Raw genomic sequence first — 127,229 nt, forward strand, 5'->3', positions numbered from 1 at the left:
AAAGTCTTTGCACTGGACCGCAAGGGAGGATACTTTCAAAGTTCTTAAAATCCTTTTTTTAAATTGACTGACCTTCATTTTTTCTCATTCAGTATATATATACTATGAAAGAACACTGTATAAGGAATCATGCAGTAACTTCAAAGTGGTAAACAAACCAAAAAAATAATACTCTGTGAAGAACTGATACTGTTCAACAAAGGAAACTCTCGCTCTTCCTTTCCTGGTTCAGTCCTGATGGGTGCCAGTTTCGAACTTCTTGAATTTCTTCTTTTTGCATTAACTGACCTTAATTTCTCCTTAAAGCCATTTTTTTTCTTTACTTAGTTGAGTATTTCTTGCTTCTCATAATCTGTATTAAAATATTACTCAAATATTCACTTTTCACTGTATACCTGTAACTCTACATCTTCATTACTTTACAACTGATGCTCTCAAACACTTTATTAAGAGGAACGAAATTCATTATTATCAATTATTAACTCTTGATGAGTTCAGCACAGCTGTTAACTGAAAGCCTGAATTCCAGGAGACTCTACCTCATAAAATGGGCTGAGAAAATACAGCCAAAGATGTGCAAAACTGTCGCCTTAACATCTATGTTATTTAGCATAAAAGAAACAAAAAAAATGGCAGTTTTGTTTAATCTCTCACAGAAACTACATGAATGCAACCAAGTTGCATTAGCATCAGATCAGCGCTGATAATCAGACATGAATTTAATTAAGGTGTGTGTTTAATTCTCTGCAGATGGTGCAGGTCCCGTACACCACGGGGTGTGTTCCTCCTGGCTCAACAGTGTGGAAGCGGGAGACATGGTGCCATGCTTCGTCAGACGGTAAAGTTTCTATATACTCTCATATACCAGCAATACAATATAGAATTCAAAATAAGAGTTCCTCACACACTCTTAAAAATGAATGGTACTTCATATACTGTACAGATACTGTACATATAATGTACATAACATTGAACTGTTGATGATTATGGCTTACAGCCTATGAAAAAAGCCAAAAATCAGTGTCTCATTTTTGTGCCAAGTTCTGCTGGAAAATGAAATCCGCATCTCCATAAAAGTTGTCAGTAGCAGAGGGAAGGTGTCTAATCTATCATAACGTATCAAAAGTATTCTTCTCACCAGAGACAGAAACTGACCTGTACGTTCTTTCTGTTTATTGTTTGCAATAATTTTTTTTTTAAGTTTGCACAGCTGCCAATAGGAATGCGCTATGGGTTTGTACACTGCTGATTGTTATTAAAAAGGAAGGATGTTCTCGTGCCTGTGTAGACAATTCACTGCCAAGATAGCAATTAACATCCGACTGTTGACTCTGTCTGTCTAGGTTGTGTTCAGTCAGTGGAGCACCTATGTTTTCTATTGCCAAGATATAGTAGCAATACGCCAGAAATGACGTGAATACATGTTGTATTTGTTTGCAGAGCTCCATCGTTCCGGATGCCGAAGGACAGTAGAGTTCCCTGTATTCTGGTCGGGCCGGGAACAGGAATCGCTCCATTCAGAAGCTTCTGGCAACAGAGACTCTACGACCTGGAAAATAAAGGCAATTATTTTTAAATTCTTAAAAATACTTATAAAATGTGTTGCGAATGATTTTAGCTTCGAAAAATGCCTTTTTCAGACATTTATGCCTTAATCTCAATAAACATCACAATATTTTTATGATGCATAAAAATGCTTTGAATGTAATATGCAGTAGGTTAAAGGCAAGTAAAAAAAACAAGTATCGCCAAAACAGCAACTTTACAGGAGAGAGAAAAAACCTTCGTAACTTTCAATGGAAGTCAATGTAAAAATAGTTTATTTCAGGCCATTTTAAAGTATTTCTATTGGTCTGTTCATCCAGAAATTTTGACACAGTGTAAGAGACAGTTCGTCTGTTCAAATTTTATAGTAAACTAAAAATCGATACAAAAAAAATAAAAAAGATACTTGTTTTTAGTAACAGTTTTTTGGATCTTAATATGTTTTTTATTCTACACAGGGATAAAGGCCTGTCCGATGATTTTAGTGTTCGGGTGTCGACAGTCTCAAATGGACCACATCTACAAAGAAGAGACCATCCAGGCCAAGAACAAGGAGGTGTTTAAGGAGCTCTACACCGCTTACTCTCGAGAACCTGGAAGACCAAAGGTACAGATGGTGGCACTCTCTCTCTCTCTCTCTCTCTCTCTCTCTTTCTCTCTTTTTGCTAATTCACCTATTAACAAAACTCTTTAAAATTACATTAAATATGTTATGGAGGTTGTCTGTATTGTAGCTGGAAAGTTTGGTGGTAAATTAAATAAAATCTCATTTACAATTGAATAACTATAACTATTCCTTTAAAAGATTCTTTAGAGAAGCTAAAATTGTTCTACTTTTTCAATGGCATCACTGACACTTATGCACTTATAAAAAAGTTTGGTAAAAGTTTGGTGGTTAAATTTCCTCTGATTTAAATTCAGATGAGTCCGTATCGTATTAAATTGCTGTCTTTCTGGAACAGAATGCGTTTTGAAATAAGGTATATTATAAAGATGCTGCAATATTTAAGCAATAGAACACGAGAGGGAGTGTGTTATCACGAATAACATCATTATTCGTGATAACACACGAGTGTTGCTTTTATACAACAGTTTTTTTTATACAAAATGAATAAAGAAAATAAATCAAAGAAATTAAGAATGAATATGCTTCAATATAGACTGTGCCTTCTGCCAAAAAGTAGTTCCACAACAACTGTTACAGAACTGAAACTTAACTACAAAACGGTGTATGGTTCATACAGACTAACACCACGAACGCTAGCTTGAAATCTAAATTGTGAATAAGCGAAGGTGGTAACGTTAGGAGCGTGAAATAACGCTAATACTCTCTTCTCCTGCTCCGTGGAGTCGTCTTCAGGTGAAAGCTGTGCATTTTTTGAGCATTTCTGCTTGTTTTGCTGGGTTGTGTTGGTTTTAGCTAGCCGGCTGGACTGTGGTTAGGTTAGCGTAGCTTGCTTCAGCTTAGCATTAACTTAGTTTAGCGTAGCCTGGCTAGTTAGCGTTCTGGCTGTCAGATGGCATTAGCTGAGCGATTTTCCTTCCCTTTTTTCCACAAAAAACAGCCAGCGCTGCGGGCGAGCGTGCCGTGACTGAGCGCTAGCCTGTGCTAAGCTAACGCTGCTGCCTGTGGAGGTGATGATTTAAAACTTTATATATGTCGTTACTCGGCAACACGCCGGTGGAGTGATACAAGTTTAGTGTGAGAAGGGCGTGATGTTATCACACATATCAGCATGGCTAGAACACTTCTCAACCAATCAGATTGTGAGGTCGGAACTAACTCTTGTATATAGTGTAATATAATGTAATATAATGCAGTGTATTGCTAAAAGAAGGGCCCCAAGCACCCAAAACTATTTAATAAAAAAACGTAATTAATAAGAATTGAAAAAACACTTCTTTTTTTTTTGCAAATTTAGTTTTGCATTTTTAAGAATAGTTAAAAACACCCAAATATTAATTTTAGAGAAAGTAAGTTTTTCATTTTATGCTTTTCATATGGCATCACTTTCACTAGTTGTAGCTGAAAAGTTTAGTGGTAAAGATTCTTATAATTTAATTTCAGATGACGCCAGATCATAATAAATTTGGTCTGTGTGCATCAGGTGCACTTTGTATTGAGATTTATTATTTTGCAATATTATATTGCAAATTATTTAAGTAAAAAAAACTTAATTATTAAAGTGAAAGAATTTTAGTTTTTTCGCAAATTTAGTATTTTTATTTTTAAGAATGTTTACAAAAACTGTGGTATTCTTTAATTATTTTTTTTAAACTTCTTTAGAGAAAGTTCTTTTTTATGCTTTTTTCTATGGCATCACTTTCAATAGTTGTAGCTTAAAAAAAGTTTAGTGGTTAAAGTTCTTCTAATTTAAATTCAGATGAGACCATATCATATAGATAGATAGATAGATAGATAGATAGATAGATAGATAGATAGATAGATAGATAGATAGATAGATAGATAGATAGATAGATAGATAGATAGATAGATAGATAGATAGACAGACAGATAGATACTTTATTGATCCCCGAGGGGAAAGTCTACAATTCTATTAAACTGCACTCAGTCCCGAACTGGATGTGTTTTGTTTTTGAGATATATTATAAACATGCTGCAATATAGTGTAACATAGTGTGATGTTAAAAAAAGAGGCCCAAGGCCTTAAAAAAAAAAAAAAAAACATTTAATAAAAAAGACTGAACTTTTAATTTTTGAGAATGGTTAAATTATGCTTAACTCGTTTAAAAAAACATAAAAAAAATAAATAACAAAACTCTTATGCTTTTTTATGACATCACTAAAAAAAACATTTTTTTTATTCTTTAGAGTTTTAAGTAAGTTTATGCTTTTTATGTTTTTTTATGGCATCATTTTTATTAGTTTTAGCTGCAAAGTTTAGTAGTAAAGTTGTATTTAATTTAGTTGTAAATGTATTTTTAAGTTAATTGGTTAAATTATGGTTATTTCATTTGAAGAACTACCCATTAAAATATTCATCGCTTACACTTATGCGCCTGTATTTCGGAAGTTTTATAGTTTAAGTGAAGAGTTTGGTAAAAGTTTAGTGGTTAAAGTTCTTCTGATTTAAATTCAGATGATTCCGTATCGTATTAAATTGCAGTCTGTCTGGAACAGAGTTCGTTTTGAATTGAGGTATATTATAAAGATGCTGCAATACAGTGTAATATATTGTCGTGGATGTAAAGCGCTGGGTGGAAGTGTCACTGGACTGAGTGTTTCACGCTGTTTCTGATTTAAATTATGCTGAATATTTGGGCGTAGCGTGAATTTCACATCTCTCTCTGTGATGGAGCGACGGCGTCTCCTTCACTCTTCAGGAAGATGAATGAGAACAATGATGCAACAACGTCATGATGGAGTCTGGAGTCTCTTCAGTGCACTTCTGTATATGACTCTGTCACACTGTCTTACTCATTACCATCTGTTTCCCTATTCTCTCTCTCTCTTTCTCTCTCTCTCTCTCTCTCTCTGTCTATTATGCTCTTTATTTTGCTCTCTAACTCTGTCACCCTCTTTCTTTCTCTCTCTCTACTATTATGTCATTTTATCTATCTATCTATCTATCTATCTATCTATCTATCTATCTATCTATCTATCTATCTATCTTTTATTCATCACTCCTATTCTCTCTCTGTCTATCTTTCTCACTTTTTTTCTCATTATCTATCTCTCTCTATCTCGCTTTCTCTCTCCCTCTCTTTTTCTTTTTTCCTTCTATCTATCTATCTATCTATCTATCTATCTATCTATCTATCTATCTATCTATCTATCTATCTATCTATCTATCTATCTATCTATCTACCTCTTATTCACTCTCCTTTTTTCTCTCTCTCTCTCTGTCTCTCTTTTATTATCTATCTCTCCCTATCTCGCTTTCTCTCTCCCTCTCTCTTTACTTCTCTCTCTCTCTCTCTCTCTCTCTCTCTCTATCTATCCATCTCTCTAACTCTGTCTCTCCTTATCTCTTCCTCCTATTCTCTCTCTCCCCATCTCTTTCTCTCTCTCTCTCTCTCTCTCTCTCTCTCTCTCTCTCTCTCTCTCTCTCTCTCTCTGTTCTTGTTTACAGGAGCTTTGCTTAATTTGGGCTCAGAATCAAGTTTTATGTTCTATTGATGATAATGATGAATGAATTGTGCACATTTGATGTATTGCAGTCTGTGCCGTTTGGTAGGATTTTAATGTTTTTAAAAAGAGGTAAATGAGGATAATTGGATAGGATTATTTGATTGTCTATCTGATTGTCTGAAGAGTTTATATAGATGAGTGTGTCTGTTTAATACATGAAGTTTCTGGTTTTGACAGTTTTCCCATGTGTTTGAAATAATGTTAAATAAAGATCAGGTTAAATCTCTCTCTCTCTCTCTCTCTCTCTCTCTCTCTCTGTTCTCTCTGTTCTCTCTCTGTATCAGAAATATGTTCAGGATGTTCTGCGGGAGCAGTTATCTGAGACGGTGTATAGGTGTTTGAGGGAGGAGGGGGGTCATATCTACGTCTGTGGGGACGTCACCATGGCCGGAGACGTGCTGAAGACCGTCCAGCAGATCGTCAAACTGCAAGGCAACATGTCCCTGGAGGACGCGGGATTCTACATCAGCAAACTGAGGGTCAGAGAAACCGCCAAGTTCCTTTTACCACACGTACAGTAGCAGCCAAAAGTGTGAACCCACCTTTTCTTTGGACAATCATAATTGCTCCGTTCTCCGTTTCCTCCCCGCACGTAAAGAGTCTGGGTGTCATCCTCCACAGTGCCCTTTCATTTCAGTCTCATATTAACAATATTACTTGTTCTGCTAACTTCCACCTGCATAACATCAACCTCCTCCATCCCTCCCTTACTCCCTATTCAACTTCTATCTACGATCTCACCCACAAATCTCTCCATAAGCTTTAACTGGTCCAGAACTCCGCCGCCTGTATCATTAGATAGATAGATAGATAGATAGATAGATAGATAGATAGATAGATAGATAGATAGATAGATAGATAGATAGATAGATAGATAGATAGATAGATAGATAGATACTTTATTTATCCCAAAGGAAATTTAGGAAAGAAGCCTTTTATTTTATAATATACGTAAAACTTAAATTACAGGTCTATGATTCTTCAGTGTTGAAAAAAAAAAGCTCAGTTTTAACGCTATTCTTACAAAAAAAATGTCAGGTTTAAATCAGGCTTGGGCTAATAATGACAGGGTATAGGGCGGGTTGCGTCGGTCTCTGATTTTTGGGTATAAAATCTGAATAATGTTGCTTTAATGTGACAAATACAAGGGTTAGACAATGAAACTGAAAAAAAAAAATACTAAAAAAGGACAACACATGGAAATCATTTAGTTCCGTTACTATACATGGTAGATATGTGGTAGATAGATAGATAGATAGATAGATAGATAGATAGATAGATAGATAGATAGATAGATAGATAGATAGATAGATAGATAGATAGATAGATAGATAGATAGATCTCACCACTACTAAATAAAGAACATAAACTCACTTTCACAGTTTAAATACGCACTCAAAACCCACTTGTTTATAATTTATAGACTTTTCAATCTAACTCAGTCAATCTAACTAGTTTTAAATCTTTATTTGCAGTTTTTGTGTGTTTTTTATACATTTGTAGCATTTTGCACTCGATTGACCGAAGGGCACCTATGAAATAAAATGTGTTATTTATCATAATATACTATTTATCATTATATATCAATGCATACAACATACAAACCTTTTTCTCATTGTTTGTTTGTTTCTCAGGATGAGAATCGCTACCATGAAGACATTTTCGGCGTGACTCTACGTACGTACGAGGTCACGAACCGGCTGCGGTCAGAATCCATCGCATACATCGAGGAAAGCAAGAAAGACTCAGACGAGTAAGTGTGCTTTTCTCTCTGATACAGAAGCAGCTCAGAATCAGACAGTAGTGTAGACTGTGTATTAGGGTTGTTAAAAGGCATTGATGCTTTATAATAATATATATATATATATATAATTTGCATAAGTATGCATCGATGAAATCTGATACATATCCAATTCAAAGCAGTTAGAATAAAATTCATGTGACTTTAGTATCAAGGAGAATAAAAAGAGTAAAGTCATGCATTTTTTGATGCTGCTGTTTGGTCAAAAAAACAATAAAAGCTTAAAATTTAAGCTTAATAAAAGCCCACAACAATACTGGGGCACTTTATACCCCTCTAGATTCAGTTTCTGAATCAGTTTTGCTATTATTTGATGTAGGTTTATGTTTGAGTAAAATGAACATTGTTGTTTTATTCTATAAACTACAGACAACATTTCTCCCAAATTCCAAATAAAAACATTGTAATTTAGAGCTTTTATTAGCAAAAAATGAGAAATGGCTGAAATAGCAAAAACGATGCAGAGCTTTCAGACCTCAAATAATGCAAAGAAAAAAAAACAAGTTCATATTCATACACAAGTTTAAAGAGTTCAGAAATCAATATTTGGTGGAATAACCCTGGTTTTTAATCACTGTTTTTTTGGCATCATGTTCTCCTCCACCAGTCTTACACACTGCTTTTGGATAACTTTATGCTTCTCACTCCTGGTGCAAAAATTCAAGCAGTTCAGTTTGGTTTGATGGCTTGTGATCATCCATCTTCCTCTTGATTATATTCCAGAGGTTTTCAGTTTGGTTTAGTCAAATAAACTCATAATTTTTAAGTGGTCTAATTTTTTCCAGAGTTTGGAGTTGTTCAAAGTTTTTTGTTACAGCAAAAGTATATACTTATATATAGGTTTAAAAGTGGTTTAAATGTTATAATAGCAGGAGATTCTCATTCGTTACATTGGGCCGTTGAGTTCCGGTGGTTTAAGGCCACCCCTGTTCTGGTGCTTGGTGATTTCTACAGATACCTTTCAGGCCTGTTTTCTGATTGGCAGCAGTTAGTGTAGCAGCAGTTAGTGTAGCAGTGGTGGAGGACGGGCTGTAGAGTAACAGGATTAGCTGGAGCGAGTGGCAGCACTCCACCGGCTCTGGCACTCTCACGCCCGCTCAGATAAGAGCCTGTTCTCCAGCACTTTCTCCAGCTCTGCAGAATCGGCACGTCGCGCCAATTGACTCGCTTGTTTAGTGTGCGGCCCGGCGTAGATCCTGTGAGAGGAGTCACTTCAAACATCTACAGCTTCAGAAGCCAAGGTCTTTGTCTGATGTTTGCTTGGGTTTGTTTGCTCCTCTGGGCTACAGTGGAGTGGTATAGATTTTTTTTTTAGATTTTTTACACACAATTAAGAAGAAGCTGTAGAATCCTGTTGGGCCAGTTAGCCTGGATACGAGATACATTGATTGGGTATAATGGAGGTATAAAGGTTCAGTAAAACATCCTACAGGACATTTACACACAGATGTTCCCCACAGATGGGCCTGTACACTGAAAAAAATGTTGCTTTAAAAATTTAGCAATTTTCTGCATTTGCTTTTTTTTAAAGTAAATTTAATTTCAGATAAATTTAAGTAACTTCAACTCGGTTTCAAGACTTAAATAGAGTTACAGTTAGAGTAAATAAGTGAACTGAACTTCAGTCAATCATTTCTTTTAGTAAACTTTACTTCATTTATTTTTACTGAATCAATCCTTTCTTTTAGTAAACTTTACTTCATTTATTTTTACTGAATCAATCCTTTCTTTTAGTAAACTTTACTTCATTTATTTTTACTAAATCAATCCTTTCTTTTAGTAAACTTTACTTCCTTTATTTTTACTAAATCAATCCTTTCTTTTAGTAAAACTTTACTTCATTTATTTTTACTAAATCAATCCTTTCTTTTAGTAACTTTACTTCATTTATTTTTACTAAATCAATCCTTTCTTCTAGTAAACTTTACTTCATTTATTTTTACTGAATCAATCCTTTCTTTTAGTAAACTTTACTTATTTTATTTTACTGAATCAATCCTTTCTTTTAGTAAAACTTTACTTCATTTATTTTTACTAAATCAATCCTTTCTTTTAGTAAACTTTACTTCATTTATTTTTACTGAATCAATCCTTTCTTTTAGTAAACTTTACTTCATTTATTTTTACTGAATCAATCATTTCTTTTAGTAAACTTTACTTAATTTTTGCATGCAATTTCTGCATATATATTACAATAACTTCATTCATACAATAGTATTATTTATATGTTTAGTTAAAACACACATTCAAATATTTATTTTGTAAACAGACCAAGTCTCACTGTCTCAACACATGGATGGCATGTAATATATTCTTTTTAGTATACTAACAATACATAAAAGAACGTATTACATGCCATCCATGTGTTGAGACAGTGTAATATGTGTGTTTTAACTAAAAATATTTAAATTTCAGGAATTATAATATATTATGTATCATAAATTATTTGAATTAATGTTGTATAAATTAAGTAATTGTAATTAGGTAATATTGTTTGCAGAAATGAAGTAAAGGTTAAATTTCCTTTAAAAAAAAAGCAAATGCAGAAAGTTTTTTTTTTTAAGTAAATTTTACTCAACATTTTTTTCAATGTAGATCCTGTAGCTCTACACTCGTAGGCTGCTGAATATATGGCTTCCCATCTACTCTCATAAATGTATGATACACAGTAAAATCTACAGTGTGGGCTTCAGTTATGGTGATCCCCCTGGTGGATGTGTTATTCACCCTCTTGGTGGTGTTGTTGGGTTGGATGGTGGATAAGAGTTATTGTGCTATTGTGCTATTGTGTTATTGTGCTATTGTGTTATTGTGCTATTGTGCTATTGTGTTATTGTGCTATTGTGCTATTGTGCTATTGTGCTACTGTGTTATTGTGCTATTGTGTTATTGTGCTATTGTGTTATTGTGCTATTGTGCTATTGTGTTATTGTGCTATTGTGCTATTGTGCTACTGTGTTATTGTGCTATTGTGTTATTGTGCTATTGTGTTATTGTGTTATTGTGCTATTGTGCTATTGTGTTATTGTGTTATTGTGCTATTGTGCTATTGTGTTATTGTGGGAGAACCATTGTTTTTTTGCCAGTTTTTCGATGGTCTCTCTTGTTTTAAATATAAAGCTTATTCTGTGGTATAGCTCACATTTTATAATGACTTGTAGATACTCTGGTATATAGCTTCAGGTGAAGTTATATATATATAGTGAAAATATACAAAAATAAATGTAAACAAACTTAAAAAAAAGATAATTTATTTACAATTTTAAGGGTTGTTTTACCCTTTGGGTGACAGTTACATAAAGTTAATACAGTATATGACTGCATACAGTGTTAAATTAACTCTATAATCGTAATTTTTGTGGTAGAGATATTTTAACACTGTGTGTTAAACAAGTGTGTCACGTTCTCGTCCTGTTCTTTGTCTCTCCTGCACTAAAAAAAAAATGAGTAAAATTTACTATAAAAAAGTTTCGCATCTTTCTGCATTTGGTTTTTTAAGTAAATTTAATTTCAGATAAATCACTTCATTAAGTCATTATTACCTAATTACAATTACTTAATTTATACAATATTACTCAAATAATTTATGATACATAATATTTTATAATTCCTGAAATTTAAATATTTTCCGTTAAAACACACAGATCTCAACACAGGGATGGCATGAAATACATTCTTTTTAGTATACTAAAAATGTATACCCCATACCCCAGCGTTTCCTGTTTCCTTTGTCTGTTTTTGTATGTTTTACGTGATTCAGGCCATCACAACAAACTAAGGAAACAGTGACTGGCTGATGGACAGATGGCGAGTAATTAGATGGCGAGTAATTAGTCGAATTATTATTATTATTATTATTATTATTATTATTTTAGTTCAAATAAAAGTCTCTCAAATTAGCTAAATACCTTTAAGCACTTTGAAGAGGCCTGTCTATCAGTCACCGATCTCTCACCAGGAGGTGCACTACCCATAAGTAGTGTTTACGGTAGCATTTTTTTTTTACAGAAACACTTTTGCACCCACTTGTTGCAAGACCCAGTTTCTAATTTTTCGCTGCCACAATGATCGGGAGATCACTGGTTCGAATCCTGATCATACAGCTTGCCATCAGTTGCCTGAGCCCTGAGAGAGCACAATTGTCCTTGCTCTCTCTCTCTCTGGATGGTCTCTCTCTTTCCACTCATCACTCCTAGGGTGATGTGGATCAGCACAAGGCTGCGTCTGTGAGCTGATGTATCAGAACCGAGTCGCTGTGCTGTTCTCCGAGCGTTAGCGCTGTGATGATGCTACTTGGAAATGCTACAGCATCAGCAGCAGTTTGAATGTAGTAAATGTTCAGATGTTACTTTGTGTAAATGATTGGCATGATTTTTTTACATTTTCTGATATTTCTCTCTCTCTTTCTCTGTTTGTTTTTCAGGGTGTTTTGTTCATAGAGCCTCACTTTCATACCTGCTTGTGGGTCTCACTCAAGCCAGAAGCATGGACGGGACCCTCCAAAAAAAGAACGCAGCGGCTGTTTAAGATAAAAAAAAACTGTTCCAAGTTTGTCTTATCGGTTTCTTTCGTTGTATTTTTTACTGTGTTTTTCGCTCTTCGCTCGTTTCGACTCCAATCCCGCATCTCTGTGGTCAGAATCTGCACTTAATGAGATAGCCAGTATTGTTTTATTTATTTCTGCGCTGCCAGTTTCGGAATGCACTGTTCTTTTTTTAATCTGATGTACCTTAAGATTATCGACGTCACGCGAAGACCTTGTATCTCCGTTTTCGCAGCTTTTTGATTTTTAACACTGAAACTTTCGACCAAATTCATAAACAGTCATAAAGATCAGTTTTATTGGTTGATAATAAAAACCAGCCAATTACCATAATCCATTCACACGAATTACAAATGAGCACTATATTAGGAAAAGCCTTAATATCTCTATAAAAAGATGATATTCTGCAACAAAAAAATCTATATTTCATTAATCAAAGTCCAAATCAGCACACTACATTTTTTTTTTGTATATTTCTTGCTAACTTCATACAGCTCTAGAAAAAATCAAGAGACCACTTCAGTTTCTGAATCAGTTTATTTGATTTTGCTATTTATAGGTTTATGTTTGAGTAAAATGAACATTGTTGTTTTATTCTATAAACTACGGACAACATTTCTCCAAAATTCCAAATAAAAATATTGTCATTTAGATCATTTATTTGCAGAAAATGAGAAATCGCTGAAATAACAAAAATACTATAAAAATAATGCAAAGAAACAAGTTCATATTCATAAAGTTTTAAAAGTTCAGAAATCAATATTTGGTGGAACAACCCTGTTTGGTTTTTAATCATAGTTTTTTATGCATGTTGGCATCATGTTCTCCTCCACCAGTCTTACACACTGCTTTTGGATAACTTTATGCTGCTTCACTCCTGGTGCAAAAATTCAAGCAGTTCAGTTTGGTTTGATGGCTTGTGATCATCCATCTTCCTCTTGATTATATTCCAGAGGTTTTAAATTTGATAAAATCAGAGAAACTCATCATTTTTAAGTATTCTCTATTTATTTTTTCCAGAGCTGTATTGTGAAACTGATTAGACTGATTAAACTGTCCAACTGCTATGTTATACTTAAAAAAGAAGAAAAATGATTATCGCAGGACTCCATTAGGAACCTCTACAACCTGCACATGCTCAATATACATGACTTAAATGGGAGTTTCAAGAGTTCAACACTTCAACACTTCCTTCTCGGTTCAACCATTTTTTTTCTTAAAGATGATAAGAGATGATAAATGTAAGTTAATTGTTTATTTCCATGAATTAGTTCCATTGTTTCAGCAGTTTACAGTTTTTTTTTTTACATATTGTCTTTATATTTCTCAAAGCTGCGATTTTGGAGGTGCAAAGTTTTCGCGTAACATTAACGATATATATATATATATTTATATATTTTTTTTCTCGATTAACGAGCTGTGCGCATCGGGCAACCTGAGCTGCCTGTTTTGTGGATGCATGAGCAAGACCCATAATGATGTCAAGAATCGTAGTCCTGGTATTTACACATGTATAAACATGTATTTAGCTATTCAGTGTTGGTGATAAATGGTTTAGCTTCGAGTTTAGTGAAACGGGAGGGGGTCACTGTGCACATCGTACCGTTTGCGGAGTCTGGAACGGCGCCAGCTGAAGCGAAAGGTTGTGGGTTTAACTGCATGTTTTATTATTGGTTGAGGATAAAGCAGCAGCTTCAGTGTTGAAGGGGGGTGTTGAGAAACGTTAGCGTTAGCGCTAGCGCTAAAAAAGAGGTCCGTTACTCTGCTTACACTCTGTGTGAAGGGCAGGCGGGTACGCTACAGCAGTCAATCTCATACAGAGTGTTTTTTTTCTGGGGAATCTGAAGTTCAGTCATGGGTTACTGTGTTTTTATTGCAGCCGCTCTGTCGTGAAGATCCATATCATGCTTGGTTTGGTAGCGTGTGGAAGATGGTAGGAGGCAGGAGAATGGAACAGACAGGCAATGTTTTTTTTCTGTCACATCTCAGGTGTCATCCGTCCCAGAGGTATCACCACAATATAGGATTTCATACTGATACTGATACTGATAGGTCATGAAGCAACGCTTGCACATTTTTTTTTTTTTTTTAGTTTTTTTTCTCATGTTTTTTTTATTTTTCTTCTTTTTTTTTCTTATCAAATTTATGTCAGGGGTTCATCATCTCCTGAAGTTGTATATCAGAACTGAAAGACAAGAAATGAATCTTAGAGTAAGCTTTTCAGAAGGCTCAAAACATCAAATTTTCTTTTCTTCATCTTAAAAAATTGTAATATCATTTAAAAATTACTTTATTTCAGTAATTCAGTTCAAAATGTAAAACTCATATATTATATAGATGTATTCAACACAGAGTGATCTATTTTAAGCCTTTATTTCTTTTATTGTTGATGATTATGGCTTACAGCCAATCAAATGACCCAAAAATCAGTGTGTCAGAAAATTTGAATATTATATAATTAAGACCAATTGGTACTTTTGGCAGTGTGGGCATTGTACCAAGTCCTGCTGGAAAATGAAATCCGCATCTCCAAAAAAAAACACCAGCAGATGACATAGCTCTCCAAACGGTCACTGACTGCGAAAATGAAATGTAAAATTACTGATGATCAGTGATGGTTTGGAGAGTCATGTCTGTCATCTGCTGGTGTTGATCCACTGTGTTTTATTATCAAGTCTAAAGTCAGTGCAGTGTTTTTTGAAAAAAAAAAAAAAAAAACCTTTTTGGAGATGCGGATTTCATTTTCCAGCAGGACTTGGTACAATGCCCACACTGCCCACAAAAGTACCAATTGGTTTTACTATAAATGTAATAAGCTAATTTTCTGAAACTCTGATTATTGGGATTTTTTATTGGCTGTAAGCCATAATCATCAACAACAAAAGAAAATTTAAAAAATGCTAAAAATAGATTAATCTGTGTGTAATACATCAATATATATTATAGGAGTTTAACATTTTGAACTGACTTACTAAGTATTACTGAAATAAAGTAACTTTTCAATGATATTCTGATTTTTTGAGATGGACTAGTATATACCATTAATGAACCATTATATTATAAGTATCTAATATTTACCTGGCCACCAAAAACAGCCCAAAAAACATCTCCAGTTTGATCAAGAGCTTCATAAGTTTGAAAAAAGAAACACCTTCTTCACTTATACTCATCAGCGTGTCCAGTTTGTGATGGCACTCTAAAGCCCTTGAGAAAGCATCAGAACCAATCACAAACACCTGTTTACCTGGAAGCTTCTCAACCATATAAAAGGCTCTTTCCTCGCCAACCTTGAGACGCTGTAATGAAGTCTGGCCTCCAGAAGAGACTGGTTTTTATCCAGGCCGGTGTTTCTCTTGGGAAATTACAGAAATGTCACACGGCCAGACCTGCAGGTAGTTGCCATGGTATCATTTTTTTTCTTTTTGACATTTTAAACAATAACTGGACACATTTAATCCATTACTGATTAAGTCCGTATCTCGCCCACCTGTGGAGATCACTTTTTAAATATACTCTGTTTCATGCTTTTAACCTTTTTCATGCTAGAAGAAGCAAATACTGTATAGTACTGTACAGCGCTTCTGAATATACCTAGTTGTCTGGAATGAGGTGTGTTGCAACACCACAGCAACCACCTGAAACACCGTCGCAATCACTTTGCCGCACTGTAACAACCATTTATCATTTACTGTATTTAGAAACACCACCTCAAATACCGTCATAAACACTTTGCCACACTGTAACACACATTTATAATTTATTTATAAATACCACAGCAACCACCTGAAATACCATTGCAACCTCTTTGCATCACTGTAACACCCATTTAGTATTTATTTAGAAACACCACAACAACCCCCTGAAATGCAATCGCAAACATCTGCCACACTGTAACACAAATTTATCCACCTGAAATACCATTGCAACCACCTTGCCACACTGTAATAACCATTTATTATTTATTTAGCGACACCAAAGCAACCACCTGCAATACCAATGCGATCACACTTTGCCGCATTGTATCACCCATTTATTATTTATTTAGAAACACCACAACAACCCCCTGAAATGCAATCGCAAACATCTGCCACACTGTAACAACCATTTATCATTTATTTAGCAACACCACAGCAACCACCTGAAATACCAACACAAGCACTTTGCCCCATTTTAACACAAATTTATCCACCTGAAATACCATCGCAAACATTTTGCCGCACTGTAACAACTATTTATCATTCATTTAAAAACACCACAGCAACCACCTAAAATACCATCGCAAATGAACACTTTGGCACACTGTAACACCCATTTATCCACCTGAAACACCATTGCAATCACCTTGCCACACCTTGTAACAACCATTTATCATTTATTTAGCAACACCACAGCAACCACCTGCAATACCAATGCGATCACACTTTGCCGCATTGTATCACCCATTTATTATTTATTTAGAAACACCACAACAACCCCCTGAAATGCAATCGCAAACATCTGCCACACTGTAACAACCATTTATCATTTATTTAGCAACACCACAGCAACCACCTGAAATACCAACACAAGCACTTTGCCCCACTGTAACACAAATTTATCCACCTGAAATACCATTGCAACCACCTTGCCACACTGTCATAACCATTTATTATTTATTTAGCGACACCAAAGCAACCACCTAAAATACCATCACAAACATTTTGCCGCACTGTAACAACTATTTATCATTCATTTAGAAACACCAAAGCAACCACCTGAAATAGCATTGCAAACACCTTACGACACTGTAAGAACCATTTAGCATTTATTTAGCAACACCACAGCAACCACTTTGCCACACTGTAACACCCATTAAGCATTTATTTAGCAACACCACAGCAACCACCACCCATTTATTATTTATTTGGCAACACCACAGAAACCACCTGAAATAGCATTACGTCACCTTACGACACTGTAAGAACCATTTAGCATTTATTTAGCAACAACACAGCAACCAAGACCCATTTATTATTTATTTAGAAACACCACCATTTGAAATACCATCGTAATCACCTTTGCAGTATTACAGTATAAATGAGCTAAGGCTCTTTCAGTGATGGAACTCCTCTGTCTTCTCTATCAAACTCAAATTTCTTTCTGATTATGAAACTCACCTGGTAACTTGCTCTGTTTTAATGTCACAATTTATTTATTTTTTGTTTTTTTTTTCTATGGAGCGAAAGTCTGACCTCTAGAAAGATTTATCTAATGTTGTGTGTTAAAAAAAAATGTTTTAAAGAGTTGAGTCTGTGGATGGCGTCTTCTTCTTCTTCTTCTTCTTCTTCTAAAAGATAGCTCTCTGATGGAGGTTTGATTGAAGGCATCTCTGTTCTTTGTTGCTGTTTCTGACTGATTTGCGACTGATGGATTCTGTCCGATTCGTCCTGCGCTGTTTAAAACTGTGTGATTATAAGAAGTGCAGCAAAAAAAATTATATACAGTATATATATAAATATATATTCATGTTTCAGAGTAAATCCAGATCTAACCTGTACGAGACTTTTTTAAGAATGTATTTTGATTATGGCTATTGTTTGTTTATGGGGGTTTGGTTTGGTCGGATGTTGCTCGTTGGGAATTCTCTCGGGGGGGAAATGAGATCTGACATTTAGTCACTTTTTTTTGCGCTTTTTGAGGAATCTGAAGCAAATGCATGAGGTCACTGTGTCCTGTTTGAAAACTCTGTTCCTCCGACAGTCGTGACAGAAAAGAGCTTGAGGGACATTTTTTTCTTTTTGCTCTTTTTTATTTTTTCTTTGTATTTTTCTTTTTTGCTGAAGCTTAAAAATAGAATAAAGAAAAAAAAACGCAAAAAGAATTCCAGTCACTCTCTGCTGTGAACCTTCAATTGTGCAACACCTGAACCTTGAGACATTTGCCATTTTAATGCACATTCTTTAAAGCATATTCCAGAATACTTTGCATCTACTTATTAATAAAATACCATTTATATGTCATGCTCTGCTGTGTGCTGTCTTTAATGGGAGTGTATTAATGACTCTCACTTTACCACACTGTAAAATGCATCTACAGTCCACTTAGCAACACCACAGCAACCACCTGCAATACCATGATAATCACTTTGCCACACTGTAACAACCATCAATTTTCCACTTATTAACACCACAGCAACTATACAACAATACCACAGCAACCGCCTGAAAAACCATCACAATTACCTTGCCACACTATAACAACCATCTAGCATTGACTTAGCAAAACACCACAGCAACCACCTGCAATACTATCACAATCACTTTGCCACACTATAACTATAACCATCTAGAATCCACAGCGCAACACCACAGAAACCACCCAAAATCATATCATAATCCCTTTGCCGTACTGTTACATCCATCTAGCATCCACTTACCCACCATTGCAATCACCATGCCACACTATAACATCCATCTTGCATCCACTTAGCAACACCACAGCAACCACCTGAAATGCCATTACAATCACCTTGCCACACTGTAACAACAATGTATAGATTCCATTTAGCAACACCACAGCAACCATCTAAAATACCATCACAATTACCTTGCTACACTAAAACCCACATTTTTTATTTATTTAGAAACACCACAGCAACCACCTGAAATACCATCGCAATCACTTTACCCCACTGTAAAATCCATCTAGCATCCACTTATTAACACCACAGCAACTATACAACAATACAACCAAAAACAATACCACAGCAACCACCTGAAATACCATCACAATCCCCATGCCACACTATAACAACCATCTATCATCAACTTAGCAAAACACCACAGCAACCACTGGCAATACTATTACAATTAACACACTATAACTATAACAATTGACACACTATAACTATAACCATCTATAATCCACAGGGCAACACCATAGAAACCACCCAAAATCATATCATAATCCCTTTGCCGTACTGTTACATCCATGTGGCATCCACTTACCAACCATTGCAATCACCACGCCACTCTATAACAACCATCTATCATCCACTTAGCAACACCACAGCAACCACCTGGAATGCCATCTGAATCACCTTGCCACACTGTACCATCCATCTAGCATCCACCTAGCAACACCACAGCAACCACCTGGAATACCATTACAATCACATTGCCACACTGTAACAACAATCTATAGATTCCATTTAGCAACACCACAGCAACCACCTGAAATACCATCGCAATAACTTTCCCACCCTGTAAAATTCATCTACAGTGAAATACTATCACAATCAACTTGCCACACTGTAACCACCATCGATTGTCCACTTAGCAACACCACAGCAACCACCTGAAATACCATTGCAATCACCTTGCCACACTGTAACATACATTTAGCATCTATTACACTTTTACACTATTAAAACTATTACAAATATTACATCTATTACACTATTACAACTATTAGACTATTACAACCATCTACTGTCAACTTAACAACACCACAGCAACCACCTGAAATACCATTGCAATCACCTTGGCACACTGCAACAACCATCTAGCGTGCACTTAGCAACCATTGCAATAATCTTGCCACCCTGCAACATCCATCTAGCATTTTTTTGGCAACACCACAGCAACCACCTACATTACCACCGCAATCTCTTTACCACATTGTAACACCCTTTTATGATTTATTAGAAACACCACAGCAACCACCTGAAATACCCCCACAATCTTTTTACCACACTGTAAAACCCTTTTGTAATTTATTTAGAAACACCACAGCAACGACCTGAAATACCACCGCAATCTTTTTACCACACTGTTAAACCCTTTTATCATTAATTTAGAAACACCACAGCAACCACCTGAAATACCACAGCAATCTCTTTGCCACACTGTAACACCCTTTTATCATTATTTAATTTAGAAACACCACAGCAACCACCTGAAATACCACCGCAATCTCTTTACCACACTGTAACACCCTTTTATCATTAATTTAGAAACACCACAGCAACCACCTGAAATACCACTGCAATCACCTTGCCACAGAGTAACAACCACCTAGCATCCACTGCAGGGTTGCCACGTTACTCAACTATGCAACACCATAGCAACCACTAGGAAATCTAACAATACTCCGGTTAAGAGTATACATGAGCTAAAATCCAGATCTCTTTATTAGATCTAAGAAATCAGAGTATGCTGTTTTCACAACTGCTTGAATAATCAGTAATTGATCTATTGATCTATCTATAAAAACTTTTTTTAGTGCAATTAAATACACTCAGTGCCAGGTGCATTATAATGCATTGGTAATTATAATATTGTTAGGAATGCTTATTAATCTAATATGAGAAAGTGAGCAAAATTGTATTTCTCTGAAATTCAAGTGTTTAGGGGGAAAACAAGGTCTCAGACTTCAGGCATTTTATTCAATGAGTATCTTTCTATTAGGAAGCTTTAAGAGGTATTAATCTCAGTGTTCTCAGGCTTTTTAAGAGATATTTTCCAGGACTTTCCAAGGACACGTCTGATAACTTCCATTCTCAGCAGCAAACATCAATTGACTGTATTAAAAGCCTATCAATATTAATTGGTTATGCTAATTTCCCATTAGATGCAAATCCCTCTGTAAATCCCCCAGTATTTATTCAAACACACTGTAAGGCTCATTGGTTTCAGGATCTCACTAATGCAGCATCAAATTACAAAAAAAAAGTTGGAGCAGTAGAATAAAAAAAAAGAACATAAATTAATAAATTAATAGTGAAGTGATCTATTGAGGAAACACTGTAGAATTAATAGAGAGGCCAAATGGATAGGAGATAAAGACCAGTGGCTAAAAAACATGGTTTTAATTAAATTTCTATTGCATATTATAAATGAATCTTTTCAGATTTTATAAATAAATATAAATCTCGAAATGAATTGGGTTTTTGATACAAGTTAAAGCATATATAAAAAAAATACAAGAAGTTAATTATGGTGTTATTGCTAGATATGTAGGCTTAGACAATACAGAGACTGAAAAAACTCAAATTTACTTGAAAAAGCTTGAATAATATAACAGAAAATATAAGAGATATTGTTTGGCTAATTGCAAATGAAAGTGAAATAATGAAAGTGAAATAATGAAGTGGAATTATAATGTCCATAGTCCGACCTGTCCAATACCAGACTGTCACGAAGATGAAACCGTAGATCATTTAAATTTAGTGTGTCGTAGATCAAAACAAATCTGGGATCTATCTGAAAATATTTTTAATTTTAAATTAACTTTCGATCCAAAAGCAATAAAATTTGGGATTTTTGAAGAGACCCTCTCGAAATCTCAAATGGATTTTGCGTGGCTATGGATATGTATACTTAATACACTGCAAAATTGCAAAATTTCAGGCCATTGGGTTTTTGAACAAGCTCTTGCTAATATATATAAAAAAAGAAGTGTAATATGTTCATTTCATTTTCATTTTTACTATATGTAACCAAAATATGTAGTGGAGAAAAATTACTGAACATTTTTTACGTATTTTTGTCTGTAAAATGTTTTTTAAAAAAAAAAAAACTTCCATAAAATTTATATAAAAGAAACACTGTATAAGGAATCATGTAGTAACTTAAAATTACTGTTAAACAAACCAAAATACTCTGTGAAGAAGCACTAAGGTGCTCTTATCTGGGGAGCTGTTAAGTTGTAAAAGAAGAGTGTTTTAAGTATACTACTTAACAGTGAAAAGTACATACTTTATACAATTAAAATATGGCCTTTAATACATACTAAATGTACTGTTTGGAACAACTTGTAGAAACCTAAGTATATTTAAGCCATATTTAAACATAACATAAAAGTGTGAAATTGTGCTTTAGAGTGCTTTTTTGTACAACTTCTGTGAACTTTAGTAGATTTAAGTATGTGTGTTTTTAAACACTTTTAATACACTTAAATGTACTACTTTGTGTATTGATGCACATATTGCGTACACCTTAATGCTAATGGTAAAACTACTACACTAAAATGAACTTTAAGCAGTATTTAATGACTATATATATATATATATATATATATATATATATATATATATATATATATATATATATATATATATATATATTTTTATATATATATATATATATATTTATATATTCAACACAATGTATGATTTAAAGCATGGCTTTATGGCTTCATTTTAAATTGTATTGGAATACAGAGAAAGTATATTTAGTTTGTATTTAAAAAAATATTTTGACTTACTTTAATGCTCTTAAGTTTACTTCTTTTCACAAGGGTTAACTCTTAGCAGTTTCTGAGGCTGGTAACTCTGATGAACTTATCCTGTACAACAGTGGGAACTCTTGCTCTTCCTTTCCTGTGGCAGTCCTGATGAGTGCCAGTTCTATCATTATAATGTTTTTGATGGTCTTTGTGACTGCACTTGAGAATACTTTTTTAAACTTCCTGCAATTCTTCTTTTCAGATTGATTGACCTTCATTTATTCATAGTCATTTTTTTTCTTTATTTAGTTGAGTAGTTCTTCTCATAATCTGGATTAGAACATAACTCAAATATTCACTATTCACTGTATACCTGTAACTCTACCTCTTCACTACTTTACAACTGATGCTCTCAAACACTTTATTAAGAGACAAAAAATTCAAGTAATTAACTCTTGATGAGTTCAGCACAGCTGTTAACTGAAAGCCTGAATTCCAGGAGACTCTACCTCATAAAGCTGACTGAGAAAATCCAGCCATTTAAACAAGAAGAATAATCTAAAATATTAAACATAATCTGGTTTGTTTTACACTTTTTTGTTTACTAAATAATTTCATATGTTTTTATTTATAGTTTGAATGATTTTAGCATTAATCTATAATGCAGAACATTTTTAAATAATAAAAAAAAACACTCAAGCACAAGGTTTCTGCTCTTTATAAAGCCCCTCCCTCAGAAAACACAACAAGAGCCTGGGAAACTGGCACCAAGGCAACCTGTCAACACAGTAAATCAGTTGCAGTTTGCCCCGCCCCCTCTGTTGAGAGCTGAATGCTGATTGGAGCATTTGCTGTAGAGTTTGTGGCAGTTAGAGAGAGTGTGTACCAGGGCAACAAACAACACACACTAACGTCCTGCACTGATTTTCTTTCACTCTCTGTGTGTGTTTAAGTTAGAGGAAATTCAATACCTGGCAACCCGAGTGTAAATCTGACTTTAGACTAAAGGGATTTATCTCAGATTTATCAGAGAAAATCGTGATAAAAGACCCCCTAGCACTAATCCAGCATGGTGGTGGGGAAGAAAGTAGCCAAAGAGACACTGCTGGAGTCCGTGCACGAGGACGAGGATGATGATGATGATGGTGGTGATGAAGGTGATGAAGGTGATGATGGTGATGATGAAGATGAAGATGAAGGGCAGGTACAGGAGCCGTTAGGAGGGATTGGGGGCAGACCACCCAGCAGACCACGCAACATCTACAGCAGGGGGAGTGTGGACCACCAGGTGAGTAAGCGAGGAATGTTCAATGACCTCATTTACACCGATATGCCAAAAGTCATGGGAGCCCAAAATGGCTTTGGAAGGAAGCCAGCACCATACATACTTTTTTATACCATTGAATTCAGACAAAACTAAACAAACGAGCAGGAGTCCCATCACTTTTGCCCATTCAGTGTACTGACAAGCTTTTAAAGGCTTTTCCCTTTAAATATTACAATATAAGAAAAAAAATATATACGCAGAAAAAACTATTAAAAGCTATAATTCATTGTGTTCTTAGCTGCAAAATTGCTGTTGTTGTGTGGATATATATTTTATGTATTAATATATATTAATATGTTTTATAAGTTATAAATATGTAATATAACAATATTTAGTGTCAAAGTGTCAAAGTGTCAAAGTGGTTTTTATTGTCATTTCAGCTATATACAGAGTACACAGTGAAACGAAACAACGTTCCTCCAGGGACCATGGTGCACATAAACACAGTGTATACAGAACAATAGTGCAACAGTACAAAAGTGCAGACAGACAATACAACACAATACAGACAAAGAATAATAAATAACAAGACAGTGTGCAAATTATGCAGTGTGCAAAAAGTGTGCAAAAAAGACCAGTGAGGTAGTAATTACCTCTATTACACAGTGTGCAATAGAGTCCAGTGAGGTAGTAGGGTTTTTAGTGCTTTCCATTTTCTGGGGTAAGTCGGGTAAGAGTGTGTGTGCATGTACAGAAAAATCATCAGTTCAGTCTCTGCAGTTGAGGAGTCTGATGGCTTGGGGGTAGAAGCTGTTGCAGAATCTGGTCGTGCTGGACCGGATGCTGCGGTACCTTCTTCCCGGAGGCAGGAGGGAGAACAGTTTGTGTGAGGGATGGGTGGGGTCATTCACAATGCTGGTTGCTTTGCGGATGCTGCGGGTGGTGTAAATGTCCGTGATGGAGGGGAGAGAGACGCCAATGATCCTCTCAGCTGTCCTCACAATACGCTGGAGGGTCTTGCGGTCAGAGACGGTGCAGGTCCCAAACCAGGCAGTGATGCAGCTGCTCAGGATGCTCTCAATGGTCCCTCTATAGAAGAGTGTGAGGATGGGTGGAGGGAGACGGGCCTTTCTCAGCTTCCGGAGGAAGTAGAGACGCTGCTGGGCTTTCTTGGCTGTAGAGCTGGTGTTCAGGGTCCAGGTGAGGTTATCTGCTAAGTGGACACCAAGGAACTTGGTGCTCTTAACAATCTCCACAGAGGACCCGTCGATGTTGAGTGGAGAGTGGGTGTGTTGTGCTCTCCTGAAGTCAACAACCATTTCCTTTGTCTTGTCCACATTCAGGTGAAGGTTGTTGACTGTACACCAGTCTGTCAGCCGCTGCACCTCCTCTCTGTATGCTGACTCGTCGCTTTTGGTGATGAGACCCAGCACGGTTGTATCATCGGCGAACTTGATAAAGCTGTTAGAACTGTGTTTTGCAGCACAGTCATGAGTCAGCAGGGTGAACAGCAGAGGACTCAGGACACTGCCCTGGGGGGCCCCAGTGTTCAGTGTGATGGTGCTGGAGGTGCTGCCCCCGAACCGGACTGACTGGGGTCTCCCCGTCAGAAAGTCCAGGATCCAGTTGCAGAGGGGGGTGTTGAGGCCGAGCGAGCTTAGCTTCCTGATGAGGTTCTGTGGGATGATGGTGTTGAATGCTGAACTGAAGTCTATAAACAGCATTCTGATGTAAGTGTCCTTCTTCTCCAGGTGGGTGAGGGAGAGATGAAGGGTGGTGGTGATGGCATCGTCCGTGGAGCGATTGGGACGATACGCAAACTGCAGGGGGTCCAGTGAAGAGGGCAGTCATGTCTTGATGTTCCTCATGACTAGCCTCTCGAAGCACTTCATGATGATGGGTGTAAGTGCAACGGGACGGTAGTCATTGAGGCAGGACACTGTGGACTTCTTCGGCACGGGAACGATGGTGGTGGACTTGAGGCACGTTGGGACAGTGGCGCTGCACAGGGAGATGTTGAAGATGTCCGTGAGAACATCTGTCAGCTGGTCTGCGCACTCCCTGAGCACTCTGCCGGGGATGTTGTCTGGTCCTGCAGCTTTTCGTGGGTTGACTCTGCGCAGAGTGTTCCTCACATCCACTGCAGTCAGGCACAACACCTGCTCGTCCATACTCCTCCAAATCAACAGAATCGCCTTCAGTAGCAGCCTCCCTAAACATGTCCCATGCAGTGCACTCAAAAGAGTCCTGAAGGGCAGAGATGGAGCCTGCCGGCCAGGTTTTCACCTGCTTCTGAACAGGCCTGGAGCGTCTGATGAGTGGTGTGTATGTTGGAGTCAGCCAAACACACATGTGGTCCGAGAAAGCGAGGTGGGGGCGGGGCTCCGCCCGGTACGCGCTAGGGATGTTTGTGTAAACAAGATCCAGCGCGCTCGCTCCTCTCGTTGCAAAGTGCACATGTTGATGGAATTTAGGGAGCACTGACTTGAGATTTGCGTGGTTGAAATCTCCAGCGATAATAAACAGTCCGTCTGGGTGTTTGTTCTGTAGATCGCTGATAGACCGATAGAGTTCACACAGAGCCTCTTTAGCATTAGCACCAGTGCTAGCGCTGGGTGGAATGTAGACAGCAGCTATTAGCACGGCGGAGAACTCCCGTACTAAATAAAAAGGTCTGCACTTGACTATCAGGAACTCCACCAGTGGAGAGCAGTGTTTGGCGACAGTCACAGCGTTGTTACACCATTCCGTGTTGATGTAAACACACACGCCTCCACCGCGGGTCTTCCCGGATAGAGCCGCGCTCCTATCCGCTCTGAACGCCTGTGAATGGCGCTGTCCGGAATGTTGTCGTTCAGCCACGATTCCACAAAAACCAAAGCACAGCAGTCTCTGAACTCACGCTGGGTAGTTCGCTGGAGTCGGATGTAGTCCAGTTTATTGTCGAGGGAACAGACGTTTGCCAGAAAGAGCGATGGTATAGCCGGCCGGCTAGGACTAGCTTTTAGCCTCGCGCGGATCCCGGCTCTCTTTCCGCGCTTACGCTTACGCTTGCATCGCTTGCGATGGCACTTCCGCTGGGCTCCGGCGTCAGGAAACACCGCGGGCTAGCGGCCTGGGTCTCTTAGCAGGCTAAGCTCAAGTAGCGTCTGCAGAACCTCGTCCGGTAGCGTGTTTTCTGGCTGGTTTCTCCACTGTAGCAGGGTCTGGCGGTGGTAGAACATGTGCACGGGTGTTCCGATGCACATATTTGCAGGAAATAAACGGAAAAAACTACAAATAGTAACACAAAAGCACCATTTAACGGACCGGAGCGGCCGCTGCGTGTTAACGCGCCGCCATCTTGGGTGGGCCATATTTAACTTATATATTTAACATAATTACCTATATATAGTTATTACCTACACAAAAAAACATAAATTTAAGTAAAAAAAATAGGAAAATGTCTCTAACTAATGTTGTGCATATATATCACTGTCCATAAAGTTCATAACTACAATAAAATTTGCAAGAAAAAAGTAAAAGAAAAAAAATCATTAAATTAACTAACAGAGCAAAAAAAAATGAATGGTCTTAGTTGCAAAATTAGGACCATTTTTTTCAATAGTATATGGAAAATATTGTCGTTATATGCTTATATATCTGCCCAATACCATTAATAACTGCAGAAAAATGTGCAAGAATGTATTTATTTATTTTAAACTGTAATTACAGAAATTATCTGTCATATATTTATTGTAAAAAATGTTGGAACGTTTACTATTGTTGTGCACATATATCACTGTCAAATCAAATACAGTTTACAATGGCAGAAAAAAACAAGCAAAAGCATTGAAAACCTGAAATTTACAAACTGAAAAATAAAAACATTTTCTGTAAAATAATACTTTTCTGTAATTTTACAAGAAAAATACTGTTGTTACGTGGATATATTTCTGTACAATATCGTTAATAACTGCAGAAAAATATACAAGTTTTTTTTTTTTACAAATAAAATGTTATTTACTGAGACTAACCGTAAAATACATTTTAAAAATGTTGTTATGCACATATATTACTGTCAAATACAGTTTAGAACGGCAGAAAATACAAGCAAAACCATTGAAAACCTGAAATTTACTAACTGAAAAAAATTGATAAAAATTGTTGTTATGTGGATATATCTCTGTCCAATATCGTTAATAACTGCAGAAAAATATGCAAGCTTTACTTTTACTAAGCGTAAAATAAATTTTAAAAATGTTGTTGTGCACATATATCACTGTGAAATACAGTTTAAAACTGCAAGAAAATATGCAGAAGTACTTTAAAAAGCTGTATTTTATTTAGAGAAATGTATTAAATGTAAGATAAAAAGTGTTCTTAGATGCAAAATTAGGAAAATACTTTGTAATACTTAAATTTGTAATGTGCAAAGAACCCTGTAAAATCTTTTGTTATGTGGATATACAGGGTTTGGACAAAGAAACTGAATCACCTGGTTTTAGAGCACAATAAATTGATTGTGGTGACGGACAGTTCTGGTGGAAACAGGAGAGTTGAGGTGCACATTGAGTTCTGCGTGATTTGATCAGCCGTGGTTTTATGTTTTTTTTAGGATACAATCCGGGTTAGCACCCGAACAACCCTTTCAGACAGCTTCCTCTTACAGCGTCCACAGTTAATCCTGTTGGATGTGGTTGGTCCTTCTTGGTGGTATGCTGACGTTACCCTGGATACCTTGGCTCTTGATGCATCACAAAGACTTGCTGTCTTGGTCACAGATGCGCCAGCAAGACGTGCACCAACAATTTGTCCTCTTTTGAACTCTGGTATGTCACCCATAATGCTGTGTGTATTGCAATATTTAGAGCAGAACTGTGCTCTTACCCTGCTAATTGAACCTTCACACTCTGCTCTTACTGGTGCAATAATGTGCAATTAATGAAGATTGAACACCAGGCTGCTCCAATTTAGCCATGAAAGCTCCCACACTAAAATGAGACAGGTGTTTCATTTTCATTTTCATCGTCCAACCCCTGTATCTCTGTCCAATATAGTTTAGAACTTCAGAAGCATTTGCGCAAAAAAACTTTAAAAAAAGGCAATTTGCCCTTTCAAATTTAACTCTTTAAATTCTGAAGGGCAGCATTTTTTTTTGCGTCTTGTATCAGACAGTGGTCAGAGCCAGCGGTCGGAGGCTGATCAAAGGGAACAGGGTTGAAAAGAAGCTGAAGAAGGATGAGGATGAGGATGATGAAGATGATGATGAAGATGAGGTGGAGAAGAGTGGTCCAGGGAGTGGAGGTGGAGCGGATGATGGACAGCCCCGGAGAGATGCAGTGTGTTTCAGCGTGGATGAAGATTACGACACGGAGCTGGAGCTGGAAGGTTATGTAGCGAAGAGTTCTTATTAAGAGTGGAAAAGTGAGAGCGAGTGACACCGTGCGCGCGAGAGAGAGAGAGAGAGAGAGAGAGAGAGAGAGAGAGAGAGAGAGCGTGGGTGAGTGATAGTGTTGTGATAGAGGGTGTCAGAAAGCTAAGGGGCAGAGAGTGTGTGGTTGCTTCTCTACAGGGAATAAAACGGGCTAACAGTTGTGAGTCATACTTTTGATTTCAGACACATTCTCTCAATTTCTCTCTCTCTCTCATTCTCTCTCTCTTTCTCTCTCTCTCTCTCTTTTTCTCTATTTCTCACCTGCTTGTTCTGAAGATACTGGAACACCTACGCAGTCTCCTACATCTACATAAATCACTGTTCCAAACCCATGTGCTCTCCATGTGCTCTCTCTCTCTCTCTCTCTCTCTCTCTCTCTCTCTCTCTCTCTCTCTCTTCTCTCTCTCTCTCTCTCTCTCTCTCTCTCTCTCTCTCTCTTTCTCGCGGCTGTTTATTCAGCTTATTAGAGATGACCATCTGCTGTATTAATGCAGTGTGCCTCTGCATCGCTTAATGAACGGCTTGGGAATTTTCCACATTTATCATAATTGGCCGCCTTAATGGCGAACAATGGCGCGCTGTCGTATTTGATTTGCTGATGACACTTAAATTACAGTTTTCCCTAAACAGCTTATAAACAGCTTATAGAGCTTAAATCAGACCTTTAAAATATGAAAATGAACATATTATACCTAGTTTTACACTGGACTAGACCCATTTAAAAGTGCCTACATCTCCCTCATCTGCTGACTTGCTACAGGTTGTAGGTCCCTTCCTCAGACGAAGTCTACTGGCTAATCCTGCTGTGTACGAAGTCCGCACCACACATACTTTTTAATACCCTTGATTTCAGACAAAACAAAACAAAGTAACAGGTGTCCCAACACCCTTGCCCATTCTGTAGTTACAGATCCCTTCCTCAGATGAAGTCTACTGGCTAATCCTGCCGTGTACAAAGCCAGCACCACACATTCTTTTTAATACCCTTTTTATTACCACTTTTGCCCATTCAGAGTACTGAAAAGCCTTATTTTACAACCTTTTCCGATTAAATGTTACAGAATAAGAAAAAATATATATGCAAAAAAAGGTTTAAAAGCTCATCTGCTGACTTGCTACAGGCTGTAGTTACAGATCCCTTCCTCAGACGAAGTCTACTGGCTAATCCTGCTGTGTACGAAGTCAGCACCACACATACTTTTTAATACCTTTGATTTCAGACCATACAAAACAAACAAGCAGGCTTCCCATCACTTTTGCACCTTCAGTATACTGACAAGCTTATAAAGGCTTTTCCCATTAAATGTTACAGTATAAGAAAAAAATATGCAGAAAAAAAGTATTAAAAGCTGTAATTAATTGTGTTCCTAGCTGCAAAACTAGGAACATTTTCTGCAATTTTACAGGCTAATCCTGTCGTGTACAAAGTCAGCACCACACATTCTAATTTAATACCCTTGATTGCAGACAAAACAAAACAAATAAACAGGTGTCCCAACACCCTTGCCCATTCTGTAGGTACAGATCCCTTCCTCAGACAAAGTCTACTGGCTGCTAATCCTGTCAGTACCACACATTTTAATCGAATACCCTTGATTTCAGAAAAAAACAAAACAAATGAACATTTTTGCCCATTCAGTGTACTGACAAGCTTTTTTTTTTTACAACCTTTTCCAATTAAATGTTACAGTAAAAGAAAAAAAAAAATATATGCAAGAATATAAGGATTAAAACTCAAATCAGGGAGAAAATCAGGGACAAATATGTAAAAAAGTTATATAAGTATATACAGTATGTATATATAATTATTAACTACAGAAAAAAAACAGTAATTAAAGGAAATTGCCTTTTAAAACAAAACATGCAAAACATGTTCATGAAGTTCTTTACACAAAATAACTCTTGCATGCCATGTATACGCTGAGCGTTTAAAACACAATAGAGTTAGCTACATAAAGCTACTTCATGCTTGACTGTGATAGAAACACTCAATGAAACTCATTATTTGGAAGTTACCACATCTCCCACATCTGCTGACTAGCCACAGTAGGTACTGTAGGTACAGATTCCACCCTCAGACAAAGTCTACTGGCTAATCCTGCTGTGTACGAAGCCAGCACCACACATTCTAATTTAACACCCTCTAATTTAACACCAAAACAAAACAGATGAGCAGGTGTCCCAACACGTTTGCCCATTCAGTGTACTGACAAACTATATATATATATATATATGTGTATATATGGTGTCACGTGGGCCAGATGAGACGAGAGACACTCACAGATACTTAACATAAAGTTGATTTATCAAATGATTCAGCTTAATTGAGTTATGTGGGACAGGTTTAGGTAATAATAAAAAAGGGCAGCAAGATACAACAACATAACAGGGAGAGCAGGCAAGGAGGTCATACACAGGATATCAAAAAACATTGTCAAAATTAGAAAACAGGGTCGGCAACTGGTAAAAAAAACATACAATACAGAGCTAGGCAAAAAGAGTAGCCAATAATACAAAAACGGCTCAGTAACAAAGTAGCAAAAATACAAAAGAAATGCAGAGAAATAAAGCTAGGGGTCCAGGTTCAATGCTTGACAAGGACTAAAGGAAACAGAGGGTATTTATACAAGGGAAACCAGGTGATAGCAATCAAAAGCTGGGCAAGCGCAGAAGCGTCACGATGTCCGGGAGGTTAGACGCAGGTACAACCTGGGAAACGTATTCTTTAGAGCGAGAAATAGAGTCTGTGCTTTATACATACATTTTATCTGGTCATTTTATCAGAAACAGCTTTCATATCGATGCTCTTTTGTAGGTAAACAGTGACAAATGTGAACATCTTTCCATATAATTGAGTTTAAGCCAATCTAAGCCCATAACAGTCTCCTTACACAAACAGATGGCAGTAGAATAGGTCGTAGTAAAGATCTCAGGATGCTCCTGATGTTTAATGAGGAGGCCTGGCTCCTAATCGACGTTCCTGAAGGTCAAGGCTTTGTGCGGGTTGTGAAGGTCACTGGAGGGTTCAGTGTCCGAGCCTGAGTGGCTGGAGTGATTTAAAGAGCAGGAAATGATGGATCGAATGCCTCTCCCTGCCAGACTGATGAATGAATCTGGGTATGGTGAACGCCAGGAGAACGCCAGGTACCTACTGGACTGCACTGTGCCAACAGGAGTGAACCTGGTGGAGGAGAACTGGGGCATCTTAGATAAAGAGAGTTTGTGCTTCTAACTTTAGGGGAAGCAGTATATATATATACAGTACGGGCCAAAAGTTTGGACACACCTTCTCTTTTTCAATGCGTTTTCTTTATTTTCATGACTATTTACATTGTAGATTCTCACTGAAGCATCAAAACTATGAATGAACACATGTGGAGTTTTATGTGCTTAACAAAAAGTTATATTCTAGTTTCTTTAAAATAGCCACCCATTGCTCTGATTACTGCTTTGCACACTCTTGGCATCATTCTCTCAGTGAGCTTCAAGAGGTGGCCACCTGAAATGAAAAGTTGTCCAACAGTCTTGAAGGAAGGAAGGAGTTCCCAGAGGTGTTTATTAGCACTTGTTGCTCCTTTGTCTTCTTCACTCTGTGCTCCAGCTCACCCCAAACCATCTGGATTGGGTTCAGGTCCGGTGACTGTGGAGGTTCAGCTCATTTTTATTAAGTACAAAAAACTCCACATGTGTTCATTCATAGTTTTGATGCCTTCAGTGAGAATCTACAATGTAAATAGTCATGAAAATAAAGAACCTCTCTACCAGCATTTAGTTAGGTTAACCAGCTAGTTATTTAACTAACTAGCTAACATAGCTAAAGCTAGATAGCCAGCCAAACAATATTTAAAAAAATACATTTTATCCCCACAGCTACTTTTTATTTGTTAATAAATTAAGAATAGTTATAATAATACTGTGGTTTACCATAATAGGCTACTGCTAGTTACTTAACATAAAAGTCAGCTTCATGGGTTATAATTTAATACAAGTTACTTTAAAAGGGTGCTTGACAGAAAAGCTAAGCTAACCAACTAGCTTACTAGTTAGCTAGGTAGCCAAATTGCATTTAAGGTGGAATGGGAAATTCAAGAAACCAATTTTAGCCTCACAGTTACATTTTATTTGTTAATAATTAAAAACTGTTCTAAAAAGTGTGGTTTACCCCAATACTGCTAGTTAGCTTAAAAAGCCAGCTTCATGTATTATAATTAAATATACCCCAGCTTTGCCATCAAGCTGCCGGTGCTCAGAGGGAGCACAATTGGCCCTACTTCCTCCGGGTGGGTAGATGGCGCTCTCTCCCCACATCACTCCTAGGGTGATGTCTGCAGCACAGGGCGTCTGTGAGCTGATGTATCAGAACAGAGCCGCTGCGCTTTCCTCCAAGCAAACTTCACATGTATCGGAGGAAGCATGTGTTAGTCTTCATTCTCCTGGTATGTTGGGGCATCACTAGTGATAGGGGGAGTCCTAACGAGTGGGTTGGGTAACTGGCCATGTAAATTGGGGAGAAAATGGGAAAATAAATAAATAAATAAATAAAAAATTAAAATAAAAAAATGGCTCCTGACAGAAAAGCTAAGCTATTTAAGGCTAGTTTCACAGATATCAGCCAGTGTTTTAACAAAACAGGGTCTCATACAATATATTTACTATGTGTAGTACAGTTAAGTACACTTAGCACAATTTAAGTAAGATTTTTGTACTATTTTTATACTGTAATTAAAGTATAATAAGTACAAAAAAAAGTTGTTCAATTTTAGCGCTCTTTAAATATACTGATAAATATTAATGTGGCTACACTAAAGAACACTTTAGAGCACTATAGCTTTATAATAATGCTTAATAACCTTTTATCTACTTTTTATTTATGAGGGTTGTCTTGTTTTACGCTGGTTATTTTTTTGTACAGAAGAGAAATCCCGGTATGATCCCACTGCTCAGGCTGGGTACAGGGAGGCGTGTAGGATGCTGGGAGTGATCCCCGTCTCCTGCTTCCTCAGGAACATGCAGCAGAGCGAGCTGAGCCTGGTGCACCACGGCCTCGGTCCTCAGGTACCCTCCCTCCAGATCTCTCAGGATGAGCCTCGCTGCAGGAGCCGCCATGAATAAAAGCACCGCCGGTTTATTTTTATACACCATTGATCACAGAGATAAATAAACAACAGGAGAAATAAAAAAATAAAAAATAAATATGACAACTCTGCTCTGTAGGGTACCGCGGCTCTGGCGGTTCCCCTGGTAACCAATACCTTCATCCTGAAGCTGAATCTGCGAGATAATTGGATGGAAGGAGTGGGCGGGGCAGCCGTGGCCGACATGCTGAAAGAGAACTGTTACATCACAGGTGATCTTCTGACACAGATACACACTTACTATAATATCAGAGAGATAAGAGACGATTCTGGACCAACACTTCAGGCGTTTATGGGTCCGTTATAAAGATGGAAGGTCATATTCTGGTATTATCAGCCAGAACTTGAGTTTAGAAGTTTAGAAACTGCATTTTACAATTTGCCAAAACTTTTACACTTTTAAAAGTCTTAAACAGTTTTTAAAACACCTACAACTAATTGTTTTTTCATTACTTTAAATTGTAGATTAATACAAGTAAAATCATCTAAACTATGCAGAAAACGTATGGAATTATATAGTAAACAGAATATGTTTTCTATTTTAGATTCTTCAAAGTAGCACAAAATGGTTTTACTATTAACAAAACCATAAATACATAGTTTTACTCTAAATACTGACATTAGTACATAGTTTTACAACAAGTAATGCCTTAAGTGCATAGTTTTATTTTGAATATTTTGAGTTTTATTCTAAACACTGCCATAAATACACAGTTTTACTATGAATAAAACCATAAATACACAGTTTTACTATAAATAAAACCACAAATACATCGTTTTTGTTCTAAATAATGCCATAAATATATAGTTATGTTCTGATCACTGCCATAAATACATAGTTGTATAATAAATAATGTCTTAAGTACATAGTTTTTTTTCTAAATAATGCCATAAATACACAGTTTTACTATGAATACTGCCATAAATACAAAGTTTTATTCTGAATACTGCCATAAATACATAGTTTTATAATAAATAAAGCCATACATACATAGTTTTATTATAAATACTGCCATACATACATAGTTTTATTATAAATACTGCCATGCATACATAGTTTTATTATAAATACTGCCATACATACATAGTTTTATTATAAATACTGCCATGCATACATAGTTTTACTATAAATAATGCCTTAGATACATAGTTTTATTCTGAATACTGCCATAAACACAAAGTTTTACTATTAATAAAACCATAAATATATAGTTTTACCATTAATACTTTAACTATAACTACCTCTATAAATAAATAGTTTTATTCTGATTACTGCCATAAATATGTAGTTTATGTTTTAGGTTTAAATTCTTCAAAGTAGCACCTCTTGTTTAGATTAGACAGCTTTTACATATCTTAGCTGAATTTATTTTCTCAGTCAGCTTTATGAGGTAGAGTCACCTGGAATTCAGGCTTTCAGTTAACAGCTGTGCTGAACTCATCAAGAGTTAATTACTTGAATTTCTTGTCTCTTAATAAAGTGTTTGAGAGCATCAGTTAAAGTAAAGTAGTGAAGAGGTAGAGTTACAGGTATACAGTGAATAGTGAATATTTGAGTAATGTTCTAATCCAGATTTAAGAAACAAGAACTACCTAACTAAGTAAAGAATTAGAAAATGACTTTAAGCAATGAAAAATAGACCATTAAAAAACGTAATGATGAAACTGGCACTCATTAGGATCGCACCAGGACTGGAAGAGCAAGAGTGACCACATCTAATTAAATTTGTATGATTGAAGGAGGGATGCTACACAAACTTTATTATCATTATGTTACCAAGTTATAACCAAAGTAATAATGAAATAATGTAAAACACATTAACAATACATCTCAGCATACATTATGAAACCTTTATAGAGTAAAAAGTGCATTTTGATAAAGGTGCATTTTGAGGATTTGTTGAAGTTAAAGGCGTCTCTGTTCTGGAACAGGTGAAGCTTCATATGCCGGATTTCTCCTGCTGATTTTTCTGCATATTACCGGCTGCTCAGTATGTCAGCGCGTTTAATGAAAGGGCGAGATTGGCTTTATTAGGAGGAGAAAAAAGTCCTGTTCTTGTTTAAATAAGACTCACGCAGCTTCTCACAGCGCTGAGCCAGAATTACAGGACAAAACCGGCTGCTCTGTACCGCTCTACCGCCCTGAACCTGCTCACCATTAAACCTGATTACATCCCTCATTTAATTACCACTGATAATAATCACACACATCATTAAAATACACTGTTAGAATTAATACCCACTCTATAGGTCCTAATATAGAGCCCTGTGGGACTCCATCAACTGCCTATTAAATCATTCGCAATAGTGTACATTAGACCTAATTACTTATATAATATAATAAACCAAGGGGTCAATGGGTTTAGAGTACAAAGTAAAGGTTTTTCAATATCAATATCAAAGGTTATGCAAATTTAGAGTTGATTTGAGTTTATTAAATATGAAGAAATGTAGGCAAATATTTTTGCATAGTTAATACATACAGTAGTTTTACTCTGGAGACTGACATAAATGGATAGTTTTAGCATGAATATAATCATAAATACATAGTTTTACTATGAATAAAACTATAAATACATAGTTTTACTCTGAATACTGCCATAAATTTATAATTTTACTATGAATAAAACAATAAATACATAGTTTTACTCTGTATACTGACATGAATATATAATTTTACTATGAATAAAACAATAAATACATAGTTTTACTCTGTATACTGACATAAATATATAATTTTACTATGAATAAAACCATAAATACATAGTTTAACTCTGAATACTGACATAAATGCATTGTTTTAGTATGAATAAAACCATCAATATATAGTTTTACTCTGAATACTGCCTATATAGAAAGTTTTACCATGAAAAAACATAAATATATAGTTTTACTTCAAGTACTGCAACAATTACATAGTTTGATCCTGAATACTGACATAAATATATTTAGTTTTACTGTAAATACTGCCATATTTTTTACTCTAAAATCTGCCATGAATACAGTTTTAGTATACATACTACCATAAATATATAGTTGTAGTATGAATACTGCCATAAATACCTAGTTTTGCTATGAATAATGCCATACATATATAGTTTTACTGTAAATACTGCCATAAATACATAGTTTTACTCTGAATGATGACATAAATGCATAGTTTTAGTATGAATAAAACCATTAATACACAGTTTACTTTAAATACTGCCATATATACAAAGTTTTACTATGAAAAAAACATAAATATATAGTTTTACTTCTGTAACAATTACATAGTTTGATTCTGAATACTGACATACATATATTTAGTTTTACTGTAAATAGTGCCATATTTTTTTACTCTAAAAACTGCCATGAATACATAGTTTTAGTATACATACTACCATAACAAAGCAGACTTTATCGCCTCTTATGCAAATCATCTGGCCTTACAACTGCTGGCCCTGACTGAAACTTGGATCAAACCTGAAAACACTGCTACTCCGGCGGCTCTTTCCAATAATTACTCCTTCTCCCATACTTCTCGTCCCTCAGGACGAGGAGGTGGAACGGGCCTATTAATCGCTAATGGCTTAAAACATACTCCACTATTACCTGCAAACTCATACAGTTCATTTGAGTATCATGCCACACTGGTTAATACTCCAGCAAAACTTGCCATTATTGTTATCTACCGTCCTCCTGGACAAATGGGCGAGTTCACACACGAACTTGACATGCTACTGTCTTCTATCCCTGAGCAAGATTGTCCCATGCTCATTCTAGGGGATATGAACATCCACAACGACAGTACCAACTTTACAGACTTCTCATCCCTCATGCAGTCTTTCGAACTGGAGCAGGTCCCCAGCCCTCCAACACATAAAGCTGGCAAACATCTAGACCTGATCTTCACTCGTAACTGTGACACCGACTCTTTAACTGTCACTCCTTTGCACCTCTCGGATCACTACTTCATGAAACTCAATATTCATATTTCAAACAAACCCACGGCTACTCCTACGATGGTCTCGTTCCGCCGAAATTTACGAGATATCTCAGCAGACCAGTACTCCTCGCTGGTGACTGACAACATGCCCCCACCAGGCTCATTTTCATCACTCAATGTAAATGATGCCACCGATACACTCTGCTCCACACTAAGCTCCTGTTTGGACAACCTCTGTCCTCTTACATCTCGAGCCATTAGCTCTAGCAAACCGCAGCCATGGCTAAAAAATAACTCACTCAGGGAACTACGTTCCAAACTCCGAGCTGCCGAAAGAAAATGGCATAAAAACCAAAAACAAGCAGACCTAAAAAACTACCAACTGCTCCTGGCTTCCTTCTCAGCCAGCATCACGACTGCTAAAGCTGAATTTTATCACAATAAATTCAGCTCCCTCACAGACTCCCGGAAACTATTTGCTACTTTTAAATCACTACCTAACCCTCCGCCTCCTCCTCCGGCTACATGCCTTACTGCTGAAACACTTGCATCATTCTTTACTGGAAAAGTGGCAGCTATCAGCAACCAGTTTACTGATGTAACATGTAGCAGTCCTACTACATGCTCTGCAGACCGGTGTCCCTCCACCGAAGGCGTTGCGCTCTCCTCGTTCACTCCTCTCACTGAGAACGAGACACTGGCTCTCCTAACACGTAGCCGTCCTACTACGTGTCCGCTTGACCCAATTCCCTCAAACTTACTACAAACCACCGCACCTGCAATCATTCCGGCTATCACTCACACCATCAATGCCTCTTTATCTTCTGGTGTTTTCCCAACTGCTTTCAAACAAGCACATGTGACACCACTGCTTAAAAAGCCTTCTCTCAACCCCGCCCAGGTTGATAACTACAGACCGGTCTCACTACTACCCTTTCTCTCTAAAACACTCGAGAGAGCAGTTTTAAATCAGGTCTCTGGCTTCCTCACCCAAAATGACCTCCTGGTCCAGAACCAATCTGGTTTCAAAAAAGGACACTCTACCGAGACGGCTCTGTTGTCTGTGACTGAAGCGTTGAAAACTGCTAGAGCTGCAGGCCAGTCCTCAGTGCTCATTCTGCTGGACCTCTCGGCCGCCTTCGACACGGTCAACCACGACTTCCTCCTAACCATACTTTCAAACATGGGGATCTCAGACAATGTGCTGTCATGGTTTAGATCATACCTCACTGGGCGCTCGTTCAAGGTGTCGTGGCAAGGACAGCTGTCCTCAGCCCACTCCCTATCCACTGGGGTTCCCCAGGGTTTGGTACTGGGTCCCCTTCTCTTCTCAATATACACTGCCTCTCTTGGTCAGGTTATCCACTCACATGGCTTTTCCTACCATTGCTTTGCTGATGACACCCTGATGACACCCGGCTATACCTGTCATTCTCACCTGAAGATAACTCAATCTCTGCACGGATTTCGCAGTGTCTCTCTGACATATCCTCTTGGATGAAGGAGCATCACCTTCAATTAAATCTCTCAAAGACTGAACTTCTGGTCATACCAGCAAAACCATCTTTTCAACACAACCTCTCTATAAGCATCGACTCTCTCTCTCTCTCACCGACAAAGGTTGCTAGGAACCTGGGTGTTATGGTTGATGACCAACTCTCCTTCACGCACCATGTGGCCTCGGTTGCTCGGTCCTGCCGCTTCGCGCTTTATAACATCAGGAAAATTAGACAGTTTCTGAAGCAACAGGCCACCCAACTCCTGGTACAAGCAGTCGTCATCTCACGCCTCGACTACTGCAATGCCCTGCTAGCTGGCCTCCCGGCCTGCGTAGTAAAACCACTCCAGATGATCCAGAACGCAGCAGCATGTCTGGTCTTCAACCAACCAAAACGGGCACATGTCACCCCGCTGCTCATTGAGCTCCACTGGCTACCAGTTGATGCTCGCATCAAATTCAAAACTCTTACAATCGCCTACAAGGTGATGACAGAACAGGCTCCTTCCTACCTGCACTCGCTCCTGAAGGCTTACGCTACCTCCCGGCCGCTGCGCTCCTCCAGTGAACGTCGCCTCGCTTTGCCAAACATTCACACAAAGCAATCCAGACTGTTCTCATACAGAGTTCCCCAATGGTGGAACAAACTACCCTCCACTACCAGATCAGGAGAATCTCTCGCTATCTTTAAGAAACTCCTGAAGACAGAGCTCTTCAAAGAGCACTTACTCTCCTAACACCTCTAACACACTAACTCCTTCTAACCCAATTTCCTTCTTCCCCTCCTTCACTTCTCTATCCCTTTATTTCCGTTCGACCTCCTTTAAGCCCTATCTAAAAATGGGTTATCTAAATTCCTATTACTTTTGCACTTCATTATTGTAAGTCGCTTTGGACAAAAGCGTTTGCCAAATGAAATGTAATGTAATGTAATGTAATAAATATATAGTTGTAGTATGAATACTGCCAATAATACCTAGTTTTGCTATGAATAATGACATATATTGTTTTACTGTAAATACTGCCATAAATACACAGTTCAACCATAAAGAATGCAATAAATACATCGTTTTACTCTAAAAAAACACCATAAATACATATTTTACTCTAAATACCACCACAAATACAATGTTTTACTGTGAATACAGCCATAAATGCATAGTTTTAGTATGAATAAAACCATCAATACATAGTTTTACTCTAAATACTGACACAAATGCACAGTTTTAGTATGAATAAGATCACAAATACATAGTTTTACTTTAAATACTACCATGAATACATAGTTTTATTATACATACTATCATACATATATAGTCGCTCTATGAATACTGCCATAAGTACCTACTTTTGCTATGAATAAAATGACATACATATATAGTTTTACTGTAAATACTGCCATAAATACACAGTTCAACTATAATAAATGCCATAAATACATAGTTTTATACGTATTTTACTTTAAATACCACCAAAAAACACGTAGTTTTAATGTAAATACAGCCATAAATACACAGTTGTAGTCTACACACCACTATAAACATATAGTTTCACTAAAAATGCCACTATAAAACAAATTTTTTACCATAAATACTGCAATAAATATATAGCTTTACTATAAATATGGCTGTATAATATTAATGACATAAAATCTGTTAAAGCAGTTTATTTTACAGCGTATTTTTTTTCTTTCAGAAATAGACCTGTCTGAGAACCAGTTGGGCCAGTATGGAGTGAAGGCCGTGTCCAGTATGCTGCTGGAGAACACCACGCTGGTGTCTCTGAACCTCTCGGGGAACGGTCTGGAGGAGAAAGCAGCCGAGCACCTGGCCGAGGCTGTGACCCGGAACCAGAACCTGCAGCACCTGGATCTGAGCCACAACCGACTGGGAGAGACAGCAGGTACAACCTGAGCTCCACTGATCTGTTCTTCAGTGTACAGTACCAGTCAAAATTTGGACACACCTCTACACATTCAATATGTTTCTTTATTTAAATATTTTTTTTACATTGTAAATTTAATATTGAAGACTAAATTCAATAGATTAGTGCATTGGGTTTCTAATTCAAAGGTTGTAAGTTTTCCTACCATTGCTTTGCTGATGACACCCAGCTATACCTGTCATTCTCACCTGAAGATCACACTGCACAGATATCACAGTGTCTCTCGTTATCTTTAATAAACTCCTGAAGACAGAGCTCTTCAAAGAGCACCTACTCTCCTAACACCTCTAACTAACTACCTTCTACTACCAGATCAGGAGAATCTCTCACTATCTTTAATAATAAACTCCTGAAGACTGAGCTCTTCAAAGAGCACTTACTCTCCTAACACCTCTAACTAACTACCTTCTACTACCAGATCAGGAAAATCTCTCACTATCTTTAATAATAAACTCCTGAAGACTGAGCTCTTCAAAGAGCTCTTACTCTCCTAACACCTCTAACAAACTACCTTCTACTACCAGATCAGGAGAATCTCTCGCTATCTTTAATAAACTCCTGAAGACTGAGCTCTTCAAAGAGCACTTACTCTCCTAACACCTCTAACTAACTACCTTCTACTACCAGATCAGGAGAATCTCTCACGATCTTTAATAATAAACTCCTGAAGACTGAGCTCTTCAAAGAGCTCTTACTCTCCCAACACCTCTAACTAACTACCTTCTACTATCAGATCAGGAGAATCTCTCGCTATCTTTAATAAACTCCTGAAGACTGAGCTCTTCAAAGAGCTCTTACTCTCCCAACACCTCTAACTAACTACCTTCTACTATCAGATCAGGAGAATCTCTTACAATCATTAATAAACTCCTGAAGACAGAGCTCTTCAAACAGCACTTACTCTCCTAACACCTCTAACTAACTACCTTCTACTACCAGATCAGGAGCATCCCTCACTATCTTTAATAAACTCCTGAAGACAGAGCTCTTCAAAGAACACCTACTCTCCTAACACCTCTAACTACCTTCTACTACCAGATCAGGAGAATCTCTCACTATCTTTAATAATAAACTCCTGAAGACTGAGCTCTTCAAAGAGCACTTACTCTCCTAACACCTCTAACTAACTACCTTCTACTACCAGATCAGGAGAATCTCTCACTATCTTTAATAAACTCCTGAAGACTGAGCTCTTCAAAGAGCACTTACTCTCCTAACACCTCTAACCAACTACCTTCTACTACCAGATCAGGAGAATCTCTCACTATCTTTAATAAACTCCTGAAGACAGAGCTCTTCAAACAGCACTTACTCTCCTAATACCTCTAACTAACTACCTTCTACTACCAGATCAGGAGAATCTCTCACTATCTTTAATAATAAACTCCTGAAGACAGAGCTCTTCAAAGAGCTCTTACTCTCCTAACACCTCTAACTAACTACCTTCTACTACCAGATCAGGAGAATCTCTCACTATCTTTAATAATAAACTCCTGAAGACTGAGCTCTTCAAAGAGCACTTACTCTCCTAACACCTCTAACTAACTACCTTCTACTACCAGATCAGGAGAATCTCTCACTATCTTTAATAATAAACTCCTGAAGACAGAGCTCTTCAAAGAGCTCTTACTCTCCTAACACCTCTAACTAACTACCTTCTACTACCAGATCAGGAGAATCTCTCACTATCTTTAATAAACTCCTGAAGACAGAGCTCTTCAAAGAGCTCTTACTCTCCTAACACCTCTAACTAACTACCTTCTACTACCAGATCAGGAGAATCTCTCACTATCTTTAATAATAAACTCCTGAAGACTGAGCTCTTCAAAGAGCACTTACTCTCCTAACACCTCTAACTAACTACCTTCTACTACCAGATCAGGAGAATCTCTCACTATCTTTAATAATAAACTCCTGAAGACTGAGCTCTTCAAAGAGCTCTTACTCTCCTAACACCTCTAACTAACTACCTTCTACTACCAGATCAGGAGAATCTCTCACTATCTTTAATAAACTCCTGAAGACAGAGCTCTTCAAAGAGCTCTTACTCTCCTAACACCTCTAACTAACTACCTTCTACTACTAGATCAGGAGAATCTCTCACTATCTTTAATAAACTCCTGAAGACAGAGCTCTTCAAAGAGCACTTACTCTCCTAACACCTCTAACTACCTACCTTCTACTACCAGATCAGGAGAATCTCTCACTATCTTTAATAATAAACTCCTGAAGACTGAGCTCTTCAAAGAGCACTTACTCTCCTAACACCTCTAACTAACTACCTTCTACTACCAGAGCAGGAGAATCTCTCACTATCTTTAATAAACTCCTGAAGACTGAGCTCTTCAAAGAGCTCTTACTCTCCTAACACCTCTAACTAACTACCTTCTACTACCAGATCAGGAGAATCTCTCACTATCTTTAATAAACTCCTGAAGACAGAGCTCTTCAAAGAGCACTTACTCTCCTAACACCTCTAACTACCTACCTTCTACTACCAGATCAGGAGAATCTCTCACTATCTTTAATAATAAACTCCTGAAGACTGAGCTCTTCAAAGAGCACTTACTCTCCTAACACCTCTAACTAACTACCTTCTACTACCAGAGCAGGAGAATCTCTCACTATCTTTAATAAACTCCTGAAGACTGAGCTCTTCAAAGAGCTCTTACTCTCCTAACACCTCTAACTAAGTACACAGAAAAAAATAAATCTGAGCGTTAGTAAATGTAACGTAATTAAATCTGTGATATAAACAACAGAAAAATATGTTTCTACCTTTACATGAATATATCTACATTTTTATTACTCCACATTTGTTCAAAATACAAGACATTGTATATATTTTTTTCTTAATATAATTTATTTATGTTATCCCAACAAATCTTTTTAGGTACACAACAAATCTGCACAACAAACACAAGTCTTGTTATATTTACTAGGGTTTTAGTCACTACCTGTGTCAATGCTCTTTCTACAGTGTTGGTTCATGCAGCTTTCCTATAGGCTCCTGGTACCATATATTTGCATATTGGGTGTGGCCTCTCCTCTACTTACCATCTCTGTGTTGTCTGTTGCCCAAAGCTACCTTATCCTGGGCGTGCAGTAATTATAATATACATGTTGATTGGCAGGTCTCAGTGTTGTAGAGCTGTAAGAGCACATTCACTTTATTCTGTGTTCCTAGTGATCACAGTCTGCTGGCTTTGAGCTACAGAGTTTACTCCTGTACTGCTCCAGTATTATACTGTCAGTATTGGCAGTTAAATAATAATATACTAAATATGTTGAGAATAGGGGTGGCACAGTGGCGCAGTGGGTAGCACTTCCGCCTCACAGCAAGACGGCCTGGGTTCGATTCCCGGCTGGGGCAACCCGGGTTTTTCTGTGTGGAGTTTGCACATTCTCCCTGTGTCTGCGTGGGTTTCCTCCGGGTGCTCCGGTTTCCTCCCACAGTCCAAAGACGGCACGTTCAGGCTAATTGGAACTTGATTGAAATTGCCCCTTAGGTGTGAGTGTGTGAGTGAATGTGTCTGTTTGTCTGTCTGTGTCTGTCTGCCCTGTGATGGATTGGCGGCCTGTCCAGGGTGTATCCTGCCTTCCGCCCGATGCCTGCTGGGATAGGCTGTCTCATGTTCATGCCCCCCCCCGAGACCCTTCACGGATTAAGCGGTTGACAATGAGATGAGATGAGATGTTGAGAATACCCATGGTTACCTTAAAATGATAAGTTATGTGAATATTACTAAAGTTTTATTAACTTGAAAGTGTGTGTTAAAATAAAGATTAATTGTTAGTTTATTTGACTTAACAGATAACTTTTTAAAAAGGACACATTGAACACTTAAAGTTGAGTTAACTCGGCTTTTTAAGTCAGCAGTGTACAAGAGAAAATTAAGTTGACAATACTTAAAAGAGTCCATTGACACTACATGGGAAATTTAAGTTGACACTACCTGAAAAAGTATGTTAGCCCTACTTGAGAAAATTAAGTTTTAACTATTTTAAAAAAGTGTGTTAGTACTACTGGGGAAAATTAAGTAGTAAATACAATGACTACTCTTGCTTGATCTACCTAATTATCTGATGCAAAAAGTTGACATGATTTTTTTAAGTAGATCAAGCACACAATTGTTTTCAGTGCAGACTCTACTGAGGAAGTGGCGACAGCTAACACTCGTCAAAGTCGTCTGCGTGGCGCCGTGCGTCAGCGGGAACGCGCTGGTCGTTTGCAGGCTGCGTAGCCCAGGGCGGGATCATCTGGCGACGGAGACGACGCGAGAGGTCCTGAAGAACATTAGGTCTGCTGATATATTCCGCCTAGTGAATAATGCATAAAACAGCCAGGGTTTAATACTTCAGGCTTCTACATAATGTTGATGACCACGGCCATAAAAACCCGACGCTCAATACGCCTCAGTCCAAACGACAGTCGAAACGAGCCGGGATACGCCGGAATACGCTGGAATAAGACAGAATAAGACGCAGTGCTGCAGGAGAACATGGAGCCATGAACATGAGACATGATCTTTTAGATGATTTATCACTCCTGACTCCTGAGGCGCTGGTAGAAGAAGACCTTCCTTTATACTATTGTAGCACTTCTACTGTAGGCACAGGAGTAGCTTAAAGGGCCAAAAGCCTGGAAAGCAAAATTACAGTGATTTAGATTTTTTTTTTTTATATTTCTATTTTGTTTCCTACATTGTAAATGAATTCTGAAGTCATACTACAGACTATGAAGGAACACAAAGACAAAGAATCATGTAGTACTGAGGTCACTAATAGGCGGACCGCGGTTCAAACCGATAAACTACGGTGGCCGAGAAAGCCCAGCGCAGTGCAAATTGAAAAGCGCTGCAAAAGCACAAAACACATCCATCAAAATTACAACACAGGCGCAGCAACTAGACAAACGCGCTGCAAATAGAACCACAACACAACGGAAGTGAGTCACAACACAACGGAATTTTCCCGGGGGACCTTAAAAGATGCTGTACCAGCTGTATACAAAGGACAATAAGTGGCAAACAAGCTTCTGAAAAGTAAGTTATGTTTATTACCTGTGATTGCCACGGTTGTGTGCATATTATTAAAAGTTCTGCTTCACAAAACGCCTTGTTTGCCACGTATTGTCCTTTGTACACATAGTGAAGTCCGAGACGTTACTGAAGACGCAGCTTAGCTGGTACAGCATCTTTTAAGGTCCCCCGGGAAAATTCCGTTGTGTTGTGACTCACTTCCGTTGTGTTGTGGTTCTATTTGCAGCGCGTTTGTCTAGTTGCTGCGCCTGTGTTGTAATTTTGATGGATGTGTTTTGTGCTTTTGCAGCGCTTTTCAATTTGCACTGCGTTGGGCTTTCTCAGCCACCGTAATAAACTACTGACAAGGATTTAATTCTGACGTGTTCATTTAATGCGGGGGGGAGGGGGTGGTGGGGGCGGTTTATTGTCTTTACGGTTTACGTGCTTTACAGCGCAGCAAACTTACAGACCAATCACATGTGCTGTAAAATCACCAAACGCTCTCCTCTGCCAATCAGATTTGTGCAGATGCGAGCGCACGGAGCCACATAGGCGAAGCAGGCGGTGAGAAGTGGGAGAATACAGCGAGAAAAGCTAATACAGATGGTGCGCACCAGAACAAAAAACAATTAAAATACTACAGTTATAAAACATATTAACAGTAATGCAGCCTCGCGGTGTTACTCTGAGGAATCAAAGAGAAACAACCGAAACAAGAGTGCAAAATATTCCACTTTACTCCACCTGATCAGAACTCCTCAGCAAGAAAAAAAAACTCCCTCGCTCGCAGACACTCTCTCTCTCTCTTTACTCCCAAAACAACCCTACCTCAAAACTACGGCAGCCCCCAGGGGACAAAAAGCATTGGCAACTCCCCCCATCAGTTTTACCCACAACATAATAAAGCTACAGTAATAATATTAAATAAAATTAAACTACTGTTAAAAAAAAAAAGCTGATATTTTGGCCAGGTTCAGCCAACATTTCTCCATATATTGTATGATTTATCATTCATCTAATTATTATTATGACAGGCAGGCATAAATATAATATAAATAAAATAAAATAGAATAAATATAGCATTTTAAAACAAAGTGAACGTACAGATTCACATTATTAGACTCAATGTTAAATTTGAGGGTGTTTCCATTTATTTTATGATAGGTTGATAATGTAATTATTGTGACAATAAATTATTTAAAACAATACATATTGTTGAAATATACTAGTATGTGTAATTTGTTTTGTCTTTCAGTTGTTGATAAAACACTGACAGAACTACTAGAGGCGTCTTCAGTAAACAGAATAAAACACTGAATTATAACACAAGTTAACACTGGCGACAATCCGGACCTTAGTCTGATGATTTTTTTTTTCTAACTGGACCAAAGTGAATTCTAATTAAATACCACTGATGTAGTAACTTAAAAGCTTGTGGTTTCTGAGGCCGGTAAAAACTCTGATGTACGTATCCCGTGCAACCAAGGGAACTCTTGCACTTCCTTTCATTGGGCACACTGAAGAAAATGATGCTTAAAATTTACTTTAAAAAAGTTTCAAAACATTCTGCATTTGCTTTTTTTAAGTAAATTTAATTTCAGATAAATTTAAGTAACTCCAACTCGGTTTCAAGACTTAAATGTTACATAGAGTAAATAAGTGAACTGAACTTCAGTCAGTCCTTTCTTTTAGTAAACTTTACTTAATTTCTTCATACAATATTACCTAATTACAATTACTTAATTTATACAATATTACCTAATTACAATTACTTAATTTATACAATATTACTCAAATAATTTATGATATATAATATATTATAATTCATGAAATTTAAATATTTTTAGTTAAAACACACATATTACACTGTCTCAACACATGGATGGCATGTAATACGTTCTTTATAGTATACTAAACATGCCATAAATGAAGTAATTGTAATTAGGTAATATTGTTTGCAGAAATGAAGTAAAGTTTACTAAAAGAAAGGATTGACTGAAGTTCAGTTCACTTATTTACTCTATGTAACATTTAATCTTTAAACCGAGTTGGAGTTACTCAAATTTATCTGAAATTAAATTTACTTAAAAAAAAAAAGCAGAAAGTTGCAAAACTTTTTTTCAGTAAATTTTACGCATATTTTTTTCAGTGCAGTCCTGATAAGTGCCAGTTTCACCATCATAAGGTTTTTGATGGTCTTTTTTTTGCAACTGCACTTGAGGACACTTTCTAAGTTTTTGAGACTTTCTTAAATGATTTTGGTAACACTTTATAATAACTTTCATTAATATACCATTAACTAATGATTAATAACTATTATTTGTCACATTTTAGGAAACTAAAAAGTTGCTATCACATTTGTAAATACTAATGAACTGCAATTGATAAACCTTTTCCCAGTTTAAAATTCGTATTAACTAGCAATTTATTAATGTTCTGATTAATTCTGATTAGCTAATAATTTGCTAACGATAAATAAGTGCCATGTGTGAGCATTTGTTAATATTTAAATTCTGATTAACTACTGCTTTGTTCACATCTACTGATCATTGGTTAAAAATATATTAATGAAAGTTATTATAAAGTGTTACCAACATTTTTGTACTCTTTACTTAGTTGAGTAGTTCTTGCTTCTCATAATCTGGATTAGAACTTTACTCAAATATTCACTATTCACTGTATACCTGTAACTCTACCTCTTCACTACTTTACTTTAACTGATGCTCTCAAACACTTTATTAAGAGACAAGAAATTCAAGTAATTAACTCTTGATGAGTTCAGCACAGCTGTTAACTGAAAGCCTGAATTCCAGGTGACTCTACCTCATAAAGCTGACTGAGAAAATCCAGCCAAGATGCGCAAAACTGTCTAATTTAAGCAAGAAGTGCTACTTTTAGAAATATCTAAGTAATGAAAAAACACTGAATATAATGTGTGTCTAAACTTTTGACTGGGCTCTTTAAAGAAAACAGGATAAAAATACTTTGGAAGCTTTAATCAAAGCCTAAAATGGTAATTTGTATATGTTTATATCACTGGAATCAAAAACACCTGGATTTCTGTCCTTTGCACTAAACAGCTGCTGTATTTTTCCCCATAATTGTCGCATAAAACGATCCCATTTGAGATCATTAAAACAGGTGTGTCATTATTTCTGGTAAGTACTGTAGCATCTGCTCACACTCTGAAAAATATGAGCTACAACTCTTTCCTCGTTAAAACAGTGAAAATGTTTCCACTGTGTGCTCTACAATTCTTATTCTCAATGTTAACCATAATACTAATAATTAATCATAATAACTGGTAACTGTTTGATTTACTCTGCATATCTATTGGAGTCCCACATGGCTCTATTTTGGGGTTTAAACAAGGAATATACATCTCTGGAAAAAAAAAACTGAGTCCACTTCAGTTTCTGAATCAGTTTCTCTGATTTTGCTATTTATAGGTTTATGTTTGAGTAAAATGAACATTGTTGTTTTATTCTATAAACTACAGACAACATTTCTCCCAAATTACAAATAAAAATATTATCATTTAGAGCAGGGGTGTCAAACTCATTTTGGCCGAGGGCCACATTGGCATATTGGCTGTCCTCCGAGGGCCAGATGTAACTTATAAATATAAGAAAATGTAACCAAATGTAATATATTTAAATGAATGTAATTACTCCTTAATGTTAAATAACTCTCAATATATCATTTATTCAATCAAATATTACAGTTGCATGGAAAAAATGTTTGCTTGTTGCTCTATTAACATAAATCCTGTTATGAAATCCAAAAACTCCATCAATCAAGAACCAAACTATACAAGTGAATAGAAATGACATAAAATACAAGTTATATTAACTTTGATCAAAACGTTTGATACTGAAAAGAGGCTTAATAAATATAAAATCAAAAATTGTGAGCTGTGACAGATTTAGCATTTCCTCATCCAACCACTAGTGGGAGCTGCAGCAGCACAAGCCCACAGTCTTTACTGAGTCAGAGCTACAGCCCGGCCACGGGCTACAGGACTCAGCTGAGCCAGTCTGGAGCGTTTTTAAAATTTTAAGTTCTTCTGTGTATGAAATAAAATAACCCCACTAACCGGATAATACAGCTCTCTACAGTTCATCTTTCAGCCCAAGCAGCTAACAGCAGCAGTTTAGAGCAGCCATCCCGGAGTCACTGCTCGGATTACATTAAAAACAGGTCAGTTAGCGCGCTGCTAACCTCAGGATGTTTATAACTACGGAGTTTAGTGGACACACCACGGCTGCAAGGTTAGACTGTTGAAGGCTACTGGAGACTATTAAAGGCTATTGGAGGTTATTGAAAGGGTTATTGGGGGCAGAAATCAGTAAAGGCTGGTTAGATAAGTGATTCACCTCCTCGTCCTTTGCTGAGGTGAAACTGCGACTAGCGCTGTCACAGTGATGTTTATTAACGTCATTAAAACAGATTTTATCAGCTATTGTCTTATAAATATTTACACATAATTTATATCTCTTCTAAAAAGCGTTTATTTTGGTCAGTAACACAAAATGCATACCGGTCTTTCGCCTTGAAGCACAGCCGTCCGTCTGCATCAACTTTTCTTTTTCTGGATATTATGGGATAAACATTCCAATTCCACCCGCGAAGTTACACCTTCCCTCCGGCAGGGTTTCCACATCAATGACTACACTGCCGTGTAGTGGCAGTAAGCCGTAACTTTGCGGGTAATACAATCGACAAGCATTGTGGGAAATGTATTTTTTGGTCAAAGAACGCTTCTGACCTATTTATTATAGACACTAAGATTTTACAAGCTCTCGCGGGCCACATAAAAAGACGTGGCGGGCCACATTTGGCCCGCGGGCCTTGTGTTTGACACATGTGATTTAGAGCATTTATTTGCAGAAAATGAGAAATGGCTGAAATAACAAAAAAGATGCAGAGCTTTCAGACCTCAAATAATGCAAAGAAAACAAGTTCATATTCATAAAGCTTTAAGGATTCAGAAATTAATATTTGGTGGAATAACCCTGTTTTTTAATCACAGTTTTCATGCATCTTGGCATCATGTTCTCCTCCACCAGTCTTACACACTGCTTTTGGATAACTTTATGCTGCTTTGCTCCTGGTGCAAAAAATCAAGCAGTTCAGTTTGGTTTGATGGTTTGTGATCATCCATCTTCCTCTTGATAATATTCCAGAGGTTTTTAATTTGGTAAAAAAGAAACTCTTCATTTGTAAGTGGTCTTATTATTGTTCAGAGCTATATATTAAAAAACAAATGTTATTATAATATAGTATGTAGTATAATTTAGATTAGTCAGTGTGCAACGTGTATAGAAGTATAGATTTATTGGCTTCTAAAAATGTATTACCTCAACACACAGCTGTTAATGTCTAAACAGCTACAACACAAGTGAGGACACCTCACAGTGAACATGCCCAAAGTGTGCCCAATTGTGCACTACTGTGCCATAGTTCTTCTCTGGTGTCATGTGACTCATTAGAGTTAGAAGGTCTCAGGTTTGAATAAGGAGCAGGGCTGTTAGATGTTGTGTTTTGGGTACAGTTCTCTCATACTCGCCACTGGATACACTGGATACCACCTCATGGCAAAGAACTCTCTGAGGATGTATAAAACAGAACTGTTGCTCTCCACAGTGAGGATTTAAACATTAACGTCCGTATGTTGAGTTATTTTCAGAGGACAATCTATACTGCTATGCAAGCTGTATTCTGGCTACTCTAAATTATATATGAAACTGATGTTAAATACAGTATCGTAGATTGTATTGCCAAGAGTATACAGCTCATCCAGCTCTAGAAAAAATAAGAGACCACTTAAAAATGATGAGTTTCTTTGGTTTTACCAAATTGAAAACCTCTGGAATATAATCAAGAGGAAGATGGATGATCACAAGCCATCAAACCAAACTAAACTTCTTAAATTTTTGCAATTTTTCCAATTTTTGGTGGAGGAGAACATGTCAAGAATGCATAAAAACCAGGGTTATTCCACCAATCTTTATGAATATGAACTTGTTTTCTTTGCATTATTTGAGGTATAAATGAAAGCTCTGCATCTTTTTTGTTATTTCATTTCTCATTTTCTGCAAATAAATGCTCTAAATGACACTCTTTTTATTTGTAATTTGGGAGAAATGTTGTTCGTAGTTTATAGAATAAAACAACAATGTTCATTTTACTCAAACATAAACCTATAAATAGCAAAATCAGAGAAACTGATTCAGAAACTGAAGTGGTCATGCTGGAACTGCTTCTACAAACATTATATTAGTGAAAGAATGGGTCTCAGGCTCTCAGGAGCTCAGTGAACTCCAGCACTGGCCCAGTCGTGAAATTTTCACTACTCACTACTAAATATTCCACAGCCAACTGTCAGTGATATTATAACACAGTAGAAGAGACTGAGAATGATGGCGACTCTGTGCTCTGTCAGTGTAAAATAACAGAGCGGGGTCAGCGGATGCTGAGGAGCATAGTGCACAGAGTTCACCAACTTTCTTTCAGAGTATTGCATCACTACACACCTCCAAACTTCATGTAGCTTCAGATTAGATCATCAGTACACACCTCCAAACTGCATGTAGCTTCAGATTAGATCATCACTACACACCTCCAAACCAAACTTCATGTAGCTTCAGATTAGATCATCACTACACACCTCCAAACCAAACTTCATGTAGCTTCAGATTAGATCATTACTACACACCTCCAAACTTCATGTAGCTTCAGATTAGATCATCACTACACACATCCAAACCAAACTTCATGTAGCTTCAGATTAGTTCATCACTACACACCTCCAAACCAAACTTCATGTAGCTTCAGATTAGATCATTACTACACACCTCCAAACTTCATGTAGCTTCAGATTATTTCATCACTACACACCTCCAAACCAAACCTCATGTAGCTTCAGATTAGATCATCACTACACACCTCCAAACTTCATGTAGCTTCAGATTAGATCATCACTACACACCTCCAAACTTCATGTAGCTTCAGATTAGATCATCACTACACACCTCCAAACCAAACTTCATGTAGCTTCAGATTAGATCATCACTACACACCTCCAAACCAAACTTCATGTAGCTTCAGATTAGATCATCACTACACACCTCCAAACCAAACTTCATGTAGCTTCAGAGTAGTTCATCACTACACACCTCCGAACCAAACTTCATGTAGCTTCAGATTAGATCATCACTACACACCTCCAAACTTCATGTAGCTTCAGATTAGATCATCACTACACACCTCCAAACCAAACTTCATGTAGCTTCAGATTAGTTCATCACTACACACCTCCAAACCAAACTTCATGTAGCTTCAGATTAGTTCATCACTACACACCTCCAAACTTCATGTAGCTTCAGATTATTTCTTCACTACACACCTCCAAACTTCATGTAGCTTCAGATTAGATCATCACTACACACCTCCAAACTTCATGTAGCTTCAGATTAGATCATCACTACACACCTCCAAACCAAACTCCATGTAGCTTCAGATTAGATCATCACTACACACCTCCAAACCAAACTTCATGTAGCTTCAGAGTACTTCATCACTACACACCTCCAAACCAAACTTAATATAGCTTCAGATTAGATCATCACTACACACCTCCAAATCAAACTTCATGTAGCTTCAGATTAGATCATTACTACACACCTCCAAACCAAACTTCATGTAGCTTCAGATTAGATCATTACTACACACCTCCAAACCAAACTTCATGTAGCTTCAGATTAGTTCATCACTACACACCTCCAAACCAAACTTCATGTAGCTTCAGATTAGATCATCACTACACACCTCCAAACTTCATGTAGCTTCAGATTAGATCATCACTACACACCTCCAAACCAAACTTCATGTAGCTTCAGATTAGATCATCACTACACACCTCCAAACCAAACTTCATGTAGCTTCAGAGTAGTTCATCACTACACACCTCTGAACCAAACTTCATGTAGCTTCAGATTAGATCATCACTACACACCTCCAAACTTCATCTAGCTTCAGAGTAGTTCATCACTACACACCTCCAAACTTCATCTAGCTTCAGAGTAGTTCATCACTACACACCTCCAAACCAAACTTCATGTAGCTTCAGATTAGTTCATCACTACACACCTCCAAACCAAACTTCATGTAGCTTCAGAGTAGATCATCACTACACACCTCCAAACTTCATGTAGCTTCAGAGTTCATCACTACACACCTCCAAACTTCATGTAGCTTCAGAGTTCATCACTACACACCTCCAAACTTCATGTAGCTTCAGAGTTCATCACTACACACCTCCAAACTTCATGTAGCTTCAGATTAGATCAAGAACAGTAGAGAAACTCATGGAATTGAGTGTAGTTTTCATGGCCGAGCAGCTCCATCCACCAATCGCTGCAATGCAGTTCCACAGTTCTAAAGGGTAAGAAACTAAAGTGTGGGTCTGTGTGCTGTAGAGGGTTTAGGGAGGTTTATTAAAGCACTCACTGGATACAGCATTCTGTGTGATGATAGGCACAGTAGGGCCGAGTGTTCGCGGAGGATTATAACAGCCCTACAGATCCACAGAGTGAATCTCTGAACATAATATGAATGACTAAAGGCTAGCGAGACTAGCGGCTGAGGAGTGTTGGGTGGGAGGATTGTAGATATAGAGGCTGCTGGCTGCGGCACAATGAATGACAGGAGTGTGAAAATGAACTCATGATGTATATAATAATTCAGGAAGAAACAAATATTGCTCAGGAGCATTGATGTGGAATTATTCTGCGAGCAGGCTGTGATTCATGCATTCATAACCCCCGTTCCAACTGGCGCCGCTCCCGCTATGGTGGTGCATATGGCAATATCTTTCTAGCTTTTTAAAGCTACCATGCTACCCTTCTGGAGCATATGTTTATCTCTCTATTTTATATATAACTGTGGCCGATGATGAAGCCTAATACAGTAAGTGCTGACGGTGTGATATGATTAAGTAGTGCAAATATTACATGTTATAGCATGAACCTCGAGGGTATTATTGTGATTAAACCACAGTTCTAACAGGAAGAAGCCAGGGGCAGGCATGTAGTAATTATAACAGCTTCAATTTCAATAGTATTTACAATGTATTAGATAACAATTAATATAAAGTTAGTCTTTGGAGTAGGCCCCGTCAACGGCCCAGGTATGCAATATGTAGGAGGCAGGGGTGGAGCCAACCAGCAGGCAGTCAGAGGGACCAAACTGAAGGCGGAGTTTGGGTCCAGTTCTCTTATACCAGAGGTGTCCAAACTTTTTTTTCGTTGGGGGCCAGAAGGAGAAATATATTTGAAGTCACGGGCCACAGACTCTATAATAAAACAAATAATGAAATATACCACTTTAAATAATACTTTTTTCCTGATTACTTTCATTTACATACCATTTTACTTGACTAACTATCTTTATCTTCGACAGTGTTGTGTAAACTAAGATTTTTCAAATTGATGTTTCATTTCATGATGTCTCTCAAAATTATACTCCTTAATTCTGACAACTTTGAGACTCTTTGGCCCGTTTTTCTGCACTAGAAATGCGCACCCTCTCTACTTTTAGACTCTTTGGCCCGTTTTTCTGCGCTAGAAATACGCATCCTCTCCGCTTTTAGACTCTTTGGCCCGTTTTCTGCGCTAGAAATGCGCACCCTCTCCGCTTTTAGACTCTTTTGCCCGTTTTTCTTCACTAGAAATGTGCACCCTCTCCGCTTTTAGACTCTTTTGCCCGTTTTTCTTCACTAGAAATGCGCACTCTCTCCGCTTTTAGACTCTTTGCCCTGTTTTTCTGCTCTAGAAATGCGCACCCTCTCCGCTTTTAGACTCTTTGCTCTGTTTTCCTGCGCTATAAATGCGCACCCTCTCTGCTTTTAGACTCTTTGGCCCGTTTCTGACACCTAGCGTTCAAACTTTGAATCTCACATTATAAAAACCTGCTTAACAGCGGGCCAACTTTCATTCTATTTCTAAAATACCTCGCGGGCCGCTCCAAAAAAGGAAACCGAAGTTTGGACACCCCTGTCTCATACTGATCAATGAAAATTCAACTTCATGGCAAAGAACTCTCTGAGGATGTGAGAAACAGAATTGTTGCTTTCAAGTACACCTTACTTAAGGAGAAATGTTGGTTATCTATACTTTACTGGATTAATAATTTATTTTTCATACAACTTTTTTACTTCTACTTACTTCTTTACATTTTCTCATAATTATCTGAACTTTCTACTCCCTAGATTGTCTTAAAAAAATAGTCTCATTACTCCAATTTCATTTCAGCTGTTTTTTTTTATTCCAGCTTCTTATCGTTCAAAAAAAAAAAAAAAACCCTATCCAGATAAAGCTCTCCAACCAGATTGAAGATCGTGAATCTGATTGGTGATTGGATGTAGAGAAGTATAAGCATATATACCATTTCGACTAAACCTATTGGTTTTTACTGTGATCCATCACACCTGCACACGCCCCACCCCCCACACACACACTCCAGCAAGAACAAAGCAGACGTATGTAGCCTAGTATGAAGATGATCCGTGCAGAGCTTCTAAGCTTCTTTAATATATTTGCATTGTTCTGTATGGAAAATACATTCATTTTCATATATAAGCATACAGTATATGCAGCTGAAATACTAAAAAGCAAGGCTAGCGTATCTCAAATTGATCAATATTAACATTTTAAAAATATAATATTATAGTATTATAGTCTTTATTATTTAACCCTTGCATAAGTTTTACTTTTATACTTTAAATTGTTTTGAAAGCAGTACTTTTCAACTTCTACAGAAGTATTTTAAACCCTAGTATCTACAATATACTTCTACCCACAGAGTAATGAATGGAGATGCTTTTTACACCTCCATATTGCAGTGCTTTTCATAAGCCCCCGTGGTTCATATGACAATATCTTTCTGTCTATCTGTTTATCCTTCCACCACCGTGACTGATGATGAAGCCTAATAAGCTCTGACAGTCTGATATAATGTATGTATATTCAATATTTCTTCGTCTTTCCTTTCATAAGCCTCACATCGCAAGATAATCGCATTGCATCGCGAATGTTTTACATTAGCGGCGCACAAAAAGACTGCACATGAGTTTATTCAGTTTTCAACTGAAGTATCTCTCTCTCTTTATTTTCCTCCCCCTCTCTCTCTCTCTCTTTCTCTTTTCTGCCCTTAGGGGGAATTCTGGGTGCCGCTCTTGCTGAGAACACGGGATTGAAGTCACTCAATCTGGGCTGGAACTGCATTCGCGGAAAAGGAGCGGTGGCGTTAGCCAGAGGCCTCGGGGTAAAAGTGATAACTCTTATTTCATGCTCCACAGGAAGCCACTCCGGCCCAGCCGTATCGATCAGCCCAATAACCGTGATTAAACACCTAATACCTTAATCCTCGCCGTCTGCAACTGCCAGCCCAATTTCTCCCCAACACACAACCGGAAACCTTCCGTCATCGATGGCTGAACATACTGAAACCGACAGGCTGCTTCTACACAACGTTTTCTGGTAGCAGCCCTTTGGGATTATACTTGGATTTCTGCATTAAATTGGTCATTAAATGTGCTCTAATCTTCATCTACGTCAAACACAGTCTGCTTAAACTAATCACACACAAAAAAATAATTAAACATATTTGCATGGTTTTATTAAACAAAACATGTTAACATTCACAGTGAGGGTGGAAAAAGTATGTGAACCCCTCGGCTAATGACTTTTCTAAGAGCTAATTTAATTGGAGGCAGGATGTGATGAGATTGTATTGTATTGTGTTGGTTAAAGCCGTGATGTTCATGTGTCGACGGCAAGACAGACACTCTACAAATAGAGAAAGTTCAGCACTGTTGCTGCTACTTTCTCTAGGCATGGTCAAGTCCTGTAAAGGTGACTGCAAGAGCACAGCACAGAATGATCAATGACTGCCAGCCCGATTTCTCCCCAACACACAACCGGAAACTTTTCATCATCGATGGCGGAACATACTGAAACCGTCAGGCTGCTTCTACACAACGTTTTCTGGTAGCAGCCTGAACTAAGCTGTTGCACAGTTGCAGGAAAAAGTATGTGAATCCTTTGGGATTACTTGGATTTCTGCATTAAATTGGTCATTAAATGTGTTCTGATCTTCATCTACGTCACAACAATAGACAAACACAGTCTGCTTAAACTAATCGCACACAAAAAATAATTAAATATATTTGCATGGTTTTATTAAACACAACATGTTAACATTCACAGTGAGGGTGGAAAAAGTATGTGAACCCCTTGGCTAATGACTTTTCTAAGAGCTAATTTAATTGGAACCAGGATGTGATGAGATGTGATTGGATTGGATGTGTTGGTTAAAGCTGCCCTGCCCTATAAAAAAACACACACACCAGTTTTGAGTTTGCTGTTCTTAAGAAGCAGCATTGCTTAATGTGAATCATGCCTCGCACAAAAGATCAAGCTCTCAGAAGACCTACGTTCAAGAATTGTTGACTTGCATGAAGCTGAAAAGGGTTACAAAAGTATTTCTAAAGCCTTGATGTTCATGTGTCCACGGTAAGACAGACGCTCTACAAATGGAGAAAGTTCAACACTGATAATGGAGCTACACTCCCTAGGCGTGGTAAAGTCCTGTAAAGATGACTGTAAGAGCACAGCACAGAATGATCAATGACTGCCAGCCCAATTTCTCCCCAACACACAACCAGAAACTTTCCGTCATCGCTGGCTGAACATACTGAAACCAACAGGCTGCTTTTACACAACATTTTTTAAGGTGTTATACAGTTGCAAGAAAATGTATGTGAACCCTTTGGGATTATACTTGGATTTCTGCATTAAATTGGTCATTAAATGTGTTCTGACCTACAAACTTCCTTTAAACTAATACAACACAAACAATTAAAATTATATGTTTGCATGGTTTTATTAAATACAGCATGTTAATATTCACAGTGCAGGGTGGAAAAAGTATGTGAATTTTTGGGTTTAATAACTGGTTGATCCTCCTTTGGCAGCAAAAACCTCAACCAAACATTTCCTGTAGTTGCAGATCAGACCTGAACAACGATCAGGAGGAATTCTTGATCACTCCTCTTCACTAAACTGTTTCGGTTCAGCTATAAAATTCTTGGGATATCTAGTGTGAATTGTTTGCTCTCTTAAGGTCATGATGCCACAACAGCATCTCAGTTGGGTTGAGAAGGTCAGGACTCCTTTTCCAGAAGGTGTATTTTCTTCCTTTGAAGACGTTCGGTTGTTGATTTATTTCTACTGGTACTGGTTTTGAGTCGTTGTCCTGTTGCATCATCCATCCTCTGTTGAGCTTCAGTTGGTGGACAGATGGTCTTAAGTTTTCCTGTAAAAAAGTCTTGGTAAACTTGGGAATTCATTTTTCCGTTCATAACGGCAATCTGTCCAGACCCTGAGGCAGCAAAGCACCCCCAAACCATGATGCCCCCTCCACCATGTTTCACAGTTGTGATTTGATGTTTTGATGATGGTGTGCTGTGCCTTTTTTCTCCAAACAACTCAGTTTTGGTTTCATTTGTCCACAGTATATTTAGTCAGTACTGCTGTGGAACATCCAAGTGCTCTTTTTTTGCATACTTCAAACGTGCAGCAATATTTTTTTTGGACAACAGTGGCTTCCTCCCTGGTGTCCTACTCCCATGAACTCCATTCTTGTTTAATATTTTCCTTACTGTAGATTTGCAAACAAAAATGTAAGCATGGGCCAGAGATTTCTGTAAGTCTTCAGCTGACACTGTAGGATTCTTCCTCACCTCATTGATCATCATCATTCTGCGCTGTGCTCTTGCAGTCATCTTTACAGGACTTTACCAAGCCTAGGGAGAGTAGCTTCAGTAACAGTGCTGAACTTTCTCCATTTGTAGAGTGTATGTCTTACCGTGGACACACGGACATCAAAACTTTTAGAGATACTTTTGTAACCCTTTCCAGCTTCATGCAAGTCAACAATTCTTGAACGTAGGTCTTCTGAGAGCTTGATCTTTTGTGCGAGGCATGATTCAATCAAGTAATGCTTTTTAAGAGCAGCAAACTCAAAACTGGTGTGTGTTTTTTTTTATAGGGCAGGGCAGCTTTAACCAATGCATCCAATCTCATCATATCCTGCCTCCAATTAAATTAGCTCTTAGAAAAGTGATTAGCCTAGGGGTTCACATACTTTTACCCCCAACCCCCCCCCCCCCCCCCCCTGTGAATGTTAACATGTTGCGTTCAATAAAACCATGCAAACATGTATAATTTGTGCTGTATTAATTTAAGCAGACTGTGTTTGTCTATTGTTGTGACTTAGATGAAGATCAGAACACATTTAATGACCAATTTATGCAGAAATCCAAGTATAATCCCAAAGGGTTCACACAACTGTAAATCTGAGCTTTAAACAGTCAATATCATAAATGTTTCTATGTCGAAACGTACTATACATTTCATTATTGTGGACATGGTAAGTCTGAAGAACTTATTCTGTGCAACAGAGGAAACTCTTGCTCTTCCTTTCCTGGGGCGATCCTGATGAGAGCCAGTTTCATCAGTATAACTAATCTTTTTTGCGACAGCACTTGAGAATAAAAATTCAGTTCTTAATTTTTTTCAGAATTAAAAGTATATTGAAGTATATTTTTCTTGATATAATCTGGATTAGAACATTACTCAAATATTCACTATTCACTGTATACCTGTAACTCTACCTCTTAACTACTTTACTTTAACTGATGCTCTCAAAAACTTTATAAGGAGGAGCACGAAATTCAAGTTAAATTCAAGTAGTTAACTCTTGATGAGTTCAGCAGCACAGCTGTTAACTGAAAGCCTGAATTCCAGGTGACTCTACCTTATAAAACTGACTGAGAAAATCCAGCAGAGATGTGCGAAACTGTAAAATCTAAGCAAGAGGTGCTACTTTGTAGAATCTAAAATATAAAATATTTTTGGGTTTGTTTAACAGTTTTTTTATTTATTTAAAAACTCCATATGTTTTTCTTCATAGTTTGGAAGATATTGCAAAGGCAGTGACTTCAAATATATAAGTAAGGGTATGTCTATAGGGACAATCACTGTTTGACATCTGGGGCTGCAACGATTAGTTGCTATAATCGACAATGTTGATTATTTAAATTTGTTGACTACAAATTTCATTGTCGACTAATCGTTAATTTGTAACAGGACCACATTACACAAAGTGCTGGGGACAAATGCGCAATGGAAGACTTAGTTTGTGTCTCCAAAAGTGCCCAAATACAACAGATTACATATTAAATCACTAAATTTCAGTACTTTCAATGTTTAAATAACATTCAAACAATCATTGACTAATTGACTAATCAAAAGCATAATCGTCAGATCAGTCGACTACCAAAATAATCATTAGTTGCAGCCCTATTGACATCACAAAATCAAAAACTTTTTATGACATCTCAAAAGCTATTATTTCAGAACATGCTGGATAGGCTATTTGGAAAGGCTTTGGTTTTTATGACATCACACAAGCAATGACATCACTGGGATAACACTGCCCTGGTTATGGGTGTGAAGTCATTTGACAGGACCAGATAGTGCTCAGTGTTCTTTAACTGGCTTCCCAGTAATGGGATCTGGATCCAATAGAACACCTTTGGGATGTGGAAAACTGGAAATTTGCAGTTTTTCCAATTGGAATCCAAGTCGTGAAGAATTGAGGCTATTTTCAGAGTCTACTCAATATCTGCACAGTGTTCCTAATAAAGTGCTTGAGGAATGTATGGACAGTATATTGTTGTATGTATAGGTAGATGCTGAATTTGACCAGCAGTTCTAGTAGATATGATAAACTTATTTTACAATAGCACTTTACTTTACAGATCACTAATAAGTGGGTTATAATATGGTAACATTATGGTAACAAGTTTTATTTATCCATATATATTAAATATAGCAATGACTGACTGGTAATAAAATATGATCCCAAACTAGTTTAGTTTATTATCAACAAGTTACCAATACAGATGAAAATCTATTAACTAAGAACTAGAAACGTTTCAATACTTTAAGGTAAGTACATTCATTAAAGCAATCAAACTACAATCTTTATTTTTTTTAATGAGTAGAAAATGTGCACATAAATTATATAAATGTATATAAATAAGTAAATTATTTTAATTAAGTGTTACTAAAATATTAACGTATTATGCACGAAGAACTAGAAGTAATAAGTAAGAAGTATATTAGTAGAAACTAGAAACTAGAAAATTAGAAAATAATTAACAAATACAATACATTTGTTACCATTGTTACTATAATATTACCATGTCATAACTTATATTTTACTTATCTGTTACCTCAACAATTACTGATTTATCATTTATTAATAAATCCAAAATGGTCAATTAATTAAAGTGTAAATTTAACTTGTTACCTAAATATTATTATATTATTACCCAAAAGTCTATTAAAATGTAACAATTAGGAAATTGATATTTAATTTATGGATACATACAACTTGTTATCATAATGTTACCATATTTTTACCCACTTATTATCTGTAAAATGCTACCTATTTTACTATATTATGCTGTTATTATACTGCTATTATGCTGTTATTATGCTGTTATTATGCTGTTATGATGCTGTTATTATGCTGTTATTATACTGCTATTATGCTGTTATTATGCTGTTATTATGCTGTTATTATACTGTTATTATGCTGTTATTATGCTGTTATTATGCTGTTATGATGCTGTTATTATACATTTATTACTATGTTATTATTTAAGGCAAACATATTCCTGCGAGCTGTGGATTTATCCTATAACGGACTGAGTAAAGAGGGGGCGGAGGCTCTGGGTGAAGCTCTTAAAGAGAACAACACTCTGGAGGAGCTGGATCTCAGGTACGTTTCTTTTTATCTGAATGATGGACAGATCAGTAATGAGGAGAGCAGGATCTCTGCAGGTTCACTGAGCCAGAGGTGTAACTAGTAGTAACTAATTACATTCACATTTTACAATTACATTTTAAATTTCTGCTTTAAAGTTAGAATTTAGTCGATGACATTTAGATTACGTATAATTTTTTGGGAGATTGATTTTCGTCTGTTCGTCTTCCGTACAGCTCATCCCTCATCCCTCTCACTTCTCTCTTATCTCTCACTTTCTCATCCTTTAGCTTTTTTATTTTAGAACAAAGAGTTTGCAGAAGGGCTTGAATAGAATAGAGATGTAGAATAGAGATGATTAAGAGTACTTAAAACAGAAGATCTCAGCTAATTGACATTCAATTAATTAACACTAGTTAAGCATTATTAATATGATTCGTGATCATTAAAATTTTGTAATGATTAATAATGTCTTAATTAATGTCAATTGACAGTTAGTTGAGATATTACTTAACCATTTAACAATGTTTATTACTTTTGTAATTATTGTTGTTTGTGACCCTCATAAAATAGACTAAAATAGTAATAAACAGATTAAAACAGGCCAGGATTTTTGTCTATTTTATGCCTGATTTTACACGCCAACATCTTGAGGTTTTCTATTTAAGTAGTAGATAAACATGTAGTAGTTTCATGTTTCATAAGAATTACTAAAAAAAACAAAACATTTATTAATTGTGATTATTATTGTAACAGGAAGTATGTTTATATATTTTAAATATTGTAAATAATAACAAAAATCTAAGTATACAATGAAATAAAAAAAAAAATATATATATATATATATATATATATATATATATATATATATATATATATATATATATATATATATATATATATATATAATGAATACAAATCATGCTATGTGTTCTTTCCTAATTTTTTAAAGGAGATTTTAAAATAAATTCTTTATTTTTCTCCTCCGAACATTTTGTTTAGTTACTGTTGACTAGTTTCTATGTCTTATATTTTCAAATTTAAGAATTAGGGCTTGAGACCTCTTACTGAGCTAATATTATTAAGTGGAATAGAACACTTTTCCTAGTGTCTTGTTTGAGTCTCCAGAACTTGTACTAATTTATTTTACTGAAGAGAAAAAGGGTTTTAAATCATCTGCACTTGTAGCTCATATATGAGCCAAGGTATGTTAAAGGGTTAAAAGCCATAAAAAAACAAAGAATAAGAACAGCAATATGTTGAGTAATTATAAAGAAACTAACTAATAAATTAATAAGATTCAATTGTTTTAATGCGGAATAGAAAAACATTCAGTTAAATGCAGAGCAAAAGCTTAAAATGAGCAAATAAACCAGTGAGATAAGACGTGTTTTTGCTTGTTTTCTTGTTTTTCCACTATTTTACTTTATCTGATTCATTTAACTTCTAATACAGTACTTCACAAACTGACCAATCACAAATCAACCCTTTAGAACAAAGCCCAATACACACGCACACTTATAACTTATAACTTATTAGAACTTATTTTACTGAAGAGAAAAAATGTTTAAAATGAAATTAAATAGATTAAGTATTAAAACAACAATAGCTGAGTAATTATGAACAAACTAACAAATAAATTAGTAAGATTAAATAGTTTCAATACGAAATTGTTGGAAAACATTCAGTTAAATGCAGAGTAAAAGCTTAAAAAGAGCAAATAAACCAGTGAGATAAGACGTGTTTTTGCTTGTTTTCTTGTTTTTCCACTGTTTTACTTTATCTGATTCATTTAACTTCTAATACAGTACTTCACAAACTGACCAATCACAAATCATTCCTTTAGAACAAAGCCCAATACACACACACTCACACACTCACTCACACACACACTTACACACTCACCCTCACACTGAGGCTGATGAATTGGTGTTTGACACTATCTTTAACTGAATCAGCCTCTTCATCATGTTGTTCTCTTCAGTCAGAGCTGCCCCGGGTTCTTCAGGGTCAGTAATGAAACGGCCGGGTCTGAAGCAGATTCTCGTTGTTTATCTGTCTGGGTTTATCTTTCTGAAACTCTGCACACGTGTCGTTTCACGCCTGCGCCTCCTCTCCTCCCGCAGCATCAATCGCATCCCCCCCGACGGAGCAATCCATTTAGCCCTGGGCCTCAAAGTGAACAAGAACCTCCGGATTCTGAGGGTAAGACTGACGGGGGAAATTGGTTTGTGTGCAATCAGCGGGGAAGTGTCTGAGAGACTGAGTTCTGGGATAAAAGTGGAGCATCCTCTGAATCTTCCAATTAAATTTCAGAGTAAAAGCATGAATCTTCTGTCTGATAATCTGCTGACTGTCTCTTTTGATTCTCGGCTGATGCAGATGTCTCGGAATCCCATGCAGTCGGCTGGATGCTTTGCCGTTCTGAAGGCTGTAGAAGCAAATCCGGCTTCTGCGATTGAGCACCTGGACTTCTCAGTATGTGTTATCATTGAAATTTTTTGGTATTTTTTTACTTTTTGACATGCCAAAAGTTATAGGGACATCTGTTTGTATGGGCAATATTAGCTAGATGCCACCAATCACAATCATTTTCATTCATTTCACTAAGAATGTTAAATATCCACACATTTAGGGTACTATCATATACTTTGGTCAAGGCGAGTCGCGATGCATCTTGCATCTGCCCAATTAAAATAGCATCTGAGTTTAAGAATAATTCTACACTGATCGGCGTGGAGATCTGGAAATGAGGTGTGTTCAGGTAAATTTCTGCTGTGTTTCTATACTGTACAGGTGCGCCACTGACCGATTAAAACCCTGACAACAGTCAAAAGTCAACAGTCAGCTATCCAATGCTATCTTAGCCATGCAGGAGTTCAGAGTACACCACGGCTTATTAAACACACATATGGACCCAAATCCACCTTTTAATTAAACAATAAACAGAATAAAGAATAAAATAACTTTTCTATTCACTTAAATGAGCTGCTGGTGTATCTTCACAGCGTGAACGCTTAGGTCAGTATCTGTCTCTGCTGAGACGCGCAAAAGTGCAGTGCTATTAAAAAACTTCATTATAAAATCAATACTTTTGCCAATGCCATCCTATCATTTTATTATGGTTGTCTAGTTTTTAGGTCTATTTTTGAATGTGGTTCCTGGTTTCAATGAGACCTGTCAAAGTAGGATATATGCTATATTAGGATACAGTTTAATACACTATACATACACTCTCATGGAACAAAATTGTGTATCGTGTCCTATGCCTTTTGCTATATCCCATGGAAGCTAAAAAACACTGTACTGATGTGTGGGATATGTGTGTGGGGGGGTCTCCTGCAAAGCGCTGTCCACTGTAAGTGATAATTAATGCCTTCTGTGATGTATGTGACACTGTGGATTAAAGAGTTTTACATTAAATTCCTGCACAAATTAGAATAGTCCTATTACAATGTTATATATATCTGTACCCACTATAGCTATGATGATGGAGCTCATTTGGGAACACCAACTGGATCCCAGTAACAAACGCATGTATGAACCAGCTAACAAAGCCGCCTAGCCCACCATCTATTAAAAAAAAAAATCTGTAGATTATAGATCACTAAAATAGGACCCTCAAACTTAACAAACAAATAGAATGTCCCATTTATCTGTCGCATACACAATCAGGCCTCGCTCCATCTCCTATAAGTTACTTTGCCTTGCCATGAGCACACTGGCCAGTGTTCAGTCAACCTCATTCACAAGGTAACACTTTACACATGTGCTGGCATGTCAGTGTAATATGAATCAGACCATTGTACTTATGTTGTATAACAATTTAGTGATAAATGGACCAAAAAATTGATTTAATACAGAATTACTTGGAATCAAATATTTTACATAGACAGATAAAGAAATACAGTACCAGTCAAAACACACCTTTAACACACCTTTTTTTAATTCAATGTTTTTATATATATTTTTATTTCATATATTGTAAATTAATACAGAAATACAGAAATTTACCTCAGCGTCATCCAGTTAAATGCCATACAAATATCCCCCCTAAACTGTCACTGCCAGTAAATGGCATACAACATAAATGCAATGTAAACCTGATGTGGTTTCAAATAAGATAAAGACAGATAGATATCCATTGCCCTTCATTACCTTCAGGTTTAAAGTTTAATGTTTGACCTTTACGATGAATGATGACCAGACTATCCTCGTCTGATTGGCTTAATCAGGGTGTTTTGTTTGGCAACCCACACTACGATGATGAAACCAACACAACACAATAAGACACTCCATGGTGATAAAGTCTTAATTCTAAAAACAAGATAAAGAAAGTTACATGTTAATAATGTACGTATTTCAATACTTCTCATAATGTTACTGTAATCATTGCAAAATGAGAAATCTTTAAGCTATTTCTTTGATCATAATGACAAATGTCTCTTTTTTAATTTATTTGAATTGTTCTGTGTTTTTTGTGTGGCTTAATATTAGTATGGTGATGCCAATATCAACCCCAGTGAATGATAAAAAGCACTATCTATATATATACATTTTAGTGTGGGAGGTTTCATGGCTAAATTGAAGCAGCCTGGTGGCCAATCTTCATTAATTGCACATTATTACACCAGTAAGAGCAGAGTGTGAAGGTTCAATTAGCAGGGTAAGAGCACAGTTCTGCTCTAAATATTGCAATGCACACAACATTATGGGTGACATACCAGAGTTCAAAAGAGGACAAATTGTTGGTGCACGTCTTGCTGGAGCATCTGTGACCAAGACAGCAAGTCTTTGTGATGTATCAAGAGTCACGGTATCCAGGGTAATGTCAGCATACCACCAATAAGGACCAACCACATCCAACAGGATTAACTGTGGACGCTGTAAGAGGAAGCTGTCTGAAAGGGATGTTCAGGTGCTAAGAAAAAATGGATCCATTGATGGAATAACCTGGTCTTTATTCAGTATATTCAGGTATTGAGGTCAGCTGACCTCATTCTTTCAGTACATACTGTTGCTGAACCTAAACCTGCAAACCAACTGCAGCATCAACCCCACAACATTTACTTACTGTAGTTAAATCCAGGTGGAGACTTTTATTTTGGCAGGTTTTACCAGACTATAACAGCAGTGTTCTTTGTTATTATCATTGTAGGACATCAGTGTGGATCAGGACTTTGAAGACTTGTTCAGCTCCCTCAAAGAAACCCTACCAAACCTACAAGTCAAGCATGCTGGGAAGATTCGGACCCTCCAAAAAACAATGAACTGAGAGGCCTTCAGAATGCTGCATCTGCTACATTTTTACAAATAAATCTACTTTAAAGGTGTAATAATTGTGTTTCATGATTTTGCCATGTTTATAGAAGCTAAAAAAAATCATGCTTTGCTCCTGCGCTGTTAAAATAGCGTCAGAGTGTAGGAATAAATCTACACTGATGATATGAGGTGTGGTGGTCAGGAAGTGAGGTGAGTCAGGTAGTAAATTTCTGGCGTGTTTCTATATATATATATTTTGGTGGTGGAAAACCAAACAGGAGCTCCACTGACTGCTTAAAACCCTGACAACAGTCAACAGTCATTCATCAGAGTCCATTCCTATAGGTGCACCCAGCGCTCTGCGTACACCCCCACTTATCACACACACACACACACACACACATGGACGAACTGCAGAGCTGAAACCCGACTTTAAACTCTTAAAGATAAACAGAAAATAAAGAATAAAAGAACATTACTGTTCTCTTAAATGAGCTGCTGGTGTATCTTCACAGCGTGAACAAACAGATCAGTATCCTCTGTTAATATATGAACGCGCCAAAGTCAGAGCTCACCCGGTTCTTAAAGGGAATGATAACTGACACACTGACTGGTTTATTTCACATTACAGCCAAATTTAAACACACCCATGAATAATTAAGAGAATAAGTTCATGCCTTTTGCGTGTTTCGAGCCGTGCAAGGCATATTTTTTAGTTCTCACGATACCAAAGACACACCGACACACCCAAAATCCAGCTGCACGAACCGCAATTGACCGGTGCAGTATAGATCGCTTAAATAGGGTGATTGTAACCAGAATCTGCCAGTCACAATGCTTACCTTTTACCCACTACCCTGAGTTCCACTGTGGGTGGTAGTGGCTGGAACCCACTATCAGGCCTTATATACTTCTATACTGTTAATTCATGTGGTCTTGCCATGAGCACGTTAGCCAGTGTTCGGCCCCGAGCAGAACGGATTGCTGAAGGTTCATATTTTGCCGACTGCTGGAATGATGAACCTGGCTTGCTGGCTATTTTCAGCAACTAGTGGGAGGGGCCTCCTTGAAGGGGGATTCTGAGAACAGTGTCGTTGGACTTTCCTGCATTGACCACTGAGAAATTAAAGGGGCGCTCACACAGTTTGGCATTGCATTAAATTCACAACATTACATTTGGCAGATGCTTTTGTCCAAAGCGACTTACAATAGTAAAATTCATAACCAGTCATTGTCTGGGGACCCCAGGCCAACTAGAGGCCCTAGGCAATTGGTGATTGGTTTGCTTTACTTTTAGCAATGGGCCTGCTTACTTGGTAGCACCTCACAACATATACAGATACAGACAAAAAATTAAAGAGACCACTTATTAATGATGAGTTTCTTTTCTTTTACCAAATTTGAAAACCTCTGGAATATAATCAAGAGGAAGATGGATGATCAAAAGCAATTAAACCAAGCTGAACTGCTTGAATTTCTGCACCAGGAGTGATTAGCATAAAGTTATCCAAAAGCAGTGTGTAAGACTGGTGGAGGAGAACATGATGCAAAGATGCATGAAATCTGTGATTAAAAACTTAACCAGGGTTATTCCATGAAAATATTGATTTCTGAACTCTTAAAACTTTATAAATATATGAACTAGTTTTCTTTCTCTTTTTTGTTACTTTAGCCATTTTTCATTTTCTGCAATTAAATGCTCTAAATGACATTTTTTTTATTTGGAATTTGGGAGAAATGTTGTCTGTAGTTTATAGAATAAAACAACAATGTTCATTTTACTCAAACATAAACCTATAAATAGCAAAATCAGAGAAACTGATTCAGAAAGTGAAGTGGTCTCTTTTAATGTTATGGGTGTTCCCAAGCTGTCCTGTAAATTTGGCATGCTGGAGTAGTATAATAGTGAATAAATTCTGATCAAGAAAACCTTGGTCAATATCAGAACCTTTATAAAAACGAAGAAAATAGTTCTTAAGTTTACTTCTTAATCAAATAACTTTATTTTTGAAGTGTAAAGCAGCTATACAGCTCCACCGTCGCCACAGTTAGGTCGTCTGCACCATTAAAAGCCTCATTAAAGGAGATTCCTGTCATTTTATTACATCACATATTTCAATATCCCTCAGTTTAGGTCAGCGAGTTCCAATTATTCCTGATTAATTTATTCAAAGTTAATCAGGGAGATGAAACAGACGGAAATGAAGGCGTCCCGGTGACTTTATAACTCAGTGAAAGGTTAGTGAGTGCAGCACCTGCAGAGTTTAATGCGAACAGATGTTCAACACAATGATGTCCCCATGCATGACTGCGTGTGCTGAAGACGTTTATAACCTCAGGTATAGTTCAGGCAGATGTTTGATCTCTGGGCTTTTCCTTCTTTCCAGGAACGAGTGACTTTCAAGAAGGAGAAAAGACTGTAGAACGTAGATTAAAGGAAATAAAAGTTCTGTTGAAAATGTTGAGTAAATAGTAAATCACGTAGTGATTTAGTGCACAAAACGGAATGACACTCAAATTATTCACACCAATTACAGTAATTATTTTTGTTCATTAATCAGATCTACACTTTTACACTCAATAAATGGATAATTGCAGTCAGTAAATTACACTTTTTTCAGTAAACCAGTTAATGGTTTAACTACATAAATATTTGTACACTTTCTATGAATGTCATCTTTATTATAACCACATTCATAACATATTATAATGCATTCATAAGGCATTATAAACATGGCTATAAATCATTGTAAAAATGTATAACCTATTATAGCCATGCTTGTTAAGCATTATGACCTGTGATCATAATACATTATAAGCTGTGCTTATAATATATATGCTAAAATAGTTAATCTCTATCATTAATAATCCAGTCCTACAATGAAAGTCTGGCACTTTACTTAGAGCACACAAAGACCTGTTATAATACATTATGATTGACTATAACTAATATTGTATTCAAGACAATAAACAGCTATTAATGCATTATAATCACAGTTCATGATGCATAATAAACATGGCTATGATGAATGATAGAGTTTTATAAATATGTATAGCCATGTTTATGATGTCTTATGAATGCACTATAATGTGTTATGAATATGTTTATAGAGTCTTATAGAGATGACATTCATAGAAAGTGTTACCATATTTGTTTTAAAATAAATTATTTAGTGCCTTTTTAAAAACACAAGGACGCTTTACGATTTACACATTTTACACACAACTATTCATACTCAGCATAAGAAGCAGCAGCCAATAGCGAGACAGCGTACTCTCAACCGGAAACCACCGTCCACCTGGAGGACTGCATCACCTGGCCACTACAGCATTTACCCAGGACACCAGGACAGTGCCAATCCATATCTGGGCACACAGTCATACATACATTTTTATATACACACAATCCTATACAATACACATATACAGTAACTATATATGCATATACAATCAATTTTAGATTATTTTATTGTTCTGAGCAATTTTTTTTTCATACCATCACTAAACTGTAAAAAAAAAGGCATTTGAAATTAGTAAAAATGAGCTTATACTTTGCATCAATGGCTCTAGCACTACGGTTTTCCAGTGTTTTTGCAGTGGGCGGGGCAAAGTTACTGTTTCATTGGTTTATAAACATGTTCATTGTTCATTGGATGGTTCATTTTGGTGTAGTCTGATGGGCAACAGCTCTCAAACAGTGTTTAATGTTTAATGTGCAACAAAGCAATTAAAATAAAGAAAATACTTGATGAGCAGGGTCTAAAAGGGTTAATAAGAAACTCTTATGATCATGTTTTTCTGTAATGTCTTTAGAAACAGAAAATATATTTATACAAAACCCAATACACAATACAATCAGTGCAGTTTTCCCAAGAAAATCTTACAGCACTTCATGCTTCCCTCTGCTGACAACTATTATGGAGATGAGGATTTCATTTTCCAGCAGGATTTGGCACACTGTCCACACTGACAAAAGTACCAATTGTTCTTATATAACATTTTAATTCTCTGAGACAATAATTTTTGGGGGGCTTTCATTGGGTTTTTTTCAAAAAACACTAAAAATAGATTCCTCAGTGTGTAATACAGCTATATAATATAATATAATATATATATATATATATATATATATATATATATATATATATATATATATATATATATATATATATATAGTAACTTTTCAATGATATTCAAATTTTTTGAGATGCACTAATATATCTACATATTATCAGAGTTCAATTTGTTGAATTCCAGCCTTTCAAGCCCTGATTTGAGTTTTTCTTCACTAAAATGTAATGCTTTTTTTTTCTGGCAGTGAATATTTTACATTAAAAAATTGGGAAAAAAAAAAGCTGGTAAAGTCCACAGGGCTTCTTCACTACTGTTTTTCTTTCAGTGTAGTGGGTGGGGCCGAGTTACTGTTTCATTGGTTTATAAACTTGTTCATTGGCTGGTTCATTCTGGTCTAGTCTGATGGGCAACAGCTCTCAATTGGTGTTTAATAATGTGCAACAAAACATTTAAAATAAAGAAAATACATGATGACCATTGTAATGGATGCCGGGGCTTGAAGGGTTTAATAAGAAACTCTTGATCATGTTTTTCTGTGATGCCTTTATGAACAGAAAATAAACATATATATACAGAGGTGGATTTTTGTTACTTTTACTCGAGTAGATTTTTAGATGGTTACTTTTACTTTTACTTGAGTAGAAATTTAGCAAAGTAAAGGTACTTTTACTTAATTACAATTTTTCAGTACTTTTTCCACCTCTGCATATATATATATTTAATTTTAAAAAAGCCTTCAGCATGACGAAACATGTAAAAGAATGTCATGTATTTGGCTTTTTTGGGGTTTAAATAGGCAGTCCAACCCTAAAAACTGAAAAAACAGGGTTACTTCCGATCAATACAACCTTAAAAATAATAATGCTAATCTCTTTAGCATTGGTGCTAACTCTATCTACAGTCTGAGCGGCACGTTGCTGGAGTTGCCCTTTGCCTGCTGGAGTGCAAAGGTGGAGGCTCGGCCGGGTCAATCATTAACCCAACTATTTCCAAACTATCACAAGTGTGTGTAAGAGAAGGGCAGGAGACACACCGGCCTGTTCTGCAGCTCAGTGAAGATGACGCCGAGCTGGTGTGTGAATCTCTTCAGGAAGCAGAGGTTTTGGCGTAAAACGCTCTACACGTCATCGCTGAGCAGGTAGGTGGTCTTGTCTGGATTGGGGGTCTTTTAGTTAATCACGTTTCTATCACTCTTAGTGTTTGTAGTGTTTTTCCAGGCCTGTGATTTGGGAAGGGGGTGGATAGAAAGCACCGCCCACCATGCGTTGGCCTCTGAATCCCAGCCAAGATAGTTTACAATGTGGCCAAAAGTTTGTGGACGTCTTTGTGTTTCTTAGCGTTTCTTCTAAATTCAAGGCAATTCATTGAAAATACGATATCTGAACATCCTCTACTCTTCTACCAAGGCTTTACTTTAGAAGCTGAAGCATTTCTGAGCATTGCTGTGTGGATTTGATTGCATTCAGCCACACAAAAAGTTCATCTATTAAAAAACTGGATATTCATCTACACTGAAAAAAATATATGTTTAAAATTTACTTAAAAAAAGTTTCGCAATTTACTGCATTTGCTTTTTTTTTAAGTAAACTTCAACTCGGTTTCAAGACTTAAATGTTACATAGAGTAAATAAGTGAACTGAACTTTTAGTAAACTTTACTTAATTTCTGCATACAATATTTACAAATTTATACAGTATTATTTTATATAATTTTAGTTAAAACACACATTCAAATATTTACATAATCTCAAAGATGTATTTTGTAAACAGATCAAGTCTCACTGTCTCAACATGTAATACATGCTTTATGTTTTAGTATACTAAAATGCCATCCATGTGTTGAGACAGTGTAATATGTGTGTTTTAACTAAAAAATATTTAAATTTCAGGAATTATAATACACTATGTATCATACATTATTTGAGTAATATTGTATAAATGAAGTAATTGTAATTAGGTAATATTGTTTGCAGAAATGAAGTCAAGTTTGCTTAAAGAAAGGATTGACTGAAGTTCAGTTCACTTATTTACTTATGTAACATTTAAGTCTTGAAACTGAGTTGAAGTTACTTAAATTTACATGAAATTAAATTTACTTTAAAAAAAGCAGTGTTTTCCCAAGAAATCTTACAGCACTTCATGCTTCCCTCTGCTACTGACAACTTTTATAGAGATGTGGATTTCATTTTCCAGCAGGACTTGGCACACTGCCCACACTGACAAAAGTACCAATTGGTCTTATATAATATTCTAATTTTCTGAGACACTGATTGTTTTTAGGGTTTTCATTGGCTGTAAGCCATAATCAATCATCAACTATAAAAGGTGGATTTTTTTTAAATATATCACTCTGTGTGTAATACATCTATATAATATATACTATTATGTATATTAAGTAACCTTTCAATGATATTAAATTTTTTTGAGATGCACCTGTATATCTGAATAAATATCAGAACGATTTGAGCTTTTCTTCACTAAAATGTAATGCTTTTTTTTCTGGCAGTGAATATTTTAAATTAAAAAATTGGATCTTCAGCTGGTAAAGCCCACAGGGCTTCTTCTTAAACCTCATCTGCGTGTGATCATGTTTCATAACGTGCTCTACAGAACTTTACTTTTCTTTAAAACTGATCAGGGGTTTGGCGAATGAGAGCGATGGTGGTTGGTTGAGGTCCATGTTTGCACACAAGGCGGATGCCAGGAAAGATGCCCACTCCAACCTACTCTCCAAGAAGGATACCAGCGGCCTCTACAAGATACAGTGTGAGATACTTCTCTTCCTCAAGTCCTCCAGTATCTGAGATCAAGCATAACATTACGACCACCTCCTTGTTTCTTAACCCATTATCCATTATCATTAACACCCAGTGATCATATAGGACACTTGTATTGTATTAAAAGTGTAAAATCAGATGCAGCAGTGCTGCTGGAGTTCTTAAACACTGTATCCACTCACTGTCCTCCACTGTATTAGGCACTACTACCTATAGCTGGTCCTACATTAGGGCCCACAGGAAGCTGTGGGTGGACTATTCTCATTCCAGTACACTGTAAACCCAGATAAGTTGAATTTACTTAAAAAAATTGAGGAAACCGGTTGCCTTAAAAAATTTAAGTAATGGGTAATGAAAACTTAAGTCAGCATAACTTAGAACATCAAGTTATTACAACTAAAGGGGAAGTTGATTTAACTTTTTTGTTTTTGTTATACTGTAAAACCAGATAAGTTGAGATTACTTAACTTTTTTAAGGTAGCCGGTTGGCTCAAATATTTTAAATAATGGAGAATAAATACTTGAGTTAGCATGAAATAAAACATCAAGTTATTACAGCTAAAGTGGAACTTGATTTATTTGTAGGGTAGCCCAGGGGGAATCGCTACTACACACTGATGGTGAGTGTCTGTTAGAAACTGTTGGACACGCCCAGTATGCAAATAGATTGTGCCAAAAGCCAATGGAAAAGAAGCTGTTAAGACTAAACTCAGTTATTATTAGTTGGTTCAACTCAAAGATCTCAGTTTGAATAGTACAGTATTTGTGCCCCCAAATGGTCAACTGACTCAAAATAGTTACATAATTTGAGTTCAAACAACGTATAGGTTTACAGTGCAGAAACACTGAGGTGTTTAAAAACTCCAGCAGCACTGCTGCAGTATCTGATCTACTCAAACCATCAGTACAACACACACTAACACCTCATACTGACATGATTGGTCCAAAAATGTCGTATTAATGCCCAGAATTCCCTGACTTTTGCTCTAAATCTTCCCTCCAGTTCACAACGTCAAGCCCGACTGCCTGGAAGCCTACAACAGTCTATCGTAAGTACACTTCCTGTACATCAGGCAGAGCTTAATCCCTAACTATGGCTCCCAGCTCACTCAGTGATGGCTTCCTCCAGTGTCAGGGTCCAGTCGTTATTACCAGTAGAGCGTGATACACTGGTTTTCACCACAGTCCTGATATCATCTGCTGTTGGGAAGTCATGCTCTATGAGCAGATATCATCTAATTGGTGAAATATTGGGTTTTTTCAAAGTTCTACAATGTTGCTCTTTGGAGGGTGAGGAAAAAATAGTCTTAACTTTTAATGTAAGTCAATAAAATGAGATTTAATTGGTTTATATACCTCTATTCCCACATTTCAGGCCTCCAACACATTCAAAACCCAGTTAAAGTGAGTTTCCTAAAGGAAATGTACAAAGGTTTTGTAGATAAATTGGTTCCCACTGGTCGCTATGGTACCTCAGGTGGTTGCTATGCTGTTTCTAAATGGTTCTAAGGTGATTACTATGGTATCGCTGTCAGTTGCTAGGCTAAGATGTTGCTACGTGGCTGCTACCTGCTTGGGAATGTTTCTGCAAGGTAGTTGCTATGGTGTTGCTAGGTGGTTGCTAAGCTGTTTCTAAACTAGGAGGCTGTTACAGGGTTGGTAAGTGGTTACTAACGTGTCCAAGGTGGTTGCTCTGGTGTTGCTAAGTTGTTTCTTGGTGGTTGCTAATATGTTTTAGGGGTTGCGACATTATTCCAAATTGAAAACCTCTGGAATATAATCAAGGAGTGTCATAAAGTTATCCAGAAGCAGTGTGTAAGACTGGTGGAGGATAACATGCTAAGATGCATAAAAACTGTAATTAAAACAAGGATTATTTTACCAAATATTGATTTCTGAACTCTTAAAACTTTATGAATATGACCTTGTTTTCTTTGCATTATTTGAGGTCTGAAAGCTCTGCATCCTTTCTCATTTTCTGCAAATAAATGCTCTGAATGAGAATATTTGTATTTGGAATTTGTTGGAGAAATGTTGTCTGTAGTTTATAGAATAAAACAACAATGTTCATTTTACCCAAACATATACCTATAAATAGCAAAATCAGAGAAACTGATTCAGAAACTGAAGTTTCTTTCAGAGCTGTATGAACTAAATGGTTCATTTACACAATAAAAAGCAACAAAAGCAAAAATAAATCAAATAAAGAACGGGAACTTTCAGAGGTTAATTTTTATTCTGAACTCTTTAAAGTATCTTCTCAGTGGGTCACCTCGTGCTTCAGCAGTGGCAGAATAACATGCTGTATAAAGTCCCTGTGAATATTAATCAGAAAGGGCAAATGCATGTAAAAGAAAGCATGATTTCCAGCGTTGAATAGAATACCAACGACTCATTTGCCTTTCTGAAGCTAATAAAGGAGTTTTTTTTTTCTCTCTTTCTTTTTCTCTATATGTGTTCTTTATTAGAGCCGAGGTTCATAAAGAGCTGCACAGAGCTGCAGATTATCCGTGCGAGGTGGTGGGGAGCTGGAACACGTGGTACGGGGAACAGGACCAGGCAGGTAAAGGTCATATTAAAGCCAGCTTTGTTAAACGCTGTCCTATATAATCCTATAGAGCTTCAATAATGAAAGTGAACTGAGTGACTCTGAACTGTGTGAAACTGCTGTTCTCCCTGTGTTTGACTGGATTTGGGCGATAGTATAGATTCCATGACTTTTCTCAAAGGTCCAGTAGACTTACTGCTGATCAGCCATAACATTAACACCACCTGTTCGATATGGAGAAGGTCCTACTTGGATCAATCAATCAATCAGTCAATGGTTTTATTCAATCAAGGTTAAAAACTTCATTAAAAATCACTTCAGCTGTTTATTTTTGGTACATTGTTTGGTTTCTCATGAGTTGGTGCCAATTTCCGCTCAATTATTCTCAATAAGATTGAACCATTGATCTCTGGGTCATCTTCTCGACCATCAAAAGTTATATGGCCACTAGAAAAAAGTGTGTTTGTAGAGTTCGGTCTTCGGTTTCTTGTATACTCCACCATTCGCAGCCATAGATGAGTACTAGTAGATCGATTGAGTTGAATAGATGAGCTCTCAACTTAACGTCCTTCGTCTTCTTCAACACGTCTTCAGTGTTTCTGAAGCGAAGCCAGGCCACACTTCATCTTCATCAGGGTTTTTTTCTTTGTACAGTTTTCTTTCTCTTCGGTTTCTTGCGAATTGGTGCCAATTTTCGCCCAATTGATCCTTCATGAGCTTGCACCATGGATCTTGCAGCATGGGTCGTCTTCTCAATTTGGTTTGCAGGTGGATGGTGGTATTTGGAATTTGGAATCTGGACCAATAAAATTATGTCATTTGAAGCATTTGCTTTTCGATTTCTTGTACAGTCTAAACTTTGCAGCCAAAGTTGAGTACTAGTAGATCTATTTTGTCACCTCAAAGCACTTCAGCTGTTTTTGGTACATTGTTCGGTTTCTCATGAGTTGGTACCAATTTCCTCCCAATTGATCCTTCATGAGCTTGCACCATGGATCTTGCACCATGGGTCGTCTTCTCGACCATTGAAAGTTATACGGCCACCAGAAAATAGTCTGCATGGTCTGCATAGTTGAGTACTGGTAGACCTATTGAGTTAGATGAGCTCTTGTATAGTCAACCATTCGCAGCCATAGTTGAGTACTAGTAAATCTATTCAGGTAAGAGCACAGTTCTGCTCTATATATTGCAATGCACACAACATTATTGGTGACATACCAGAGTTCAAAAGAGGACAAATTGTTGGTGCACGTCTTGCTGGAGCATCTGTGACCAAGACAGCAAGTCTTTGTGATGCATCAAGAGCCACGGTATCCAGGGTAATGTCAGCATACCACCAAGAAGAACCAACCACATCCAACAGGATTAACTGTGGACACTGTAAGAGGAAGCTGTCTGAAAGGGATGTTCGGGTGCTAACGCGGATTGTATCCAAAAAACATAAAACCACGGCTGATCAAATCACGGCAGAATTCAATTTAAAAGAATAAAAAAAAAAATCAGAATCCATAAATTATTGTGGATTTCAGTTTTGTGTTTCAGTTTCATTGTCCAACCCCTGTAAGTATACTTGCCAATTTTTCCTAATTTAAGCACATCATAGCTTCGAGAACTGACTGTTCTGTTGCTGCCTAACAATAAAAGATAATTGATATTTTTTAACACTTCACCTGTCAGTGGTTTTAAAGTTATGGCTGATCAGTGTATAAATGATCTTGGGTTGAGTGAGGGATGTGGTGCTGTGGTGACCCCTGCTGTTTGTGTGTTGTAGTGCACTTGTGGAGATACTATGGTGGATATCCAGCTCTGACTGAGTGTTTGGACAAGCTGAGACTCAACAAGGTATTCTGCCCTTTCACCCAGTCTGATACACAAGCTGTACACATCTGCCGAAAGTCATGGGACAGTATGTGAACTGTTCAGGAAGTAGACTTGGGAACAACCACATCTGTATAACTTGTGAGGTGTTATCTTGTGAGTGAGATTTGTTGTTTCCTCCTTCTGATACTGATAATTTAAATACTCTTTCAGGCGTATCTGGAGTATCGCAAGGAAAGGAGTAAAATGCTGATCTCTCGAAAGACCCAGCTTCTAATGGAGTTCAGCTTCTGGAACGACCCTGTACCCAGAGCCGGGCCAAATATATATGAGCTCAGAACCTACAGATTACAGGTACAGTAAATGCTGTAATAACTTATACTGTAGTTTGGTATTAGCAGTATGAGTAAATATAGTAGGAGTATATATAGTACTACTATATATTGTATTGAAGTAGTTGTGGCAGTACTAACTGTAGTCATTAGGGAAGTAGTAGTAGAAGTCATTGTTACATTAGTGCCCGCAGTAATAACACTAGTAGTTGTATAGTAGCAGTAGTGGCACTAGTGGTAATATTAATAGTAGTGGAAGTAGTAGTATAATAATATTAATGGCAGTAGTAGTGGTAGTAGTAGTAGTGGCAGTAGTAGTAATAGTGGCAGTAGCAGTAATAGTGGCAGTAGCAGTAGTAGTTTAAGTAGTAGTAGTAGTGGTAGTAGTAGTAGTGGTATAGTAGCAGCAGTAACATTAGTGGAAGTGGCACTAGTGATAATATTAATAGTACTGGCAGTAGTAGTATAATTATATTAATGGCAGTAGTAGTAGTAGTAGTGGTAGTAGTAGTAGTGGTATAGTAGCAGCAGTAACATTAGTGGAAGTGGCACTAGTGATAATATTAATAGTACTGGCAGTAGTAGTATAATTATATTAATGGCAGTAGTAGTAGTAGTAGTAGTGGCAGTAGTAGTGGTATAGTAGCAGCAGTAACATTAGTGGAAGTGGCACTAGTGATAATATTAATAGTACTGGCAGTAGTAGTATAATTATATTAATGGCAGTAGTAGTAGTAGTAGTAGTAGTAGTAGTAATATAGTAACAGCAGTAACATTTGAAGTAGTGGCACTAGTGGTAATAGTAATAGTAGTGGCAGTAGTAGTAGTATAGTATTAATAGCTGTTGGTAAATTAGTGCCAGTAGTAATAACAGTTGTAGTGGTATAGTAGCAGCAGTAGCAATAGTAGTAGTAGTAGTAGCAGTAGCAGTTGTTGTAGAAGTAGCAGAAATGCAGTAGCAGCAGTATCAGTAGTTGTAGCTGTAATAGTAGTGGCACTAGTGGTAGTAGTAAAAGTAGTGGCAGTAGTAGTATAATATTATTAGTGGTAATATTAGTAGTATTAGTAGTAGGTATTGTATTCATGCCAGTAGTAACAACAGTAGTAGTGGCACTAGTGATAATAGGAGCAGTAGTAGTAGTAGTAGTATAATTGTATTAGAAGCAGTAGCAGTAGTAGTAGTAACATTAGTAGTAGTGGCACTAGTGGCAATATAGTAGTAGTGACTGTATTTTATTTATTTATTTTTTCATATTTTTAGCAGTAATAGTTTTAGCAGTGTCAGGAGTAGTAATAGAAGTAGTGGTAATAGTGGTAATGGCAGTACTAGTAGCAGTAGTAGTTGCAGTAGTTGCAGAAGTATAGATATTTTTAGCTGTACAAATAGCAGATGTAGTAGGCTAGTAAAAATAGCAGTACTTCTAGTAGAAGTAGTAGAAATAACAAATAAGAGATAAGATAAGATAAGATAAGATAAGATAATCCTTTATTAATCCCACAATGGGGAAATTTACAATGTTACAGCAGTACAGAGGAAAGGACAGAGAAACAGGTCAGGAAAAAATATAAACAAATAATGATAAATCTATATTTACAAAAAAAAAACAATTACAGGAAATATATAAAAGATACTTAAAAAATGATATATAGTAAAAAAAAAATATATATATATATATATATATATATACATCTAGTGCATAGAGATATGATTATGGTAGGGTGGACCAGTATTATTGCACAAAAAGTAACCGTGAATAAATATCATATAAATAGTAGATAAAAAGGTGAGAAAATATTGCACGTTAAACATAATGCACAAATGGTGATAAGGGGATGTACATGTACAGTACATGTAGTGAGATGGATATTGCACACGGTAAGCATTACAGCTACACTGAGTAGTATGTAAGTTTAAAATGTAAAATATTTAAAAAATGAGCAATAATAATATATACTAATAAAATAAATATTTGTTAGTAAACATAGAATGTAATAGTCTACATCTCTAATGTATAAATATTAAAGCTCTAGTCTGTATTACTGTTCTAATATCTCTGCTTTTGTTTGTGTGGTGATGATTAAAGCCTGGGACGATGATCGAGTGGGGAAATCACTGGTAAGTCAGTTTGCTGAATTCACTTTTGTTCATTTTATTTGATCAGTTTCAGTCTAACGCCCGTTTTTTCCACTGTGCTCTAATGAACAGGGCCCGAGCCATCAAATACCGCCAGGAGAACAACGAGGCTGTAGGAGGGTTCTTCACACAGATTGGAGAGCTGTATGTTGTGCACCATCTGTGGGGTAAGTTTAGCTCAGTGAGACTCTGATGAGACTGAATATTAATGTATTCGTCTCTCAGTGTTCTCGAGTTTATGTAATTCTATATTTTCTTTATTGTGCAGCGTATAAGGACCTGCAGTCCAGAGAGGAGACCAGGAACTCAGCGTGGCTGAAAGAGGGCTGGGATGTCAGCGTACACTATACAGGTGAGGCCTGAACTCTGCAGACTTTAATATGAGGACCCCACAAGAGACACCACCACTTGGTTATGTTGGTTATCTATACTTATCTAAACAAATTTTTACTTATACTTCTTACATTTTCACACAATTACAGTCATATGAAAAAGTTTGGGCACCCCTATTAATCTGAATCATTTTTAGTTCTAAATATTTGGGTGTTTGCAACAGCCATTTCAGGTTAATATATCTAATAACTGATGGACACAGTAATATTTCAGGATTGAAATGAGGTTTATTGTACTGTAACAGAAAAAGTGCAATATGCATTAAACCAAAATTTGACCGGTGCAAAAGTATGGGCACCCTTATCATTTTATTGATTTCATAGCCAGGTGTATCCAATCATGAGAAAAGGTATTTAAGGTGGCCAATTGCAAGTTGTTCTCCTATTTGAATCTCCTCTGAAGAGTGGCATCATGGGCTCATCAAAACAACTCTCAAATGATCTAAAACACATGTGTCAAACACAAGGCCCGCGGGCCAGATGTGGCCCGCCACGTCCTTTTATGTGGCCCGCGAGAGCTTGTAAGATCTTAGTGTCTATAATAAATAGGTCAGAAGCGTTCTTTGACCAAAAACTACATTTCCCACAATGCTTGTCGATTGTATTACCCGCGAAGTTATGGCTTACTGCCACTACACGGCAGTGTAGTCATTGATGTGGAAACCCTGCTGGAGGGAAGGTGTAACTTCGCGGGTGGAAGTGAGACATATAAATGTTTATCCCATAATGTCCAGAAAAAGAAAAGTTGATGCAGACGGACGGCTGTGCTTCAAGGCGAAAGACCGGTATGCCTTTTGTGTTACGAAGGGTGTTTCTGACCAAAATAAACGCTTTTTAGAAGAGATATAATAGTTTTAATGACGTTAATAAACATCACAGTGACAGCGCTAGTCGCAGTTTCACCTCAGCAAAGGACGAGCACGTGAATCACTTATCTAACCAGCCTTTACTGATTTCAGCCCCCAATAACCCTTTCAATAACCTCCAATAGCCTTTAATAGTCTTCAGCAGCCTTCAACAGTCTAACCTTGCAGCCGTGGTGTGTCCACTAAACTCCGTAGTTATAAACATCCTGAGGTTAGCAGCGCGCTAACTGACCTGCTTTTAATGTAATCCGAGCAGTGCCTCCGTGACGCTGCTCTAAACTGCTGCTGTTAGCTGCTTGGGCTGAAAGATGAATTGTAGAGAGCTGTATTATCCGGTTAGTGGGGTTAAAACCTTTATTTTCTACACAGAAGAACTTAAACATTTTAAAAACGCTCCAGACTGGCTCAGCTGAGCCCTGTACCTGTAGCCCGTGACTGGGCTGTAGCTCTGACTCAGTAAAGACTGGGCTTGTGGTGCTGCTGCTGCAGCTCCCACTAGTGGTTGGATGAGGAACTGCTAAATCTGAGGAACTGCTAAATCTGTCATCTATGTTCTTAACAGCTCACAATTTTTGATTTTATATATATTAAGTCTTATTTCAGTATCAAACGTTTTGATCAAAGTTAATATAACTTGATGCCATTTCTATTCACTTGAATAGTTTGGTTCTTGATTGATGGAGTTTTTGGATTTCATAACATGAGGATTTATGTTAATAGAGCAACAAGCAAACATTTTTTCCATGCAACTGTAATATTTGATTGAATAAATAATATATTGAGAGTTATTTAACATTAAGGAGTAATTACATTCATTTTATATTACATTTGGTTACATTGTATTACATTTATAAGTTACATCTGGCCCTCAGAGGACAGCCAATATGCCAATGTGGCCCTCGGCCAAAATGAGTTTGACACCCCTGATCTAAAAACAAAGGAGCCTAGCGCATCCCAAATTTATTAACATTATTTTTCCCCCCTTACATTACTTTTACTTTTATACTTCAACTTCTCTGGACAGTATAGAGAGTATAGTTACTCCAACAAAAGCAGGATAAACTAAAAGTAGTAGAAAAAATGAATTAGCAGCTGTCCCATTACTTTTGTCCATATATTGTTTGTGCTGAAACGTGTAGTTTGAGAGATTTAGCCAAGCAGTTGGCTCCATCTAGTGGAATATATCTTCACTGCACATCAAAAATTGGGCAATACTAGTGCATCTCAAAAAATTTGAATATCATTGAAAAGTTCTTTTATTTCAGTAATTCAGTGCAAAATGTGAAACTAATATATTATATAGATGTATTAAACACACAGAGTGATCTATTTGAAACGTTTACTTCTTTTGTTGTTGATGATTATTATGGCTTACAGCCAAGGAAAACACAAACAATCAGTGTCTCAGAAAATTAGAATATTATATAAGACCAATTGGTACTTTTGTCAGTGTGGGCAGTGTGACAAGTCCTGCTGGGAAATGAAAGCCACATTTAAATAAAAGTTGTCAGTAGCAGAGGGAAGAAGCATGAAGTGCTGTAAGATTTTGTGGGAAAACAAAACTGCACTGACTTTAGACTTGATAATAAAACACAGTGAATCAACACCAGCAGATGACATATGTGGATTTCATTTTCCAGCAGGACTTGGCACACTGCCCACACTGACAAAAGTACCAAATTGGTCTCATATAATATTCTAATTTTCTGAGACACTGATGTCTGGGTTTTTTTTATCAGCTGTGAGCCATAATCCAATCCATAATAATACATCTATATAATATATGAGTTTCATATTTTGAACTGAATTACTGAAATAAAGTAACTTTTCAATGATATTCTATTTTTTTAGATGCACAAGTGTAATTACTCACACTGTCTCTGTGTTATTAAAAATCTACAACCTTTACCATTTTTTATTAAACCTTTTAATTAACTGAGACACTTTCCTTTACACAGTGCCTTTAATTCAGAATATGGAGTCCAGGATTTTAATTCCTACTAAGAGCTCACCTCTGCAATAACACAGAAGACTGCAGGAGACACACAGGAGACACACTGATGAAGATACTGGTGGATCTTCAGTGGATTCTCACTTATTCTGGACCAGAATGTATATCCTGAAATAAGCAAAAAAGAATAAATGTTAGTATTTGATTTATTAGCATTTGATATTTGATGTAAATCAGCAGTATTTGTTCATATTTGATGTAGAATCAGCAGTATCAACAGTATCAGCAGTATTTCTGTTCATGGCACATTATGTTTTATATGAATTATGTGTAAAGTGTGTATAATGTATAATGTAATGAATGTAAATGTAGTATTTCATGATATTATCATGATGCAAAGCTCTGCAGTGACATCAATTATGATCAGTTTTTAAAACATACACATTTAGTTAGTTTTATTGACTTTTGAGTCTGTGTTGTATGTACAGTATGTGATATGTTTGCAGGCTAAAAGTGGCACAGAATGCATCTGTGCCACTTTTACCACAGTGGCACAGAATCATTTCAACTCTTGTACATCCTGATCTGGAATACTGTGCTTATGTACAGTTTTCAACCCATTACCATTGTATTTGTTATAAATTAAATTAAAAAAAGGAAGAAAAACATTGAATGAGAGGGTGTGTGCAAACTTTTTAATCTCTATGAATTCTAATTTATCTTTTTATTATTTATTAATTTATTAATTTATTATTTTTTAACGTACCCATGGCATTTTGCAAAATGTTGACAGTTTAAGAACAATATCTATAAAAAAAATTAAAAAACATCCATTTCAACATAAAATAAATTAAATTGCAAAAGTAATTGCATAAAATAAACAATAATGTTTTTTAAATTTTAGGTATATTATTATTATGATTATTATTATTATTATAACTTTTACTGTATTATTATTATTATTATTATTATTATTATTTAATTAAACATCTCAAAATGTTTTTCATTTTACATTTTCTGAAAGACAAAAAAATTGTATTTTAAAGTAACGGGTTTTATATTTTCTGTATTATTATTATTATTATTATTATTATTATTATTATTATTATTATTATTATTATTATTATTATTATTTATACACCTTTTACTATATACTACTACTACTACTACTACTAATAATAATAATAATAATAATAATAATAATAATACTGCTATTTTATTTACGATATAATAATAATAATAATAATAATAATAATAATAATAATAATAATAATAATAATAATAATACGTTTTATGTATTATTTAATTATTTGTTATTATTTTTTAACATACCCATAGCCAATTCAATAATTCAATATCTCAAAATATATATTTTTTACATCAAGTAATTATTATTATTATATTATAATATTATTATTTACATAACTTTTACTATATTATTATATTTTTATATAACTTTTACTATATATATATATATATATATATATATATATATATATATATATATATATATATATTATATATGACTTTTTATATATATATATTATATAACTTTTTATATATTGTTTTATATAAATTTTACTATATATATATATATATATATATATATATATTTATTTTTTTTTTATTTTTTTTTTTTTATTAATATAATTAGTAGTATATTTTTATATAGCGGCAGTGTGAAGAGTACCGGTACCGGGGCGCTGTAGCTTTAAGGCGGGGTGGGGGCGTGTCCGCTGCTCGGTCTCTCAGCGCAGTGTTGCTCCAGGGTCGGATTTCCTCCAGCGGGTTTTTCTCCTCCTGAAGCCGCCCTGCAGCTCTCTCTCTCCCGGCAGCATGCCCGCCGAGCTCCCGCTGCACCGCTAGCTGAGTCCCGCGGTCAGGGCGCGCTGTGTTCAGAGGTAGGAGGGATCTGAGTAGCGGTTAGAGTCTCCAGCAGCAGCAGCAGCAGCAGCACGCGGCTTCCTGAGCTCAGGACCTGCCATGGACCTCCACATTCTGGCCCACAGACTCAGAGTCACCAGTATCAGCAAGAGCGGACTGCAGAACTACACCCACCCCCTCATAAAGCTCATCTTCCTCAGGAACAGGACGAGGTAGGTTCTATTCCAGCACTGCTGCTGGTGATTACTGGAAGCTGGCTCATTTCCCTGTTCTCCCACTTTAACCCATGTGCTGTTTTAGAAAGGGTTACTAGATCTTTCCTCAGCCTTCTCCAGCTCATTTTGCATTTGCACCACTAGGGTGCATGTTCATAGCCCAAAACCACTAACATTCTCACTCTCTTGCAGTCTGATATTATTATGTTTTCCCTTTAACATGCTCTACTAGAAGATCTAGTCCCCTGGATTCTTACAAACCTCAATGTTCAGACTCATTTTGCCTTTGCACAACCAGGATGTATGTTTTAAAGCCTGTCTTCTCAAGCTTATTTTGCCTTTGCACCACTAGGGTGCATGTTTATGTTTTTTCCCCCCAAACCGCGAACATGACTTTCTTGCAGCCTGTTGTTATTGTATTTAGGCCCTTTATTATGCTTTTGCTAGAAGATTTACTAAATACCTTAGTGTTCAGGCTCATTTTGCTTGTGCACCACCAGGATGCATGTTCATAGCCTGTTTTCTGTAGACTGATACAATAAACTTCCTTGTAGATATATATGTAGATATATATACCAATGTGATTCTCTCTTGCAGACTGTTATTATTATGTTGTCCATCTACATGCTCTACTAGAGGATCTGGTCTGCTGGACCCTCTCAAACCTCAATGTCCTGGCTCGTTTTGCCTTTGCACCACCAGGATATATGTTCATAGCCTGTTTCTGTAGACTGGTACTAATGTGACTCTCTTGCAGCCTCTTATTATTGTGTTTTTTCCCTAAGCTTGCTCTACTAGAGGGTCTGATCTGTTGGACCTTCTCAAACCTCAATGTCCAGGCTCATTTTTCCTTTGCACCACTAGGATGCATGTTTATAGCCATAGAACCAATAATGGCAGTCTCTTCTTTAAATTCCTACAATTAATGCCCATGCACCACAAAGTTATTATTAGGTTTAGACCCTTTATTATGTGCTACTACAGGATCTGATCTGCTGGACCTTCTTAAACTTCAGTGTCTCCACCATTTTGCCTTAACACCACTAGGGTACGTGTTTGTAGCCCTAAAACTACTCACAAAACTCTCATGTAGTCTGGTACAGTGAGTTTCTGTGCACCACCACCTTATCATTAGGTTTAGGCCCTTTAGCATGCTCTACTAGATGATCTGATCTGCTGAAACCTCTCAAACCTCAGTGTTTAAGCTCATTTTTACTTTACACCACTAGTATGCATGTTCATAGCCTGCCTTCTGTAGACTAGTACAACCAATGCCCATGAACCACCATGTTATTATTAGGTTTAGGCCCTTTAGCCCACTCTACTATGGGATCTGATCTACTGCAACTTGTCAAACCTCAATATCCAGGCTCATTTTGCTTTTGCACCAGTAGGGTCCATGTTTATAGCCTGTGTTCTGTAAAGTAGTAAAATCAATGCTCATGAACGATCATATTATTAGGTTTAGGCCCTTTAGCCCACTCTGCTACAGGATCTGATCTACTGGCACTTCTTAAACCTCAGTGTTCAAGCTCATTTTTACTTTGCACCACTAGTATGCATGTTCATAGCCTGCCTTCTGTAGACTAGTACAATCAATGCCCATGAACCACCATGTTGTTATTATTAGGTTTAGGCCCTTTAGCCTACTCTACTATGGGATCTGATCTACTGCAACTTCTCAAACCTCAATATCCAGGCTCATTTTGCTTTTGCACCAGTTGGGTCCATGTTTAAAGCCTGTCATTTGTAGAGAGTACAATCAATGCTCATGAACCATCATATAAATAGGTTTAGGCCCCTTAGCCCACTCTGCTACAGGATCTGATCTACTGGCACTTCTTAAAACTCAATATTCAGGCTCATTTTGCTTTTGCACCAGTAGGGTTCATGTTTGTAGCCTGTGTTCTGTAGAGTAGTACATTTTAATGCCCATGAACCACCATGTTATTATTAGGTTTAGGCCCTTTAGCCCAATATGGGATCTGATCTACTGCGACTCTTCAAACCTCAATGTCTGAACTTATATTGCTTTTGCACCAGTAATGTCCATGTTTATAGCCTGTGTTCTGTAAAGTAGTAAAATCAATGCTCATGAACCACCATGTTATTATTAGGTTTACTCCCTTTAGCCCACTCTAATATGGGATCTGATCTACTGCGACTTCTCAAACCTCAATGTCCGAACTTATATTGCTTTTGCACCCGTAGGGTCCATGTTTATAGCCTGTGTTCTGTAAAGTAGTAAAATCAATGCTCATGAACCACCATGTTATTATTAGGTTTAGGCCCTTTAGCCCACTCTGCTAACGGATCTGATCTACTGCAACTTTTTAAACCTTAATATCCAGGCTAATTTTGACTTTGTACACTAGAGGGCATTTTCTTCTTAATAATTTTGGTTTCGGAGTTTTCTATGAATCCCTTTTTACTAGATCTTTTTCTCAAGCCTTAGAGATGTTCAGGTTTACTGTGACTTTGCACTATTAGCTAGGATTTATGCTCATCATTTATGCCACAGAACCACTAACACCACTGTCACCACTCTCTTCTCTGGCTTGGTAATACCATCAATGCCCCGTAACCACCCTGTTATATTTAGAGTAAACTTCCACTGGAAGGGAAGTGGCTGAATGACTTGGGTCAAAATGTTGAGAAATGACTATATTTGGTGGCTGACGTATGACCATATGTAGAAACCTTAACCACAGGAAACCAAGGTTAGCCCACAGATGCTGTAAGAAGTGTCCCTCATAAATATGGGAGTGAAAAAAAACTAATGTGCACAAGTTTTTACCTCATTAAACCTTTAAATGTCAGTCAATTAACCATAAAATTGATCTAAAGCTTGCCTAGGCACGAACCCTGCTGAGCCTGGCTGTTAGCATTATGGCTAATATATATTCCAACCCTGCTAAGCCCCATTGTTAGCACATATTTTTAGCACATTTTATGCATTTTTATTAGAATTTTATTCCAATCTACTGTTTTGATTTCAGATTCAGAAATAAGTTTACATATTTAAAAGGCCATAAAAGCCCATAAAAGGAGTTCCACAAACAAAAAACCGGCTCCATTTGAGGTAAATGTTGCTTGTTAATGCTAATTGTTCCACATGAGGAGTTTTTCTGATGACACAGGTTCTCCGTATTGCACATTATTTCGTGTCTGAGTGGACGTGTCCCAGCACTAATGGAAGCATTGTGCAACACCGGTGTGCAGCATGCTGGCTAAATGACTCAGTAGGGTTACCACGTCTTTGGTGAAGAGGTGAAGTGGAATGTTTAAAGTCAGCAGAGTTTAGAAAACGAGCTCCAGAGCGGCATTAACGAAGGTTATGTAAAGGGTTGTTATGTAGAAGTTTGCCATTTATATACTAGTGCATCTAAAAAAAATAGAAAATATGAAACTCATATATTATATAGATGTATTTAACACAGAGTGATATATTTTAAGAGTTTGTTTCTTTTATTATTGATGATTATGGCTTACAGCCGATGAAAACCCAAAAATCAGAGTCTCAGAAAAGTAGAATATTGTATAAGACCAGTTGGTGATACTTTTGGGAGTGTGGGCAGTGTGCGAAGTCCTGCTGGAAAATGAAATCCGCACCTCCATAAAAGTTGTCAGTAGCAGAGGGAAGCATGAAGTGCTGTAAGATTTTGTGGGAAAACAAAACTGCACTGACTTTAGACTTAACAATAAAACACAGTGGATCAACACCAGCAGATGACAGACATGACTCTCCAAACCATCACTGATTGGTGGAAAGTTCACACTAGACCTCAAGCAGTTTGGACTGTGTCTCTCTCCACTCTTCCTCCAGACTCTCATACAGAGTGAGAAACCATATTAGCTGGTCAGTTACAGATAACAACTACACAGGGCTGTGGTGAGGGTATGATTAGCCTCGAAGCTTCAGAACGAAACTGCAAACACTAGAATCCAGTCATGTTTTGGCTGATAGACCATATCTGGGGTACACTGTCAGCATGTCTTGCAAATGTGCTTTCCAGGAATGTTTTCACCAGACCGCAAAGCTTATTGGCCTTATTCAGTCACCAGATGTATTACTAATTGTGCATTAATATGACCAGCTAATGGCTTGGTGGGTCTCTCTCAGTGCTTAGGTTTTGGTTCAAGTCCATATCTGGGTGAAGTTCCTATATTCTATATCCTCTTGAGACCCTACGTCCTCATAACTGGACATTAAATTTCTGCTAATAAATTATTATAATATATATATATATATATATACATATATATATATATATATATATATATATATATATATATATATATATATATATATATATATTTTTTTTTTTTTTTTTTTTTTTTATATAAACGTTGACCCTTTGGCTTCATGTAGAGATACCACCCATAACAACCAGTGTTTACATAACAACATTATACTCAATTAATAAAAAATAAAAAATAAAAAAAAGATGGCGGGAATCCCACTCAGAGGTTTTTACAGCCAGTCCAGGCAGATAAATGGTCCAGGTAACAATTCTCATTGAATTTTATGTTTAAAAAAGTAGTTAATTTTATTCACTGTAGAGTTGGGTCCTTCTGTTCCCAAATGGCAAGGATAATTTTTACTTGTTTTACTACTCTCCCCATATAAGGACATTGTTTTTTTGGCAAAAACGATTTCCTGTACGTAAGTTGAAGTTTAGTTTTTATACTTGGTAGGTCCGGCTAATCTCAAATTCAGGAGGATATACTGTAAATTCCAGTCACTCCTAGAAGTGATACGATGTACGAGCGACACTAAGAACTCAGCAATATGTGCATTACATCCTACTGACTAGGGCTGCAAAGATTAGTCGATATAATCGACAATGTCGATTATTTAAACTTGATGACTACAAATTGACTACAAATCGACTAATCACACAAAGTGCTGGGGACAGAAGAAACTTTTGTTTCTGTGTTTCCAAAAGTGCCCAAACACAACAGATTACATATTTATTCACTAAATATCAGTTCACTTTCCACGTTTAAACAACATGTGGACATTTAAATGCCTTTTAAATCTCATGTTTAGCAGTTTTTCTGTTGTTTTTAGAGATGGAGGACATGGCAAAAATATTCGTTGAGTAATCGACTAATCGAAAAAATGATCATCAGATTAGTCGACTACCAAAATAATCATTAGCTGCAGCCCTACTGCTGACACATGTATTGCTTCCAATTGGATCTTTCAGCAGATCACCCACACACTGCAAGAGCTTTCCAGGAATGTTGTTGCCAGATTGGTAATATTATTGGCTTTCCCAGTTACTAGATTCATCACCAATTGAGAATTGATGGAACCAGTGTCAATGACAGATTAGGATTTAGATGTAAATAAGGGTTCTAGAATGGGGAACAAAATGAGAAGAGTTGTTGAATCTACAGACTCTACAATGGCTGCTCTAGAATGATGCTGGCTAAATTTTGGTTTCACATTTAAGTTTTTTTTTTTTTTTTTTTTAACATTTAAACACTTAAAACAAAATATTTTAGACATTGAGGTTGTAAAACTGTTTACAGACTAAACATACTGTTAAACGCAAAGCAACAAACACAACAACCCAAGCTGTGATTTTGTGTTTCTCCGCTAAATTTGGAAAAATCCTTCTCCACCACAGCAGGGGCCCAATGAGCTGAGGGTTTCTGGGTCATAAACAGGACTACAGCCCCCCTCTGTCGCCTCTTGCCACCCCCCTTACTCATTAATTTGCTCTGTGGGAAACCTAATCTGACAGCTCTGGCCTTTCAAGCACACATACAATCAAAGCAAGCAACAATCATCAGAGGCCTTCATCCACTCCGTTGCTTTGATTCGGATCGTCCACCAACACAGAGCATGGTAAAAATCTGGACAACTCACTCAATAAGTGAGACAATGCTTATAAATGCATTTAAAACGCACTACATGCACTTAAAAATCCAGTCTTAATCCGATTACTACATGTATCTGATTGATCATCACCATGTAAATAGCATACTCTGGTTTTCTTTAATCAAAGTAAGGTCATAAAATCCGACAAATCTAAAAAATCTGATAGAGAGAGAGAGCAGGATTGTAGTCCAGTAATCAGATTTATCTGTGCACATATATTCATCCCAATCTGCCACGCCCACTTTCAAGAGTTTAAGCGTTTATTTCTTTTAGTTTTGATAATTATGATTTACAGCCAATGAAAACCCAAAAATCATTTTCTCAAAAATTAGAATATTATTAGAATTAGAATATTATTAGAATTAGAATATTATTGACCATTTGGAACTTTGCGCAGTGTGGGCAGTGTGCCAAGTCCTGCTGGAAAATGAAATCTGCATCTCCTTAAAAGTTGTCAGTAGCAGAGGGAAGCATGAAGTGCTGTAAGATTTTGTGGGAAAACAAAACTGCACTGACTTTAGACTTGATAATAAAACACAGTGGATCAACACCAGCAGATGACATGACTCTCCAAATCATCACTGATCATCAGTAAATTTTACATTTTATTTGTAAATCAAGGGATCAGAGTCTGGAGGAAGAGTGGAGAGACACACAGTCCAAACTGCTCGAGGTCTAGTGTGAAGTTTCCACCAATCAGTGATGGTTTGGAGAGTCATGTCTGTCATCTGCTGGTGTTGATCCACTGTGTTTTATCAAGTCTGTATCAAGTTCGAGTCCAAAAATCTTACAGCACTTCATGCTTCCCTCTGCTGATAACTTTTATGGAGATGCAGATTTAATTTTCCAGCAGGACTTGGCACACTGCCCACACTGCGAATTGTACTAATTGGTCTTTTATAATATTCTAATTTTTTTGAGACACTGATTTTTATTTTATTTTTTTTACATGGCTGTAAGCCATAATCATCAACAATAAAATAAATAAACACTTAAATAGATCACTCTGTGTGTAACACATCTATATAATATATGAGTTTCACATTTTGAATTGAATTACTGAAATAAAGTAACTTTTCAATGATATTCTAATGCACTTTTTGAGATGCACCAATATTATATATATTGTGATGTATGGAAAATCTAGTCTGCACTTTCCTGCACAGTAGATATATACTGTAGTGAATGAGCAGGTGCTTCAGTCTATCTCTCCATCGCCGTGCTGAAGGACGTGTTTTGCAGTGTTTTGGTGGTGAGAGAAGGTCGAGGAGCTCAGTCTCGCAGGAAGTGCAGGCCGGGGGGTTCCGGAGGTGTACAGGAAGTGCGAGGGTAGCTCACACAATGCTGTTGACCTGGGTTACCGCGGTGTTAACGCTGGGGGGGGCGGGGCTTCGCCTGTCGTCTCCGCTCTGCTGAAGTTCTGCTGAGCTGGGCCTTCAAAACAGGAATCAGCTGGACCGGGTGGCAGCGGCTCGGCTGCTGATGGAAGACGTGAGGGTGGATGGCTTTCAGAGAAAAGTAGCAGCCCTGAGAATGTTATTGCTGTCATGCAAAAACCTTGTATCTCCACTTTTGCTCTCTCATTTTTTTTGATATAATGTTAATCATGCTTAATTTTGTTCTTACCTTGATTTGCATGTTTTACTGTCCTATACAGATTTTGCAGAACATTTAAAAAACTTTTAATAGTTTAACATACTAATATAAAATTACAAAGTAGGGGTGTCGCGATTCTCTAAATCCTCCATTCAATTTTATTTCCGATTTTAGGGTCAAGATTCGATTCGATTTGATTCTCGATTTTCTTTTTTCTTTTCTTTTTTTTTACAGCAGAGAGGCCTATGCCAGTTTTAGATTAGTCTATGGTCAGTCATTGGTTTGATTCATCAAATGTACAATATCTTATTTCAAAAGGTGGGCTTGATATAAGTGATGCAAAGTGATACAAGTGATCTGTAATACACACACCAGGCTCTAATGGTCACATTTAAATAATTTAATTAAGATATATATGTAATGCCATCTAGTGGCTTTTTTTTGGTCGCAGCAGTGTGCACTATTAAAACAGCAATGTGCAACATAACAAAATAAATAATAAAAAAAATACAGGAACAGTCATGTACAAAATAATAGAACAATTAGAGCCTTAACAAACTGAACTCTATCCTACTATAACAGTTAAACATGAAAAATAAGACTTTAAGACTTTTTCGGTCCCTGAGAATGACAAGTTATTTTTTTCTTTAACAAAGATATATTATTAACTTTATCTGAGAGAAAGATGCTCCTTAAGGTACCAAAACTATTAACATATTTGAGGCTACACAAAACAACTGTTATTTTTATATTTTCAAGTTTTTCTTTAAGAAGATGAGAATGTCCACATTCTATGGAGAAAGGGCTGCTCTTTGAGCTACAGTGTGCTGCGCCATTTGCGTAGCGCACGTGCTTGTGTAGCTTAGAGGGAGGGACGTCGATCCTCTTTTTGACTTCGATGCTTGAGACCACAACATAATTTCGACCGATTTCGATAAAATATCGTAATCGTGACACCCCTATTACAAAGCATATCATACACAGCCTGGCAAAAAAAACGTTGTCACACACTCTTATATTTGGTTGAACCGCCTTTATCTTTGATTGCAGCTTTACACATTCACTGTTGCATTGTTTCAATAAGCTTCTGCAATGTCACAAGATTTATTTAATCCAGTGTTGCTGGATTAATTTATTAATTTTTCACCAAGATCTTGCAGCAGCATTGATGATGGTAGAGTCTGACCACTGCTCAAAGCAGCTCTTCTTCATCCAGCACATCCCAAAGATTCTCAATGAGGTTAAGATCTGGACTCTGTGGTGAACTCTCTCTCAATCCATGTGTGAAAATGATGATCTCATGCTCCCTGAACCACTCTGGCTACGTTCACATTACTAAGCTAAAGTGACTCAAATCTGATGTTTTGCTCAATGTGGCTCAGATCTGTCGATTTTTTCAAATCAGATTTGAGTCACTTTCATATGTGGTCCTAAATCGGACACGTATCCGATCCGCAGACATGCAACATGAATGTGAACGGTCAAATCGAGTAGAGTTTGTGCGTCTTTTCTTGCTTTTACCCATTAGCGCTACGTTCTTCTCTCTTGCCAACCAACACATCTCTTGGTGCAGCTGTTCAGCTATAGCTGCGGAAAAAAAAAAAACAGCAAAAGCAAACCACCTGTCCTTTTTCCTACACCTCCTCGACCTGAGCATGAACTTCAGACCAGCTGTTTGCTGTTTCTCCACTCCAGCAAAAGATGCTCCACATATGAGCTGCTAACAAACTCATCCATTTCCCTTTATAAAGCTACGAGTCTCTCGTCTCTCTAATATGGTATAAATATAGTCCGTTTATTATTTATACACTATTCATTTATTTCTTAGTATTTACTTCTTTTAATATAAATTTAATATATTTACCTTTGTATTGCCCTCTCTGAGTTGCCAGTTTAGCGGTTTTCCCGCCAAATTGGGTTTGTTTGATCAAACTCAAAGGTCAGTGGGTGCGTTTTTTTTTTTTTTTTTTTTTTTTTTTTTTTGGGGCTATTTAAATATTTATCACAGCCAACAAAAAGCTTTTATTGTAAAACATTCAAAATTAAAGAACTGTACTAGATATTGGGCTAGTTTAGCCTCTGAAGGACAGGTTTTAGACAGATTTTGCAGGACCTGGCAACCCTGCACTTAGTGAATGTCTCTGGTGGAGCTGTAGCTCATGGTAAACTCGAGTTTTGAATGAAACCATATCAATTTTGACTTTTTTTTTGGTCTGTTTTTTAATGTTTTTCCAGTACAAACATAGGAAATACATTTTTGTATAACACAATATATGTAGTTACCATAATTTTCTAGGAGAAATACTTCATTATACTTCATTTTCTGGAAAAAAAAACCTTTGCCTATGAGTGTATACACATTGGCTGTACCCAAATTTCCCATGATTCCCTCTTCCTTACCCCTGTTGGTTCTGTAGCGCTGTAACACTGGGCCTCTCTGAATGAACCGGTCCGCGCCGTCCCGGTTCCGCTCTCTGCTCCTGAACAATTTGGATCAGATCCAGCGGCTGATGTAAGAGCTACACAAAGGCTGAGCGGCTCTATAGTGTTCAGGGCTATACAGCACTCTATACAGCCTGTTATACTGACCTCCGAGTTCCCATAATGCACCATAATGTCTCTAAAAGAAGAGCCACCTTTCCTGTGTTCCTCACTGCTGATGTTGGAGTTATTTTAATAATTTAACCCTTTAAACCCTGGATGTACATCTACATTTTATTTATTCACTTTTTTAGAACAAATTTTAACAATTTTATTGACCCTAAAATAGAGCCCTGTGGGGCATTCGGATTAATAACAGGATATACAGGGTTAAATAAATTATGTAAAATTGTTTATATGGTGATAAAATAATAAATAAATTGTATAAACAATTTAATAATAATTGAATAATTAAACAAAACATGTAAATAGTGTGTGTGTGTGTGTACTCTCCACAGCCTCTCCCCACAGCTCTCTCTCTTTCACTCATTCTTTTATGTACTGATTCTCTCACTCTCTTGCTCGCTCACTCTTTCGTGTACTGATTCTCTCTCTTTCGCTCATTCTTTCATGTACTGATTTTCTCACTCTATTTCTCTCTCGCTCACTCTCGTACTGATTCTCTCTCTCTCTTTCTTGCTCGCTCATTCTTTTAATGTACTGATTCTTTCTCTCTCTTTCGCTCATTCTTTCATGTACCGATTCTCTCGCTCTCTCTCTCCTTCATTTTTTTCATATACTGATTCTCTCTCTCTCTTTCACTCTTTCATGTACTGATTCTCTCTCACTCTCTCACTCTTTCATGTACTTATTCTCTCTCTTTCTCTCTCTCACTCTCTCATTCTTTCATGTACTGATTCTCTCTCTCACTCTCTCATTCTTTCATGTACTGATTCTCTCTCTTTCTCTCTCTCACTCTCTCATTCTTTCATGTACTGATTCTCTCTCTTTCTCTTTCTCTCGCTCGCTTTTTGATGTACTGATTCTATTTTTTGCTCTCTCTCGCTCGCTCACTCTTTCATGTACAGATTTTCTTTCTCTCCCTCTCTCGCTCATTCTTTCATGTACTGATTCTCTCTTTCTCTCTCTCACTCTCTCACTCTTTCATGTACTGATTCTCTCTCACTCTCTCATTATTTCATGTACTGATTCTCTCTCTTGCTTGTTCACTCTTTCATATACTGATTCTCTCTCTCTCTCTCTTTCTTACTATTTCTTGCTCGCTCTCTTTTATGTACTGATTCTCTCTCTCTTGCTCACTCATGTAATGATTCTCTTTCTCTCTCTCTCTCTCGTTTCCACTTTCATGTACTAATTCTCTCTCTCTTTCTCTCATTCTTTCATGTACTGATTCTCTTTCTCTCTCTTTCTTTCTCTCGCTCGCTCTCTTTCATATACTGATTCTATCTCTCATACACACACTAGTTCTCTGTCCCCACTCTTCACGCTCTTTCATTCTCTCTCTTTCATCTTGCTCTCTCTCAGTGATTTTTCTCTCTTTTTCTCTTCAACACTATCTGCCCTCCCCTCTCTCTCTCTCTCTTCTTCATTGTCACTAATTTATGCACTGTTTTTCTCTCTACCATACTCTCTCTCTCTCTCTCTCTCTCTCTCTCTCTATTTCTCATCCTCTCTTGCTGTTTCTCTCACTGTTTCTTTCCCACACTCACCATTACCCCCTCTCTCACATCCTGTCTGTTACCTTCTTTACATCTGAAACTCTCCTCCACCCACCCTCCTCTCTCTCCCTCTCTCTCTCTCCCTCTCTCTCTCTGTTTGTTGCATTTTGTTGACTTCTGTTACAAATCTGATAAAAGTCTTGTATTTTTTTTTTTATATCTCAGTTAGGGTTGTGCCATATCAGATTGTATGTAATAATACAATTTAATTATCATTCTGTTGCAGTAGTGTATTCTTAAAATCATTTTTGTAATTCAGTGTTTTGTCATAATGACAAGATTATCGCAAAAAAGTTATTGTGAAAATACCATTACTCTGGGCCATATATCACTGCAGCTACTGGACTGATAAAAAAATAAAATAGGACCTGGCAACCCTGCCAGGGGTTTTAAAACTTCAAAAAAATTCCTACATCAGTACATCCCAATAAAAAAGGATTTATGTGACACTCTCGCTCTTTTTCTCACACAGATGCAAATTCTTCAGTCTGACAGAGACTCCAGAAAATTACACAGTGGTGCTCGATGAAGAAGGATTTAAAGGTATCTCTCTCTCTCTCTCTCACACACACACACAGTGACTGCTGATCTGCAGTTTGAGGCCTGAATCAAACTTCCCAAAATAGCGTGAATCTGAGCTGCTATAACTGTAAGTGTATTTCTGCCTGACTGTGAGCTGGAGCTGCTGGAGCTGCTGTAACTGATAGCGCTGGCTTACAGTCAGAGCACAGCTTTACAATGCAGACCACATAATATCTCATAATAATATATTCAAAAATTAACAGAGGAAAGCATTTTTTTTATCTTATAGCACAACAGCATTAGAAAAATTAATTAATAACATATTCAGAAATATTTATAGAGCAATGCACGGCTGCAGGTATAGCACACTGAGGTTAACTTAATTTACATTTTACTATAGAAGCATGAGTTATATAACGCGACTCGCACATGTGGAGCACGTGTCTAGACTATAACTCGATAAAGTTAGCATTTCTTATCAAAACTATATAATAAATAAAGCACTAGATATTTTTAGAAAGTTGTACAACAGTGTTTTAAAAATTTTTAACTAGATAAAGATTAGAAAATATATATTTTAGAGAGGAACTGCAGCAGCTACGAACCATCCATCTCAGAGCTCTCACTCGTCTGATGGAGGTACGGCAGCAGCAGAGGGACACAGCAGCCTGCAGGGACGTCAAAGCAAGAAATGAAAAGCTCCCCAAAATATTTTAACCTTTTTACAAAAACATAAACTTTTACAAAAATAAACATTTTACACATTTTTAACCCCTTTTTATAATAATAGAGCAATTTTGGTGAAACTCATTAATTATATTATATGTTCATTCCAACTCTGTTACAGACGCACCGGATTATAAGGCGCATTTTTGTGTCACTAGTAAGGAACAGGGGTGTCACCATGTTTCCCTTCTAATTCAGCAGTAAATCTAAGATAAGTTAAGTAAACAAAACTGTAATTCCTAAAAAAAAAAAAAAAAAAAAAAACATAAACGAGTGCTGGATGTTGATCTACACAGATTTTTCACCTGAAAGCTGTTTATTTGGGTGAGTAAAGAGCTTCCGTTTATTTACAGTAAGCTTAGATGTACAGATTTCTACTAAGGCTAGCCACGGTTAGCGGTTTGTCCCACGTAGCTTATTTTACCATGGTAAAAACGTAGGCTACAGTGCAAAAATACTCACCTCTGAACAGCGAAAGAGTTAGTTCTTAGTGTGGTTAGTGGCTAATGCTAATGCTGCTCCAGCAGCGCTAGCCGGGCTTAGCAGCAAGCCACAGGCCGGTAATACTCACCTCTGAACAGCAAAAGAGCTAGCGCTTAGTGCGGTTAGTGGCTAATGCTAATGCTGCTCCAGCCTTAAGTCTTTTCAGTGGTGAGACCTGCTTAATTAGAAGGGGGAAATGACAACAACGCTTCTGTACTATTGTCGCTTGAAATGTGTAACCATATGTATTGATAAATAAATGTTTAATCGATTGCACCTTATGTATGAAAATAGACCATAAAAAGACTTTTATTGATAGTGCATCATTGCAATATGATGCACCTTATAAATATTTCATATAATATATCCCCAATATTAGCATAGTTTAATTTGTAGCTTAAATGCAATGTTTTATGGCCATATTTTTTAATAACCAGCATTAATTGATGCATCACTTTCCCCCTTTCTTAAGACTGATTAAATTTATTTCATGATTCAAAACGTACGTGTAACAGACATCATTGAGGATTAAAAACACAATAAAGCACTAAGGCTTATTTCTTTTGTGGTTCTCTAAGACATAGAGGACCACATTAATTCCTCTGTGATGGGGAGCGGAAATGTGCCTTTATTAGCTTTTATTTTATTTTATTTTAGTTTAGTTTTCAATTCCACCTTAAATGCTGCAGCCTCTGCTATAAGTGTGCCTCTAAAAAAATGCATTTTTTATGCTCGTCATTAAAGAGTATGGCCATAAAACATTAAAACTGCGCATTAAACTATGGTAATATAGTGAAAAATGTTACGTCTTCAGTTAAAGTTAACTAGTTAAGCAGCAGCAGTTAGGTTGCTGAAAACAAAGGGGAAGGGTACAGAAGAGAAATGGGACTAAGCCTAAAGCTAGTCTTTAATTTCAGGCCTTAAAGTGCTGATGAGTTCAGTTTCCTGGTTGTGGTTTTATTAAAAAAACAAGCCCCTCATTGGTTCACCGTGATCTTTGTCACAGATGTTTGATTTCAACATCAGGAGGAAACGGAAAAAAGTCTAGGAGATGCTGATGTTGCTGATTCATGCTGGGTGATACTGTTATCAGCAGTTTGGAGAGGTTTTTAGGTAATTTGTTAAAACGACAGCTTGTTACAGGAGCTTGCGTTTTGGAAGAAGTCCAGTGGCTCATGTTTTCTTTTGCACCAAAGGTGGATTTTACCTTATCTTACCTTACCTGACCATCTTATACTATACTAAAATAGACGTTAATTGATAGTGCACTTTATAATCTGAAAAATGTGGTAAGTGAAAGGTTATTATGGTAGAGCTCCTTGAGTATTGTTAGTATAAAACCAAATGCTTCAAAATAGTCCAGGGCGATTAGGGCCTAAAAAATAACGTATTTATTTATTTATTTATTATTATTTATTTTTTTTTACAAAAAATCTAATTTTCGATTATAATAGATTCAACACGCCCCCCCACTATAAATCAAACTACAAATGACAATAATATGGTTCAAAACTAGGGTTACTTGTAAAAAATATATATATTATATATTTGGTGTTCATACGCCTTGGGTTGAGTCGACTCATTGAGTGAATCAGTGATTCAAAACATAGTTTTCAAGCCCATGCGTTCATATCACACGCTGATCTTGTGTCACACACTAATGAACGCTGGAGTTACACTTCAGAACACGGGTTTGGGACTGAAAATTGAATAATGATTTACATTTACTCACATTACTGTAATTGAGTAGATTTTATGAGCAATTTGTCATTTTTAAAGTAGTTTTTAAAATAGGTAATCTTACTTTTACTTAAGTACATTTTGGCACAAGTAATTTACTTCGCTACATTGGAAAACTCCCAATTACTGAATAACAAATGAAATGCTAGGTGAAAAAAAAAAAATTCTGAGTAAAAAAAAAAAAAAAAAAATTAATTTTGTTCTCCATGGCAGCGCAGCTGAACTTTTCCATGCAGTGTTTATTACGGTTAGTTGGAGAGACACTGTGTGAATCAGCTGTGCTAGGGGGAACCAGTGTTCTGTCTCAAAGTACTTTTTAAATTGAGTACTTTTTTACTTTTACTCGAGTACATTTTTAGATGGGTACTTTTACTTTTAGAAATTTAGCAAAGTAAAGGTATTTTTACTTAATTACAATTTTTCAGTACATTTTCCACTTCTGGAAATAATGCATTAAACAAGTCACAGACAACTTTAAAGGTGAGATTATAATTGTTTTCCATAATCAATCAAGAATCCTCACTGGAGAGCGATGTCGCTGCAGTTTCTAGAAACTGTAGGATTTATTTCTAGATAAATATAAGATTTATACACCAGGTGTTGGTGTTGAAAGTGCTGAAACAGTGCTGGAACTTTTTTGGGTACGAGCTCGGCCCTCGTAGCAGAATGTTTAAAAAATATGCGCGGGTTAGTCTATTGGAGGCGCCGGTAACCAAGGTAAGACGGATAAACACTTCAGATATGAGGAGCGTTTTCAGATATTTTAGATCAAAAAGATAAAATGTCTGTATTGTAACGGTGTCCCTGGGTATAGGGGCGTGACCACCATGACCCGGCAGACAGGAAGCACAGAGATGCAGTTTAATTAATAAAAACTACAATACCCATAAACCCTCATTATCACCTCTGTCTTTCTCTATTTCTCCATGTTTTCCTCTAGAACTGCACCCATCTGAGCACCTGCAGGTTGAATGCTCTACCTGGTTGCCTCTTAACGTCGTATCCAACGGCAACGCGTCCAGCAGCTCCCAGGCCGTGGGCGTCACCAAAATTGCCAAGTCCGTCATCGCCCCGCTGGCCGAGCAGCATGTGTCCGTCTTCATGCTGTCCACCTATCAGACGGACTTTATCCTGGTATGAGGGTTAACCCTACTGCGACCTCGGCTGTTCATGATTAGGTCATTGGGTTTTTGGTCACGGGTGATGGAGCAGTAGACACTGAACGGGCTGAGTTGATTGGACAGAGCTGATGTGTAGTAGAGCTGAATCAGCAGGTTGTTATATGAGCAGGTTTATATATTATATATTAACGAAGTGTCCTGTCTCAAAAAACTCAGAAACATTAATTAGAATGAAAGCAGCTTTACTAATAAATATTTATAAAATACAGGGTTTTTTATAATAGAAAGAAAGTATAGAAATATAGTCCATATATTTGTGAAGGAAACTCATTGGATTAAAGGGACTAAACGGCTTTGTAGCCTTAAGAAAAGCACTTATCATTGAGACTAGCCAGCAAAAACAGCTTCAATTTGCTAGGGACTAAAAAGATTTGACTCTAGCACAATGGAAGAATAAGGTCATGTGATTTACCCTGTTCATTTTCACACATGGATTGGCAATCATTGATAATCTTTGGGATTATCAGTACAAGATCTTGGGAAAACATTCTTACTAACACTTTCTTACTAACAATTACGTTCCACACACACGACAGCCAATCCCCTACAGCGTAATCTTAACCAGAAACAACAGTCCACCTGGAGGACTGCACCAGGCACTGTGGAGCAGACCCAGCAGAGTACCAATCCTTATCTTGGCATACAGTTTTTTTAGAGTATCCAAATTTCTGGGCAATTTACAATAACCAGTTTACCTGATTTTCACGTTTTTGCATTGTGGGAGGAAACCCCTCGAGTCCCCGGAGAAAACCCAGGCAGACACAGGGAAAACATGAGAATACTCCACCCAGATAGGGAGGGACTTAAACCCAGGCCCAGTGCTGGGAAGCAAATCTGCTAACCACTAAGCCACCGTGCCGAACTTAATGCATAATCTTGTAGAAATGTTGCAGAAGCTTCAAAATGGTAAAAGGGTAATTAATCAAAGCTATCAATTTAAATACTGCTGTCCCATCACTTTTGCCATGTCCGTGTATAACATGTAGAACATGTATACTGGATTAGTGTGTGTTAAAGCCTGTCTCTCTGCTTCTTCAGGTGCGGGAGAAAGACCTGTCGGTGGTGATCCACACACTGGCTGAAGAGTTCAGTATTTTCCGGGAGGAGGACGGGGAGTCGGTACCAGTTCACAGTCAGGATGCGTGTAACGGCCTGGAGAGGAACGGAAAAGAGGGTAAAACACACTGGATCCAGTAACACACTGAAACCATCTATTTTATTTACACACACTAAGCGCATGAGAAAATATTTATTATATATATTTTTGAGAAAATAGATTTATTGCAAAAGTATCACAATATTACGTTTTACTCTGTACTCTAAAATTTTTAATCATTAGTTTATATGTTCACTAAAAATTGGTGTCAGAAGTGGTTGATTTAGTGTAAACTCCTCCACTCCACTATAAAAATATAAAGCAGTGTTGTACTCGGTCATTAGATTCCACTGTTCTGATTGGATTTGGATTTGGATTTCTTTCAGATTTTATACTGACAATTTCCTAAAATGTGTTTTAAGTAGGGGTGGGCAATATTATATCGTATACAATATATCGTGACACAGAAATATCATGATATTAAAAATCCATATCGTGATAATAGGGCTGTTCTGTCCTAAAAGTGGTCTATTATTTACTGTGAAGCTTTAGGTGTACAGTTGTGGTCAAAAGTTTACATACACTTGTAAAAAAACATAATGTTATGGCTGTCTTGAGTTTTCAATAAGTTCTACAACTCTTATTTTTCTGTGATAGAGTGATCGGAACACATACATGTTTGTCACAAAAAACAGTCATAAAATTTGGTTCTTTCATAAATTTATTATGGGTCTGCTGAAAATGTCACCAAATCTGCTGGGTCAAAAATATACATACAGCAACATTAGTATTTGGTTACATGTCCCTTGGCCATTTTCACGGCAACTAGGCGCTTTTGGTAGCCATCCACAAGCTCCTGGCAAGCTTCAGGTCGAATGTTTGACCACTCTTCTTGACAGAATTGGTGCAGTTCAGCTAAATGTGATGGTTTTCTTGCATGAACCCGTTTCTTTAGCACTGTCCACATGTTCTCAATGGGGTTTAAGTCAGGACTTTGGGAAGGCCATTCTAAAACCTTAATTCTAGCCTGGTTTAGCCATTCCTTTACCACTTTTGATGTGTGTTTTGGGTCATTGTCTTGTTGGAACACCCAACTGCGCCCAAGACCCAACCTTCGGGCTGATGGTTTTAAGTTTTCCTGCAGAATTTGGAGGTAATCCTCCTTCTTCATTATCCCATTTACTTTCTGCAAAGAACCAGTTCCACTGGCAGCAAAATATCCCCAGAGCATAATACTACCACCACCATGCTTGACAGTAGGCATGGTGTTCCTGGGATTAAAGGCCTCACCTTTTCTCCTCCAAACATATTGCTGGGTGTTGTGGCCAAACAGCTCAATTTTTGTTTCGTCTGACCAGAGAACTTTCCTCCAGAAGGTTTTATCTTTGTCCATGTGATCAGCAGCAAACTTCAGCCGAGTCTTAAGGTGCCTTTTCTGGAGCAAGGGCTTCTTTCTTGCACGGCAGCCTCTCAGTCCATGGCGATGTAAAACACGCTTGACTGTGGAGACTGACACCTGTGTTCCATCAGCTTCCAAATCCTTGCAGACCTGCTTCTTGGTGATTCTTGGTTGACTCTTGACCATCCTGACCAATCTCCTCTCGGCAGCATGTGATAGCTTGCGTTTTCTTCCTGATCGTGGCAGTGACACAACTGTTCCATGCACTTTATACTTGCGTATAATTGTCTGCACAGTTGCTCTTGGGACCTGTAGCTGCTTTGAAATGGCTCCAAGTGACTTCCCTGTCTTGTTCAAGTCAATAATTCGCTTTTTCAGATCCACACTGAGTTCCTTTGACTTTCCCATTGTAGCTTTTGTAGCTGAGTCTAATCACTGGGTCAAATGAGCCCTATTTAAATGGGCTCATGAGAAGTCAACAGCTGTAGTCAATCAGAATCACTTACAAGAAGTGAAGAGGCCATGACATGAAGCTAATTTGATTGACACAACTCGCTACATCACCAAAATTGACAAATTTTGTTGCTGTATGTATATTTTTGACCCAGCAGATTTGGTGACATTTTCAGCAGACCCATAATAAATTTATGAAAGAACCAAATTTTATGACTGTTTTTTGTGACAAACATGTATGTGTTCCGATCACTCTATCACAGAAAAATAAGAGTTGTAGAACTTATTGAAAACTCAAGACAGCCATAACATTATGTTTTTTTACAAGTGTATGTAAACTTTTGACCACAACTGTATTTATTGTATAATTGTTTTAGTTTGCAGTTTATATGCATGCACTAAATATTCTGCAATATTTTTTGCTGCATTATATTATTTTATGCTATATTATTTATTTTGCCACATTATGATTGTTCTGTTATACTATTATACTATATTCCTGAAATTAATTAATTATTTTAGTTTTCCTATATCGCCAAGTATATCGTTATCGCAAAAATACCCTGAAATATTGTGATATTATTTTAGAGCCATATCGCCCACCCCTAGTTTTAAGCAATCACAATACATTGTGATATATTGATTAAGAACCCCTGTTAGGGGTGGGCAACATGGCCCAAAAATATCACGATATTTTATAGTATTTACTTGAAAATGATACTCTTGGCGATAAGAGAAAACACTGAATTTAAAAAACATATATTTCAAGAATACACTATTTCAACAAAATGAAAATTAAATGAAATATGGTATGGAACACCCCGAGATTTAAAAAAAAATACAAGAATTTTATCAGATTTGTAACAGAAGTCAATGATCCAGAATGTCATGATACTAAAATTGCACTCCAGATATCTCCATATATCCAGGATTAAAGTAAAATAAACGATACTGGGAAGATATAATCTGTCTCTAGTAGATATATAATGAGAAATGAGAACAATGAGAATTTTTCCTTTGCTAAAAACAGCAAAAAAAAAAAAAAAATATATATATATATATATATATATATATATATATATATATATATCGTTCACGATATTTAAAAATGTTGGTAATATTATTTCGTACGATGTGTTATAGCACACCCGTAGCCCCTGTATTGTAATATTTATTGCATAACCCGAACACATGCTGCATATCTGAAGCACCAGTTGTACAGTTGATCAGATGAACTCAGATATGGCAGTTTAAATAGAGGTTAATGGAGATTGTGATGCTGCGTATCATGAGATAACTGTGTACATGTTTGTCTCTGTGTCTCGTTTTAGCTCATCATTCCACGGTTCACCCGGTGATGATCCCTCAGAATCAGTTCTGTGTGATGAGTTTAGATCCAGATACCCTGCCCGGCATCGCCACCACGCTTATAGACGTCCTGTTCTACTCTAACAGGTTAGATACGCTGAGATACACTGCTTCAGTTCATTTACTCACCTTTTCTTTTTATTGTAGAAAAACAAAAATGACTTGAAAAAATCTATAAACATTGCAATACTACACTACAAATATATATAGTAAATACATAATTATTTACTAAACAAAATTCTGAAATTCTAAATAACATGCCACCTCATGGCCAAGCGCTCTCTGAGGATGTGAGAAATAGAATTATTTCTCTCCACAAAGATAGCCTAGGCTGGATAGAAGATTGCTAAAACCCTTAAACTGACATAAAGCATGGTAGCCAAGGTCATACATAAAGTTTACAGAGAAAAAACATGCCAATACTAGCGAATGGGAAATATTTTCATATAATAAAAATATAATACAATTTTTTTTTTCTTATAGAGCATAAAATGTACAAAAAAACAAACCTAGTTTGTAAAGTAATATTTAAAAATAATATTTAATATTTGATAATATTTAAAAATAAGAGCATGCTACAAAAATGCTTTTAATGACATTTTATAATATATTATGATAATATATTTATAATATATTTATAATTTATAATATATTTACATAAATACACATAAATAGAACACATGCTGCAAAATCATTAAACAAAATTATATAGGGTCATATTTTCTTAGAATACAGAACACTGACATAAAAACTAAAATGAATGGAAACATGCTACAAACATGGCAATACTGCAAAACAAATATATACAGTTCTGAAAAAACTTGAGACCACTTTGCTGTTTATAGGTTTATATTTGCGTAAAATGAACATTGTTGTTTTATTCTATAAACTACAGACAACATTTTTCCCAAATTCAAAATAAATATATTGTAATTTAAAGCATTTATTTGCAGAAAATGAGAAATGCCTGAAATAACAAAAAAAGGATGCAGAGCTTTCAGACCTCAAATAATGCAAAGAAAAAAAGTTCATATTCATAAAGTTTTTAGAGTTCAGAAATCAATATTTAGTGGAATAACCCTGTTTTCACTGCAAATAAAATTCCTGTGTGTTTCTCAGGAAAAGTCTAGCGAACACATTAATCATCACCACGTCCAGGGTTTCCCCTTTTAAATTTTATTTTCATATATATTTAGGGCTTATTACACTCTTGGAATATATAAGAATTCACCCTCTGAATAATAATTTGCTGACTGTGCGGAGTGAACACTCACACACTGCCATTACATCATCATACCAGTGGGTGAACTGCTGTCTGAAGTCATTCAGATTCTGCAGCTAAAAATACTCTGTGTTTCTAGTAAAGCTGTAAATATAGTAACACAGTGAATCAGGAGGTGACGTCACCCAAGAATGAATGTGTGTATATTTTGTCCCAATAACGGATGCTGTCCTCCCTCATTCCAGCCATGGAAACAGCTAGGCACATGCTTTTTTTATAGCATCTGACCAATAATGTAGGACAATGACTGGTATTAGTTAGTGGACTTTGTTTGAGGGAGGAATCTGTACCTACTGTCCGTGGCAAGTCCGGGGCAGGGGACATATACCATCGATTTTCTGTGAATCAGTTAAAAAGGGTTTGGTGTCAGAAATAACTTGCTTTTATGATCCGCTTGGATGCTCCTCCCTTATAGTGACATTACAATACAAAACCAGGAAACCTGCATAGAACCCCCACCAGAACCCTGTCCATTAGATCAGTTGAAGAAACAGTTGAAGTTCAAAAGAGGACAAATTGTTGGTGCACGTCTTGCTGGCGCATCTGTGACCAAGACAGCAAGTCTTTGTGATGTATCAAGAGCCACGGTATCCAGGGTAATGTCAGCATACCACCAAGAAGGACCAACCACATCCAACAGGATTAACTGTGGACGCTGTAAGAGGAAGCTGTCTGAAAGGGATGTTCGGGTGCTAACTCGGATTGTATCCAAAAAACATAAAACCACGGCTGATCAAATCACGACAGAACTCAATGTTCACCTCAACTCTCCTGTTTCCACCAGAACTGTCTGTCACCACAATAAATTATTGTGCTCTAAAACCAGGTGTTTCAGTTTCATTGTACAACCCCTGTATTAATTGGCTAAATTCTGTGTTTTTATGTACAGTTGTAAGGATGATGCACCTGCTTCTGATGACCTGGAGTGTATCAAGTTCTTCTCCTTCTCTCTGATCGATGGTTACGTCTCGCTGGTGATGGATACAGAAGCACAGAGACAGTAAGACTCGCAGTTACTGATACAGATATGCATGATTTTATAATATGTGCATGACTGTCTTAAGACTTTTGCACAGCAGATATGTTGATAAGTATTTATATAAGTGTGTGTGTGTGTGTGTGTGTAGATTTCCTGCAGATTTGCTCTTCACTAGCTCCTCAGGTGAACTCTGGAGGATGGTTAGAATCGGGGGTCAGCCGCTGGGCTTCGGTAAGAATAGATTTGTCTATATTAACATCTCTACTGTTGTTTTAAAACCTTGTATCTCAATGTGAATGTGTACTAGTGATCCAGCGAAATATTTAAAAAAATTGTGGCCATAACTAATCAAAATTAATTACTATACTATACACTAAACAAGTTTATATTTGTACATTTCCATTCATTTTGTCAGTTTTTCACACCATTTAATGCATTAAATGCTATTTAATAATAGTATTTGCTTGTCTTGCTTTTCAATGTCTGTGAACATACTTTTGCTTTTACAATTGCAACAGGCATACTAACCAAAAAAAGATAATTTTACCTCAGTAGTGCTATTCTAATCATACACTTACCTCAGCAGTGCTATTCTAATCGTGAATTAACCTCAGTAGTGTTATTCTAATAATGAATTTACCTCAGTAGTGGCATTCTAATCCTAGATTTACCTCGGTAATGCTACCCTAATCATGAATTTACCTCAGTATTGCTATTCTAATAATGAATTTACCTCAGTAGTGGCATTCTAATCCTAGGTTTACCTCAGTAATGCTACCCTAATCATGACTTTACCTCAGTAGTGCATTTCTATGCATGTATTCTCCTAAACAGTGCTATTCTAATAATGATTCTACCTCAGTAATGCTACCCTAATCATGAATTATCCTCAGTTGTTCTATTTTAATCCTAGATTTACCTCAGTAATGCTACCCTAATCATGACTTTACCTCAGATTTACCTCAGTAATGCTACCCTAATCATGACTTTACCTCAGTAGTGCTATTCTAATAATGAATTTACCTCAGTAGTGGCATTCTAATCCTAGATTTACCTCAGTAATGCTACCCTGAATCACGTATTTACCTCAGTAGTGCAATTCTATGCTTGTATTCTCCTTAACAGTGCTATTCTACTAATGATTCTACCTCAGTAATGCTACCCTAATCATGAATTTACCTCAGTAGCGCTATTTTATTCATAGATTTACCTCAGTAATGCTACCCTAATCATGCCTTTAGCTCAGTAGTGCATTTCTATGCATGTATTTCCCTTAACAGTGCTATTCTACTAATGATTCTACCTCAGTAATGCTACCCTAATCATGAATTATACTCAGTAGTGCTATTTTAATCCTAGATTTACCTCAGTAATGCTACCCTAATCATGACTTTACCTCAGTAGTGCTATTCTAATAATGAATTTACCTCAGTAGTGTCATTCTAATCCTAGATTTACCTTAGTAATGCTACCCTAATCATGACTTTACCTCAGTAGTGCATTTCTATGCATGTATTTTCCTTAACAATGCTATTCTAATAATGATTCTACCTCAGTAATGCTACCCTAATCATGAATTTACCTCAGTAGTGCTATTTTAATCATGTATTTACCTCAGTAAAGCTACCCTTATCATGAATTTACCTCAGTAGGGCTATTCTAACCATAAATTAACCTCAGTAGTGCTGTTTTAATCTAAGGTTTACCACAGTAATGCTACTTTATTGATGCTTTTTCCTCAGTAATGCTACTTTATTGATGATTTTACCTCAGTAATGCTACTTTATTGATGAATTTACCTCAGCAGTGCTATTCTAATCATACATTTTTCTCTTAGTAGTGGCTCCATGCTGACCCCTGGGCTTGGCCTTAATATTTAGTGCATTTTTTTAATGTAGTACTTAAGAAAAAAGATTCATCCTTTATTATAGATAAAAAGTTTCTATGATATAAAACAGAGGTAAACACTGACTGTGAAATAATGCATTTAATATTTTACTAATATTTAGTTATTTTTATGGAGCAAACACAAACTCTTTGGAATAATCGCTAAACGAGTTGTTCAGTAATGATATATTTGCATAGCTCTGTCAACACTGCACAGATAAACAGTATAAAGTCTGAAGTTTCAGTATTTGAACCCGTGCTGACGGGATGAGGATGAGAACACATGAAGCAGCTGCTGAACTTTCTCTCAGGATCTGCAGTTCTGCTGAGGATGAGGATGAGGATGAGGATGAGGATGAGGATGAGGATGAGGATGAGGATGATGATGATGATGATGATGATGAGGATGTGTGTGTTTGTTGGTTATGTATTTAATGTTGATCCACCTGATTCTATTCCTGTGTGAGTTACTGGATAACAGAGAGGACAGCTAATGATCCAGCATGCCTCAGAGTCGACTGTAAATCATTAACTGCTGATGTTTCCTCTCTCTCTCTCTCTCTCACTCACTCTCTCACTCACTCTCTCACTCTCTCACTCACTCACTCACTCACTCTCTCTCTCTGTCTCTCTCTTTCTCTCTCTGTCTCTCTCTTTCTCTCTGTATGTCTGCCTCTCTTTCTCTCTGTCTGTCTGTCTCTCTCTATCTGTCTCTCTCTCTCTATCTGTCTCTCTCTCTCTATCTGTCTGTCTGCCTCTCTCTCTGTCTGCCTCTCTTTCTCTCTGTCTGTCTGTCTGTCTGTCTGTCTGTCTCTCTTTTTCTCTCTCTGTCTGTCTGTCTCTCTCTCTTTCTCTCTATTTTTCTGTCTCTCTGTCTCTCTATTTCTTTCTCTCTCTCTGTCTCTTTATTTCTCTCTATTTTTCTCTCTCTCTCTTTATATTTCTCTCTGTCTGTCTGTCTGTCTCTCTCTCTTTCTCTCTATTTTTCTGTCTCTCTTTCTTTCTCTCTCTCTGTCTCTCTCTCTTTATATTTCTCTCTGGCTGTCTGTCTCTCTCTCTGTCTGCCTTTCTTTCTCTTTCTCTCTGGCTGTCTGTCTCTCTCTGTCTGCCTCTCTTTCACTCGGTCTGTCTGTCTGTCTGTCTCTCTCTCTGTCTGTCTGTCTGTGTGTCTCTCTCTCTCTTTCTCTCTGTATGTGTGTCTGTCTGTCTCTCTCTCTCTTTCTCTCTATTTTTCTGTCTCTCTCTCTTTCTCTCTCTCTCTTTCTCTCTATTTCTTTCTCTCTCTCTCTCTTTCTCTCTATTTCTTTCTCTCTCTCTCTCTCTCTCTCTCTCTCTCTCTGTTTATTTTCAGATGAATGTGGGATAGTAGCGCAGATCTCTCAGCCGCTGGCGGACAGTGATATCTCAGCCTATTACATCAGTACATTCAGCTTTGATCATGCCCTGGTGAGAAATCACTATACTCACATTCTTTCTCTTTATCTCTTCAGTACTCAGGCAATATGAATTTTTCACTGATATACAGAAGGCTCAAATTCCTGATGACGGGTTGCAGTTCTGGGCGATATGACCATGCATCATGCATCATGACTAATTAAAAAATTTCACCCAAATAATGATAAGTTATCTGCAGGAACATAAGAAGGACATATACGGATTAATGAGTTGCTTGCATTTTTGCACCAGGAGTGCAGGCATCAAGTTGTCCGAAAGCAGTGTGTAAGACTGGTGGAGGAGAACATTCCAAGATGCATGAAAACTGTGATTTTTAGAAACAGGGTTATTTAAACTTTGTGAATACACACTTGTTTTCTTTGCATTGTTTGAGGTCTGAAAGCTCTGCATCTTTTTTGTTATTTCAGCCATTTCTCATTTTCTCCAAATAAATGCTCTAAATGACAATAATTTTATTTAGAATAAAAAAAAGTAGTTTATAGGACAAAACAAAAATATTCATTTTACTCAAACTTTTAGCTGTAAACGGCAAATTCAGATAAACTGATTCAGAAACTGAAAGTGGTCTTTTAATTTTTTCCAGAGCTATATATATATATATACATACATACATACACACACACACTAGTGCACTAGTAAATAAATTAAATATCATTGAAAAGTTGCTTTATTTCAGTAATTCAGTTAAAAATCTAAAACTCATATATTATATAGATGTATTAAACACAGAGTGATCTATTTTAAGCGTTTATTTCTTATGTTGTTGATGATTATGGCTTACAGCCAATGAAAACAAAAACAATCAGTGTCTCAGAAAATTTGAATATTAAATAAGACCAATTGGTACTTTTGGCAGTGTGGGCAGTGTGCCAAATTCTGCTGGAAAATTAAATCTGCATCTCCATAAAAGTTGTCAGCAGCAGAGGGAAGCATGAAGTGCTTTAAGATTTTGTGGGAAAACAAAACTGCACTGACTTTAGACTTGATAATAAAACACAGTGGATCAACACCAGCAGATGACAGACATGTCTCTCCAAACCATCACTGATCATCAGTAAATGTTACATTTAGGTTTGGTGTGAAGTTTCCACCAATCAGTGATGGTTTGTAGAGACATGTCATCTGCTGGTGTTGATCCACTGTGTTTTATTATCAAGTCTAAAGTCAGTGCAGTTTTGTTTTCCCACAAAATCTTACAGCACTTCATGCTTCTTCCCTCTGCTACTGACAACTTTTATGAAGATGTGGATTTCATTTTCCAGCAGGATTTGGCACACTGCCCACACTGACAAAAGTGTTTAATACATCTATATAATATGAGTTTCACATTTAGCATCACCCCGTATTGACCCCACAGGATGTAGAGAACAAACCAGTCATGGTAAAATTGTAACATCGATATTTAGCTCACTCACTGTAGCACCGCATGACTCTTAACCTCAGAGTACTGCACTGATTTTTGAAATAAAGGATCAGGCACAGATTGTTTAACTGTGACCCACCTAGCCTAGCGTAGTGACGCCTTTGCTTTTCCCTTTATGAGTTGTGTAAGAATACTGAATACCGAGTGTGTAATCCTCTCTCTCTCTCACTCTGTCGTTTAATCAGCCATATAAATCTCTCTCGCCCATCTGCTCATCGTTTCTGCTCTGTCCGCCTTTGATCCTGCGATGCTAAACGTGCCTCGGACCAGGGTGTGTGACATAACCCTGCTATAAACTGGTCAGGAGAGAGGTCATATGCTGTCATGAGGTGTGATGTTGTTATCACCAGTACTGTGTTTGATGTCAAGGCCGTTTATTGGCAAATGATTTATAGTAATAGTATGACATCAAAGAATATAACAGGGCCATTCCTCAGAATGGGTGCCATTTGCTTGTCGTAACTCTTCTTCCAAATTTAAATGTATTTTTTTTATATTTTTTCAACTCTTAATCTAAAAACACATGTATTTAACTATTTAAAACATATACTGCATGGTCAAACTCAAGGCAGCTTTACTTTTTAAAGTTTTACAAGGTTTCTTAGCTGAAGATGGTTACAAAACAAATCATGTGACATTTAAAAAGCATGTTTAAAAGCAGTTCTACTTTGATTTTACGCTTAAAAAAAAGTCTTTATTTAAAAAAATGGTTGACTGCATGTTCAAATAATTGATATTTATAAAAATTAAAATAAGAAATCACTCCTGTTACTGGAACTCATTCCTGTTACTGGAACTCACTCCTGTTACTGGAACTCACTCCTGTTACTGAAACTCTCTCCTGTTACTGAAACTCACTCCTGTTACTGAAACTCATTCCTGTTTCTGAAACTCATTCCTGTTACTGAAACTCATTCCTGTTACTGAAACTCACTCCTGTTACTGGAACTCATTCCTGTTACTGGAACTCACTCCTGTTACTGAAACTCTCTCCTGTTACTGAAACTCACTCCTGTTACTGAAACTCATTCCTGTTACTGAAACTCATTCCTGTTTCTGAAACTCATTCCTGTTACTGAAACTCACTCCTGTTACTGGAACTCATTCCTGTTACTGGAACTCATTCCTGTTACTGGAACTCACTCCTGTTACTGGAACTCACTCCTGTTACTGGAACTCACTCCTGTTACTGGAACTCACTCCTGTTACTGGAACTCACTCCTGTTACTGGAACTCATTCCTGTTACTGGAACTCACTCCTGTTATTGGAACTCATTCCTGTTACTGGAACTCACTCCTGTTACTAGAACTCACTCCTGTTACTAGAACTCACTCCTGTTACTGGAACTCACTCTTGTTACTGGAACTCACTCTTGTTACTGGAACTCACTCCTGTTACTGGAACTCACTCCTGTTACTGGAACTCACTCCTGTTACTGGCACTCACTCCTGTTACTGGAACTCACTCCTGTTACTGGAACTCACTCCTGTTACTGAAACTCACTCCTGTTACTGAAACTCACTCCTGTTACTGGAACTCACTCTTGTTACTGGAACTCACTCCTGTTACTGGAACTCACTCCTGTTACTTTTTTATGTTTTAAGTAACGGGAATTAGCTTTTAGAATTAGCAAAAACATGAAAAATAGCTAAATGAGAGCTATGCTAATAGCATGAGGACACTGAGCACATTCCAGTTATTTTCCTAAAATCTGTATTAAAAAAATTAAACAAATAAGATCTAAGAATTGATTTAGGTAACAGGACAGAGTGTTGAGATTGAGCCCCTCAGTCATTGTTAAATTTTGGTCTTCCCATAATCTTCAGAAAAATCAGCTGATGATGTCACTTCCTGTTGTAGATGTGATGAAGATGTAGAATGTTCCAGATGTTTCAGATGTTCGGGGTAATGTGTTACGGCAACAGGACTGAGTGAGTGAAGCCTAGGGACTAAACAACTAAAATGTGTATTTATTATTATTTATTTTAACTCAAATATTATGGATTTATTATGTGTATATATATATATATATGTATGTATATATATATATATATATATATATAATTTTTTATTTATTTATTTATTTTTTAAAGCATAAATGGGATTTGGAGTCATACAACAATGCCCAAAAAAGTACATCTCTGAAGGATAATTTTAATAATTTAAATATTTCATGGTAAAGTTTATAGTTAGAGAGTGGGGACAGGTAAATAATGCTATTTGTTCAGTGCTTTAAGTATTTTTAATTAAGGTTTTTACTTACATATCTTATCGTCACATATCACATCATATCTTTTGCAATTTGGTCAATGTACGAGGCACTGTGCTTAATAATAAAATGTATTTAAAAGTTATTTTATATCGTCGCTGTCCACTCAAAAACACTTATCTCCAAAACAGCAGGAGAGAGAATAAACCTTGTAAACTTTCAATGGAAGTCAATGTAAAAAGAGTTCATTTCAGGTCATTTTGAAGAGTTTCTATTGGTCCGTTTTGGCACAGTGTAAGGAACAGTTTGTCTGTTCAAACTATGTAATAAACTAAAAATCGACCAAAATGGTGATAAGTGTTTTTCATTGGACAGTGTGCACATTTATACATGTAATTTCCTAGGGACATCAATGCAATTGATAAAACGACTAATAATAATAATCATAATAGACATATTCTGTTATGAGAAGTTGTGAAGGGTTATGGAATCTCCCGTCACTTGTTTATGACGCGGGTATGTCGAGGTGTTACCCACCAAATCTGTCCTGTCTGTCTGTTCTGCTACTACAGACAGGAAAACGAGTCAAAACTGGCGTCTGCGGTCTATATCAAAATAACCGTACACAAATCAGCCATATCAAAGGCTACGTTCACATAACATTAAAGCCACATTGCTCAAATCTGATCTGATTTTTTGCTTGGTTTACATTTACAAATGTAAGTGACGCACCTATATCTGTGTGTAATGTGAACAGATCTGTCCCTGAAATGCTTCACATGCTGCACATTCATAACTGTATAAACGTCTTCTTCTTCATCAACAACTAAAAAAAACTTAGACGAGGGACTTGTAGCTTTATAAAGGGAAATGGATGCGTTATCAGCTCATATGTGGAGCATCTTTTGCTGGAGTGGAGAGTAAACAGCTCAGGTGGTTTGCTTTTGCTGTTTTTTGCAGCTATAGCTGCACAGCTGCACCAAGAAATGCTGTGGAAACGAGAAAGAAGCACGTAACGCTAATGCTAATGCATAAAAGCGTAAAAAAAGAGGCAAGAATTCTGATTTAATTGACCGTTTACATTCATGTTGCATGTCCATGGATCAGATGCATATTAGATTTAGGACCACATATAGAGTGACTCAAATCTGATTTGAAAAAAAAAAAATCAGATTTGGCACGTTCACACAGCCATGAGAAAATCAGACCTGATTCACATTGAACCAAAAAAAATCAGATTTGAGTCACTTCAGACTGGTAATATGAACGCAGCCATAGATCCACAGAGCAGCTCTTGTTTGGCAGCAGTGCTGCTGGAGTTTTTAAACACTGTGTTTAAGAAACAGAGTTGTTATCGACTCTATTAGACACTCGTACCTAGAGCTGCTCCACCTTGTAGATAAAAAAGATCAAATTTAGAGACAGAAGCTCTGAATCTGTTGCTGCACAGTTTATACAGGGTTTATCATCCTCTCTAATCTTTCATCATTGGTTACAAGACACTTTTGGGAATTTCTGGATGGTGGAGTATTTTTAACCTAGCCAGAAGTGACACTGAGGTGTTTAAAAATTTAAGCAGCACTGCCGTATCTGATCCACTCTAGGGCTATGATCGGGAGATCGCTGGTTCAAATCCTGGTCATGCAGCTTGCCATCAGCTGTCGGAGTCCTGAGGGAGCAAAGTTGATCTTGCTCTCTCTCTGGGTGGGTACAGTAGATGGTGCTCTTTCCCCCTTATCACTCCTAGGGTGATGTGGATCAGCACAAGGCTGCGTCTGTGAGCTGATGTATCAGAACAGAGTTGCTGCGCTTTCCTCCGAACGTTAGCACTGTAATGCTACTTAGAAATGTTTAATCATCAGCCGTTCAAAAGAGGCGGAGTCTGACTTTATATGTATCGGAGGAGGCGTGTGCTAGTCTTCACCCTCTTGGTGTTGTGACATCGCAAGTGATAGGGGGAGTCCTAATGATTTGGTTGTGTAATATGGGCAGAAAATATGTGTAAAAATCATTTTTTTGAGATTTTTGAGTTTTTTTTTTTCCTGCAGGTCCCAGAAGAAGACATAGTGAGCGTTACAGACATGCTTCAAGATCAGAGGAAAGATGCTGGATGCTGATTGGCTCGCAACGATGCGAGGGTATGGACGAGTGGGCGTGGCCCATAGGGCGTGGTATGTCCAGAAGACTAAAAACACTAAACCAGAAGAGTATTAACCACTGACCATTTTGCCGCAACTGCCGAAAGTGCTTCCGTTACCATGTGTCTACGCTATAGAGCTGAACCTCGAGAGGCGGAGCTAATAATGATTGCATCCAATCAGACAGCTGCACGATAGTAGGGCTGCACGATATGTGAAAATATGTGTAAAAATAATTTTTTTTGGAGTTTTACAAAATTGCTTAGTTTTTTTTTGTCATTAAATTTATATATATTTCCCAATATATGATTTTAATATAGGATTTTCACCAGGTATCAATGATCCAACACTCTGTTTATGACATTTTTGAGGAAAACTTATGATTTTGGCCAAATATAATATGCCTAATCTGGTAGAGATATCATTAAAATATAGTGGCAATACTGTGATTTCTTTTTTTTATATATAAAAAAATACTGGATTTTTACCAGGCATCAGTGATTCAACTCTCTGTTTATGACATTTTTGAGGAAAACTTATGATTTTGGCCAAATATACTATGCCTAATCTGGTAGAGATGTCATTAAAAAAAATAAAGTGTGAATACTGTGATTTTTCCTTTTGCATTAAACTGCTTAATTTCTTTTTTATATATATTTTATTTGCAGAAGACTTTGCACATATCAACATTGTGATTTTGATGCTACAAAAACGTATAAAAATATATAATGTAGCCCTACTCGAAACTAGTCATACATCAAAGTAGTAACATTGCTGTTGTGAAACCTTGTGACCAAAAGCAGCACATTTTTTTAAGCGTTTTTATTGGTTATTTTGGCCGAGTTTTGGTATTATCATGGTAGCACACAAAACACTATCAGTGTTATGTTTGATTATATATATATATATATATATATATATTTGTCTTCCAGTATTGTTTGTAATACAGTTAGGAGAAATCTTTCAGAAAATATATTTTTAGGGCTAAACCTAAGAGATGTTAATTTAGGTATATCTTTTTTTTTTCTTTTAATCAAAGGAAATAAAATATGTTCAGGTATATGTAATTCAGTCATGCCATCTGTGACTATCTTGTTTCGTTAAAAAATATATATATCTACCAGCATCTGTGAATATTGTCTGTTTTTTTTGACAATATGACAAACTAGGGACATTGTGAATTTTATTGAATTCCTTTTGGATTGATGAATGCACCTGTTTTTTTTTTTGTCCAGTGATCAGAGACAATTTCACAGTGTAAAAAATGTAAAGACCAACGTCTAATCATAAAGTAGCTCATTGTAGGGTTGTACTTTTTGTGTCAACTTTTTTTTTGCATCCTGGTTTGGTAACAATGGAGCAATTTCCCCAAACTTTACACCAACTTTACACGCACCAAACCTATACATTTTTAGTGGAGCCAACAAGTCAATTAGTAAATGAACTGGAGCTTAAATTGCTTTAAACTTTTAAAATTTCCTGTAGGCAGTGAGACAGTTGTGCCACCTTAGAGCTGTGATTTATAACATGCACATCTGTCCAAAAAGAACAGAAAGGAAATATGTAGCGTCATTTCTCAGCTCTCGGGTGGCCCTACGGTCTAACTGCTCCTTATGAAGTGCGAGAAGATAATCAGTTAAAATTCTAGCCAGCAGAATTTATGGCTGTAGCACTTAGTAGTAATTTGGAATTAAATACTCTTATAAAAAAGTGGCATTTTTCAATTTTCTAAATTTCTTCAGGATTTAGTGGTTTGAGCTGTATTTTTTTTTTTTTTGGGGGGGGGGGGTAAAATTTTAGGTTATTTAGAGTTTGTTTGTTGCTTATTTTTGTTTTTAGTTTTGGAGCAAGTTTTGGTACTTTCATAAAGAACATTTGTAGTGATGAAATAGCGAAAATTCACTAAATACGTAAAATAACAGAAAATCCCCCAACATGTACCTCTCAAATATTAATATAAACATAATAATAAACATATTTTCTTTGGCCAAAAGCTCATTTGAAAGCCTTAAGTACTATAATGTAGCTTTAACAAGAGACAGATCATTTATAAATGCTTTAAACTTATGATTTCCTGTAGGCAGTTAGACAGTTGTGCCACCTTAGAACTGTGATTTATAATATATAATCTGTCAAAAAAAGATTGGAAAGAGAAAATCTACTCAGAACTGTTTTTATGTAGCGTAATTTCAGTTTCACAGCTCTCGGGTGGCCCTACGGTCTAACTGCTCCTCATCAAGTGTGAGGAGATCAGTTCACATTAGATTTTGAGTTTTAGCCAATCCCAGTAATATTGCATCTGAAATCAATGTACTGGCCAGGATGCAGAAGTACAAAAATGAGTGAGCTAAACTGAGTTAACTTCAAAAATACCTTGTAATAACGTATAAGTTTAAGTCGGCCTGCCTTTACATATTCAGTGTTTCTAACAAGAGCTCTTACCAGCCTTTTCTTTTCTTTTTCTTTTTTAATCTGGTGTTTATTTGTTGGGACTGGGAAAGCTCAGCTGTTCCTCTGGTGGTTAGTAGATGCTGTTGGATCTCTGCCGCTCTGCCTTTGATGATTCCAGTTGATGACCAGCTTCAGTGTGTTTTATATTCAGCTCCAGCTGATCCAACAGTGTTAGATATTTGATTTGGATTCTGACCAGCCAGCATTGCTGGAAATGGACTAGGTGGGCTCCAGGTGGGCATGGGCTCTGGTTCCCAGTTGGGCTACACATACAGGTACCACACGAGTGTTATCTGGGTGCAGATTTGCCAGCAAGGACAGCCGTATACAGTGCCAGACTAATACAGTGCCAGGGTCTTAACAGAACTTCATTATGTAGCACTTAGTAGTGAATGGATCCATTTAGAAGTGGAATTAAATATTCTTGTATAAAAGTGGATTTTTTTGTCCAGAATTTAGTGGTTTGAGCTGTGTTTTTGTGTGAGTTTGTGGTTTATTGTTTTTCCTTTTTTTTATAGCGGTGGTGAAAATATTTTTTTAATAGAACATTTGTAGTGATAAAATAGTAATAATTTACAAAAAAAAATTCATCATGTTTTATAGGATTATACAAAATAAAAAAAAACTGTACTCATATATATATATATATATTATATATATATATATATATTTTTTTTTTTAGTAAACCCTTGTGTTGTATTTTTGTCACATTATCCCCAGCATGCACATAAAACATTGAAAAATATTTCTGGTTAATTTTCAAATTTTGGGACATTAAACAAGAATACTTTTTATTAAACTCTTCATTTCACAAGATAAAATGGAGATTATTCACTTAATTCATAAAATAATATCAAAAATAATTGTTTTGCCTCATCACCCAACAATACCTCTCAACCAGTAATATAAACATAATAATAAAGATATTCTCTGACATATTTAGTCATAATTACTATAATATAGCTTTAATAAGACACTTAAATATTGTTTGGTTGCTCACCAATTAATAACAATTAACACTTATTAGCACAATTTTTACTCTTAAGTCTTTTTCTATAGTTTTTCTTTAGTTTCACATCAGACCACTCAGAATGTCTTTTCATTTTGTTTTTTTCAGGATTACACAAAATAAAAAAAAATAAAATAATTTTCTCTGTACTCCTGTTTTAACATTTAAAAAAGATGAGGTTTTGTTAAGACCAACAAGCCACCGTACATAAAACATAAAATGAAAGTTACAGCACACTATTCCTAAATTCCTGATTTTTAATTTTTCTATATATTTTTTTTTGTTGTTGAGTAAACCATCATGTTGTATTTTTGTCACATTATCCCCAGTATGCACTTACAACATAAAAAAAAAATTATGGTTATTATTTTTTTTTTTTTTTCCGAATTTTGGTGAATACATTTTATGAAAGGGTTTTTCTGGAAATGTGATGAAAAAAAACTGATTTAAAAGCAAGAAATATTTCAGCGTGTGCTACACTTTCTGTACTGTTATAGATAAAAAAAAAACCTAGTATAAGAATCATTTTATTAATGTAGTTTAACAATTCAAATAATTTTAGGATTTTTTTTTTTGCACAAATGATAAAATATCACAAACTCTTTGTACTGGAAGCATCAAGCCGTTTTCAATATTATTTTTGGGTACATTTTATATCTGGATAAAAATATTGTTAATAAACTTTGTTTATGAAACTGCTGCTTATTCAATAAAGTTGTAATTTTCAGTTTATTGTTGTTTTGTATTGATTTAAATATATAATTACTAAAATCAAGGAGCTATACTAACATATATATATATATATATATATATATATATATATATATATATATATATTACTTCATATTAGCTTCACACCCAGTTCATCACAGTGTTTTGAATAACTCTGATGGCCTAATCCATGATTTATCAGAAATCACTGGATTACTTACTGAATGAGTTACTAAGCTGTAAATGTGAAAGTACTGTACTGTATGAGCGTGCTGTGTTTATGACTGCAGCTCTATGACCAATCAGCTGCTACAGATACAGAGTGATGATCAAACTTAATCAATTACACAATACACAGCTCTGGAAATAAAAAAAAAAAATAAGAGATCACTTAAAAATGATGAGTTTCTTTGATTTGACCAAATTGTGAGAGGAAGAGGAAGATGGATGATCACAAGCCATTAAACCAAGCTGAACTGCTTGAATTCTTGCACCAGGAGTAAAGCAGCATAAAGTTATCCAAAAGCAGTGTGTAAGACTGGTGGAGGAGAACATGATGCCAAGATGCATCAAAAAAACTGTGATTAAAAACTGGGTTGTTCCACCAAATATTGATTTCTGAACTCTTAAAACTCTATGAATATGAACTTGAGGAATGAAAGCTCTGTATCTTTGTTTGTCATTTCAGCCATTTCTCATTTTCAATTCCATTCAAATAGGAGAACAACTTGCAATTGGCCACCTTAAATACCTTTTCTCATGATTGGATACACCTGGCTATGAAGTTCAAAGCTCAATGAGGTTACCAAACCAATTTTGTGCTTCAGTAAGTCAGTAAAAAGTAGTTAGGAGTATTCAAATCAATAAAATGATAAGGGTGCCCATACTTTTGCACCGGTCAAATTTTGGTTTAATGCATATTGCACATTTTCTGTTAGTACAATAAACCTCATTTCAATCCTGAAATATTACTGTGTCCATCAGTTATTAGATATATCAAACTGAAATGGCTGTTGTAAACACCCAAATATTTAGAACTAAAAATGATTAAGATTAATAGGGGTGCCCAAACTTTTCACATGACTGTATGTCTATCAAACTTGGTATGCCAACATAAAGAATCATACAAAGTGAAGTTTTCGTTAAATCGGCGTAAGTATTCTACATTTGTTAGATAATTGTTGATGAAAACTGAGCATTTGTAGGAATTGGCAAAAAAAAACAAGGACTAGTTTGCAAAAGTAGATTTTGTTAATATTTGGCGAATGCACCTGAATCAAAAAAGTTCTTAAAATTGTTCAGGTTGGTTAATCATCATTTCTTTAGTTTTTTTTTTTCCATTATTTAAATTTCAGAAAAACCCTCTAACCACCCTCTATCCACACTTGTGCACGTAGTGGATATTATAACTCACTCTGCCTAAAAAAAAAAGATCAGTTCAGTGAAATGACTGTCCTGAGGTCCTGTGTGACCATTAACATAAATATCCGTGACGAGTTCACAAAAACTTCCGACCACAACTCAGTGGAAGCAGTTCTGAGTAAACGCTAAAGTTCCAAACGAGGAGGGAACCACAGTTATTCTCACTTCAGAAAAGTGTTGCTTATAATAGTGTATTTACGTGTTATTAAGTGCTGGGTGTGTCGTTATCTAACAGATACTATTAGCAGAATTAGGCGCGACCTCACTGACAACAGAGAATCACACCAACTAAACAATGAATCACTCAGAATTCACTTTCAGTTTTAACTGCTAACAGTGTGCTTCAAAAAATTATAATATTATATTAATAATTATAACTCTAATACTAAAAATTAACCACAAAAGTCACTTATTTTAATGATTGCTTGAAAAAAAAACACTACTTTAGGCTGCATAAAACTATAAAATGTGTAGATAACAGAATCTTTAACTATAATAACAGGACTCTCTAGCTCCAAATTGTATTAATTATCTAAAATCTTATTTAATAACAAGACTGGCTATTTCTAAGTCACTTATTTTAATGATTGCTTGAATAAAAACTACATTAGGCTGCATAAAATAATAAAAATATAGAGATAACTGAATAATTACCTACAATAACAGCGCTAAATTGTATTAATTACCTAAAATCTTATTAAATTACAAAACTGGCTATGTTAGCTACCTACATTTTTTACTAAATTCACATGATTAGCTTACCTAACATTTTTAGTCAATTTCCAGGACAAGGATTAAGCCTAGTCATAGATTAGTCAAACCATAAATGTAAAGTTACCTTAAATATATTTATTAAACACTAAAACCTAGCTTACCAAAAAAAAAACACTAATACCTATCTTACCTAAAATCACTGCTTTATTATTTAAAATCTAAAATCCTCTAAAGCATATTGATGAAAAACACCCTGAAAAAAATAACTAAAATTATAGATTCCTAAAAAATGAAGAGAGCACTTCAGTTTCTGAATCAGTTTTTCTGATCTTGCTATTTATAGGTTTATGTTTGAGTAAAATTGACATTATTGGTTTAATCTATTAACTACGGACAACATTTCTCCCAAATTCCAAATACAAATATTGTCATTTTGAGCATTTATTTGCAGAAAATGAGAAATGGCTGAAATAACAAAAAAGATGCAGAGCTTTCAGACCTCAAATAATGCAAAGAAAACAAATAAACAAATAAAAGTTCATATTTATAAAGTTTTAGAAATCTGAAAATATTTGGTGGAACAACCCTGGTTGGTTTTTACTCACAGTTTTTTTAATGCATCTTGGCATCATGTTCTCCTCCACCAGTCTTACACACTGCTTTTGGATAACTTGATGCTGCTTTACTACTGGTGTAAAAATTCAAGCAGTTCAGTTTGGTGGTTTGATGGCTTGTGATCATCCATCTTTCTCTTGATTATATTCCAGAGGTTTTCAATTTGGTATAATAAAAAAAAAACTCATCATTTTTAAGTGGTCTCTGTATAATGATTATCTAAAATGTAGCTAAACTATAAAGAATAGCTATCTAAAAATGATATTGGTTACTTCAAATCTAACGTCACAGCAGCTTGCATTTTGCACGTATTAATAATAAAGATATGACTGGTCATTTCTGCAGGTTTTCCCCGTCTTATACATCACTGCACCACCTGAAGCTCCTCGTTCTTATTACTCATATTACCTAGAACTGTGTTTCATCAGCTACTGTCAACATCACTGGCTGATCAGTTTTACTCTGATTTTCTCTTATGGCCTGGATTTATTGTTGTATTTAATGCAGTAATAGTTTTTTTGTGCTGTTGTATTAATTTTAAATTTAGGTACATTGATGTATTGTTAATACTCTATTTATAGGCCATAAACAGTATGTTTAATATACTGCCTTACACAGTGAAAAACGATTGTAATGAAACCCTATAATTCAGTTTCTCAGAACATTAGATTATTATATAAGACCAATAGGTACTTTTAGCAGTGT

The 127,229-nt window shown here is 36.5% G+C and overlaps 4 protein-coding genes across 6 annotated transcripts in view; all 4 read left to right on the forward strand.

Moving 5' to 3' along the window:
• The window catches only part of nos1 (nitric oxide synthase 1 (neuronal)), a 108,076-nt gene extending 95,065 nt beyond the window's left edge, over positions 1 to 13,011 (forward strand). The window contains exons 24-29 of the mRNA XM_022667296.2: positions 751 to 838; positions 1,441 to 1,562; positions 2,004 to 2,152; positions 5,983 to 6,177; positions 7,333 to 7,451; positions 11,923 to 13,011. Coding sequence (XP_022523017.2) covers positions 751 to 838; positions 1,441 to 1,562; positions 2,004 to 2,152; positions 5,983 to 6,177; positions 7,333 to 7,451; positions 11,923 to 11,938 — 689 coding nt within the window. The 3' untranslated portion in view covers positions 11,939 to 13,011. The remainder of the gene's footprint in view (positions 1 to 750; positions 839 to 1,440; positions 1,563 to 2,003; positions 2,153 to 5,982; positions 6,178 to 7,332; positions 7,452 to 11,922) is intronic.
• Positions 13,012 to 23,096: 10,085 nt separating this feature from the next.
• lrrc74b (leucine rich repeat containing 74B) lies at positions 23,097 to 68,692 on the forward strand. 3 transcript variants are annotated; one of them, XM_049470519.1, is made up of 10 exons: positions 23,097 to 23,536; positions 28,669 to 28,885; positions 33,844 to 33,986; positions 34,146 to 34,278; positions 41,188 to 41,394; positions 57,676 to 57,785; positions 63,259 to 63,374; positions 65,486 to 65,564; positions 65,742 to 65,837; positions 68,494 to 68,580. In XM_049470519.1, exons 1-10 carry the CDS (start codon positions 23,318 to 23,320, stop codon positions 68,515 to 68,517), a joined length of 1,344 nt encoding a protein of 447 aa, XP_049326476.1. In that variant the 5' UTR covers positions 23,097 to 23,317; the 3' UTR covers positions 68,518 to 68,580. The 3 variants fall into 3 exon arrangements, with proteins under 3 accessions (XP_049326476.1, XP_049326475.1, XP_049326474.1); XM_049470518.1 differs by having other exon boundaries at positions 23,098 to 23,536; positions 34,197 to 34,278; positions 68,518 to 68,692; XM_049470517.1 differs by having other exon boundaries at positions 23,099 to 23,536; positions 68,518 to 68,692.
• Positions 68,693 to 73,694: 5,002 nt separating this feature from the next.
• On the forward strand, positions 73,695 to 86,185 carry nipsnap1 (nipsnap homolog 1 (C. elegans)). Its single transcript, XM_022668437.2, has 10 exons — positions 73,695 to 73,833; positions 75,333 to 75,460; positions 76,475 to 76,520; positions 77,940 to 78,034; positions 79,791 to 79,861; positions 80,051 to 80,191; positions 82,254 to 82,285; positions 82,376 to 82,470; positions 82,572 to 82,655; positions 85,520 to 86,185. Exons 1-10 carry the CDS (start codon positions 73,754 to 73,756, stop codon positions 85,582 to 85,584), a joined length of 837 nt encoding a protein of 278 aa, XP_022524158.1. The 5' UTR covers positions 73,695 to 73,753; the 3' UTR covers positions 85,585 to 86,185.
• Positions 86,186 to 87,229: 1,044 nt separating this feature from the next.
• Positions 87,230 to 120,220, forward strand: castor1 (cytosolic arginine sensor for mTORC1 subunit 1). Its single transcript, XM_022668432.2, has 9 exons — positions 87,230 to 87,608; positions 99,733 to 99,803; positions 103,672 to 103,865; positions 104,951 to 105,086; positions 108,192 to 108,315; positions 110,400 to 110,510; positions 110,638 to 110,720; positions 113,728 to 113,822; positions 119,513 to 120,220. Exons 1-9 carry the CDS (start codon positions 87,496 to 87,498, stop codon positions 119,579 to 119,581), a joined length of 996 nt encoding a protein of 331 aa, XP_022524153.2. The 5' UTR covers positions 87,230 to 87,495; the 3' UTR covers positions 119,582 to 120,220.
• Positions 120,221 to 127,229: the final 7,009 nt, after the last annotated feature.

This window comes from Astyanax mexicanus, chromosome 22 (assembly GCF_023375975.1).
Source record: "Astyanax mexicanus isolate ESR-SI-001 chromosome 22, AstMex3_surface, whole genome shotgun sequence".
Taxonomy (NCBI): domain Eukaryota; kingdom Metazoa; phylum Chordata; class Actinopteri; order Characiformes; family Acestrorhamphidae; genus Astyanax; species Astyanax mexicanus.

What these genes read in the sequence shown, in the direction of transcription:
- lrrc74b (XM_049470517.1), top strand. Translation starts at nt 23,318, where the DNA reads ATGGTGGTGGGGAAGAAAGTAGCCAAAGAGACACTGCTGGAGTCCGTG. An exon ending in CGTTAGCCAGAGGCCTCGGG is followed by an intron (nt 57,786 to 63,258) that starts GTAAAAGTGATA and finishes TTATTATTTAAG; the next exon opens with GCAAACATATTCCTGCGAGC. An exon ending in TTGAGCACCTGGACTTCTCA is followed by an intron (nt 65,838 to 68,517) that starts GTATGTGTTATC and finishes TTATCATTGTAG; the next exon opens with GACATCAGTGTGGATCAGGA.
- nipsnap1 (XM_022668437.2), top strand. Translation starts at nt 73,754, where the DNA reads ATGACGCCGAGCTGGTGTGTGAATCTCTTCAGGAAGCAGAGGTTTTGG. An exon ending in TACACGTCATCGCTGAGCAG is followed by an intron (nt 73,834 to 75,332) that starts GTAGGTGGTCTT and finishes AAAACTGATCAG; the next exon opens with GGGTTTGGCGAATGAGAGCG. An exon ending in ACAAGCTGAGACTCAACAAG is followed by an intron (nt 79,862 to 80,050) that starts GTATTCTGCCCT and finishes ATACTCTTTCAG; the next exon opens with GCGTATCTGGAGTATCGCAA.
- castor1 (XM_022668432.2), top strand. Translation starts at nt 87,496, where the DNA reads ATGGACCTCCACATTCTGGCCCACAGACTCAGAGTCACCAGTATCAGC. An exon ending in CGATGAAGAAGGATTTAAAG is followed by an intron (nt 99,804 to 103,671) that starts GTATCTCTCTCT and finishes GTTTTCCTCTAG; the next exon opens with AACTGCACCCATCTGAGCAC. An exon ending in GTCCTGTTCTACTCTAACAG is followed by an intron (nt 108,316 to 110,399) that starts GTTAGATACGCT and finishes TTTTATGTACAG; the next exon opens with TTGTAAGGATGATGCACCTG.